Here is a 144,179-nt window from a genome sequence, read left to right as displayed (position 1 = left end):
CCAGTTGCGAGTATTTACGTGTCCTCAAACCCGCCAAGAACCGCAGTTGCGACACCTGTCTTGCAGAGTTTAGAGATGGTAAGGTGTTCCTTCCGACGACAGCTTTGTCGTCACCATTGTTGATGGCAGTACGGCGGACAATTCCGAAAACAAACCACGTGATATGGGGCGCCAGAGTGTGCCATTACGAGATGAGACAAACTTCAATAAAATGGGAAGTTTTCACCACACGCAAGTCTCTACATTTTTTCGTGCCTTTTGCGGATTTAGTTTTACATTTCTGAATGACGGTTAAAGTGTCGTTTTAAGCTACAGTATGGGTTGTGCGCAGGGCTGGGCAATGATACCTTGTATTTGTATCATTATACATGACACTCGGACAAGTGTTGGAGATATAGATACACGATACTACTGCAAGTATTTTGTTTTAAGATGCTTCGATGCACTCGCATATTTCTTGTTATAGATCTATATAATGTAGCAACAAACAAATGTATGCCCAAATATGTTTTCTTGGAAATTTCTTAGCGCCAACCAACCTTGTTTCATTTGAATGAAATGTCTGTTAGTATCTCAAAATTTTTGTTTTTCTTGATCAAAGTAAAACATTTTTCTTACAGAACAATTTATTATGTGTGCCTTAGCCGCCTAACATGAAATCTCTTTAGACGCTGCGCTGTCAGCGGTTCTTGCTTGACGCTTTTTCAATTGATGGGAGTTGCTGCTCTCCTTACCGACCAGCCAGCCGGTCGCCATCTACTTACAAAACGTCAATAAGGAACATCTGCAGGATGGTGCAAATACCACTGTGGAGTTTTACCTTGTCCGTAAACGTAATACCGTTTACGCAATACCGAAGCAACAACGCTGTTAGCGAAACTTTTTTGTGACGTATCGTGTATACAGATAGCGCATAAAGCTGCAATGACATTTCACATTCTACTTATGTGCTGGCCTAAAGCGTTCGTTAGCGACACACTCATTATTGTGCAATTATTTTACGATTTTTCTTTTGCGAGATTAATTGCGCAGCCCAAAAATGTTTCATACGTATTGTTCTAGCAAAGAGCATTGCAGGATATTGCCGCTATTAACACTACTGCCACTACTGCCATGGAATTGTTAGAACACACTCGCACCGCTCCCAAATCTAACGCGGTCGGCACATGGTTTGTTTTGCCCCTAGCTTACGGTTTAGTACCGAATTTCTTAGCTTTGTGTGCCTAATTTTGGCACTTTGACTGTCAAAAAAGTGCGCTTCTAATCTTCGGAGCGCGTTGATTATAAAAATCAAGCAGATCAAACTTTCATAACCTTTAAATAATTGCTAGTCCGTCCATAATGCACTGCTTTCGTAGCACACACAAGCACGTACGCGCACAGAGAGACACACAGACACCTATACGCACACCCGTAAGCACACGCAAGCAAGGCAAAATAATGACGGTTCTCGCTCGGTCATTGCAGTTCTGGTAAAGCATGCCTAGTTCGTTCCAGAGTTGAAACGTGATATCCGTCGACGCTTATCGCGTTCGTGTAAGTTGCTGAGCGCTCGCAAGTTCGTTTTGTGTCAACAGTGGTTTCAAAATGGGGTAATTAGTGGCTTCTGAATGAGTGGCGCGTGCGCAGAGCAAGTAATAACTCATGAAAGCGGCAGGAATGATAGCACGAATGAAAGCGGGTGCCCTCCCTTATTTGCTGTCCGCAGAATCTACTACAACCCCGACATGTTGAAATGCGAGCTCGGCCCCCAAGATTAGAAGAGTGTTAGCGACGGCGGTTTAATTACACTGCACGTGGTTTTGATACTCCAGACAGCCACGGTCGTCCGCCGCCTCATGGCGCGTGCTTTCTGCGCATGCGTAAGATTTCGTCAGCAGCGACTATTTACGTGTTCTGAAGCCCACCAAGAACCACAGTTGCGACACTGTCCCGCATAGTTTAGTAGAAGGTAGAGGGTGTCTTCTGACCACTGCTTTGTCGTCACCATTATTGATGACAGTGAAACGAGCAATCCTGAAAAGAAAGCGCGTGATATGGGTTGCGAGAGTGTGACATTACGAGATGGGAGCAACTTCAATAAAAATGAGAAGTATTCTTCACACGTAGGTTCCTTTTCTTTTTTCCTGCCCTTTACGGATTTCATTTTCACTACTGAGGGACGATTGAACTGGGTTTAAGCTAAAATGGGTTGTGAATAAAGGGAAAATCAGACATCCCCTGTTCGTAGCAATTGCTACAAAGGAAACCCATACGAGTTCCTCGACAGAAGAGCCTCATAGTTGAAGAAAAATTAATCCTGGTCCAGGTCGTCCTGGTACAACTATGAGGCATTTCTTTCGAGGAACCCGCATGGGCTTCCTTTGTAGCAAATGCTACGAACGGGTGGATGTCTGATTTTCCCTTTATTCATTACTTCTCTCCACCTTGAGGGTTTCCGCATAACGACTACCTAAGATAGGCTGTGTGCAGGCTTTTGTCTGTATACGAGTGCGAGTGCGTTCATGTGCGTTTGTGTGTGTGTATGTGCATGTTTGTGCTTGCATGTGCATTTGAGTGCTTGCACGCGCTTGTTGATGTGCGCACGTCTGTATGTATGTGTTCCTGGGCGTTCGGGTGCGTGAGTGGGCGCGCTCGCATGTATCTCATATTCTGGCGCTTGTCTTCAGAACAACACTAATAAGACGGGAACGCCCACTTCCTGCTTCGGTGGCGCATGAATCCCTAAAGCGTGTGCAAGACTTTTACCCCAATGCAATCATTACGAGCAGGGCTGTGGCAACTCGAGTTGGATGAAGGAGAATTTTTAGGCAATTATCACAGAAGACAACCTTAATGTGTCCCACCTTCAAATCAAAATCTCACCATTTGCGTTGTGAGTATACATAGAAGACCTGGCCATGAAAAAGAAAACAGCCACTGAGTACCATAGTAAAAACTTGCATACGTTATTTACTCGCCAGGTAAAACCTTGCAGTGCACGAAGGAAAAATGTGTCCCGCGCGTTCGCGTTGCCAGGGTATGATGTTTGGCGACGTGTGGCTACTCGAAATTTCCGTCATGCCCTATTATAGCAAGCCGTGTACAATTCCGGCGCTGAACATTCACAACAGCGCGCTGCGTGCACCAATGCTGCATTAGGATGCACCTTGCATAGGTGTGAATTCGCGAAGCTAGAATTAGCTCGACATATTTCGTTTATAGGAACCCGCACAAAGACTGTTTAACCTAAGGAGGTCAAAGAAACTGCTGGAGCGGAAGCTCCCGTAGCTTTTTATCAGGAAAGATGAAGCCGATGCTTGTCCCTACTTCACCTGAACTAGAGCCTTTCCGGGTGATGTCCGCTTACATATTAACTTATTTGGCTCAGTTATTCTAGTGCTAGGCTAATTAGAAAATAAAACTTGGCTGTTTCAACAAAAATAGTAGCTTCTTCTGAATATTGATGACGTTCTCCCCAATAAAATGTGCCAGCATATTCAGACATCGCACTATAAAGCAGTTATACAGAGATACACGTAGATAAGTATGTTTCTGGTAAAATAAGGCATGATTAACCAAGGAGGTTGATTAACTTGTGGGAAGTGTGCGAAAAGCGCTTCTTCACCATTCTTGTCGTTTATTTATAGCTTTATCGTGGCCCTCCTCTGCGGCTTCACCTTCGGGACATAGTTTCCGCTCTAGCAGTCTTTTTTCTTTAACCTCCTCGTTTTCAGCTCCGCACCTGGGGCATGTGTGGAGCAACACATTCTGTAACCTGCGCACATCGTTGCGCATTGCGCCTACGATAAGGCTACAAAAGCGGCCATGCGCGCCACATCTCGTCGGGGGGGACTCCTTCGGCAGGCGCCGACCAAGCTTCCGATGGCCGTCGAGCCAAGCTCGTTGTTCGCGAGTCCACGGGTCGGTATAATGTATCGATTACTTCCGCTCGAGCACCTGCTACGTTTATCATACAGGGTCCGCTGCCAGCTGATCCATTCCATTCCCTTGACCGCTTATGAAGCGCGACAAGGAACGGTATCGGAACAGAATCGTTACATCATCCCGTCCCAGGATCATGTTTCACTCATCGTTGGAAGCAGTAAGGCACACTCGTTGCAAGTCAACCGCCTTGCGCGAAGAGTCGGCCCTTCTTTCCGCTCGGCGTGACGCGGTGTCGTCGAGCCATGCACGTCAGGCTCGGTGCGCGCATTGCATCGGCCATTCGGTTAGTGGTGCGAATCCATCTACATAACAGCGACAAAGCAGCCTTGCCGGGCTTCGTATACAAGTACACCCGCCGTGGTTGCTCAGTGGCTATGGTGTTGGGCTGCTGAGCACGAGGTCGCGGGATCGAATCCCGGCCACGGCGGCCGCATTTCGATGGGGGCGAAATACGAAAACGCCCGTGTACATAGATTTAGGTGCACGTTAAAGAACCCCAGGTGGTCAAAATTTCCGGAGTCCTCCACTATACGGCGTGCCTCATAATCAGAAAGTGGTTTAGGCACGTGAAACCCCAAATATTATTATTATACAAGTACGAAGCAAGCGTGTGTCTTTGCTCTGCACATGTGAGCAATACAAGAAGGAACGCCGAATTCGTTATTAAGCAATGATTACCCGTTATCTGTGAATTTGACCTTCACGTGATAATGTGCCACAAAAATTCAGAGCCATTACACTCTGTGAAGGTGGATAACCAGCGGAGCTATATAAATGATCACAAATATGCTGAAATAAATATTTTGATTGAAAATTAAGGATACAGACCACAGTGAATTTCATTCTTTCACAATTTTTGTTTTTTTTAAATGCATGTTCAAGGCTTTTTCTTGTCTTGAGGCAATTATTTAACGCTGTTTTTCTTTTTTTTATACATTTGCTTTCTTTGCTTTTTTGGATTTAACACTTGGTCTCCAAGGTGACTATAACTTCGTGATTGCTGTGATACACGGCCAGTCGCTCTGTAGCGACACTGGAAAGGTTCTTGCCCAACTTGAGGTCTATACACGACCGACGACGCGTCGTGAGCACACTGATGTTTGTGTATGATTGAATGCCGAACCTTTCCAAGAGAAATGCCACGAAGAGCTTTCCATCTGGCCGAGAGACGTCTATGTTCAAGTCACCCCCACTTGCAATGGGAGGGAAGTCAGTAGGGGTAATCCAACCAAAGGTGCATACGCTTGGCGTTTGCGGCACGATCTTCGTTCGAAAACCAAATTTCGCGTCTAAGCGCAGCTAGCTACCCCTTGCAAATGCTGACAGCAGTGGCTGGCAGCATGTTAAGAAAACCTGATCACCCGGATTCCACTGCCCAACAAAGCAGAAGCCGAAAAGTGGTTGTCCTGCCGTACTTGCACCATGCTAGCCATAATATGAAGAAAATTGGAAAATCGTGCTGGCGTTGACGTCGTCTTCACAGCCACTCTGAAATTGTCTGGTTTGTGCGCGAAACCTAACAATACTACGAAGAGGCGCTGTGATTGCAATAAAATACAGCGAGCAGGGTTTGTTTCGTGTATGGTGTTTCGTGCGGGAAGGAATACATTGGTCAGATGGGAAGGTGTTTCAAAGATCGTTTATGGGAGCATTCTAACAATGTTAATAATCTAGTACAGACTAATCAAATCAAATCAAATTAGTTTATTCAAACATCCTGAGATGCTTAGGGGCACGGACAAAAAGCCCTGAAAAGGCTTGACGCGGGTCCGTGCCCCCTACAAGGCATACAGGGGAAAGTGCGGCATGTTAAAATACACACATTGAATTTATGTTTTTTCTAAACACGAGGAGAAAAAAGAAAGACAAGTGCCGGAACTTTTATGGCGCAGTACAATTTATAATGGAGAACTGAGAAGGAAAAAGAAAGCTGTATAACTCCTCTTCTTTGGTTTTACATGACCTTACAGCAACAACAAGTGGGTAAGTGCCACAGTTTATTTATTTATTTATTTATTTATTTACCCTCAGGGCCTTTCGGCACTAGAGAGGGGAGTGGGTTATACAACAAATAAGGAGGAAACAAATCATGAACTTAAACACAATATTTGCTAATTATACAATGTTAGCTGTAAGTATGATAAATGCAGTAATAGAACTTGACATATAAAAGTAACATTAAACAAGAAAAAGGAAAACACCAGGAGCAGTTCGTACAAATGTTTGCTATTATATATTGTTAGCTAGTGCTTTTCGAAAATGATCATTGTTATTAATGGAAACAATGTCAGAAGGAAGTTCATTCCAATCTTTCGACGTAAGTGGTAAAAATGAGTGCAAAAAGTGTGTCGTGTTACATGTACCAATTCTAACTTTATGATGATGATCTGTACGGTGAGATAAGTAGTATGGTTGCGATATGAATTTTGGGTGAAGTGTAGGGTGGTGATATAGCTTATGAAAAAATGAAAGGCGGGAAATTTTTCGACGTGTTGCTAGCGGTTGAAGACCCAGATTCGATTTCATAGAAGAAACGCTCGCACCACGGTAGTAATTCCATAGAATAAAACGAGTGGCGTTGTTTTGGATGAGTTCAAGGGAATGTATTAGGTTTTCGTGGTAAGGGTCCCATACAGCTGCAGCGTACTCTAATTTTGGCCGTAACAGGGTTTTATAAAGTAGTAATTTTAAAGGAGTGGGAGCATGAGAAAAGTTACGGCGTAAGTATCCCATCAAGCGGTTAGCTTGATTAATTATGTATTCGACGTGATGATTCCATGTTAATTTAGATGTTATATGTAGGCCTAAATACTTATATGAGTTAGTAGATTCTAAAGCAACGTTATTCAAGTAGTACACAGGCAGATTATCGTTAGATCGGGATACTCTCAGAAATTTGCATTTGTTAATGTTCAGTTCCATTCGCCACAATCGGCACCATTTGCTGACGTTATTGAGATCGGCCTGAAGCAGGGAGATGTCCTTGGGGACATCATGTGCAGATTGGGGACTAACCATCACGGATCGCACGCACCAACATTGACCTTATCTTATTTCTCTGCTGTGGCGATTATTCGAGTGTGGCGAAGCATATGCCTGACACCAGTAAGACGACAGCTTCGCAAGCAAGCTCGAGGATCACTTGAGTCTCACAGCCTACGCCAGACTTGGAGCAAATATTCTTGGGAGTCTGCATATTCCCGGAATACGAGCAAACTAGCACTAAGAAGGACCAAATATTCTCGACGCCCATAAATACTCCTCAGTCATAAAAACGCTCTTTAATCCGGGTCGACTGAATGCGCAGATTGGGGACTAACCATCACGGATCGCACGCACCAAAATTGCCCTTATCTTATTTCTCTGCTGTGGCGATTAGTCGAGTGTGGCGAAGCATATGCCTGACAGCACTAAGACGACAACTTCGCAAACAACATAGAGGATCACTTGAGTCTCACAGCCTACGCCAGACTAGGAGCAAATATTCTTGGGAGTCTGCATATTCCCGGAATACGAGCAAACTAGCACTAAGAAGGACCAAATATTCTCGACGCCCATAAATACTCCTCAGTCAGAAAAACGCTCTTTAGTCCGGGTCGACTGCATGCGCAGATTGGGGACTAACCATCACGGATCGCACGCACCAACATTGACCTTATCTTATTTCTCTGCTGTGGCGATTATTCGAGTGTGGCGAAGCATATGCCTGACACCAGTAAGACGACAGCTTCGCAAGCAAGCTCGAGGATCACTTGAGTCTCACAGCCTACGCCAGACTTGGAGCAAATATTCTTGGGAGTCTGCATATTCCCGGAATACGAGCAAACTAGCACTAAGAAGGAGCAAATATTCTTGACGCCCATAAATACTCCTCAGTCATAAAAACGCTCTTTAATCCGGGTCGACTGAATGCGCAGATTGGGGACTAACCATCACGGATCGCACGCACCAAAATTGCCCTTATCTTATTTCTCTGCTGTGGCGATAATTCGAGTGTGGCGAAGCATATGCCTGACAGCACTAAGACGACAGCTTCGCAAACAACATAGAGGATCACTTGAGTCTCACAGCCTACGCCAGACTAGGAGCAAATATTCCTGGGAGTCTGCATATTCCCGGAATACGAGCAAACTAGCACTAAGAAGGACCAAATATTCTCGACGCCCATAAATACTCCTCAGTCAGAAAAACGCTCTTTAGTCCGGGTCGACTGGATGCGCAGATTGGGGACTAACCATCACGGATCGCACGCACCAACATTGACCTTATCTTATTTCTCTGCTGTGGCGATTATTCGAGTGTGGCGAAGCATATGCCTGACACCAGTAAGACGACAGCTTCGCAAGCAAGCTCGAGGATCACTTGAGTCTCACAGCCTACGCCAGACTTGGAGCAAATATTCTTGGGAGTCTGCATATTCCCGGAATACGAGCAAACTAGCACTAAGAAGGAGCAAATATTCTTGACGCCCATAAATACTCCTCAGTCATAAAAACGCTCTTTAATCCGGGTCGACTGAATGCGCAGATTGGGGACTAACCATCACGGATCGCACGCACCAAAATTGCCCTTATCTTATTTCTCTGCTGTGGCGATTATTCGAGTGTGGCGAAGCATATGCCTGACAGCACTAAGACGACAGCTTCGCAAACAACATAGAGGATCACTTGAGTCTCACAGCCTACGCCAGACTAGGAGCAAATATTCTTGGGAGTCTGCATATTCCCGGAATACGAGCAAACTAGCACTAAGAAGGACCAAATATTCTCGACGCCCATAAATACTCCTCAGTCAGAAAAACGCTCTTTAGTCCGGGTCGACTGGATGCGCAGATTGGGGACTAACCATCACGGATCGCACGCACCAACATTGACCTTATCTTATTTCTCTGCTGTGGCGATTATTCGAGTGTGGCGAAGCATATGCCTGACACCAGTAAGACGACAGCTTCGCAAGCAAGCTCGAGGATCACTTGAGTCTCACAGCCTACGCCAGACTTGGAGCAAATATTCTTGGGAGTCTGCATATTCCCGGAATACGAGCAAACTAGCACTAAGAAGGAGCAAATATTCTTGACGCCCATAAATACTCCTCAGTCATAAAAACGCTCTTTAATCCGGGTCGACTGAATGCGCAGATTGGGGACTAACCATCACGGATCGCACGCACCAAAATTGCCCTTATCTTATTTCTCTGCTGTGGCGATAATTCGAGTGTGGCGAAGCATATGCCTGACAGCACTAAGACGACAGCTTCGCAAACAACATAGAGGATCACTTGAGTCTCACAGCCTACGCCAGACTAGGAGCAAATATTCCTGGGAGTCTGCATATTCCCGGAATACGAGCAAACTAGCACTAAGAAGGACCAAATATTCTCGACGCCCATAAATACTCCTCAGTCAGAAAAACGCTCTTTAGTCCGGGTCGACTGGATGCGCAGATTGGGGACTAACCATCACGGATCGCACGCACCAACATTGACCTTATCTTATTTCTCTGCTGTGGCGATTATTCGAGTGTGGCGAAGCATATGCCTGACACCAGTAAGACGACAGCTTCGCAAGCAAGCTCGAGGATCACTTGAGTCTCACAGCCTACGCCAGACTTGGAGCAAATATTCTTGGGAGTCTGCATATTCCCGGAATACGAGCAAACTAGCACTAAGAAGGAGCAAATATTCTTGACGCCCATAAATACTCCTCAGTCATAAAAACGCTCTTTAATCCGGGTCGACTGAATGCGCAGATTGGGGACTAACCATCACGGATCGCACGCACCAAAATTGCCCTTATCTTATTTCTCTGCTGTGGCGATTATTCGAGTGTGGCGAAGCATATGCCTGACAGCACTAAGACGACAGCTTCGCAAACAACATAGAGGATCACTTGAGTCTCACAGCCTACGCCAGACTAGGAGCAAATATTCTTGGGAGTCTGCATATTCCCGGAATACGAGCAAACTAGCACTAAGAAGGACCAAATATTCTCGACGCCCATAAATACTCCTCAGTCAGAAAAACGCTCTTTAGTCCGGGTCGACTGCATGCGCAGATTGGGGACTAACCATCACGGATCGCACGCACCAACATTGACCTTATCTTATTTCTCTGCTGTGGCGATTATTCGAGTGTGGCGAAGCATATGCCTGACACCAGTAAGACGACAGCTTCGCAAGCAAGCTCGAGGATCACTTGAGTCTCACAGCCTACGCCAGACTTGGAGCAAATATTCTTGGGAGTCTGCATATTCCCGGAATACGAGCAAACTAGCACTAAGAAGGAGCAAATATTCTTGACGCCCATAAATACTCCTCAGTCATAAAAACGCTCTTTAATCCGGGTCGACTGAATGCGCAGATTGGGGACTAACCATCACGGATCGCACGCACCAAAATTGCCCTTATCTTATTTCTCTGCTGTGGCGATTATTCGAGTGTGGCGAAGCATATGCCTGACAGCACTAAGACGACAGCTTCGCAAACAACATAGAGGATCACTTGAGTCTCACAGCCTACGCCAGACTAGGAGCAAATATTCTTGGGAGTCTGCATATTCCCGGAATACGAGCAAACTAGCACTAAGAAGGACCAAATATTCTCGACGCCCATAAATACTCCTCAGTCAGAAAAACGCTCTTTAGTCCGGGTCGACTGGATGCGCAGATTGGGGACTAACCATCACGGATCGCACGCACCAACATTGACCTTATCTTATTTCTCTGCTGTGGCGATTATTCGAGTGTGGCGAAGCATATGCCTGACACCAGTAAGACGACAGCTTCGCAAGCAAGCTCGAGGATCACTTGAGTCTCACAGCCTACGCCAGACTTGGAGCAAATATTCTTGGGAGTCTGCATATTCCCGGAATACGAGCAAACTAGCACTAAGAAGGAGCAAATATTCTTGACGCCCATAAATACTCCTCAGTCATAAAAACGCTCTTTAATCCGGGTCGACTGAATGCGCAGATTGGGGACTAACCATCACGGATCGCACGCACCAAAATTGCCCTTATCTTATTTCTCTGCTGTGGCGATTATTCGAGTGTGGCGAAGCATATGCCTGACAGCACTAAGACGACAGCTTCGCAAACAACATAGAGGATCACTTGAGTCTCACAGCCTACGCCAGACTAGGAGCAAATATTCTTGGGAGTCTGCATATTCCCGGAATACGAGCAAACTAGCACTAAGAAGGACCAAATATTCTCGACGCCCATAAATACTCCTCAGTCAGAAAAACGCTCTTTAGTCCGGGTCGACTGGATGCGCAGATTGGGGACTAACCATCACGGATCGCACGCACCAACATTGACCTTATCTTATTTCTCTGCTGTGGCGATTATTCGAGTGTGGCGAAGCATATGCCTGACACCAGTAAGACGACAGCTTCGCAAGCAACCTCGAGGATCACTTGGGCCTGACAGCATACGCCAGACTAGGAGCAAATATGCTGGGGAGTTTGCATATTCCCGGACTACGAGGCCAATTAGACTCGTCTGCCACTGTAGTGCTTCAGGTCTTTCTCTTCATCGTCCAGGCAATGTAATACCCAGTAAGCCAAGCTTACGGCAGTGAACCAATAGCCGAGCCATTATGTGCGCCGCATACAGTACGTATATACCATGAAAAGGGAACGTACGCTATGTTCTTTTTCAAGCATTAGCCGGTAGCATTCTCGAGCAATTTGGCGAACTCTACCCTCATTGCTATCTCTGCGTCGGTGGTTAGCCGTTGTCTTGGGGGCCTATTTTGTGTATTTGCGGCATTCACAAACAAACGCTACAGCAGAGCTGACTCGTACTTTTGCCGAAATAACAGAGACAATTATTTGAGCACCACTTGAATTCTTACTCACGTTCATGAACATCGAGTACACGCTTGCTTCCCGCCGCAGACAGCGCCCCAGTTTATTCAAGGCAATTCTTTTTTGTTTCCTCCATTGTTGTTACATAAGGACCGAAAGCACTCAGCGAACAGTAAAATGTTACTGGCAGCTACGGAGCAGTAAAATCTTGCAGGTTAGCGGAAGGCAAGAAAAGACCAACGCCGCAAAAGTTAAGACTAGACGAACGGCGTAAGAGAAAGGATTGCAGGGTAAATTTTTCACAAGGTTTCATCCTCTTTTTTTGAAGGCAATTCAACGAATGCACCGCAATCACCTTTCCTCGTAGTTAAAAAAAAAAGGTGTTGATTTGCATTCAACCTCGAAGTGGCCTTAAAACGACCGTAAAAGAAAGCAGTAAGTCAGTTTACACATTCAAGAACTTTGCTTTGCTTCTTATAATTGACTTAAATAACCATTTCAGAAGATATACATCAATGACAAGCCTCGCTTCTTGAAATTGGCCCCCAATGTAGATGGTAATTTCAAGACGTCAGCTTTACATCCTGGTTCGACTTTTCTTTTTCTGCTGTGCATTTTGCCCATAATAAGACAATAAGACAACTATAAGACAAGAGATATAGAAAAAAAAGGGAGTGAGGTAAACGCTATATCAAAGCCCACATATACACATTGACACGTACACTAACTCAAGTGCAATAACAGAAAAGTTGCTTACAGACTCTCACTGAGGCCTGTATATCGTTTTGCAGAATGCAAATGAGATGCTGGTTTGGCTAATTATTCGCCTACTTTAGAAAACATATAACCTTATTTGATTGACACACATTAAATAATGCGTGTCAATCAGTGACACACATTAACAATTAACACAATTAACAAATAAATCTAACAGTTCGTCTTTGAACCCGTTCGCATCTGGTTATCGGATTTTTATTGTACCGATCCCGTATGACGCTGCCTTATTCCAAAAGAGGTCGCGCGACTCTTTCATACACTTTTGGCTGGACGTTATGAAGAGGGTCTTTCGATTTCCACTTTAAAAGGTTTAGTTATGACTCCACTGATTCACAGACCGCACACAAACAATATTGTATTATTTTACCAAACTAGCCCAAGGCACAAAAAAACAAAAAACAAAAAAAACCCCATAACAATGCTTGAGAGATCGCCCATAAGCCGGGCATTAGAGGATAGCCACATGGCAACACGCATACGTAGCCACCAGAAGGCAGGGCTTACGATGTCTTTTGAAGGGGTTTTTGGCCAAATCCTTCCCGCGGATTATACTTCTTGCTTCTGGCGGTGGTCAAAGCGTATTTTCCAATTGATAACGTTAGTTAACTTATCCCTGCGACAGTTGGAGCATGCAAATAAAAAGTGAGAACCTGCGCCACGTTCCGTCCCCTTCCAAATAAGACATAGGTTATCAAAATGTAGATATATCGAGGACAAGGGGGCACTGTTTCAGTGCTCACATAGTGGACTCTCCATTTCCCCTGCTGCTGAGGTGCTGATTGGTAAGGCTCGGGCACCAGTGAGTGCCTCAGTGCGCGCGCCGCGTACCGAGGCACCCTACAGTTATATTGAGGCACGCCCCCAAGCTAGTCTCCCCTGCACTGGTGCACAGCTCCGACGAATCAGCGGCGGCTCAAATTCATGCAAATGTGCACCGCCATGTGCACGCTTGCAGAGTACCCTCCAAAACGCCGGCATATTGCTCGCATGTCTCAAGAATGTTGCCGATTTCAAAAGACGCGCCTATGGCATTTAGCTTGGACGACCTCGCCCTCTCTCGCTGGCAAGATGAAACACAGCCACGCATAAGACGTGGCGGACCACCATGTGGCGCGAATTTATATTGATCGCACGTATTGAAATATCTTACGCACAGATGGCGACTCCAGCGCGTTATTTCGGGCTTGAGTTGTTTCCGAGAGTTGTACTAGTGCGTTTGCAATTAGCAACCTGCCTTTCAGTGTCTGTCTGCATTGGTTGCAGTGGGTGCGATATTACTCTCGCCTAGTTCAGACAGCTCTGTCACATAATCCATGGCTGCAGGTAGCGCAAAATTAACGGGGACATGGGAAAAACGAAGCACGAAACACAAGTGCTTGTCATACATCCATGATCCGGAAGTTGAACAGACGCGTCTAAAATGAGGACGCATGTACAAGAAAAAAAAGCGATTAGTTCTTTCCCACATTTAAGCAACTGTCCGGCCTTTAACAGGGAAGGCCGGAAGACGGTCGAACCCCGGCGGAAGCGTAGGAAGTAATGCATCGTTTTCTCGTACGTTCGTTTTCAACCTACAAGTGTGGAAGATATATATATATATATATATATATATATATATATATATATATATATATATATATATATATATATATATATATATATATATATATATATATAAGGAGAGAGAGAACGGCCACTCAACTGTGCGCCTCAGCTAACCGACAACGGAGAAGTAGGAGGAGAAACACAAAATGACACCAAAGATCATGAATGTATGTATCAGAAACCACTACAAGACACACGTTTTCGGCATCACGTGATAACATGACAACAGTAGACATGCACTACATACGTATACAGGAGCATCCGTCCGTTGTCCACGACGCACTTACTTTTCACTCACTGATCCCTCCTATCTCTGCGCCTTTAGACTAGCCATCGTTATCCCCCATCCACTAAATGAGCGTCGTTGTTTCTGGCGGTTAACTTAAACGGTACTGAAAGCTGGCGACTATAATATCACATGGTTGCGTCATCTTGCCAGTTCTCCGTCAGTTCTCTAAAGCGCTTTGTTATGGTTAGCGCTTTGTTTTGTCTCTTCCGATACTCTAACAGTTCAGGAACGAGTCCATATAAGCCATAGCAATCTCAGCCTTCACTGCTTCTTGCGATTTCGTGGGAGCCTCACTTCTTTACAAGGCGCTAGCACTTTCTGCTTCAAGGTGAAATTTGTCTATAGTGCGAGGTGGTACCTAGGGCCGTTTCGTCGGTGAATCCCTTTTCGGGAATACTTTAACTTTTATGTGACGCCTAACGTCCAATGCGACGCCTCACTGCATGGACGAGCACCGTGTCTGCTGATTTAATCCAACGTTCGAAAATCCAAAGTGATCGATCAAAAAAGCGGCGTATGAAGCTGCTGCGGCACGTGACGTACGCAAACGTTATAACACAAGGCGCTAACACGCCATTTGCAGTGGCAGACCTAACAGGAATTTTTTAAGCTGTGAAATTTGTTGCCGGAGCTGCATGCAGCTTCTCACATATTCTAAAGCAGGTCTGCAGGCACTGATTCATTATTGTTTCCAATGTGGCTATTCCTCGCTGTTATAAAATTAATAAAACGTTAACTCTTGAGACACTTGACATAGTCAGATTGATTTGGTAGATTCCGATTCATGTCGGTATTTCAGGCAATGAAGTAGCAGATACACTGGTTACAGAGGCACATATCCTAGACACATTAACACCTGCTACCACCTGGCCATCGAACATAATCGTCTTAGTGGCACAGCATTGACCCTTTGTTTCGCTTCTCTGCAAACTAAAGATCGACCGCATACTGTGGACATGCTCCCATACCATTTGCGTCTCGAAATAGCCTAACGACGTTGTTTTTATTATGATAGCAATTATATGAACACTCGCGGCGCATTTCTGCCGTTGCCGTCGCCGTCGCCGTGATGTTCCGTATAAGTGAAAGCGTGTTAGCCTGCAAATGTGGTTCAATCTCGCCTGCGCGAGTGAGGAACGCGGCCCGGATGCGTCTTCTCTCCTCTGGCGCGCGAGACATGGGGGTGAGGCGAGGGACGAGGGGCGTTCTTCTCCGGCGGCTTCCAGGGCGTCTCGATGTCCTCCTCGCCCACCGCTCCGTACAGAGTGGAACCAACCGCGGTGTCTCCGACGGCGTTAGCCACGCCAATTGTGGGGACCGCGTTCGGTGGACGCCCTATAGGGACGCGTTGCCGGCGCTCGTGTGTCTTGAAAGAGGTCTGCGACGTGGCTACCATGTGCGCCCGCGCGGGCCTCATCTTCAAAGCGATCTGCGATGTTTGCATGGTGCGCGTAGTGCCGGTAGCTTCGTATGCGTTTTATTTTCTGCGTTTCGTACGCGTTGAAGCGACAGATGCACGGAGGATTGGCTCGCGGCTGCTGCCGCGATTTCTAACTCGAGCCTTTCCACAGACAGTTTCCACTGTCATCGAGCGATGTGTGTTCATGTTTACCTGGGCGCGCGTGACACCATGCTGGTTAATTTAGTTAAAACCCGTTGACGGGCTAGCTGGTTTGAATGCCGGATAGAATGTGTAAGCGTGACTGAACAAGGACGTAAAAAGAAGCACACACACAAAGACAGCGCTGCCTCCGTGTGTCTGTTTCTTTCTACGTCCTCATTGAGTCACACTTGCGCATTATATCTTTGTTAATTTAGTTAGTAAGCGAATGTTTACAAGTTTATACGGCCGATCAAACTACGATCCTTACTTCGTACAGCTATCTACTAATTTGCTATATCAATCGATGCTTCGCCTTCCCGGTGGAACTGCGAATTTTCTTATCGTCTAAAGAGGAGAAAATATGAAAGTGTCTGTTGAGTCTCATTGAATGCACCCAACATGGCCAGCAGTGACACATCTCGCGGTCTACTGAACAATTCAGATCGGCGTCTTTCTCTGTGCAAAATGTGCTTGACTGGTCGTGCCACAATAAACAAAAAATTAGCTATCAGGCCTCTGGGGAATTTTCTCGTAGACAGTTATATGATAAATTCTTAATGAACGGTAATTTTTACGCGTTTCAAATTTTCACGTCCTCTTCAGGCTTTTGTTATTCTCGTACTCTCATTGTCGCACATTTTAATCTTTTGTGTGTTTCTTTATTTTCAGCGTGATTCATCAAATTGTTCGATTATTCCTTTGTCATTTCGCTACTGATATTTGGCATGGTTACGCAATAACATTATCCCCTTTTTTATTTTTGTTATTTTTCTTAGCTCAGGTTCTGGCATAGCCTGCACTTTCTGTGTCCAAACCTCTCGCGTTTCACGTCTAATGAAGAAGAATGGCTGACAGAGTTCCCAATTTGCAAGGCAAATTTCATTTCTATGTTCATTCTGATTCATCCACTGAAGTCTTGACCAATCCTCCATATACACTTTAATCTATATGATCCACGAGATCCGAGGACAACAACGACGACCACGACGATGAAGAAGACAACTGATGCAGGATTCTTTATATTGTTCTTTAATTTTTTACATAATATACTATAGTTGTACTACCCACTTCTTGGCCCATCCCCCGACGTGGGTATGTGCCATTTGAACGATATCATTATCATCATCAGCAGCAGCAGCATCAACATGCGACAACAAGTGACTTTGTTCTGTCGGTGGTGGTAACAACTTTACTGAGATTCTGCTCAATTATGATCTGGCAGGCCTGAGTCCTAGGATGGCCCCTAATAAGGGTGACCCTTTCGGCCCAGGCAACGAGGGCTTTTTGTAGTTTTTGATCCGGCGTTCTGAGCAGCTCCTCCCCCGTCTGTTGTGAAGGAGCTGGCAGGAGCGGCCTGGGAGGGGGTAAGCCCTCGCACCCCCAGAGAATGTGATTTTGGGTAGCCTGAACGAGAATGGCGTTGCCCCTTGTCACATGTCTGCCTTATTGCGTCGGTGCATCCATTGACATCGTGTTCTTTCTTCTTTTTCCCATGCAGAACACGCTGCATTTATGTGTTATTTCCGTGGCTTGAGTGAGCGAGAAGCTAGCAATGTCCTCATTTCCCACAGTTTCGTTGTAAGCTGAAACGCTGGTAGTCTTCGTCGAGACGGTCCACCCCTGGCCACCTTTTTTAGGAATACCAATAACTCAGCGGAATTGGACATCACGAACAGCCCGTTGATGGGGGAACGGCAAACCTGCCGCGGTAGCATTAAATATTAAGAGCCTTCTTGCAGGTTAAATTGGTTCATGTCCTGCCAGAATTGGTGGTTTCTTCAAATTTTCTTTCTAGAGCGTGTTTATGGGGGTTCATGCTGAGGTTTATTTTTCTATGGCTTTTCTGACTGTATGTTTCCCTAAAGATTATTTATTCAATGTGTTCAGAAAGAAATCTTTACAAAGATTTAATATCGATGTTCTTCCCGCCGCCGTTTCGTCGATCAGTATACATCGCACTACCATGACATGATGTACTTGCAAGAGTGTGCAAAATGCCAGTCCCCCCTTCTACAAAAACTTTCTTTTACAAACTGCAGTCAGAACATGGCTCCGGAAAAAGAACATTTTGGTTTCATCAATTAACTGTCCCCTCTGTGGCGCTCCTGAAACTATTGATTACGTTATTTATTGTACAAATGCCATTTTATTCTAGGATGTCCTCCATAGAAATTTGCAAAAATATTTTGATTTAAATTCTCACAGTGTCCGATATCTTGTTGTTCCGTGAGATGATGTACCATACGATATGTTTTTTACTGATAAGCTTGCATAGTTTATGGAAAACTCGTATGCAAGACCGAAATGCAGGAGGAACAGTTTCCTCAAGATCGCATTTCGCTCAAATGATCACGCACTTAGGGGACATTTACGATCAAGGAGAATGTCTGCCATATTGGTATCAACTTTTGATGAGGTGCTTAACTTCTCCTTTCAAGTTTTTGTTGTGATCGAAAACGTTGCTTTGTGCGACGTTTTCTTTGCACGTACTGCTCGTATACCTGTGCTCACAGATGACCACCTGCTGTTCATTATATTTGAAATAGTTCCTGTACATACATAATTTCATTCACTGTAATAAGTACCACATTTAAAAAAAGAGACGCGGTAGCTCAGTGACAATGATGTTGCGCTGTTGAGCACGAGGTCGCGGGCTCGATCCCGGCAGCGGGCACCGCATTCTGGTGGCGGCAAAATGCACCAGCACTAGTGTGCTTAGGCATTAGGTGCACGGGAAACATCACCAGGTTATCAAAATTATTCCTGACTCTTCCCAATACGGCTGACCTCATAAATAGGTGATGGATTTGGCATGTAAAGGCCGAAAGTTTAATTAATCTTTAATTGAAGACAGCACCTTTTTTAACCTCTTGAGCCTATATTATTCAAAATTTTGCAGCAACCTCTTCGAATGTCTCCGAATGAGTGCACAATATCGCTCACCTCATGCTATATAACGATCGTCGTCCCACTTAGTTCCCCTATTTTGTAGCGCAGGCTTCCCTCCAGAAATCGAGGTGCATTCATTTTTCCAACCATAACTGTAAGTGCCTCTTAGCCCGTTGCTTAATGATCAATTCAATCAGAGAAAGGGCGCAACCCACTCTTGTAGCAGTAGGTCTTATTGTCATTGCACCATTACACTGCTATGCGCATAATAATTTATGTATATATCCTTAAGCACATTCCCAATTAGAAGAGCCGTGATTGTGAGCGTCGTTACTTGTTGCTAGTCCTTGTTCGGTGTTCTCTAGCTTCCTCGCCGAGATTAACGCTAACCAACAATACTTTGGTTCCCAGCTGAGCTACTTGGCTCAGCTTGGTTCAGCTGAGCTACTTGGCTCAGCTGAGGGAGAAGTGTTATACCCTGTAGGGTGGCTTGGATGTCGAAACACCCTTTCTGCACCCATACTTTCTTTGAAAATTGACAAATTGGGTGCATTCTAAAATGAGTGCACCCTTTCATTAAATTCAGGGTGCTTAAAGGGAGTTTGTGGAAGAGATACACTTTGCAGAATTTAAGGGTACTCGAGCTCTTCAACATTTTAGGCAAATAAAAAAGTCATAAGTGCATGTATTTTCCAGCTGTTCGCGCCGATTTGTTGTTCGAGCCGGTTATATGGTCATAGTAGGCTACGAATGGCAACCTGCTACTTCATATGCATCGTGTATCCGGGGGTGAAATAGCAACACATCGCTGTTTGTTTCTTTTATTGCGTACCTTACTTTCCGGTTCATTACAGTGGTTTTATTTATGCTGTTTCAGCTTGGTATTGTTCTATATATCAGCTGCCAATCATCAGCACGTTACAGCGCGTCAGCCAATCGCGCTCCTTCAGCCACATATCCTTTCTGCTGCAGCATTGCGACCGGCACATACGTGGAGTAAATGCTGCGCTGTTTCATGCAGCATCGGGTTAGAATAAACATTCGCAGGTGGGTGCGGAGCAATCTTGTGCCGTTAAATTGTGCATTTATTACAGAATTTATTGTGCAAGTGGCATTTCCCGTCGTAAAGTGCAAAGATGCCATTTACTTTCTCCTCTTTTCTCTATCCCGCCTTTCCCATCGTATACGAACGGCTACGTTCGCCTAAATTGCTTTACCTTGGAGCTGATTTGTAGATAAACTGTGGCACTGAAATGCATGGCGTCAGCCTATCGGAGCAGCTAGAGCTACTGCACTCTTTATATGCTGTATTATTATCAGTAGTTATGTCGGTGGAGTGGACTAGAAGTGATATTTCCGTCTAGCCATCTCGGTATATGACTCCACGCTGCGCGGCTTCTGTTTTCGTCGTTTTATTTCTCCTATAAGTTCCTCGGAAAACACTTAGGGATTACTTCGGCGGACATCCGAAGGAGTAGGGCCGCGATTGAACAGAAGATATGGCTGGCAAAGATGCAACGTAATGTGCATTTTGGCAAAACACACTTGGGAGAAAGGGTGCAGTTTCGATCAAGAAATCATTCTTTCAAATGGCTCTATTAGTTTGCCTAAACCCCCTTTTCTTTGAGTCTAAGTGGCTGAGGTGTAGACGCGAAAAAACACCCTTGAGGGGGCGATTTTCCTTAGTGCGCGCTTTCCCAGAACTTATCGGACACTTTTTTGACAACACAGGACAGAAAGCGATGCATTGCTAACGTACTATATACAAACTCGATGTTCCGCCACGTAAACCACAATAGGACGGAAAGGAAAATCTGCAAGGCAGCGCTAGACAAACTATGTGGAATACCAGCACGAAGAGTTTATCATGTTCCGCTTTAACGCGGAAAGTGTATATTACATCGGCTATGCGGGTACACACGCCTTAATGATAGAGCACGGGAGCTTCCTGCAACGCTACGAGGTGCTCATGCGGGTCATCTTCTATTTTACTGCGAGTAGGGGGTGTGCAACCCACAGTTCAGTTCAACATGTATCATTCATGGGAACTATGATGAAACTTGACGTACATAAGATTCAAGAAGCCTTACACTACCGAAGGAGGGGGAAAAGGTATATCTTCGCAGCAAGGTCGGTTAGGAGCAACAGTATTCGCATTCCTTTCTAAGTGAAGCTGTCTTTGCGTCTTCTCCGGTGTTTGGCGTTTGTTGTCGTTGCCTGCTGCATATACGTAGGTATATATATGCAGGCAACGTTGGCCACTGGCTTTGTGTCCATTCTTGCCCCCTCTCGGCCCCTTCAGGATAAATGTGCCGCTGCAACAAAAGGGGTATGATACTTTAAATGCCTTTATATAAGAGGGCGTATGAGAAAGTCTTTGCCCCTATTCTTTTTTTAGCCAAATTACGGATGTAAATGCAAAGTCAACATATACATTTCCAGCGGTGGATCTTTCTTAGACCAGTGCGGCCATATCTACCGGTAGCTGCCCGGCCCGGAGCTGCTGTCAGTTGGCGGTTGTGCTTCCCACGTCCACAGCGTACGAGCAACGAAGTGTGATTCGTTCTCTACAGAGCAAGGGACGAACGCCCATCGAAAGCCACAGGGAGATTCAGCCCACGTATGAAGAAAGGTATCTCACTTTGAGAAGTGTGAGGCGGTGATGAGTTCATAAAAGGCCGCGAAGACTTGCATGACAATGAACGTTCGGGGAGGCCACGTGCGTCACTGACTGACGGCCGGGGCATGTCAAATCTGGTGCTGTGATGGGACAACTGTCTGAAGCGTTGTGGGAAACATGTGGAAAAATATTGCGAGGTATGTAGAATAGTACGTATATTTGTAATTACCTGTGTGTACCTTATTTTGGCTAATAAAATATAGTGGCAAGGACTTTCAGATTCGCCCTCGTATATGTGTTGTGCTTCTCTGTGTCATACACCTACTCATCAACGTTAATCTCTGGGCAAGTATCATACATCGCCTTGGTCTTGGTGACGCCGACACTGTTTAAAGCTGTGCAGGTGACGAGGTTGTGCTCAGGTCATCCGCTACTTCGGCTACCTCGCTAACTCAAACAAGCTTCGCGTAATTTGGATTCCTACATTGCGCTGGATCCGCGTGTTTATTTTTCTTTTTTTCCCGTCATTCCTCATAAACACCCTCTGAGTGTCAATGAGAATTCATTAGGTAGTTAAGCAATGTGTCTTCTTTTGCCTTCCGCGTTGTCATAAAAGGTGCCCCTGATTGCCTGCAAAACGTACCCATTGACTCTATACTATCCTTCCTGCGGCGTTACTCCTGCATCAAACGAATGCAGCCGATAACGAATAAGCTTATCTTCATCGCTCCATCTAGCCATTCGCCACACTCGACTAAGTTTTTCGTTTTCACTTGGCACCCATTCTCTTCCCTAGCAGAGCAGCAGATATCTGTGTTGAGCATAGCGTGAGCCACACAATTCTGCTTTTTCTCAAAGAATAATTACACTTGGTCAATATCTTCAGTGGGCAACGTGGAACATCGATTGTGGAATACGCATACTTTATTTCGTAAAACACGCGCGTTTTGATCATCAGCCCATCTTTTCATCTGAGCATCTCGATCAAATTACGCGAAATCATCGATTGTGTATCGTTATCTCAACAGCTCGGCATGCACAGATAGCGTGCGATGATGTGCGCTTCGTCCATAGGCATAGGAAACTACAGTTTGTGGCGGTATGCATAAGAGCAAGCAAATCCACCTCCCCTCCCCCAACCCCCCTCCGATTGCTACGAGGCGTGCAAGGCTTGCAGGTTGTGCGAGTTGGTAACGTTGCATCTGGAATGTTTTCACAGCACACACATATATAAGGAAACGGGAAAAGGCGCTGGCAGATTGAAGCCTGTCATACCGCCTGTTCCTTTTCCTATGTATGTGTGTGCTGCGAACACATTCAAGGTGTTACGAGGCACTTCCTGAGCTTCCGCTGCTTGTTCCGGGCTAGCATACTTCCAGCATGCCTCCGCTGACCGCCAGCAGATGCGCTACCCACGGTTCCTTCCGGCACGCCTGGGCTCCCTAAACAACCCGCGTGTTCGATTAGCCGGGGATAGGTTTGCACGAAGACTCCTTCTATCATGGGCGTCGCTATTAGTCAAGTTAATTTTGGTGTATTTCTGCAGTTGAGGTGATGACCTTTATGCTGTTACACTTAGGTTCCATTTCTAAGCGGAAAATGTTTGTAAGTATGATCAACTTATGTAAATGGAACGGCGTTTCGGATAAAATAGCAAGATATATGAAGCGGCGTTAGACGTTTATGCGGGACATCATCCCATATTCGTTACAGGCATATGCGTGTGTGAAAGAATGTTCCACATAAAAAATTTAACGCGAAGAAGGGAAACAGAGGGGCTCGATTTTTGTTAATAGTGACCATATAAAACCAACAATGAAGCCAAGGAAAAGCATAGTTGCCGTTATTTGCGGTTGAAAATGAAATGCAGAGTATAATGAGGAAAAGTGAAAATGAAAGTGGGCGAAAACATAACTTGTGGATGAAGGGAGACGAGCCCACAACTTCCGCATTACGCGTGCATTGCACTATTAATTCTGCTAAGAGGACAGCCGTCTATCCGTCTACTATCTTGGATATTTAAAAGTACTATATTTAGCCCTGCGAGCCCTGGATCTAACCTTGCGCATCTCAGGGCCATGGGGGGCGGATGTGGAACGTCCTCTATTACCCAATGCCGTCGCGGTACCACAATCGGTAGTGCAACGCACACGTAATGCGCAGGTTGTGCGTTCGCCTCCCGCCGTTGACAAATGAACTTTTAGTAAACTTTAATTTTCCATTTTCTTCATTATTTTCTACAATTCAATTTCAACTACGGCTAATTACCCCTATGTTTTTCCTTGCATTCACTGCCTCTTGGCTTAATATGGCTGCATAAATATCACAGCTTGCGAAACGGTATAGCAATGGCTATTTCACTGGAACACAGTCCCATATAATAATTGTTATGCGTACTTAAGAGGAAGCTTTAGCTCGGGCCCAACTCCAACGCGGCCTATTCAAATACATGTAAAACGCGAAAGCGTTTTTCGGAGATAATCCCTGGACCGATTTTAATTAAGTTTATTGCATTTGAGAGAAAAAGTTAAGTTCTCGTGACTGTTGGAAGCAGCTTTTCGATTTAGGGCCTGAATTTTGTTAAAAAAAGTTTTTTCAAAATAAGAAAATTTGAAAAAAAAAACAGAAGCACGAAGTTTGTAAATTAATAGCTATGCATCAAGAAAAGTTATCGCGGTTCTGTAAACGGCGTCCATTAGATCATTGAAAGCGGACAAATTGGATGTCATTTTATATTTGTGTTACGTTGTGTACACGGATTCTGCAAAAGTTGTATTTTCATATTACTAAATTTTTTTAGATTCATGTGTAACATATCAATTTTGTCCGCTTCAGATGTGCTATTAGATGCAATTCACAGAATTGTGATATCATTTGTCACTGCTGAATTACAGAGTTGTAAACTGATAATTTCGTTTTCTGAAAATTATCTATTTTGGCCCATTTTTCATAAATATGGACGACTTGAATAAAAAATTCGAAACCAACAGTCATTAGATTTTAAGTTTTTCTTTCACATGCAACAAACCTCGCAAAGTTTTGCGCAGTGGTTGCCGAGCAAAACGAATTCTCCTTTTACATGTATTTAGATAGGAGCACCCAAGCAAAAGCTTCCTCTTAAAAAGTTTTTTTAAAAATCGCAATACATGCCATGCCGTTCGACATATCTTGTGAGTATGTGGGGAACTCCATTACATTTTGTTAAGGATAAAATATTTGCAAGAATTTTCCACATTATTGGAACCTGAGTAGGACGAACTTCGAGTCCTTTATCAAATTACGAAAATTCGAGACGACGTACTACTTTTTGCTCGCCGAGATTAATTAAGCTATACCAAGGCCTGCGTCCCCAAAAGGATTTGCGCTAACAACAAATGAGACGCTTCGGAGAACCGAATTCAAATAACGTAATGAAGTTGCATTGTCACGAACGATGAATGCAGCCACTGCGACAAAGCAAAGTCTCTGGACCGTTAAACTCGGGAAGCTGGTTGAGATGGAGAGGAGCTCCGCTATTTGCATATTTACTGGAGTGCGACAGACACCGGCGGGCTCGCTTCAAAGGGAGTGCCGGGTTTTTATGCAGAATGGTACAGTGATATAAACCTCAATGCAGCCAAGCTTTTAAACTTATGAGCTTCGCGACCGAAGTTCTTTCAGACTAATTACTTTGTGCACCCTGAGGAACTATATTTTTCAGTGTCAAGCCCCTGCTAAAAAGACAAGAAAATGCTTTAAGTGTTGGTTCTCGATTTCAAAGCCCATATTTTAAGGAAACGCCCGTGTGCGGTGGCATGGACATTCTGAAAGCATAAACGGATAAAGAGGCTGATTATCAGAACGTAAACAAAAGCAATCCAAATTGTAGAATGTCTCTTCGACGGTTTCTTCAATGTTCACTATTTTTCTTAGTAATCCGTAAGCGTCGTCTTTGTGGGACTGGGCGACATCTCAAGGTACACCCAGTGGCTCTCTTCCATGAACGAATCAGTCCAGCATCTAAGATGTATCCAAGGTATATCCATGAGAGATCCAAGATTTTATCGAAGATGAAAGCAAGATTTGGGCATAGTAAGAACGTGGCGAGAACATGTCACTAATTAGGACTTCATCGCAAATACCACGCATTGTTGCTGAAAACGCATTTACCACGCTATTTCACGTTTACGTTTGCCGACAAAACACGCATATGGCATATAGGCACATGAGGTAGAACAGAGGTGAAAAAAAAAGAAACCTGTGCTATTTAGTTTCGACGTATATGTTCCAGAACACCCCGAAACGACACAAGGAAGTAACATATTTGGCAATATTGCAGTAACGCCGATTGGATGTATCTCTTTCCTTATCCACACTCGATTTAATGAGAGAGATACAGATGCAGCCGAGAGATAGGCAGGGAGGTTAATCAGAGTTAAAGCGTCTGGTTTGCTACCCTGCACTAGGGGAAGGGAAAGGGGAATTAAAGACGGAGAGAAGAGCGGGGAAGAAAAGACAGGGATAAGAAATAAAAAGCGAATTTGTATGCGCTTACTAAGCAATCCAAAAGAAGCTTTCCCTCTTTTCTCGCATTGAGGGAATTTATTAAGTTATTTTCATTTTCCGTTTTCTAAGCGACACAATTATTCCTCGTACTCTTAGCGGTGAACGCGAACGCTCAGATGTCGGGCATGCACAATTTTTTTCCTCGCTTCTTCCCTAGAAAAACGACTTCTCTATTATTGTTTTTCTTTTTACTAGTTCCGAGAATGTCGGCAGATGTTGTAACCTCTTTTACATATGTTACAAACTTATGCCCTTGTTGAATCGGTAATTTATGATCCCCTAGAAGCTGATTGATGCAATTTCCTTTCTCGGCTGTTGACGTTTCCTTTTCCTTCAAAGACGCCTTCCACGACTCTGATTCCGTCAAGTGTAGTTTCCTACCGAGAAAAAAACGCGTCGTATCCGAACCCCAACCCCCAGGCTGCGATCTCATTTGATGCTCCGTGCTGCGTTCGACGCTTGCATGCGGCCCTCAGGACGCCTCTTATTTTTTTTTTTTTGCATTTTGGCTCCACTTGTTGCCAGCTTGATTTGATATGCACGAGAATACGAACCGCGTCCTGATGCGAAAGAACTGTTTGCTTTTCCCATCAATTTCAAGCGATTCTGGTAGGCATGTCACACGTCTTATACCATCAACTCTTTCTTTACTTCATTTTTCTATATTTATTTGCCTTTCTTTAACTGTTCTTCTAATGATTCAAACTTCGCGAATAAAAATCCGCACGCGCTTTGAATCCGTACGACGAGACATTTTATCTGCCAGTGTCTGCATAAATTACGCGAGTGTAATGCGAGAAATGCGACAGCCTGTATTTTACGGTGGCTTCTGTTGACGGCACTTCAGTCGCTTTTGCGTGCATGTGTCTGCTGAGGGTGTACGATCATATTGTTCTCGTCGTCATTCCTTGTTGCAGTGACAAGTCGACGGAACAGATCATTCTTTACGGACACAGGTCCCCAAAAAAAGGCCTTCACCCTCTGGAACAGCCTCCTAAATCCGCTAACGAAGACAAAGTAAGTCGTAAAAGCCTACAAATGTATACGACCGTCAAGCTGGCGCCAGTTTTTCTAGACAGTTGAACCTTTGTTCATAAATTGTAGTGCGAGATGCACAAGAAAGCTGCATAGTCGAGCTCGTCGCATATGAGGCTTCTTTCTTGCATGTGAACCCATGAAGTCCACGTTCTTCCATAGTGTAATATACGCTGAATACAATACGCTCCTTTTCATGGAAGATTCGGCTGCCAGATTCGCTTGACCAAGGTCACGGACACATTATTGCCACGGAGCGGATAAAAAGGTCTAAGAACCCTTTGACTCTGTTTACAAACCATGATTTCGGGAAGAGACCGAAAGCAAAACACGAGACCTGAACAACCGCTTCCTGCCGTCCCTTTCTTTAAGTCTCGTGTTTTGCTTGGTGTAACTTCCCTAAACAATAAATCACCAACTGTCTTACACCCATACTCTGCTATGTTATAAAGCATGTTACAAAGAGAGGTCCCGTACAATATGTTATACCTGGACGGCTTGCGGTTTCGTCCAGTGAAACACACAGCCCGATAAATCAAGCTGGCTGCAGAGACAAGGATCATCAACAGTTGTGTGGCAGAACAGAAGCCCTCCGTTTTTCAGCAAGTTTTTCCTGCAGATAACCACAATTTTACGAATCAATCTTTCCTTAATCTAAAAAAAATGCATATCTGTACATGAAGCAAAATGCGCATCTTGTTTTATTGAAAACGTAAAACTAGGCTTCCCATACGTTCACGCCAATTTAAAAACACGTTGCTCTTTTTGTTTAGTTTTGTAGACGATGATACAATGTGTTTGGCCTCGTCCATCATCATCCCAGAAAGCCTACGCCTGGCCCCCTTTTATTTTTTTTTAATTTTTTTTTGTTCCCGGGTGGGAGGCAATGTTAAAGACAGAGCCTGGAAGATCAGAGAAGTCTGGTAGACCGGGCCTGGACTGCGGCATTAGCCAACGGCTTTCTGGGCTAAGAGAGCCGCCCGCCAATCTAGGGCGAAGAAAGAACACTTTCTCGCTGTTTCTCACAATAAACGTTCATTCCTCCTCCTCCTCCTCCTGCCGGGTCCAAGAAGCCCCAGTTATCATGCCGTTATCATCCGGCCGTCGTCGTTTGTCTTCATCGTGCACGGAAATGCATGCCATTTTTTATTGCCACAGTCACACGGGCGTTCGAGACGCTTCCCGCCGCGGACTCTGTAATGCTGTCACACTATCAACAGTGCGTGCTCGGCCCGTGCGTCGAGGGTTATAGGAGGCCTTCAACGAAGCGACCGACCCGCGGTGCGTTTCGCTGCAGAAACAACGAATAAAGTGGACGCACAGTCACAAGTGGTTACAACTCCACCAGACAACATCAAATCGGCAGCGAGGCCACAGGGCAGCGTTCTGCTTTCAGCTGCTCGCGTGGCGGCCTTGCGAAGTGCACTCGGGAAAGGAGGAAGCCGTGCGCCGTAGAGTGCTCTGCGTCGTTGATCGTGCTTCTCTGTCGTATTCACGTTTTCAGAGCGTAATAAGCAGCACCTTTCGCATGTGTGTGTAGGCCAAAGCTTCAAGGCATGTCGAAGGAGAATTGTTGCGTGGTGGGGCATTCAAATACTGGCAGAAAGGTGCCGACAATACGGTTCTAATCATTTCCCGCAGAGCCTCATCTGCGGGAGCAACGGTCGCAATGGATCGCCGCCGTTCGGCGGGAAATTTCCTGTTCTCGTGCTTTCTTTGGTCTTGTCGATTTCTTTTTTCCATTCGATCATATTTAGACGGGTAAGCGACGGAGTTGGTCATGGCCTGCCCGTGTTTGGTTCGGTTCGCCAGCAGTGCAGCATGTGGCGTAAAGGCATTTCGCTAAAGTTCTGAATGCCGCTTGCCGCTTCTTTACCGCATTGCGCTAGCTAGGTAGCACCACTGCACGAGTGCATTGTGTTGGTTGTTAAAGCTACTGAAGCTTGCAAGAACTGGAATTGTTGTTGTTTTTTTCCGCCCGGTAAATCCTCGCACCAGTTTTCACACACTTCATCTTCTTGCATCTATTTGATGCGTGGCTTCGCGCATCTTCCTCTGTTCCTAGTTGCTTCATGCAGAACTGTTGTGGAATTTTCGGGTGTGCGAGGTTTTCATCCTGCCTTGTTTGTAATGGGTCTAAATAACGCTGTGTCTTATCGGAATGATATCAGGCAAGTGCTCCTTTGACAGCTTTATTCTTTTCGCCCAAGGACATCTTAGATATTGTGGTTTCTTGGGAAATGTGTTAAGAAAACGGGTAGTTCACGCCTAGAATCGCTAATAGTTACTGCATATGATATCTCTGTTACATTTTCGCTGAAAAGTTGGCGTCCCGGTTGGAAAGTTATTACATCTCGATGCTGCCTGATCAGACTTACCACGCCGAGTGATCTGTTTCTTTCAGAATGCAGTCCCTTTTTGCATGTCAATTTTGTACTCAATTGAATTCTTGCTTATTATGCTTAGACCGCAGAAGACTAAACGCGGCCTTGCTGCCAGCGCCCATCTACATTGGCTGGCGCTGCTCTGCCTTTAAATATTTCATGTAGAATCTCTGTGTACTGACATTCGAGAAAAAAACTGCTGAAAAGTTGGAAAAGCTACAAGCTTTAGCTTTGTACATTTCCAAGCAGCTCCCTAAAGGAATTTAAAATTGCGAAAACTGCAGCGGGAAGGGCAGTTAATCGGCGTATGCAGCAGAATTGTGTCGGTGGTACAGCGCTATGTGGAGGACACCACACGACGCCATAGTGGAGGACACCGGAAATTTTGACTACCTGGGGTTCTTTGGCGTGCACCTAAATCTAAGTACACGGGTGTTTTCGCATTACGCCCCCATCGAAATGCGGCTGCCGTGGCCGGGATTCGATCCCGCGTCCCCGTCATTTTTTCGCACGCTTTCTTTTGTCACCGCTCTTCTTTCCGTCTTTACTTCCCCTTTCCCTTCCCCTTGTGCAGAGTAGCAAATCGGAGGTTTCACATCTGCGTGCGACGATGGTTTCAAAACCTCCAGCAGCAGATTCCTCATCTGTTATAGTGGGCGACGTCCGGACAGGTGACGTTGCCACATGACCGCGTCAGGTGTGGATGTTGTAAGTTGCAGCACGAACCCAAGAAGATACGAGAGCTCAGGACAAGTTCTCTTTGCAAATCCGCCTGACAACTAACACTATAATGGGCGACCGTTAAGGCTGCCTCCTACACTCCTAACTGTTCCCATGACTTGAGAGCACTATATACACACAACGAATAACTGTGGTCTTTTCCAACTCCCCGCTTTGCTATTCTTGCTCCGCATTGTGGGCCACTGCTTATTGTACCTATATAAAATGTCTGGAAGAAGTCTTATGGTAAACCGTGTGAGGCATGCAGTCGCCTTTGCATATTTATCGCTCTTGCGCTTGTTGGTCGCTCCTCCTGAGACAGACAGAACTCTTGCACTGTATTTAAGTTAGGCAAACGCACACATAGCTCCAAATTTGCTGGCTGCACATTTGAGGTCTCTAGCCTATGGTCTACAGGATTAGCCGCTAACACAAGCACGATTCTTACAATCGGCGGTGCGTGTGATACGCACTTTCACTTCTCCCAGTCGTTCAGTGAACGCACTACTCACTGTAAGTAGCTCACGTGGTACGTAGCCGTCCTTTTCGTAGACGCAGAACGTGTTCTGCATGCAAATTTCTGTCCCGCCACCTCTTTATTAGGCCTATGTACATGTTGTGTGCTATATGCACTGGTGGTGCCCCACAGACACGGGTACGTGGGTGGAATTTCCAAGTGGACGTCAGGGCGTGGGCTCTTTAGGAGCTTCACTAGTCAGTCCTAAATGGAACGCTAATAAATGCTCTGGCGAAGCACCTCGTGATGTTCTTAATTAATGATCATGTAGACGATTCACAATTTTTTTACGCCAGTTATTCTTCTGCTGTAAGCAACGACTATATCGCATGGCACAGCTTACAACGCTTCGTCCATTGAGAGATAGCGGTGCCACACATCACCTGATCTGTTTCACCGTGATTTAATACTCGTCATGCGTTTGTGGTCTGAAATGTGTTTGTTCCATTTCCGTTGTAAGCTGTGGAGAATGCATTCGCAACACAGCGAGAAGACAAAAAAGCTCAGCAGCACTCTTTCGAGATTAAGGGGAACGAAGAGTCTGCAAATGGCGATGCTGACGTTACTGGCCGTAACTTACTAGTTGCTTCCTCATATTAGCCAGCACTCTCTAACTGCAACGCAAAGCCCTCGCATCTTTACTCTGGCCCTAGCGAGACGGACCCCTACCGCCGCTCATGATTCAGCACATTTTGTTCGCGCTTTCACCACAAATCTAAATCTAAATGCCAACATCCATGCGGGTCGTAAAAACGCGAATTGCTGGTAAGTGTCGATTGGAACATCGATGCATTTTGCCAGGGATTTTGATTTCTCGAAAATCGTGCTGTGCGATGTGTGCAACTATAACTTCCCAGCTTCAATTCTACAGTTCAGAAATGTGTCCTAATAAAAACAAGTACAGCGGTAATTAAGCTTTCATAATTGTGTAGCATCATGCGGTGATTTGTCGTGCAAATAGTGTCCGCCTCTTCAAGTAACGCAGCTAAAGCGACAGGACCGGGCTACCTGCTACTGTAGGTTCTTAGTTTCTTTCTTCTATAAAATATCACCTCGTATAAATGGTGATATTTACACGGTAATTAAGGTAAATGGTAAACACGGTAATTAAGCTTTCATAATTGTGTAGCATCATGCGGTGATTTGTCGTGCAAATAATGTCCGCCTCTTCAAGTAACGCAGCTAAAGCGACAGGACCGGGCTACCTGCTACTGTAGGTTCTTAGTTTCTTTCTTCTATAAAATATCACCTCGTATAAATGAAACTACCGAAAGCATGTGACCAGCTAACAGAGTAATTTGGAACGCTGGAATTTCTACGCTGGAATGATGAACGACAACGGAGCCAGCTGTGTTAGATGACGACGACGACGACGAAGGCGCAAGCAGTGGCACGAGCGCGTTCGCGCGGTTGGCACCGAGAATCTTTTTAACAGTCCTTATTTCAAAGGTTGTAGAAAACATTTTTTTTTCAAAAATACCTGTTGATGCCTGGGACCTCCTTGAGTCCTAGGTGTGACAAGGATAGTTCAAGCACGCGTTACAGATCTCCAAACCCACATGGGTATGTGCCACTGAGCTTCGACCCTTTCGGCACTGTCACCAGGATTGGCCCACATGGTGATAGTTTCTGCACAAAAACGTCACGAAAACCCGGATCTGAGCCGTATACAGCTTCGCTGTAAAAATGGTGTGTTACGGAAGTGACCGCTATACAGTGGCTGTCACTTACAAGTAGTTCTATGCCAGTACAGCAAATATTCAGCACTATGATAACATGCTGTCACTGTTTCCCCCTCCGACTTAATGTAACTGAAGCTGCCGCTAACAAATTCATATGTTGCCGCTTCGCCATCGTCGACGTGAGATACATAAAACACGACAGTACGAAACCACATAAGCGACCTATCCCAGGGTGCCATCAGGGAAAAAAGCGCACTGACGGAATCGGCACAGCACTCGCGTGTCCTGAAACCGGCTGGATCTCGCAATTGCTCCGACGTCATCAGCGGAAGCATTTCTCAACCCTCCAAGTCGAACTTCGCCGATCTGAAACAACGAACCGAATGGGGACCGAGCCCTTTTTTCACAACGTAAACAAGATGCCTACGCCTGAAGAGCTCCGAAACGACCACCAAAGAGACCATTAGATTTCCTTTTGAGTGGCTCTTCGCAGTTTTTTTTTACCGGTTACAGCTTCGAGTCTGTTCCGAAAGCAACACTTCGATCCTTCATCAGAGAGTGTATAGTGTGCCGATAAAAGAGAGGCACAGAGTTTTCAAAAAAGTGGCAGAAAAAGAGCTGGTTGTGGACAGCGTAGCGGCCGTGTATAATATGAGCGGACCACTGGGAGGGACCGGCAGCTCAAGAAAATCAATCAACGCCTCTGCCAAGCCACCCTGGCAGCCTGTTTCTCACGTCTAAAATAAACTGAACGCGGAGAAAGAGGTTCTGTACTCTCGAATCCACGGCCAGGTAAAAACGAACAAAAGCAGCGTCGACGTAGCCGACTTCCATGGCGCGTTGCCTGAGAGAAAAGCGCTGCGTCAGTTTAATCTCACGGAGGATGGGCTTCACGAAGCAGAACGTATAAACAGTGGCGTGCAAGTAATAAAAGTCGAAGTCTTTCCGTTCTTGCGCAAAATGCAACATGGGCTGCCTGTGCGTCGGAATTCGGGATTACAAGTTGTTTGCTGGCATTTTCCTTTGAATTCTCCTTTCGGTCGTCTTCTGGCTATAGCGTCATCCATGCTCCTGAGCAACTAATCGTAGGATCTATTAGCGACCGCGATGGCTGTGCTTCACGTGTTCAAAATATTTAGAGCGACTAGAAGTGGGACAAGCTGGTTTAAACTAACGTACGAAAAGGCAGATGCCCGTAGTGTACACGATTGATTAGTTGGTGCTGCATTCCCTTCAGCATGCGTAAATAAGTTTTGTTAGATGGCATGTTAAATAAGTTGTGAAGCATAAGATAGCGTTACGCTGTTCCTCTTTTTTTCCTATTGGTCTCCATGTGTACGCCTGTTTTTTCGTACCGTGGTCGAAATGCATCTGAAGCACTCCACTGCATCGTATTGCTGAAACTACGCGTTCGAAACATTAAAAGGTACCCATCATCATCATCATCATCATCATCATCATCATCATCGTCGTCGTCGTCATCGTCATCGTCATTATTCACCGTGAAATATCATCTGCCGCGCAGGCCAACCATGGGAGTCCATAACGGCACTGTAGTCATCGGTAAGCGTATATGGCATTGTTTGTTTTTGCCACTCCAGTTTCAGCGCACATGGCGATCTATCTTAGACTTCCGATAGTAATGTAATGACAATACAGAATGGCTAATTATCTTTCCCTTGTATTTGCTAAAGGAGCGGGCTTGCGTTCGTTTAGAGAACTAGGCTTGAATTTCATTGTGTGACAAGGCGCTGTGCGTAACAGCGAGAAACTTCAGCCATTGTCGGTAAAGCTTCAGTGTTTCTTTGCAAGGTCGCGGTGTTGTGTTCACTGCTATGCGATAATTTTTTTCTACACGCGTTAATATCTAGCTCTTCCAAATCTGTCTGTCTGTCTGTCTGTCTGTCTGTCTGTCTGTCTGTCTGTCTGTTTGTCTGTCTGTCTGTCTGTCTGTCTGTCTGTCTGTCTGTCTGTCTGTCTGTCTGTCTGTCTGTCCGTCCGTCCGTCCGTCCGTCCGTCCGTCCCTGCATCAGGGATGGACGGACGGACAGCCGATTCGTCTGTCCGTCTGTCGCCTGTACATCGAAAACTTCTCCGGCACAACACAATGCGCATGCGCGAAGAAAAAAGGGAACGAGAGGCGCGCGATTGGCTGCGCCAATAGTGACGGCGTTGCTCTCTGTCGCAGCCGAGTGCCTGTGCAGCAGTGTCTCTCCGACTCCGAAATTAGTATGCCACGCGTCATACGTACTCCTGAGGAGCAGGCAGCTTTCGATCAGCAACGTCGCGAGCATAACAGGGAACGATCGCGTCTGCAGCGTGCCGATGCTGCAGCCAGGGCACAATGCGCAGCCGAACGCTTGCAGCAACTGCGTACCGAGGATCCGGCAGTCTACCAAGCCGTCGTTTAAGGAACCATCCGGATTAACCCAGTGATAAACACTGGGGCCGCACGTTTCAGCTTCGCTGATTAAACATCGGTACGGAGTGCTTGGGCGGTGATTTCTTTATCATGCTCGAGTAACTCACACCATGGCAATGACGGTGGTGCTGCGTCATCCGAGGTAATAAGGAAGGGCACAGCAAAAGCAAGCACGTGACAGAGGTATACAGTTTGCAGTTTTATTCACTTGAACTTCACACAACTTCTTAGTTTCACCTATGCAGAAATGAGGTTCATTAGCGTTTTGTGGCACGTTTGCAATACACGATAAAGTTCTTCATAACCGCCTGTTCACCGTGGTGTCCCGACTCATACTTTCACTTTGCAATTGTGTCGCCATCGAGGCACAATTGTTTCGTCTTTCTTTATCGAAGCGACATCTCGCTGTCGAAGCTACATCCACAAGAGATGGGCAGAAATAAAGCACTCTGGTTTAGTAATAGGCTAGCCATTGTGTGCGGAACATTCTGATCGCACATTTCACTGAACATTTAATTACCGCAGCTTCTAACAGTGCGGGGTTGGTACAACATTTAAATGTGGGCTAAACATCTGCAAATAAAATAGTAATTGAAGTAGATCCGATTATCGCGGACAGGTAGCGAATATTAACGTATTCAGCAAAAGGTTGCTTATGTGACACTGAGAAGGAAAGATGCCTGTAGCGGTCAGATCTAACAAGCTATATATAGCTGAGAAAAGTTTATATTTAAGAAGGGGCACTAGCTATGCCGGAGGCAAGTAGCGTTATTTCGAGAGAAATCCCTTGTGCGGTGGAAGCTGTGAAACGTCGCGACTCAGAGGCAATAAATATTAGCCGTGCAGCGATACGCCGTATTCGCTGAATATTGGCGTGTCAGCCTCACTTGGCTGAATACTGAGATACGTTTCTGAGCCTATTTAAATAATCTCGAATCACCGAATGCGCCAGATCATTACTGCGGTAAGCATGAACGTGAAAGTATGTTTTTTTTTTGCTTCCTTGACTGATTCGCTTTCTTGTTCCTCTTTTATTTATTGTTTTGCTTTGGAACGGATTGCGCAAGAACTTTTTTTCTCACGTTTGAGAACAGCCACACCAAAGCAAACTCGTGAAGTGGGCAAAGCATTTGTTTCTGTAGGTTGTATAATATGCTGCATTTGCAGCGAATTTCGCAAACTTAAGCAGTGAATGTTGCAGTGACACTTTCTTTTTTTTTTCATTCTTTCCGTTTTTCTTTCGAGTCGACTTAGGAACTTGACTTTAGCTTAGCGACGTTTTCATACTACCATAAGTTAGTTCCACTCAGTAGAAGAGCGGCCCTGCCCCTATGCCGTGATGGCCCCCTATTCCGTGCCCAATTCCGTGTCCAATTCCGTGTCCAATTCCGTATCCAAGGCCTGGCGCTAGGCCGTGGGCAATGGGTCTCGCGAGAATAGGTGCCACGGCTTGTGTGGCTCCATATCCGCCGTATCCGCGATTGATGGCTCCCCCGTAGGCGCCCACGCCTCCGTGTCCGTAGCCTCCGTATCCCTTGCCCTGCTGCGCTTGCGTCCCGTATCCGGCCGCGTGTCCGTAGTTGTTGATGCCCTGGGCGCCCTCGCCGAACGACGAGCGTCCGTGCTTGCCGTAGTTGCCCTGACCGTAGCCCTTGAAGGCGCCGTACTGCTGGTTGCCGTACTGGTTCACCTTTTCCTGCTTGCCGAAGCCTCCCTGGCCCGTGAAACCACCGAGGTTGCCGTAGTTATGGTTGAAGGCATCTCGGTTGCCATTCTGGAAACTCTGGTCCACTGCGTACACCTTCTCCTTGGCGAAGACCTTTGGTACGGGGTGGGCAGGAAAGAGGCAAATTTAAAGTACGTAGGTTATTTTGCTACGTTGTAGGTACGCTTAATTTTCTATGAATATTTACTGTGTCCCCATGGGACATTGACAACATGAGAGATGTCGGCTACTGCGTGTTGCTTAGTCACATGATAGCAATACAGTGCTTAGCAAACGCAAGCAGGCTGAAACACGCAAATACAAAAATGATTAAAAGTATGAACGATATGTTTTTGACGCATGAAAGGGTCACTAAAACATTCGTAACTAACGAAGTGGCTTACAAAACTCGACACGCGGCGGTAACGAGACACCGCGTGATAAATTGCTCTCTGTGCCGTGTTTACACCAGAAAAAAAGTGGAGGTCAATCATTTGGTGCATATGTTGTAGGCCACCCAGGCGGCTCAATAGAAGACAAAACAAAATGTGGCACCGTACCACGGCGGGCACATCATCATTTAACAAAAAAGTGTATATATAGAATGTTTAAGGGTGCAGTTCTGCGAAGCGTATGACAGCCTGTACTCTTGCGGTCCTGCATATTTAGTCGAGTAATGTGTCCAGACGTCTTGCGAACATCCGGTGCGGAAACCTTACCACAAATATACCCTTAGGTACCCCCATTACAAGTCATGCAGGAGTAGGAATTCTTTCTTTTGTGCCACTTATCACAGGATGAGACCTTCACACAACGTGGCTTGCTGATGCGAGAAACGTGGGCGGTAACAACTCCATCTACAGCAGGCATATAGTAAGGCATCGGCAAATCAGTGATGGAAATGTCACGTCAATGTCGTAAGGATAACACTAGTGGTTGCCTTGCCTTGCGTGCCATCGAGGTTGGTGATCACATGTCGAGGTGGGAAAAAATTCACGACGCAAAAACTAGTGCAAAAAATTCACGATGCTGGGACGTGTGAGCAATGCGTTTCCCAAACGCGACAGCATGCTCCCACTGTACCGAGCTCGAAGTACTTCGAATACAACCATGTCTTTTCGAAGGAATGTCTCCGTATCAAAAAAGGAAGCCCCATCATGAAGCAGATGATGAGAGAAGTGCTTATGAGCCTTCACGGGGTCGGCATGCATTGTCGGTTGTCATAATTTCGAAGTGTGTCCATACTCCAGCGGAATGCAAGTATCCTGAGGTTTCGTAATTCATCCTTTCGTCGGTGCGTTTTGAAAATCCGTTTTCTACCTAAGCTATACAGTTCCGTTAGACTATCTGGGTGTCAATTTCTTAACCCTTCAATTTGCGCGGAACATGAAAACGTGGTCATTTATATTGGTGTGTGACCCGCTTGTATTACTCGGTTGGTGCAGACTTGTCTCGAGAACCAATACGTCAAACTCAGAAAGTAAGCCGTGAACGGCGGCTTTCACGAAGTTGGAAGACTTCAGCGACCAACAATGGTCTCAATGTGCACCTCTGGATACAGTGGCACTTCATGTTTTTCACCCATTAGCTAGCATTCCCCAGTGTAGGGTAGCAATTTGCAGCGCATCGGATTCATCTCCATTTTCTTTCCTTTCTTAGATGTATATCTTCTCGGGCTTATTACCTGTAATACATTTTAATAGGCGCAGTTAAACTATTCTTAGTAGTACTGAAGGCTTCGTAAAGGCGTTTCTTTATATCGTGTATTAAGCTATGTAATGTTTTGCTGTAAATGTGAAAGGGCATGTAGAAAACGTCGATTTTCTTTCACTTCGCGCCTAATTGCTACAGTTAACTTATAAGTGTACAGGTTGTGGACAAGTAACATTCCAGCCTGCTGAAACAATTCACCTGTGATGGCATCATACGGTAAGTTAAAAGTATTCTGATATATTTCTTTTGCATCAGGTATAGCTTTTGCAAGTTTGCAGAAGTTGTGGAGCCCCATACCAAAAAAGAATAGGTAAGGAGTGAATAAAAAAGTGATCTAAATATTAAAATCATTATGCCAACACTATTTCACAGCGATATGCCATACCCACAACGCGCGATAACTGGACCAGCACACTTTCGATAATTTCGTTCCAAGGCATGTAGCTTGAAAATGTAACTCCCAGAATGTTTATATACTTTACCAGCTCAATTTCAGTATGGCCATACGTAAGCTGCAAATTTCTGTTGATTTGCTTATTTTTGTCAAAATAATACCGCCTTTGGTTTGCTTGTGTTTATGCTTAAATTATTAAAACATGACCAGTGTTTTAGTTCCACAAGAATCTGGTTCATTCTTTTCTGGACTGTTATACTCTCTTCAGCCGAAACAGCATATAGAACATATGTAGCTTCGAGATAAATGCGAATTAGGCCATTTACGTAGGCTATAAAGAGAAGAGGCCCAAGAATGCTTCCCTGCGGTACGCCCTTCGAAATGGACTACAGCTGCGAGCAGTTCCTGTCAATCTCGACTACCTGTTTGCGATGTTTTATAATGTTTTATTAGGTCTAGCGGATGACCACGAATTTGTATAGCATCGTAATTTCTGAAACAACGAATGCTGAATAAGATTGCCTCGTAGCAATATCAAACGCTTTACTAGAGTCTACATGCATACTTAGCACGATATGTTTGTTTTCAAAGTGGGATTGAATATACTCTTTTTGCTCCATTAATGTCATTCATGTAGATCGGTGTTTCCTGAAACCAAACTGAGTACGTGGAATCACATTATGTTTTCTGAGAATTGGAATTGGTACAGTTGACGGTGCATAACTTTTCTAACTCTTTCGAAAAAAACTGGCAGTATAGATATGGGTCGATAGTTTCCAGCATCATTTCTACCTTTTTGAACAAGACACTGACTTTTGCTCCCTGCATTCTTTCAGGAAAAACTGCGCTTCACAAACGAATATTAAATGTATCAGTAATATAAGGGGGCAGAATATCCAGCGTATACTTAATGGGACTAATCTGCATGCCATCAAGATCAGGAACGGAAATGTTCTTCAGTTGCGAAAAAACGGAGTAGACATCCTATTTCACCACAGGCTCAAAAAAGATGGAAGATAAATTTGGATCAGGAAGAAATTGAGTAGGTTTACTGGACATCACGCCATCTATAACATTCGTAAAGTAGTCAATAAATATATTTCCAATTTCTACTCTTGATATTTTCTTCCCGTTGATTGTAAGATTTTCCGAACTTTGCCTTGATGTATGCCAGTTTAGAAATAAATTCAGTTTTTTCCACAGGACGTCACTCTTATCTGCGCTGGATTCTATTTCTTTGTCTATATAGTGCGATTTGCGTTTTCTGATTTCCTTGTTTAATCGATATCTGTACGTCTTGTATTCTTTAAGAATGGTAGAATTTCCACTTATCACGAACTTTTGATAGCGTTCTTTCTTATGTTTAATATATTTATGAGCACATCAGGGGTCATCCATGGTTTACGAGTATTTTTTTATTCAAATGGACTTGTTTTTCTGGGAATTGGCATTTATAAATGTCTGAGATTATCTCTCAAAAGTTATTGTAGGCTTGATCAGCGTTCTTTAATAGACGAATCTCGTGGTGATTACTACCAAGCAATTCATTTCTAAAAGCCTCTAGACTAGACCCAGAGATATCGTGAAAATAAAGTGTCTTGTTCTCACGTTGTCACGAAATGTGTTTTTTTTAAAGAAATACAGGACGGTGATTGCTGTTATCCTGTGACAAAGCTCCGGCCAAAATGTTTTTACTGTTGTTATTTGTAATAAACAAGTCCAGCAAAGCTGCACATTTTCTGTAGTTCTGGTTATTGAGGCAATGGCACTAGTCAAACCATTTGATACAATCAATGTAATGCAAAATGACATAACTTATCTATGTTAAAGCCACCTGCAAATACAAAAAGATATAGGTTGTCAGGCGAAAACGTAATAGCTTTTCATAGAAGCATGAAAAACTGCCAGGGTTTCCGTCTGGTGGCCTATACATACCAAAAACTCCTGTGCGAGCAGTAAATATTTCAAAATCATCACGTGATGCAAAAGTCAGGAAGTACTTCGCATTGCATGCCTTCCTTCAATAATAACGTAACGCCAACCCCATTGCGGGCTGTGCGACTCAGACAGAAAGACTGACGAGAGATGAATGTGCGTGCGTAATCCTTATCTTTGCCCCGTGTTTTAGAGAAGCAATATGACATCAAACGAAAAAGAGAATTCGGAGATAAAAAATTCAATATCGACTTGTTTATTCCAAAGGGAACGAACGTTTAAGTGTAAACACTTCAGCGATTTTTTTTTGTGATTAGTGGCACCGATAACAGTTAGTTTTTGCGAAAGAAATACGCGATTTTTTGGTCCAGCCATCTTAGATAGAGTGGCAAGGGCTTACAGTTGACCGAAACAAGATTATACGGGAAAATCGTGTGCGTCTCGTACAACAATAGCACGCTTGCTGTTTGCCCTGCACACAAAAACCTTTCCGTTCCTGTGTCACGCATACTGAAAGCCATTTTCTCTTGCCCATTCTTTCGCGACGTGAAGGAACTGCCTGTTGTGAATAGTTAGATTCTCTAGCACAGTCCCACGACAACCTTTTTCCTTCCATTTTTGCCGGTTTTCCAGCCACTGGTACCTCCCCGCCTGCCTCGTGTACTTCCCAATTATGCTTGTAATTTTCCCTGGTCTCTCTGGTAAACGGTGAACAGCAGCAACTTCTAGTTCTGAGAGTATCGGCACACTCATCCCATCAGCCAAGTTGTTAACTCTTTGTAGCAGGTTCTCACCTACAGTTACCTGAATTACATGTAATTCTAAATTGAGCTTTCTGTTTTGCCACTCGAGGTGTTTAGTTGCGTCTGCAGTATTTTCTTCTCATCAGAATTTATTTTACATTGCACCTCAGTGACGTCCATTTGTTTCTGAATGCCCTTAGTCTCTTTTTACTGGCTTTGCAGCACTACAATTTCTACATTTCCAGAATTCAATGAAAGCCCTAGTTCATTTCCCCTAAGCTTTCATCGTCAGCTTTTTCTGCAGGCTTTGTATATATTTTTTGTGACTGAAAAAAAAATTTTGCTGATCGGTTCCCCTTGTTCTCGTTCTTTGGTACCACGATTTATTAACCATACTGATGTGCGCGCCACCCGAAAAATGCAAACCATGCAGGAATATCTTGCTCGCTGCGAATGTAATTTAGGTGCACCTTTCCATGCGCTTAAGATTACCCCAGTCTAGGGAAGTACAATGCTCGGCTAGACTCTGTCGATACGCAAGATTAAAGATCGCGCCATGGTTCGCGTTCGTCGGAATTTTCTGTGTTCTTCGAAAGAGCACTCTAGCAAGGGAAGTAATCACCTCATTAACTATTCGGGGCTGTAAGTTGTTATGTCTTTGTGCATACTTGCCCCGTGGCAGCTTAGCTTTGGCCCTCTTAAACACATCCTTGATTCAAGGATCTAAACGAAAACTCGATTACCTCTTCGTTCTCGGGCGCATCAAAGATACCACCCACGCAGCACGAAAGAAAGCAAAAGGGAAAGCAGCAGAACGCTAAAAGAATCCTCTCCCGTTACTCGGGCTCATGAAAAATACTCTCGTTAGCGAGATCGATTTATCGACCGGCCAGCACCTTAAGAATCAAGACCTGTGGCTGCTTTGATTCAGATGCGAAAAGGAAGTGCAACGTGGTTCCTTCTTGGCTACATCGTTTGTTTCTTAATTTCGTTTATGCTGTTAGAAACGGGAAGCGAGTTCGGAGGAAAAGAGATGAAGAGAGTCGAGCGCAGCTGCCCATTATTGAGCTTCCTTTTTTCTTTTCTTTTTTCCCTCTGTTAAACACGATCAGCTGTAACGGGTTTGCGTGCTATCTTAAGTTCCGCGACTTTACCAACATCAGAAGCTTACGCTGTACGAGTCATACTGATACTTAAAAATGCACAAGTGTCCTCCTTCCTACTTTCTCCGTCATTGTCTATTTGTGTTTTCTTCTTATTATTCTTATTTATTAGTGGCGTTAGCTGTCTATTGGAACTCCTCGGCCCGGTTCTCGGCGACCAAGTGTGATGACAGCTGCAGACCTCAGTGAATATTTTGTCTCTGAAATCATTTACCGCGGCTGCAGTGGGCTCTCACAGCTGAGACCCAGCATCTTGTCCAGCAAGCCGTTGCGACGCACTTAACGTCACCCACGTCCGCTGCCTTATTTGAGTGATGTGGCCTCCGAGATGCTTGAACGGACGCCGCGACTCTCGGAACACTACGCAAACTGCCGAAACGCTAAGGCTACGATAGCGTAGCACATTCGCCTGTTCACAGCGTATTGACCAAGAGGTGTGAACTGTGTACGCAGTTCTTGGTGGTGATGGAAAATGTTTCTTTTTGCTTTGCCACATTGCGAGAGTGAACGTGACGAAGAAAGTACCCCTAAGCTGACGACGGCTGTCATCGATGTATTGAATAATGTACGGATGCAGCAAACCTGCAGTTTCGAGCTTTCAGTGTCGCAGTGAGAAGCTATACTATCAAACATCATCCAGCTCTACTGTTTGCTGAAGGGACCCATCGACAACCGATACTCGACGTTGAATAAACTCAACCGACAGAACAAGCATTTCTAGTACATAACAGTGGCATTGCATTTGGCGAAAATTCTCTGTCGCTGAATATTTTTTTCCCACATGTTATCGGCCTTTAGACTAATAAAAAATAAACTGGACTGTTTAAAATAATAATACTAGCTCAATAAACAACGAATCCACTCCCGTTTACGACTTGCCTTTAAGGAGGCAAGATTATCAGCTGGCCTAACATGCTATAAATGACATGTCACCTGTTATTCAAGTGTTAAAATACAAGCGGTTATGTTATGTAAGAAGATCGATGCATTTTTGCTTTTGTTTTCGACTAACTTGCTGCCAATATCTGTAGAAAAACCTGCAACCCCACGAACACGCTGCTCAAACAATGAATGCTGTTTACGGGCATGTGGACTCTCTTAGCGTCGTTTTCAGCGGCATGCTCGTTATGCATACTTTTCCCTTGGTGCCTTGAAGTTAGCCTAAATTTTACAAACAGCCTGATTGCCTATTTTGGTTATTCTATTTTCGGCTGTTTACTGATTTCCTGCTAAATTAATTATTTCGCTTCAGCAGCCACTCCGGAGTTCACTTTGTGAATCCCTTTAAAAAAACGTCTTTTGCACGTCTGGTCCGCCAACTTCCTGCTCGACGCGTCGCCAAGAAAGGCATCACTCCCACCTGCATGCTGCCAGCCGCGGCGGAGAACATGACTCCGTTATTTCTTCTTTTTGTGTGGGTGAAAGCGAAAATTCTCATTAGCCTGAGAGCAACATGGAACCTCCAGAGGAAACCCACCGGGTTTTCCAGAAAGAACGTTCTGGAATAGAAGAGAACCAAAATCCTATATCATGGAGCTAATCCACGACCCAGGACTTTCCAAGGCTTATATAGCTCTCCCATCTGAGCTAGCCGGGGGTTTAGCAGGTGGCAGTGCGAGGCGGCGCAGTTCCCTCGCTCGTTGCTCGGACGTTCAACGTCTTTCTAAGGTTCAGCTCTATCCTTGCATCTAGTCAAACTTCTCGCTGCTTGCCTTGTTGTGCCCTGCGTTGAATTGGTCCCTCGTGGCTCCCTTCCCGCCAAACTGCTTGTTGACGCCACCCTGGTGGTTGAAGCCCGTAGCTCCAGAGACACCGTGTAGGCCGTGGGCGGCCAAGTTGTTGATACCGCCCTGGCCCAGACCCTGGTTCCCGTACGCCGAGATGACGCCGTCGCCGTACGAACCCTTGCCGAAGCCACCACCAGCCAGCGCCTGCGTATTTTGCGTGAAAGTTGACGCTTTTGAAACCAGTTTGGCAAAATTTCCCATTACGACACTTTTTTTTCTGTTGGCTGCCCTGTGAACTTGAAACTCGCACTAGAACATGTCATTGGAAATGGGACTGCAACGCCGATCTAATAAAATATCAAGTAAGCAGCCTTGCAAGAGTCAATGGCTTGTCATTAGCTGTATAGGAATGTCCTTTTTGTTTTCTAGAAGATGATTAACTTGATGAAAAACATTATTCGGCTCAGCTGTTCTATAACATCTAGGGTGTCCTATAGCTACATTTCGGCTGCGAAGACAGTCACATGTTAGAGGCATACGCATTCGAGCACGTTTACATCACACGCTGCTTAAGTTACGTTGTTCATTCGCTTAAAGGTAAACTGAAGAAAATAAGCTGAATCAATTTAGAGTGAAAAAAATTTTTATTTGAAAAGAATATTTTCGATCTTTAAGAATAATTAGTTGGTTATTAGAAGAAAATAATGAGTTCAATGTTCCATTTACTTTCGTCTTTTTGCATGCCGAAACACCAGCGCCAGTACATAATTTTTTTTTACATGAATAAATGTTTGTGTAGAAGAAGTTGCAATCGCGGGTGATGCCCGCTCCTGCTATTCTTTTGGCCAGTCAGCAAATGCAAACAGCGCAGAAAAAGAGAAACAGCAAAATCAATGGGAAAAGTTCGGTGAGATGGTGAGACTGCTTAATGTAACAGCTAGGCATACGGGTGACTCAAGAAGACGAAGAAGGCAACAGGACAAGCGCTGAATCACAAGTAATATATATATATGAACAGAAAATTAAATTGAAATGCATAAACCTAAAAGAAGGTACTGATGGAAAAGGTATTCACAACATGAAAACTGAATTGAAAGATAAAAATAAACGATGCTAATAAGGCCGCGGCTTACTTATGCTGTTTTTGTTAGAAGTCGTATCTGTATATACATTGCCTTCTTTTGTGTGAGTAAAACTTATTTGCGTGGTAGTGCGGTTGCCGATGAGTATTCCTTTTTCAACAAGGCACTTGTCTCGTTGCCTTTTTTTTGTCTGTGTGTTTCATCCGTTTGCACTTGCATATTATTCCGTATACATAACAAATATAGGCCGGCCAAAACAAACACTTAAACAAACGAGATTGAACAACACGATAAAAGGCACATAAAAGCAGGAACGCACTATGCATACTACGCATAATGTTCAAATCAAGACATTGTACGTCACGACACAAAATTTGCACAGCAAATATTGTAAGGAGAAATAATATCAGGATTACTGAGCCATCACTTGCAGTTCGCTTGTATTTCGAGGAAGCGCAGTCTTCAGTACGATATATGCAAGGTTTCGCCAGATGTTGTGACAAGATCAAGATGAAGCGACACTTCGTCAGTGCGGCATCACAGATTTCAATTTCTTTTTTCGCATTGGCGCCCCCCTGGCTCAGTAAAATGTTCACAGATGCTGCCATGTTAAGCCTTTAGCTCCTTTAGAACACAATGCAGTCCATTTTTGACACCAAAGAATAACCTAGGCGCAAGCAGACGCCGCCAAAATTGGTGACGTCAGGGGGAGCTAGTGTGGGAACCCCACAGTGGCGGCACCACCAGTCTTCCGTTCTAAGGTAAGAGTGATTTGTTTAGTGTTCTGGAAGGGTAATAAAATAGGTGAAATAATTTTATCTTTTAGTGTCTCTTCGGTAGGCTGAAGAAACCAAAGCTGATAGCGAAAAACTGTCTTTTTTTTCTCTCTAAGTTATCTGTTTTCAGATGAACTGTACATGCTGCTAACTACGTATAAGTATACACCTATCGTGGTGCCCGTTACGTGCTGTCCAAGCTGCCTATAAAACTAGAAGCTTGATCGATGAAAAAAGCTCACCTTGTTGTTTCCGTAGTTTGAGAATCCTCCGTAGCCCTTGCCGAAACCGCCATTACCGTAGCCGCTCTGGAAGCTGTTGACGCCCTGACCCACACCACCGTAGCCACCGTAACCTCCGGTGCCGATCAGACCCGTAGCGGCCGGCTTCAGGTCTTCGGCCACCGCGGAGGCTGACGTCTTTGCTTCCGAGACTCTCTCGGTTACCGCCTGTGAAGGAGTCGGCAGGCAGACGACTCCTACGACCGCCGCTGTCTGCACGTGGCGTCCAAGGTTATGGAGAGAGCGTGTTACAAGATATCGCCTCCAAAGGACAAGAAATATTAGACATTAGCCTCATCACCATAATCGCAATCAACCTACGAGTTCTCTAACCAGATCGCACTCTATTTTTCTGCGGACTCAAGTGTTTCCTTGCCTTGACGGCCACTTTGTTCGATTATCTATCCGTTCGGTCATTAGGTCTGCCATCTTGCACAACCTGCCCAATTTCTTTTTCTTAATAAACATCGGCTGCCGGATTCACTCTCAAATCCGTGCAGCCGTATTCCCATGTCTTTAAGAGAGGCGTACAATATCCTGTCCCATCGCTTTAGTTTATCTTTATTTCCTCTTAACGTTCAAGTTTCCATCCGATGAATTTATTTAGTCCAATGCTTCAAGGGCGTAGATACCTCTGTACTGTTGTCGTCGTGTATTTACGCTTGCCGTGTATGGCGGATTGTTCAGTAATCTTCCAAATTATTTCTATATCTCGCGATTGCAGCAACGTGGGTTCTCGAGAAGGCTCACAAAGTCCACATCCCTATGTTTCTCACATGCGTTTGAACCACCCATTGTTCTCACATCGTCATCCCCATCAAATCGCTGATTCTGATTTCCTCCGTCATTAACATGGTACAATCCGGCAAATATATTCGCTATCGTTTCTCTATTGACCTAATTAGCATGAGAGCTCACAGCATGATAAAACCAAAGCTACCAACGCCTGCCATGGCACCATTCATTTTTTCTGCTGTCACCCGCAAGATTTCAGGTCGTGGACCGCATTAACCAAGATAAATTATCGTGAATCCATTCTTTACCATAGAGATCGACATTTACATGCGAAGGAGAATTTCAAAGGTGATGTCACTAGGATTCATTTGAACTTGAGGCTTATGCGGTGAAGCGCGCTATTTTAGCTGTTCGAAGTCTTCGAAACTGAAAACTACTTCTCGCCACAAAAATCTTGGAATTGATCGGGCGCAATAAACATTAACAAGAGTGCTACTTAGCACATTTAGGACAGTGCAAAATGCACTGTGCGGGAGAGAAAAGAAAGCTGCGTTGAAGGCTTGAATTGATTTTCCTATATAATTCGAAATGCTATTTGGCTCAAGTCCCAGTGAACTGCAGCAGCATCCGAAAAAAAAAAATTGTCATCGCCTATACCTGAGCAGCTTCCAACGTGGTGAACCGCAATCGCATATTACTGCGATTACTTGCGTCATAAACGGACCAGGAAATGCACATGTATCGCACACTTCCGGGCTACTTCGCTCGGAGTAAGGCCAACTGCGTCGTCTGGTGCCAGCGCGCACCAACCTTTACTAAGGGCTCAGTATAAAAGTTGACTCTCTCTCTCTCTATCTCTCTCTCTATGCGTCGAAGAACCCTTAGCGCAAAGAGGAGGGTTCTACCTCTACCTGCTCTGTTCTGAAATGTTGCGCAACGGCACAATCCTCAGGAAGCCGGCCGGGAGATCGCCGCACTCAGAACTGTATCTGCAGATACACAGTGCTCGAGAAAGAAAGAAAGAAAGAAAGAAAGAAAGAAAGAAAGAAAGAAAGAAAGAAAGAAAGAGAAAGAAAGAAAGAAAGAGAAAGAAAAAAAGAAGGAAAGAAAGAAAGAAAGACAACTGTATCTGCAGATATGCAGTACCCAAAGAAAGAAGAGGGAAGGATGGAAGCAAGGAAGGACGGGAAAGACAGGAAGGAAGAAAAGAAGCTGGAAGAGAACACCCATGAAACGCTTCTGCATCGGCCACCAGCTGTTATTTCGTCCTCTGTGCGTTCCGAAAGGCTGCGCATGTCCCGGGAAGTCCGCCTCCTCGAGACATATTGACTGGTCCTACAGCGCACGGCACATGCATTCACTCCCTTCCAGATTTGTGCGGGGCATCTGCGCGTCCTTCCCACAGCCAGGGTGTTTGAAAAGCGCCGTCATATTTCATTGTTACCTGGCTGCCTCAAGCGGGATTTAAAATTGCTTTTTATTCCAGGCTGCAGTACCTAGCCCACAAACTCACAAGTTCATCCAGGAAATAATAACAAAAAGGAGGTACGGTCCAGAAAAAGAGGAAAATGAAACGGAAAAGATGAACGAAAGAATGAAAAATGAAGAAAGCGCGAAGAGAAAGGTAACAGTATAGTTTGCGAGAATAAATATCACTCGCTCTTTTCTTATTTCCCGTCACCGTGCATAAATCATGCACGCTGGCACGCGCCTAGGACTTGGGCGAGGATGACTCAAATGTTCTCATTTTATGCGCTGTTTTCTTCGCCGTCTGGGTCTGGCAGAGATTTGTGATCGCGCTGCTTTCGGCGAACTTGATTTTTTTTTTTTCGAGCGGCAAACAAACCGAGCATTCTCACATGCGAGAACGACGGACTTCTCGGGCGCGTGATTTACGCACGCACCGATGCTTTCAAGTGCGCGGCTAAGTGCGACGGAACGCTTGAGTAGCCCCTTCGTAAATTTTGCCTTGACAGTGGCACTGACGAATTCCAACCGCTGCGGTGTATCAGTGGTCATTCTTTTCCGCTGATGGGCACAATGTCGCGGGTCCAGGTACCGACCGCAGCGCCCGCATTTCTGTAGGGGCGATGTGCGAAAGCTCACGTGTACGGTTCTTCGCAGAGTTTCTTACAAAAACTAGAGGGAACTCTGCACTTCGATCGTTCAGCCGCCATGGGAATGATGGAAAGTGCGCGGATTTGTCTGATCTTCGGCCTTAAGGCTTCAAGCGTTCTTGTTGCTTCGTTTACTACGCTTTATCTGAGCCTAAATTGGCCTAAATTTCAAAACACTTTACACTTTTTTTTTTTACCGTAGAGGGTAACAAGTCTTTGAAAGCACGCATAATCGGTTCTAACTCCAGTGGTTCCGCTTGTCCACGTGTCCGTAGCGTGGTGGTTTCAATATCGGGTTTATGTGCTAGAAGTCATGCGTACCAATACTGCCGTGGGACAATTTTAACAATTGCCTATTTAATAATTTATAACGCAGTACTTTCTCGAAATTATCATTTTACAAGACTATGAAGCCATTTAAAGCCAAAAGGATAAGGTTTAGGCAAATCCATGAAATATACACCCATGATTCCTCTACTGGCTGAGCTGCCCTGTTTTCAGCTCCCGTAGACACTAGCACTACAGTTCACTCTCGTCATTGCATGAAACTCTATGCTGTGCTTCAGATGCACCTTAAATAGAGCCACACGGCCAACACTAATGCGTTGCTTTCCTCTATGGCTTGTCTAACAACTCATGTTAATAAATTCAATCAATACAACAAAAGAGAAAATCTATCTATCTATCTATCTATCTATCTATCTATCTATCTATCTATCTATCTATCTATCTATCTATCTATCTATCTATCTATCTATCTATCTATCTATCTATCTATCTATCTATCTAATCTATCTATCTATCTATCTATCTATCTATCTATCTATCTATCTATCTATCTATCTATCTATCTATCTATCTATCTATCTATCTATCTATCTATCTATCTATCTATCTATCTATCTATCTATCTATCTATCTATCTATCTATCTATCTATCTATCTATCTATCTATCTATCTATCTATCTATCTATCTATCTATCTATCTATCTATCTATCTATCTATCTATCTATCTGTGCTGTGATGTGATGTGATGTGCTGTGCTGTGCTGTGCTTACAATATTACCTTACAATATTACCGTAAAGGTTCTGGGCGCGACTTTGAAATGAAATGTTGAGCCGCAATGGTTGCTACGTGGTAAAAGTCGGCTAATCCTACGGACATGACACAGCAGTACTCAGCCATACTTTGCACGATAATGAACTTCCTGTGGACAAGGGTAAAGCGATGCCCTGCAGACACTGCATGGCAACTTTTATAGCCCGTGTAAGGCATTCAATCAATGAGTAAATTTAAAAGAAAGCACTTTAGGACTTTTTCTATTTGGCCGTTCGTAATCCTTTTCTTCTTGAATGTCGGTCCACCTTGCCATTTAATCTTCCAGGCGTTTATTCTGATCAATATATGGACTATGCTTTAATTATTTATATTGAGCAGGAGTTGATGTGTTAGACTGTTTGACTTACAACTGTGTTAAGAACCAGCTCTCTAGACGTCCCCTTTCCGTTTCTTGCGTCCGTTTTCTTTGAAACGAAATTACGCCCTCACGATTATTTACGCTGCCTTCAAGTTATTTGCTCAATCTACCTTGTCCATTTGACAACTTGTTTCGACGATAGCAGGTCAAAAAATTATTTCTAACTGCTCGCCAACTTTCACAATCATCTTTCCTTCGATCTTCGACCATCTCCACCTTGATGCTATATACCCATTGCGTGTATCCATGTATCCATCCACGGTTTTCGTTAAAATGAAATTACGTGCTGCAAATCTAGAACAGCCCTGGACGCATAATTTAATAGTCGCCGCGAGAGCCGTGCTTCTTCCAGCCGTTAAAAAAATCTTCAGCGCATCAATTTTGTAGGAGCGGTATATATGTGCTCTCCTAGCGGCTGGCCACTGATGAACGAAAAAGGCACGTACGCTGCGGCATTACGTCTCCGAGAAAGGAGGGACGATCCCTTTTACCAAGAGGTCACCGCAGGTCTGCGGCAGTTATTGCTTCGTGGCTTCGTCGAATCGAAGGAAACCAAACAAGCGAGAAAAGAAAAAAAGAAAGAACTTCGTCGTCTTCTTCCCCACCTCCACATTTCCGTGGGGAGTCGTTCCTCTCTCTTTAATTAGGCGTCCGTCAATTACGACCTGCCCCCGCTATCTTCCTTAAAGGCAGCACGTCCGGGTCGAGTTTGCCACGAAGCCACTTATTACCGCCGGCGTGATTTATGGAGCCCGCGCTAATTGCGCAATATCTGGGCGACGGCGCTGCGTCAGCCGATATCAAACATTGGCGACCGGGTCCCTGCGCGCCCTCTGGTGGCTGGTCGCCCCCGCACGTTGCGGCGACGCTTACCTCCGACTGCCCGTTTGGTTTGCGTGTAAGGACACCATCCATCTTCTCGGCTCTTGACGCAGGTGTGCCTCGGCCTAGCGTTGTTTGCCGTTGTGGTGACGTACTTCGCTCGTCTTTCTGTCCTTGTTATTTCTATTTGGCCACTTCACGTAGTGCGCTCTTCCACAAAAAACTATAAGCGGTTGGCGCCTATGATGGCTGCTGGAGTTTGCTTAGTTCAATGCGTGGTTAAATCCGACGTGGTCACAGATTTTGAACACCGTCAATCTCGCCCTGTTTTTCGTTCGCGAGATGGCTTGTTAGGCGAGAGACGAAGTACACTTTAGTTCAGCACAATGCGTTGGCGGGCTAGTTGGTGTGAATCCATGAATACTTTGTTTAGCGCAAAACAACAGACACAAGAAAGACGACCAGGACAAGGCGCTACTCTCAACTGACATCATTTTATTGCGTCACTCCTTTATAGCCAGCTCAAACTATAGGAACATGCGCAGTGAGCACCATGCGGCGCAGCCACCAACATCCGATCCCAAGAGCGCACTCATGCGACAGAATCCAAAAAAAAAAACAAATCAGTGCTACACAAGGAACTTGTACAGTCCTTGTACAGCGCTGAATTTGGTTTTTGGATTCTGTCGCATGAGTGCGCTCTTGGGATCGGATGTTGGTGGCTCCACCGCATGGTGCTCACTGCGCATGTTCCTATAGTTTGAGCTGTCTATAAAGCAGTGACGCAATAAAATGATGTCAGCTGAGAGTAGCGCCTTGTCCTGTCGTCTTTCTTTTGTCTGTTTTGCGCTAAACAAAGTATTCATGGAGTACACTTTAGCTTTGATCATGAGGCTATATATGCAAGGACAGGATACGATGTGATTGAAGAGCTGACCGAGGGCGAAGATCTTCCCAGCCTTTCTTGCTGGCCTGATAGCTGTGCGCAAATACCTTAGGACTAAAATCTCGGATCCAGTGTGCTAATCCACAAGCCATTCAGTTTCGCCAATTTATCCTGCAAAGTTGCCAAGCAACGCATGAGCGCACGAGGACATTGTTAGTTGTAATGTTTGCGTTATTCGTGTGCCAGCAAAGATTTTGCGCAGGTATGCGAGCCTCTATTGTAACCTAGTGCATTTGCCGCTTTAAGCTTTTAATGACCTCTATAAGAAGTGCGGTGCAAGTACAAGGAGCAGAACATTACGCGTGATTCAGCTTTTTTTAATAGATGTCATACGTTATAACATTACAGTGAAGGTGCCGGTCACGACATCGAAAGAAAATGGTAAGTCGCGGTGGTTGGTACGTGGTGAAAATCAGACAATCCAACAGACGTGACAAAGGAGTACTCAGGAGCAGGCGACGCAGTTTCTGTGTAATCTTATCTGCTATCTTATAAACGTCTCGTCCAGTATCCTCTGTTCTCCGTACCATCATTTCGTTTTCATTACGACGCTGCTGTGGCGAGCTTTACGTCTTCTTCTACTGGGGATGTCAGGTCTACGACGTACCGCCCTATATGTAATAAAGTTGTAAACAACATGTAATTCATGCTGCGAGGGAACCCTGGATATAACAGTGATAAAGCCTCAAATGTGGCGTAGCCAGTGGATGGCACATCAAGCACATGCCCTCCACCCCCTCGCCGAAATTCCGGTGTTAGTACGCGGCCTGCCCAGCCTCCCCTTCATCCTTCCCCGTTCCCGCTTAACTACGTGCTACTCTCCTCCCCCTAAAAAAAAGACAAAAAGAAAACTATCTGGCTAAGTCACAGGGCTTCAATACACATGTCAGAATCGGGCTTTGTCTCGCACTGAACTTTAATTCCTGGATTCACAACCATTTCTAGAGCTGCCCGGAGCACTCTGCATCTATGAATAGACCCCGCCTTAATCAACCGGCTAGGCTGACAGCAAAATATGACCCAAAAATGCTCCCGTAAAGGCGGCTGTGCGCACAACGATAGCTTTAACAAAAAGCATTTTGTCGGAGTGCGCGCTTCTGCTCTTTCCGGAACTTCTGCTCCGTAGCCTTATTGTATTCGGCGATCAAGAAGTGTCCGAGTCTCGTTCTTTTATTTCTCTTTTTGTTGCACAGGCGGAATTCTGTTATGATGTCGTCGTAGTAGTGCTATAGCTTTATTTATTTCTAACCCTCTTATGACCGGGTTCTCTCTTTCTGCCGGCCATTTTGGTTTGTAGTTTCTTTTCGTGCGGGTGCCTTGTTCAGGCGGCTCGATCAATTCAATGCCGGGCCACAAGGGGCTTCTGAGATCAATATTATTCAGCCAGGTGAATCGCATCGCCGAATTGAGCACTGGTCTGTCTTTTCGGCCTAAAATTGCACACGGAAATCGAAGATGAGAATTAGAATCATCACGGCTTGCAGGTGTGCAGATTGGTTATGAATAATTATCGAGCCACAAAATATTGTCTTCTCGAGTTGCAGTTCCAGTTGATGAAGTTGTACTTTGGCAAAAACTTTGCGGACTCAGTTACAAAAAGACCAACATAGGATGCTTCGTGTAACAGTTTATGCCTAAAATGGCACTTTGTCTACTGCAGGTGTGTTCAACAACAGTAACGCTTAACCCCGCAGTAACACGGTATACTACGGAAAATTTTTTACTTTTTGATAGTGTTACTAAACTTAGAGGTCAAATTAATGGCGTCGAAATTGGAGCAAAAAAGAACGACATTAATTCCTTTAGAACCGAACTAGAATACCATCTTTAACGCGGCATGCAATATAATGAGAGCTATCTTGTTATCCAGCAGTATCATGTACTTCCGATTCCTACACTGAAATCAAAATACTTGAATTCAATGTAATGTTTATTTCAATTATGAAGTGAAGAAGTCGGCGCCAAATATTTTACAGCTTTCGGTTTTGTTTTCTAGCGGACGTGCACAAAAAATTTGGTCTGTGCTTCTATTAGAACGAGAGGCATTCCGTTTACGTATTGGGCTTCCTAATTTCTTGTTATTGATATCTTATATCAAGAAGCACGCCTGCCTTCTCTTCTCGTGCGATTTCTTATCTTAACAGTACAAACTATTCTAGAGATATATGCGTCACCACAGACGAGGCACAGTATGTTTTCATTAATGAATTGGCCTAATCTTTTCGCTGTCAGTAGTATCGCTCACGTTGCCTTCAAGTTGTTTTCGTACAAAGGCCATTGCAGACATTAAATGTGCGCCTATGCGAGGTGGTCTCACTAAATTCCTGTGCTCCAGACACTGAAATTGAATTTGACAATATTTTCCCAAACAATGCTAAGCATTTGCGCTATCAATATCTGACTATAGTATTTTGAAAGACCACCTTGCACACTTGGACACAAAGACAGTTATAGGAATTGATACTTCCATCTGTGAAGAGAAAGCAGGCATGGAAATTGTTATCACCAATTCTAAATTCGTCTTTTCCCATACGGCTACCTTACTTCACGCCTATCTTTCAGGCGGAATTATGAGCAATGGTCTTAGCTTTACGCATATTACCATCACCTATGTCATGAGCCGTAATCTTAAATGATTGTCTGTCTGTCTGTTCTTCAATGACCACATCTAAATTGTTAGATTCGTTAGGAAATGTTTACTCTCTTCTCCCAAGACACTTACGTGTCGTTCGTTTAGGCCACGAAGGTCTAGCCTTAAACGAATATACAGATGCACTCGCAGCAGCATCCCACGATGGTCCTATGTCAACTTTCCTTACTGCGGGGCGATTCAGAGAGCATACTACTGCAAATAACTTCGCCCAATCATCGTTGTAACATCTGATTTCCCGCATATAAACTTTTCTTGGAACAACAATTGCTGCTGCACTAGCAAATTGAAGTAACCATTAGGAGACTACGGTGCCGAGACCCCCCACCGAACCTTTACCTCCTATATCACATTTGTGTCCCTTATGCAATGAGAGTGAATCTCTGCAACACTCCTTCTTAACATGCCGCCGTTTCATTATTCAAAAGAAACGATTTTTAGAGGAACCCTCCCAAGCGCTCGGCTTGAATTTGACTCTTCCTGTAATTCTTTTCTTTGGGGCTAAAGTATTGGGTTGTAGCCACACAAACGTTTGTGAAGCCCTCTGCATATTTCAGCGTAAAACAAAAAGAATTGCATGCTTGAATTCTTCTAAATACTTATTAGGGTCACGCAACTTTTTATTTCATACTTAGATAATTTATCATGCATATCTGTAACAGTAGACATGTTAAATCCCATTTGTAAGATACTTATTTCGTTTCACCTTACTTATTAAAAAATTTTAACAGTCTTTCAGTGCCCTATTCATGACCGATCCCCCAGAGTTGGTTGGGCCATTTTACCAGTGAACAAGTACAAGAACAAGACCTTTCTGCTTAAACGATCTGAATACGCCTTTATCAGTGATTCAAACTCCTTCTTTCTTGCTCAATAGCCACGTTTTCACACTCCAGGGGTTGTCCTTGTACAAAAGCAATTAGATAGTCTAAATGTGAACAATGAAGACATAATTCCTTCAACTGCATCAAATCAGAATATTAAGAAAGAATTTGAAGCCATTTTCTCCCGAAACCATACGTTTCAACAGTCAGGTTCTTAAATAACCGGTAGCAAGATTACATTGCACACTTACAAAGAAATGACATAATAGCGACAGATGCTTCACTAAACAATATAAGGCTGGCGTAGGCATTTCCTCCCTTTTATTTGGCTAGTCATTTTTTTTTTTAGACTGCCAGATATCACTCCCGTTTTTGAAGCCCGGCGTTTTGCAACGGTTTTAGCACTGCGGAAACTCCCTTTGAACGCAATCAGTGCGGTTGCTATAATAGATTTCCTTTCTGTCTGTACTTCGCTTACACCTTCAGCCAATTCGCCAGCTCTAAAGACGTTTTTAACATTAGTTCCTCCACAGTTGACTTTTGTAAAACTATTATGGATACCAATTTACTGTGGATTACATATAAAGGAAATGGCAGATTCAATAGTGCGTGTGTACCTTAGTGGACCGGTAATATCGGTTCTTCAGTAGTGGCGCACATAACAGAAATGACATGTCAAAAATATTCAATTCGTAGAGATTTCATTGAATCAAGAACATCATAGACAGACTTTCAGCACCCAAGATTCCCGTGGAAAATTCAGCGGTATCCACCAAAACAATCACAAGTAGCGACCACCAGATTACGCTGCCATGTCCCCTCCATTAAACCCATATTTACACACGAATTATCTGACAATCTTGGCCCTGCGCCAATACTGCCAAGAAAGAGGGTCCCTATCGATCACTATTTTTTGTTATGCGGTCGGTATAAATCATTAGGAAAAAGATTTCTAGAAACTCCGCTTGCTAAACTAGGGCTAATTTCAACATCAGAAATAATACCGACTTCCAGTGCGTCAGTTGTGTGTTTTAGCGACAAGGACAGGTTCGATGCCATTTGCGGTTACATACAATCAACTAAACGAATAAGCTTTTGAATTTTGTTTTTTTTGTTAATCGAATATGTAATATTTCAAAACAGAAACTAAATGTTCAGGCAGGCAATTCTTGACCGATACCCCAGTGTGGGTACAAGCGAAAGTATGCGGCCATCATTTTTAAATAATAATAATAATAATAATAATAATAATAATAATAATAATAATAATAATAATAATAATAATAATAATAATAATCAAGCAGCCTGGTGTGGAGAACGAAGGTAACAAAATGCGACCAGTGCGTGCTTGAGTGAGGACCGCTGAGCTACTCAGAAGTTTAGAACAAGTGAAGTCAAAATAGTTCAGTAAACGCGAGAGAAAGCTTCGCTTATAACTGATTAGTTCGCACATATTCTCATGGGATCCGTCAATTTTCAAGTCACCTTAGCTGACACATCGCCACATTGATGTCGTAGCGACTTTTACTATAGTGACTTCTTAGTAACAAAAATAGCCCGTAAATTACCTCGCTAAAGCTAATCAAGGCTAAGTCAAATGTCTCGGCCGCATTTTATCCCAAAGGACATACATGTGCCTCTATTTGTCGCTGCTTCTAAAGATATAGCAAGCCCCTTATTAGATACATGGCTACATACATACATGGCGCATGATACCACTCTGATAACTCGGTAATGAACGGTGGTTGATAGGAAAAGAATATAACCGAACAAATGAGTCATTGCACCATACCACTGCAGGTGCGATATGCTTACTGCTAGTTTCGGTGTGAGAGTAACAGCGACCTTTTATGAAAAAAAATGTAATGTAAAATGAAGTGAAGTAAGTATTCTGTGTTTCCCGTTCCTAACCCAGTGTTGTAAATTATGCAAGGAATTCTTACACGGCAGCATAACAACGCTAGACGCAGTAACGCACACATGTAGCCGACTACAACGCCTTGGCCAACCTTTAGGTGGGAATCCAGAGACACTATTCACCTTTTTTTCTTTCCTTTCTCTTTGCTTTAATTAACCTTTGCGCTACGTGTACGCAAAACATACCTTGTTTTACACGAAAGACAAAGATATTTCGATGATACAAGTCCTTTTCAGCGCATAGTCCTGGTGGAAATACTGCAATAAGTAAGAAATTTGCCAGAAATGTGATTTCAAGATTTTGCTTCCTGCTTTAGCATTAGCCTCTCCTGAGTAGTTTCCGAGCAGCGATTGTACGGACTTCGGACATCCGACAGGGTTCCCTGCTGTAGTTGTTCTTGTTGCTATAGTAAGCCAAAGAAGCCAACGAACGAGGATACAAGACATATGTGGTAGCAAAACAATCAATGAACAGCAGTAAACATCGGCTGACAGGTGCAGGGAACGTAACTCGAGTTTGATCACTTCAGTCGACTAACTGCGTGTCAAGGAGTCAACATAAATGTCACGCCCCAATCCAATTTCGCTTCTTGCGCAAGAGTGAAACAGAGAACTCCCGCTTTTCTTTTTACGTCGCTGATCTAAGATTACAGAGTATTACAGCCGAAAGCCATTTGTAGCTTCCAAGCTATTCCCTTCCCCACGAAGGGTGGGAAGGGAGGACCAGTATAAGGCGCGTGCACTTAAGACGCTAACACCGAAATCACCTCTCACGGCGTTAATCCTCTCTCTGGGGTCTCTTCTCGCACGCGCTAATCCGGCGGTTAAGTGCACCGCGTAATCCCGGGATCACAACGCGCTTCGTATAGCGAGGCCTCGGGGCGGATTACGGCAGCCAGGCCCGAGCCGTCCACTCACCAATATCCTGAGCATGGTCGTTAGCATCGCGGCGGAGGTACACTGGCTGTCCGCTGCCCAGAAACACACGGCGGGGATTCTTTATCCCCTCGCCGGGGGACCCAGTTTCGCGCTTATATAAGCGACCGATTTTCTCGCGTCTTGCTAACTCCCTCTCACGCGCGCGCTCGCTTTGCGATTTCTCCACCGGAACTTCCGCCTCTCAAAGACGTCATGCTGGCTCCAAAATCCATGGCTTTAAATGGAAGAGAGACATCGGGGGGAAAGCGAAAGGAACGAGTGAGCTAGGCAGCGGCAGCGAATGGAGATGGAAGGGGTATTGCGTTAGCATTCAGGGGCAGGAATCATTGGCAGGGCGTATTCTGGAAGACTGGGTGGTGAATAAACAGAGGTCGGGGGGCGAAATTTTCCCTCAACCGCATTTTGCCGCTGCCGAAATCCAATGCGGCCGACCGAGGAAGAGGGTTATGAAAGCAAGAGGGAAGGGGGATAGCAAAACTGCGCCTATAGGGTAGCAGCATAGGTGTCGGTGGCAGAAGGCATGAAAGTGGTCTTGCGTTAGTATTCCGCACGACTGCGTTAAGGCCAGGACTGCAAGCCGCGGCCGAGAGCTTGGTATTCCACAGCCGCGACCGCGTTACGGTTATTTTGTTTGTTCCGGCTTTTGGAGCAGACCTTGCCTTTTTCACCGGTAGTGACCAAAAAGCTGACCGTTTGCGGCCATCTCAAGTTCAGGCTGCTTCCGCGCGACGAGTAAAAGTGCTTTCAAACACCTTCTTGCATTCCTTTCATTTTTTGCTTCTTGTCTTTACCGTTTTTATATTGTTTTCTTTTCTTTTCTTCTTCATTTTTACTGAAGGTCCACCTGCGTCCTGTCGGAGCCCTGTCAAGTCCCCGGATCTGCGCTCCGGAGGGGGGACACCGCGACCTCGTGTGCGCACCGCACGGGAGCGACGATGACGCCAGGCTGTGTTCACAGCCGAGAGGTTCGTCCGGCCGTTTTCTTTCTTTCTTACCGTTGCGGTTGCATAAGCGGTCGGTTTCGCAAAGTGAAAGTGCAATCCGAGGAACGGCGTGGCACGGCGCGGTAGGCCGGGAAGGCGGACCACAGGAAGCGCTTTATAAATGACGGGGGATTTTTCTGTCTTGTGCTGCCTTCCTCGGCTTTTTGCCGATGTTGATCTTTTCACTGAGGTTTTGTTTCTTATGTGCCTTTGTCGTTTTGTGCGTCCGGCTTATTGTCTTTGTGATAGTTCGGGACTGTTGGAGATCTCGGTGTGTTCCCGACGCGGTCAAGGATGTGGTTCCGTTTTCTTTTTATTATTATTATTATTATTGTTAGTACTATTACTGCTTTTTTTTTTCTTTGCTACATGGGGCGTGGGCGGCTGAAGTGGCGCAACAGCCTGTTCAAAGATTACAAGAGGACCAAGTGAGGGAGAAAGGGTAAGACATTGACCGCGTAGCTGCTCGGTGACATGTCAGGGTTGGCCCATGATTGTAAAAAAATAATTCCCAGAGCGGAGTTATCTATAGAAGCATGTTCCAGCCACTGAGGTTGTTCGCACATACGGACATCTGTTCGGAGCACTGAGGGAATGTGGTGCAAAGTCAGTGTACAATATCTAATGTGGCTATACAGAGCCAGTGAATTATTGTTTTTCCGGGTGATATCACAGCAGTAGACATCCAGAGCGTAAATGTAAGTTCAGTGTACCTTTAGAACGCAGACGATAAAAATGAAGACAAGTCAAAAGTGAACAAGGTCGGACACAGAAGCGTGAGTTTTCAGCCGAATGGGCTTTATAAACACATACATTGATAGCCCTGTAGCAGCACTATCAGAACATAGGCCACAGGAAAAGGAAGACAAGTCTGAAAGTGAATTCTCTAAAACATAGAAGCGGGGTTTCATGCTCAAATAGTTTTATAGACATCACATCCATAGCTAGCGTAACTGCGCTTTACATAAACATTGCTTCAGTGCAGGCGCATTGTGTTTCACGGAGTATTGACAGTTGACATGCGTACCTGGGTGATCCCTTGTGTCTTTGTACAGCTACGGTACTCTACACATTCGTTCTGAAGGAGGTGGCAAGGCACAGGGAAAGCATTTGTCCGTGAAGCAAACAGTTTCAGTCGGTGAGACAGCAGCCCTAGTTGAGAAAGTAATGTTTGCAACAGGTAGCTAAGGTTCCCCTACGCTTCTTGAAGGTAACTGAATTCCCGACTGTTTGTCACTCTTAAGTTTGCATTGCTCGGCGTTCGTGCGCACACTAAGTCCCTATCTCCTGTGTTATCTTTGTGTATCTCCTTTTCTTTCCCCAAATATACAGCAGCCAACGGGGAGCGACTGCGTTTAATGTTGCTAAGTGCGCATAGGGACCCGAAGAACAGAGAGAAACAGGAAGACGATCATGAAGCGCCTTGTCATTACATCTCATGATCGTTTTGCTGTCTCCCTTTCTCACTGTGTTTTCTGGGGCTGTAAGCAAGTCACGAGACATCAACTAGCCCAACAATACGTTTTGTGAGGTGAACCCGCCACGTCATGCTTCTTCCAGTGTCCCTGCTCACACACCACAATTGCATGCATCCGTAACTTCTATATAACACTTCAGCGCAGTCACGGATTCATGTTCCAGAGACAGAGATGCAGCCTTTAAGGAGAACCCGGCTGTGTTAGCCTTGCTAATACCTGGCACGCTACTCCAAGCGCTGGGTGAGAGTTATGGTGTGCACAGTCCTCAGTCGAATAGCGCATACACCACACAGCTCACATGTACATTGAAGCTGTTAGGAAACTCTGGATAAGTCCTGTATATAGGCCTTATAAAAACCACCAGCGCTTTCGTATCGCGCAACTGCGAAAGTGGGAATTTTACGCGGGTCTAGAATGTCTCGCATTTCTTAAGCTTGAAATCAAGTGCAACTGCAGTGCAACCTTAAGAGATTGCTTCTCTGACAAGTAATGACAGCAGTCACGCAGAACACGCTGTAAGTACTCGGAAACATTACGAGAAAAACACATTGGTGACTCGGACAACTTAATTTTCATTTAAAATAGTTCCTGCAGAAGACGTTTGGTCTGATAGGGTGAGAACAACCTTCTTGCCTTTTGAGGTGTCAAAGCGTTTGAATGTTGCGAGACGAACACGTTGCTCACTCTAATAGGCGTTTTCTGTCATTCTTTCACTCTAGCACGTATATCAATGCGGGATGTGTAGGGAAAATAAATTGGGGAAATAATTCATTTTGGGGGAAATGATTTAGGGAAATAAAATTGGTGATAACGAGCACTATTTTAAGGAGTGTTCCAAGGAAAACATGGAACTCTCCCGGTCCTTTTTTTCGTTATATGCCCCATTTACCTCCCATCCAGCTCTAGGGCAGCAAACCTGATATTCGTCTGCTTGACCTCCCTACATTTCCTCGCCTTGCTTTCTCTCCCTCTCTTCTATTTTTACCGATAATACCCCACCTCTAATACTGCACGAGGTCGTTGCTACTGAAGCGCATCGTTACAAAGGAAGGCAGATTTTTTTCCCGCCCTAAAAGGCTCGTCACTCAACACATGCCATATCGGCGGCAATCGAAACTTTTCTATCGAGGTCTGGCGACTAAAGTATCTCTCCACAATTCCATCTTTCAACACTCGAATTACGCACAAAGCGCGAGTTCTTTCTCGCACAGCGAGCGAGAAAACACGAGAGGAAAACAAGAAAGAGAACAGCAACGTGTCTTCGTCGGAGCAGGCCCGCAGAAGCATCAGTGTGACGCACAGGTAACGCAGAAGCGCTGCCAATGGTGCTGAGGGAGGGGAGGCTTGCAGCATTGCGCAGGGAGGCAAAGCGCGCTCGGCGGAAAGCACAACCTTTCGGAAGGAGATGGGTTGTGCGAAAGCAGAAGGTGGGAAGGCGAGGGGGGTGACGGAAGTGGTAGTGCTGGGTGGGCGGGGAGGAATGAAAGTGTTGTACGCGAAGGAGAGGCCTACAATGCAGCAGGCACAGACCCCCGCACCGCCTGGGTCTGGCCGGGGTTCCGCCAGACGCCTGGGCTTCGGCCGACCCATTATCGATCCCCAGAAGAGCTGCGCGCGCAGCCATCAGGCTCCTTGCTCAGGGACCACGCAACGAAGAGTGCGGGTGGAGGGGAGAGTCTGCCTTTCTCGCGCTCGCACTCTGCTGCTCCGAAGCACTGTCGTCAAACGAGAAGAACCCGCGGAGAGGCGAAGCGCGGTGAGACGGCCCAGCGAGCAGAGCGACAACAGCTGGCGGCAACGGCGACGGCTGCAACAATGTCTTCCTCCTCGGCGGTCGTCGATCTGAACGTGGGCGGCACCACGTACAGCGCGTCGCGCGAGACACTGTCTCGCTGCCCCGTGCTCGGCGAGCTGCTCGACGGCGGCCCGCATGACTCGCAGGGCCGCGTCTTCGTCGACAGGGACGGGGCCCTCTTCCGCTACATCCTGGACTTCCTACGGTCGGGCCGCCTGCTGCTTCCCGAGGAGTTCCGCGAGTTGGCAAGGCTCAAGGCCGAGGCCGAGCACTTCCGCCTCGACGCCCTGGTCACCTGCCTGTCGGCCACGTCCGCCGTGCCGCCGCCGTTCCCGGGCCAGCCGGGCTACATAACGCTGGGCTACCGCGGAACGTTCGCGTTCGGCCGCGACGGCCTGGCGGACGTCAAGTTCCGCAAGCTGACGCGCATCCTCATCTGCGGCAAGGTTACCATGTGCCGCGAAGTGTTCGGCGACACGCTGAACGAGTCGCGCGACCCCGACCGCGGCCAGGACGACCGGTACACGTCGCGCTTCTTCCTCAAGCACAACTCTCTGGAACAGGCGTTCGACTGCCTCCAGGAGTCGCGGTTCCGCTGCGTGTGTGCCTGCGGCACCGGCACCTCATGCGGCGCCGGAAACGAGCCGCTCAAGCCTGGCGTCGACTCCGAGGAGAACCGCTGGAACCACTACAACGAGTTTGTGTTTGTGCGCCCCTAAAGAACTCCGGAGAGAGAGAGATGGGGTGTCCAGGAGCGAGGGGTCCTTTTGCTGCGCAGTTGGGTCGCTGTGACGGTGGCGGCGGCGCCGGCCGATTTCCCGACCAACGGAGCATATCATTCGTCTTCTCCGGACAGCGCCTCCTGTTGCGCCTTCCACGGTCGCCAGCGTGTGGTGCAATGACGGATAATCGCTGTTCTTTCATCTTTTTTTATTTTTTTGGTGCGGATACTTCTTCGTGAAACACGATGTTTTATGGCCTTTGATTCCGACGAAAGCGGTTGTTGAGGGAGATATTAGCTCAGTGGCGTATCCAGGATTCAACATAAGGGGCTCTTTTCAGTTTGCTGACGATGTGCGGGGATATTTTCCTCCTGCTTGAACGCTGCTACCAGTCGTTACCGCAGGGATTACTAAAATTCTTAGGGATATTCTGGCGCCTAAATACACTTCCTGGTTACGCCACTGATAAGCGTATTGATTACTCTTCAATAGCAATCTGTTTTATAGTAATGTAGTTACCCAAGATGCGACAAAATGTGCATTATTACGAAACCAGTGGCATTGTAGCAGAATCATTAATCTAATTTGTGAGTAGAACAGTACAATGGCGGTAGAATATCTGTACAGAGCGGTCGCCACTAAGTTTTCGTAACACGTGATTTAATTGAAAGTGCAGCGATGCGAAGCGTCGTCAGAGCATAGCTGTTGCCAAATGTATTATAGTATGGGCATAGCCTGTTTCCACCTGACTTTCCAATACAAGACGCACCATGTTTAACATTCTGGCAAAATATTTTTGTGAACATTGTGTTAAGGTACCACTATAACAAATAAAATTCACGAACATGACTCTACGCCACTGCGTGAACTTCAAAGCCTTCCTTGCTTGCAATCTCTTAATCTACAAAAGATAGTTCAATATGATGTGACGCTCGCGGTTGATGTTGTAGCAGTTATTGCTTGTTTTTGGTAGGCGCTGTTACTCTTAGCATGTTGACAGTGGTCGTATTTTTCAGTGACTGACACCTATTTGTGTTCATTCTATTGTTTACTTTGCTGACACAGTACTGAAAACATGTTGCTTTCTGAAGGAGAGAGCATTTAGTGAAGTGCTATAGCCAACGTACTCATACCAGTCTCACTTTTGCCATTGAAGGCTTATTGGTTTTGTCTTCAGCGCTTCTTAAACGCTCGTTTTGCATCTGCCTTTAGACGTCCCCAATATTCTCGTAGAGGAGCGTCTTGCGAAACCGCTAGTAGGTAAAACACGGCAGGAAGCTTACGTGCTTGCGAAAGTATTGCTGTATTATCTGTTGCAGCTGAAGTAAATGTGTAATGTACTACCCGAAAACACTTATCAACAAATTACTTGATACACTTTAGCACTCCTCGCTTGAAGTTTGTACCATCAATCGCAACGTGTTAAAGCTTTTTATTGCGATAGCAATTATCTGCACACGCAAGGCGCATTTCTACCGTCGGTGTTCGCGTCGCCGTCGGCGTCGCCGTGATGTTCCGAATAAAGTCCAAGGAGGATAGCATCGTCCACGCGCGCGGTATGCTGTATGTGCGAGTTAACGTGCGTAAGTGCGAGCCGACGATGGCGGCTCAGTCTCGCACGCGCAAAGCAACAAGGGGAAGAGAGGGAGCGGGGGGGGGGAGGGTTCGTTCTAGTGCGGCTGCTGCTGCTTTTGGCGCGGCCGCACGCGGCAGCGCGGGCCTTCTCTTGAAAGCAATCTTGAACGGAGACGCAGTCTAGGCGCACCGGCGGCCGATAGCTTCGCGTACGCTATGTTCTCGCCGCTTAGTTCGTGGTGAAGCCGAGAGGTAGCACGAAGATCATTTCGCTCGCTACTGCTGCCGTACGTGCTTCCTTCCCCCCAGCGTTTAGACAGCGAGAATCTGCGGTCATTGAGTTAGATGTGTTCGTGTTTGCTTGTGCGCGCGTGACACTCTGCTTGTTAGTTTAGTTAATAATCTAATGTTTACAAGTTTATACGACTGATAAAACTACCATCCTTCCTTCATATATCTGTCTACTAATTTGCTATCGTAATCGGTGCTTCGTCTTTTGGGCAAAATGGTGACTCTGGGTATTTTTATGGAAGCAACGCGTGGTTTATTTTGCAGCCGAAAAAAAGAAACGAGGGGTATAATCGAGAACTGGAAAAAAAAGAGGGAGGGGGTTGTCAAGCGCCATTTAGGAGGGACTTGCGAAGAAATGGGATTGCTTCAATTTTGTCTCGTACTAACAACGCACTCACCTAGCAACTCGTCGCCGCCTACCTGTCCCCAATGTAAGCACTACCCCCTATGGTGTTCAGTTCTTACGGCATTTCTCGCTGCTTGATTAGGCACATGTCTGGGGCTGTTTCCCTCCGCGCTGTATATAATGCGCTCTCAATCAATTATTGTTGTAACTTGACGACAATATTTTGCACTCTTTGTTAAGTGAAGGGAACAACTACACCTGTTGTTTTAGACTTTGCTGTTCCACCTTCGACCGTTTTTCTATTCACAACACCACAAGTGGTGCTTGGCTTCCGTACGCTGCGTTCAGTTTTGTATAGCAATTGTTATCTTTTCAAATTTGTAACACTACTTCTTCCCGCGTTTATTCATTCCACTTTTTTTTTTCGGCAAGAAGTGCACCGTTTTCTAGTTTCCCAGGCTTCGATAGTTCGCAAGTAGTTCTTCTCAACCTGTGTAAAGGCGGCGCAAATAGGCTTAAACTATAGCCATGTGCCCTCGAGAAACGACCTTATAATCGAGGACCATTGACGCTTTCGCGATCCGAAGTAACCGTCAACCATTTGAACCGCGAAAGACAATCCGTTTGAGCTGAAATATGCGGAAAACAGCACATAGCCCGGGCTTCGATGCGTCCCTGAGACAAGCGCACGTCGAACTATACATATTTCGCCCCTTCCACTACACGGTAGTTAACGCGATCCACCGCTTCAAGATTCTGGCAAAAAAAAAAGAAAGGAGGAAAGAAGATTGATGTTGTTTGGAGGGAAACGGGCCACGGGGAGAATCGAGCCCCCAATCTTCTTCAACTGCAGCGAAGTGAGCGAATCTCGCGCCAAGCTCTTGGCGCCGCTCAATAGCGGGGCAAGCACGCGTCCGGCGCCGAGCGGTGTCCGAAGAGGCGTGTTCGTGCATCACTCGATCATCGGACCCTCTTCGCCACGATGGCAGGTTGTTCCGCGATAGAGCCACGTTTCCCTCGACTCCACTCTTTCAGTCCCCTTCTCTCGATAGTCGCTCCATTCCCGCGTCACTGAGCGTGTCTTTATTGGTCTTCCACGGATCGCTATTGTCTTGTACTGCTTGAGGAGGATGCTCATTGGCTCCAGGAACTTCAGCAGAGTGGTGCTCGGGAAGTGCGCCTGCCACATCGCAGCTATTCTCCAGCTTCATGGAGCGTCTTGTCGACCTGTCGACTCGCTCTTTGCTGTCAGTTGAAAAGCTAGGTTTTTTTTCGAGATTGCATTTATTGGCGTTTGCAACAGATGAATTTACCACAGTGATCGCTTTGTGCCGTCAGCGCGGTCCTTGTTGAACCGATAACTGTCACGTTTTAAACGCAGACGCATTAGGCAGGTAACTTAAAAAGAATTGGATATCATTCAGCTTATTTCGAAAGTGTATGTCGAGCTTCTCTCTCTCTCTCTCTTCAACGCCTTGGAGTGGCTAGATTTATGCTGCGTGCCTGAAAAAAAATGTTAGAAGCAAGTTATCTGTCGCTGACAAGAAGGAAAGTCGACCATTTTGTCATATTTTAAAGGTTGGCGTAAATCCACTCACTAAACGTACCCCTGTCCATGTGTTTGCGCTGTCACTTTCAACTGCAATCTTCTTTCCATTTCGTTTTCTTGTTTCATTATGTGTGCAGCAAGGTTCTGACGTCTGTTTAGCTCTGCGAAAGTTTTCGCTAACTGACTTGAGGTTCTGCGGAGAAAAGCCCGTTATTCCTTTGCCTGGCAAAAGGAACCGCTGTGCTCCATCTAGAGGCGGCGCGATAGCGGGAAATGGGAAGTTCGTGGAAATAGAAAACAGGGAAAAGAAATATAGGAAAGGACCCGTCAAAAACATTTCCTCATTTCCGCCGCTCTTTCTTTTCCTTCTTCACTTGCTGCAAAAGTATAGAGAAGGGGAACTCGTTGTTTAAGAAGAGAGAGAAAGAAAATAAAGTGGTACTGAACGTTTAAAAACGTGGCTAACGCAGAAAGGGCGATCAGGAGTGCGCGGACGTGGCGACATTGCGCGAGATGAAATCCTGGAATCGATAGCGGCAAAAACGCTGGCTGGTAGACGAGTGCCATAAGATGAAAAAGAAAAGGAAAATAGAAATTAGAACAAAAGAAAAAGAGAAAGACGGAGCGTCGCGTTGATCAGTCGTGGATCCACGGTCTGTCACGGCTGGTATTTGTTTTCTCCTCGACCTCCACCATTCTCGGCGCAAGGGACCGACCGTTCCGGAAAGCCGTCATTTCAAACGTACTCCACGTCGACCAGAGCCTTACCTATATATACGTGCGCGATGAGTTTTCTTTTGTCGGCATACCTTGGCTAACTTCTTGCCAACTGTCTTGCGGTGAAGCGCTGCTGAAAAAGTGTGTTTCGTATTCTTACACTTTATTTGTATCCTGTATTTTTATTTCTTCCTCTCTCTTGTCTGCGAGGGCGTTGATTTGTAAGGAGAAAGCAGTTGCAGCGTTACTGCGTTTTCGTCTTTTAGACACGCATCGAAGTGCGGTAACAAACTGTGCGTTGCTTGTAGCATTAATAATGGGAGAGTCTTCGCTGATTGGTGATGTTCATTTATTTGTTGTCATGTTTTTTTTATTTCTCGGCGTACGGGCAAACCATGGATCTAAACATCCGTTGTCGCAAGTGGTTTAAGAAAGCCGAATAGGGCTGATTCATTCATTGTTGGTGTAAACGAGCACTTGTGGCCGATAACCAAGAAACTGACCGCTTCAGTGTTTGACGTTGCTGTTGTCACTGCACCGATGCTAAGGAAAGTGTTGCCAGTGGAAGAGCGCTTAGCCTGTTTTGTGTCAAGTGATGTTCACATCACATGTTGCACGCGTGCGCAAGATTTTTGGCTGACGTTGTATAGATGTGTCGCTTTCTCGTGGAGAGGAAGATTGGTTGTCTGCACTACTCTTTGAAATAGCAACGCACACGGAACAAGCAGGGTCGAAACTGTCTCGCTGATGACTTTTAGAGAACTGTCAACGTGCAAAAACAGACATTGTTTGTGCGCGCACCCGGAAACGTTGTTATTCGCTAAGTAAGTTAGACTCTGCATGCACGTTATATTGTTCAAAAAGTCAGCGTCACGTAGCCTGGCAAGTGTCACATATTTGCAAGCTATGAATCGCTGTCCTAAAGAAATATAGATAGGTGTTGCAGATTTCGCATCCTTAAACGTAAGAATGAACAGTGGTTCGTGAAGTCAAACACTTTTGGGATGTATTGTTGCGGACATCGGTGCAGCTTGCAGCCGCATAAGTTTGTGCATCTGGTTGACGGTCATATTTTGTTGATGGAACGCAGCTTACTTTGAACTTGTTGTTGTTGGATGCGGTTAGAACTATTCGAGTGCAACAATAACTCAAGTTCTTTATTGGAAAAGATGGGGTTTGCTAATTAACTAAGACATTTTTCGCCGAGTCATGAACGCGTCGTTGTTCAACAAGGACTCTGGTCGCTTAGTTACACCCGGTAATAATGTATTTCAGCGCAAATTCGTCTTTACCCTTGACAGATTTCTTAATTAAAAAAACCGTTATTTCTTCCGGTTACTTTGTGAATTTCAGCGTTTTTTTTACATGTCCCGCAGTTTTCGAGTTACTCCTGTGCACACCCTAAAGGCATACATTGAGATGCATTGACATCCCAGTGTAAATAAGGCGTTGTAACATGAGGACGTATGTACCACTGGTGACAACGGTTTTATCTTGATAAACATGTATACTGATGATACTCATGTCCAACTGTCAACAGAAGCAAAGTGTGAATAAACCTGTAGAACATTGAAATGGCTCCTCTTGTTCCTGGCTAACTTGTTACGCGCGGAGCAAGTTCAACGTTGGAACACCTCTCCTACAGTTTCAATGCATCAAAATGCGAATGTCATTTTCTTTTCTTTCATTTTTTTATATTTGATATGCTGCTCTTTCTATTGAGAACCTATCGAAGTTGCTTAGAACATGCTCTCCGAATCGTCAAAAACGGAGAATTTCAATACGTAGACGCAGCAATGGTATACACTTGTCCGTTAGAAGATAACATCAAAATTAATCTTGCATCGAACGCAATGCCTCCATCATTTAGATTCATATGTCATTCGTTTATGCGGGAATATACTGAATCACCTCACGAGATATTATTATCATGTTCGGCATTTCTAGTGAGTCGCAGAAAAGTAGTTACGCTCGAACTGTTCTTAGAGCAGATGCCACTCGCGATGTTATTGAAGGCAGCCGGCCAATGGCAGCACGCACGTATGATTTTATTGATTTATGTGATGCTATTTGATACATCGAAAATTATACCTCCAGCTTTCCTACAGCATTTGGTGGTTGTCCAAAAAATATGCGGGTATGGGGTACATGAAGAAATGTCCAAGGAAACATACGCACCTACATACGCATATTTAAAAAAAATTAATTGTGGGGTTTTATATGCTAACACTACGATCTGAATATAAGGCACGCCGTAATGGGGGACTCCGGAAATTCGGACCACATGGGGTTCTTTAACATGTATCTAAATCTAAGTACGCGGATGTTTTAGCATTTCGCCCCCATCGAAATGCACCGCCGTGGCAGAGATTCGATCCCGCGACCTCGTGCTTAGCAGCCCAACACCATAACCACTAAGCAAGTGCGGCGGGTACATACACACAATGACGAGCACTTATTGCCAATGTGTCTGAATCGATAAGCGGTGTATTAGGTGCTGTAAGATACTCGGTGCAATGTGCACATAATTATTCAGGCAAATAAAACAAACAGCTGAAGAAAACAATGAAATATACAAAGTAAGCATCAATCACAGTGTGAAAAATAAAAAGAAAGACGTAAATTACCCAAAAGTGGTATCTTTCAAGTGACGTGAACTTTTGTTTGTACAGCACGTGTCAAACTGATCACGCAGTGAAAGGAAAATTGCCCGAACAACGAAGAAGTAATTTATTATTCCAGACTCCCTACTCAGGATTTCGTTCGTTATATACTATAGATCCTCTAGATGTTGTGATAGGTCATATCTAGCTGGCTTTCTCTTCTTATCTATCATCAGTTATCTCTGGAAGATTGAGCTTCACGACATGATCGACGGTCAAGATGTTTACCGATAAATCGGCCATGCATTCCTCTAGGGTTGGTGACTGTATTTACTTACAGGAAAAAAGTCTAATGTGCTGACCTAATCCATATTGCTCTAGTCTGATAGGCTGCCCTGATGAAAGGAGGCCAGTTGAATGATGCTTACGAAGAGAACGAGTTGTGTGCAGTATGCGACGTGACTCCAGTCCGTCGGCGAGCCTTCAGAGTGTCTCGTACCTTCAGCCCTTGATCAGCTGCTCTCGCAGACCTACCTAGCTCTTGTGGAGTTCTCCAAAACGGCGCTGATAAAGGCGCCGTTACCTCTTGAAAGTGTAGCTATGTTCAAAGCGCTCACTGGACTACCATCTCTGACCGTATGGATTTCTCTTCTGTTAATATTTCTCTCCCCCTTCTCCCTTTCCCCGTGTAGGGTAGCCAACCGGGCTCAGTCTTGGTTAACCTTCCTGCCTTTCATCTATCATTCTCAAGTTTCTCTCTTCAGGCGTATATTCCACGCCACAGATCCCTGCTGGAATCTTTGTAGGCTGCGTGCGTTATAGCTTGCCACAAACGTGAGCCGCACTTGCTTACCTAACGTTGGAAAGCATGCATGTGTGCCGAGACACACCGAGTTGCAAGGCGGCTGTTGGCATACTTGGTAAGGCCTACGCTGCTCCAATGGCTGTGTACCTCTCACACAAACCTCCTCAATGGTTTTTTTTTTAGGAGTGCTTCGTCGACATGAACACCACCCTCTGCCGGTTATCCATAGTTTACGCCCTGGCAGCACTTTTGCGAAAGCTACTATTTCAGATGCCTCCACACATTTACCACGCAGACTCCCATTGGTGATGATGGAGCCTCTGGTGCGGCTGTTTATAAAAGGAATTTGCGAAAAAAATGACTTTCCCGATATCAGGTTCTTGGAAACCTTTACTGAAGCGTATATTGAAAGGATATGGCAACTTCGTGCTTGCCCACACGGATTGCTCCAAAGGTGCGGGATGGAATCCCTGTCGCGGCGGTCGCGTTTCGATGGGCGCGAGATGAAGAAACGCACGTGTACCGTGCATGGGTACACGTTTAAGAACCCCAGGTGGTCTCATTTAATCCGGAGTCTGCCACCATACGGCGCGATTGATAATCATAACGTGATTTCAGGACGTAAGATCCCGGAAAAGCAAAATACACGGATGGTGGGACAGCATCGCCACTTCAACAATACGGCAGTTGTTATACCGGCTCATCACGTCATTCGAAGATACCGCTTGGAACAAAAGGCTATACCTCAACTGTAACTGAGCTTTTGGGGATTCGAGAAGTTATTGGGCGCGTTTGTCATCAGCTCCCTCAGAACTGGACCATATTAAGCTACTCAAGACCAGCACTGCAAATACTTGGATGTGTCGTGAGGGAAAACTCGTGCTATTTTCTTGCCCTAGATTTTGCGGAACTCCAAACTGTTATTGAAAGAAAAGGACATCAAATAATTGTATACCTGTCACTGTCTGGACACTGCGGACTACACTGGAATTATCTTGCTGACGCAACAGCTAAATGTGGCCTTAAAGGGCGGCGCTATGATCACCATACCATTCTCAATGCGAGACTGCCATTATTTTTTTTCATCGAGGTTATAGAGAAAGCTACCGCAAGACACTGTGCAGAACACTGGGCCGACCTCTCTGGGTTTTCTCAATAAATACCCCCTTTCTCTCTCTCTCTTCCTTTCCTTATTAAATGGAACTAACTCTATATGCACATATAAGGTGCTTTATATGTTTTACTACGCCGGGCAAAACATTTCAATTAAAAAGAAACGATATTAAATCTTAACCACTTCATGATTTTTCTATGAGCCTTTCGGGCTTGCGGTTTTGCAGCTCTTTGTATCCAACGCCTCATAATGCATAATGGGGCTTAAGAATGTTCGAACTGAGTGACTCCGTATATTCACGTCGTAACTTCGGAGGGAGAAGTAGACAAGCACGGGAAAGAAACTACCCGGCATGAGCGTTTGCGTAGTGTTGTCCCTAAGCTTCTAGGCCTTGTATATACATCTACTCTACGTCAGGCGAACCTTTCGAACCTTACTCTCTCTATCTCTGTCATCCACCCTGAGATTTCAATTTAGTATAACTCATTGCTATCAAGCATAAGTAGTCATGGCTAATGAACTTTCGTAGGATGCGTACGGCTAATTCGATTGCAGCCGTGTAACGAAGGGCCACAATTCGTGCCGCAGGTGTTAATGGCATTTCTGCGTTCTGCCACTTTCGTCGTATACTGACGTCGACTGCTATCCGAAGAAGGAATGACCAGTTGGCTATCCTTTTATTGATACTGTTTGCACGTCGGTTCCGCTACTTCTTTTTTTTCCGGCATGGAACGTCGCCGGCGGCAGCCCGCACACAATCCGCTTACTCCGTTAGAACGCAACCCGAACACAAAATTCCGAAGACATCCTGACATCCGCGCGGAAACTCTCTTCCGTGTTCCAAATAACATCGAACGAGCGCATGGAGCTGCGCTGGTGAAACGTCGCTGTTCTCTGGCAGCGGGAAAATAGGCCCCTTCGCAGTAGTGCGCACCAACGTAGTCTGCTACTGCTGTGCGACTGTTACTGCTGTTAGCGTTGGTCTATTAATAGAAGCGGCGACGCGCGCGGATCGACTGCAGCGTCGGCTTACCGGCTCGATTGCCTTGGGGTGCTCGGCAGCGGTTTATCGTGCCTTCTTTTACGAGGGAAGGGAGGGTGGGGAGTTGGTGCAGCACGGTGCGCCCTCTAGGAGAAGCTCCGCCTCACTCTCCCTCTTAATTCCCTAGCTGCACCTTTCACTATTACTTCGAGGCTAGACACTAATTCTCGTTCTCGGCTGAGGCAGAGCTATAATGATGAGGCTGCCGCAATAGTGAATGTAATGAATACAAAAGTCCTCGTCTGGAAAGTGGGATGCTATGCTCTGTCTGCAAATGCAGCGGTGCCACGTTAGCGCACATATATTTACAGTACGCCACTTCCATTGATTGATTGATTGATTGATTGATTGATTGATTGATTGATTGATTGATTGACTGATTGATTTATTGATTGATTGATTGACGTCCAAAAGCGGCACCATACTGAGAAGCTCCACACTGACTTTATATAAAGCAACCACCTACTCTTTTTAAAGGTAAACTGGTAGAAATTCTTGGGCGTCGTAGAAAACCTAGTGTTTCAGATAGCGTAAATACAAAATAGCCTCTGTAAAAAACTTTTGCGTTTGAAATACTCGTGGATGAGTCACGAAGTACTCGTAAAATTAGATGCGTTAGCTTCAAAAAATTTGAACTGCGTCATTACCACTCACCAGAAGGGACGCATGACCGAGAACGTTGAGAACCCCGCAGAACGGCTCCTCGGCATGACCTTCGATATTAGGCGGTACTCACGGCAGCCCGCGGTGCGCTGAAAAAAATCTTAGAGGTGACGTACTGGGATACGCGTTATGTTCGCTAGCCTCCAGGTACACGCGTCGTCTGCTTGAGTGCTATCCAAAAAAATGCTAATAAGAAAAAAAAAACAATCACTATAGCCCAGTAGCCTTGCCAAGATTGCTTCAATGGCTTCCGCTTCAAACAGTGACAAGGCAGCGTCTGTGGGATTTAGGCCAGTGATGTGTTTGCCTAGCGGCGATCCATGATAGTGATAAGCATACCGGACAGTATACTAATCTAACTGCGATATTCTTTCATACGTGGCACGTTTCAGAGCACTAGAATTGCCGCGCGCAGACGAGCATGTCTCGTTTTTCTTTTATGCGAAAGGATTATCTGTCCCATTATCAGAAAATCTGTCGGCGTGACCGACAGACGGTGCCAAAAATGGTCGACGTCGCAAGGAGTGAAAACACGTCACAAACTCCTTGGGTTGATGTCACATTTCTCTGGGAGGTTCCTGCGAACAAAGTAAATTAAAATCTTTGGAAAGAAAATAGGGTGAATTTCGGTCTAGTTGGGAACCGAACCCGATCCTCAAGAATGCGAAACTCCTCGAGTGCACTAAATACAATCCACAAAGAAGGGCACTGCAAGCAAATTTGTTGATATTAGACAGAAGACCTTTCACTCTAAAAAAAATACTTGGCCCATGGCCAACTGCGGGCCTTCAAAAAAGAGCGCTTCTTCCTCTCAAAAAGTTTTTAGAGGAGACCAACATTTTGGGAAAATATTAGGCATCAGATGATCCGAATGCGCTAAATGAGTAACATAAACGTTGTTCGCGATTCATAATTGGTTTATGAGGCGATCGCAACTTTTATGCAATATGTATATTTCTGTTCTGTACTTGCAGTGCATTACATGTGTTGAGTGTTATGACTTTTCTAAATATCTGACTTTATATATGCGTACGTGGACTGGACTTATGCACAGAACTTTGCGACTCATGTACTGTTGGACTGTATATTTTTTATTCATCCAGTGTTCTATTGAGTGCCATCTTTCGTGTCGCTATTCTCCCTTTTTACGCAAACTTGTTTCCTTTGCCAAGTCACAAGGAGTAGCCGGTGCCACCATAAAGGCGCCAACCTCTCCTAATATTCATCTCAATAAAAAAAAAAATGCGAAACTAGTACCCTTCTACCAACGCCACGGTGGCTCCGAGGTTCTGGATGACTAAATATGTGCCTACAGCGCGTGCGTCATTGGTCGCGTCACGGCACACGTGGGCAAGCGATCGCTTTGAGACGCTTGCGCGTATTGATTTTGCCTCACAGAGGCGCAGTTATAACGTAGACGAGTGCTCGCGCGGACATGGAACGCGCAGCAGAAGACATTTCATCAAATTGACTATAATCTACCCTCTAGCATTCTCACACGTAAACAGTCCTAAGGGTCTTTGTCGAAGGTATTTTTTTCTATGGTTTCTTCTAAATGTATTGCGGACTTTCTTTAGGGTGCACAAAACGATTGCCTAACAATTAAAAAGTTAGATGCTGCTGAATTACATTTTTTTAAGACACCCTCAAAAAGTTTCGTTTCAACTTTTACCCTAAAGTCAATACTTGTCAAGTTCGTTAATAATTTTAACTAAACAGGCAGTTAATGAGAATACAAAACAAAATATGCAGATCCCGCGCACTACGGGAATTGATGTGAGCGAAGCTTTCCGCGCTAGATGCACTGATTAACTATACTTAGCGGCGATGTTGACGGCTAAAGCCTAATTTCTGCAATGTTTATTCTAACACGAGAGTGGTGAGTTGATGTTAAACCATACCTTGCCTGCACTACTGCTGTCTGTGTGCGTAGTACACAGAACACACAGAACTGTTTGCTTGAGGCGTTTTTGTGCGTCATATTTCGTAACCTCTGAGAGGGTTGAGCATTTTCATTGCCTCACATGGCACATCTAACCGTGTCAGAAGTATTAAACTTGAATTGGATTAGGGGGCTGTAAGTGCCAAAAACACAATCAGGTTATGAGGCACGCCGTATCGGCGGACTCCGGATTAATTTTCACATGGCGATGTTCTTTAACGTGTGTCAAAATCTAAATGCACGTGCCTTTCCTATTTCGCCCCCGTCGAAAAGCGGCTCCCGTGATTGGGATTATATCCAAGCCTCAAAGCTAACGCGCCGAACACAGAAGCGTTGATTTGACGGTCGACCGCTTCCGTAGTGTCCCCTGGACCCTGCGGTTAATGCGGCTCTTAATGCGATTTCGTCCGCTCGACATAGTTGCATTGTGTTTATTTTTCAGAAATAGCAGCAGCGTACTGCAGCGTACCTTGAACTTAAGCTTATCCAGTTCCCCGCAACCTCTGTCGTATTCCCAAGTTCCGTCGCCTGCAGGTGGCGCGCAAGGCGACTTGCCCCTGTCATGTATACACACGCTCTGAACCAACTCCCTCCCCCCCCCCCCTCCCTACGTGGTGTGCCGGACAGCAGCAGCCACAGCAGCAGTGGGACAGTCGGCGGAAGAGGCAAAGACAGCTTCGCTGTAAAACGTGACTTGCTCTCTACAATAGCCAACACGTACTTAGTCGCGTCCTTCTACAGAGAGTTGCAGCAAATGTTTAAACCTTGGCTAAAGTTAACTGGGACACCCTGGATGAAGTCTATATGCTGTCTACCGACAAAAGACGGTAAAAACGTAAGGCTGCAAATTCGTGGTCTGTCAATTTTGGCACTGTATAGACTTCGCCGTAAAACACTTAAAATTTTCTATCAACTGTCCAAATGGTATTGTTTTGTGACTGCAAGGCGCAGGCGAGGTCGCGTAATTATCTGACGCACCCGAGCCCTAAAGACCACGGCTTTAATCTGGAAGAGCTAAGTAAGATCCGGTGCTAAGTAAGATTTACCGGTGCGAAGAGCTCAAGGAGATCTCGTCTCTATTTAATCCTTCGAGTGGCAAGACACGCCGCCCTTTACGCGAGATACTGGGGCACGCGATTAAGGTCGGAGTCCTTTGTGCCTGATTATGAGAACTCTGCCTGAGAATGGCTTCGAAGTGACTCGTTTCCAGCTCGTTAGTGGACCGCCAAGAGCAAACGAGACACCTAAAAAAGAAAACAAGGAAATACAAGTCGTGCGCAGCGAGTGGCTCGGAAAAAGAGAGAGAGAATGAAGAGGAAAGGCAGGGAGGTTAACCAGATATGAGAGTGGCTCGGAAAATTGGGCGTTGTGCTACAGGGGACAAGGCCACAGATTCTACACTTCCAGCGTCGGCAACTGTATTTTGTTGGGGGTGGAACGAAAAAAAAAACGTTTGTGTTGATATTTAGGTGCCAATTAAACAGCCAGAGGCCTTTAAGATGTATATGGCATCTATCTATCTATCTATCTATCTATCTATCTATCTATCTATCTATCTATCTATCTATCTATCTATCTATCTATCTATCTATCTATCTATCTATCTATCTATCTATCTATCTATCTATCTATCTATCTATTTATCTATCTATCTATCTATCTATCTATCTATCTATCTATCTATCTATCTATCTATCTATCTATCTATCTATCTATCTATCTATCTATCTATCTATCTATCTATCTATCTATCCGTTTGTTCGTCGGTCCGTCCGTCCGGCCATCCTTTCTCTCTCTGAGTGTTCTCACTGGCCGTCAATGCGCACATAGCAAGATCTGTCGGACTCAAGGCAGTGCGCCAATTTAACGGAAGAAAACTGTGGAGTAATTTTTTTCCGAAGCCAACAGCCCCATTATAGCGAAGCTGTTGTCCTCTAGTTGGTCGGAATTTTTCGTGGCGTGTTCACCCCAAAACGGCAGCTAGAAAAGGGGTTGGTATTCGAGTTTCCGCGTAATAAAACTACGTTTTCTCCTAAACTTGAATTACAATCCAATGCAATCATGTCTGTAGAATGTGTGTAAGTCGTGCTTTATGAATTTTCTGACACATTTTACTTTGAGAAACTCAGTTAGTTCAATGCCACGCTTGCGCCAGGCGGAGTGCCTACTACAAGAATGAGGACGTATGCTGGACTTCCGCACATGTACGTCACTTGTGGGGGCGGTGCTTGCGTGACGTCGTCTAACGTCCACACCAGCTGCGCTGTACCTCCACTTTCATGGGGTGGAAAAGAGGCGGATTTTTTTTTTTTGTATGCAGACCATATCCCGCGCGAGTATTGTTTTGGCAGCCGACAGTCCGGCCCTTGCCGCTGTTTGTCTTGTGCCCCTAGGAACGATATTTTCCTCCTCCAGTCGACGCCCTCATACACGATCGCTCAAAGTCGATACAAGGCGCCTTGCGGAGTTTTGTGCAAGCCCATCCATCTTCATCTTCTCTTTTTTTTCTTTAATGGAGAGTGAAGTAGGATCGGCGCTGCTCCGCTCGTACGTATGCGCGTTCGTATACGAATGCACACGGAGTGATTAAGGAGCCGCACTCACGTCGTGTGGCTGTTCGAGCATGCGACGGGGATGCTTCGTTACCATTCAGGTTCACCGACCATTTCTAAATAGGCGGGCCTGGGTCCCGCAGCTATAATATAGCAACCCTAGCATGGGGGTGGGCGGTTGGCGGGCGGGGGGGGGGGGGGGGGGGAGGCGCAACATCGTTACGGGGCGGAGAAGAGGAAGAGACTTTCGCGGGGTGCTTGTGGTCGTGGCCGGGGTACCGGTGGCGCTGACGTGTAGAGCGTTCCAAATGATTTCCTTTCGATCCTGTTGCTTTCTTCGCCACTGCGCACGCACCGGCACACGCCCGCCTTTAGCCGGAGCGGCCGGAACACCCTTTCACTGCTCCAACCGATCTGGTTTTTTTTCCTGATTCTTCTATGCCTGTCCCGACTGCAAGTATAGAGCAAGCATAAAAGAGAACTGTCAGAAATGAGTTTCAGCAGATTGCGCCCGGTACTGCTAAAACGATGCAGTGAAAGGAAAGCTGAGAGTTAATGTCTGCAGTATAACGTTGGTCCAAATTGTGCTGCTCCAGCGTTTACAGTGGTTATTCACCAGCTGTTGTGGCTAGATCCGCCTACAAACGAATAATATATACTCGAGAAAGGTGTCTGAGAGCTGCCAAGCTACGACAGTACCAGACAGAAAGTTATGGGCGTTGGCTCCTAGGCCATAAATGAGTTAGACAAGCCACTGCTGAAATTTCTGCGCGAGGAAGGCCTCCATGGTTTCCTTTAAGCACACATAGGCCAAAAGGCAAAGTGCCCGCAAAAAAAAAGAAACAGAAAAAAGAAACTGTTAGCCAATCAGAGCCCGAATTCATTAAGCGTTCCCTTTCTGAGTTCTCCTTACATTAGCCGGGCACTTCGCCAAAAGAGAGATTTAGCTTGTCCGTAAATGTATTCGCGTTGGCGGCCTACCGCGTTACTGTGAAGAGGTGTAGGGCTGCAACCGCGCTCGTAGTGACATCTAGTGACGTAGAGTTTCATCAAAGAGAACAGAAGGCTAGTACTGCAGTAGCATGCATCATGTTCTATTATCTGCTTATTTAAAGCATTAGAAGAAACATAAATAATTGCTAACGTTGCAGTCATTTTCTTTTATTTCCCTTCCTCCGAGAACACTCATACGACGCGCAAATTTTTTAGGACACATTTATAATTCGACAGAACATTACACGATGTCACTACCAGCTTTGCTGCGCCCATTCACGACTCCGGTAATCCGTAAACGGTAAGATATTTACGTACAAGCTAAGAACATCTACATGTCCTATATTGTGATTGACTAGCACCTGATCTTACCAACAGTTAGAGCGCAAAAGTGTTTCTTTCATTTAGGTTGTCATTGAATACGAGCTCCGGGTCCATATTCGCAAGCAGTTCGAACGCTAGAGTGAGCGGTTCGCAAGAACAAGTTGCAGTCAGTGGCCGACAGCGTACCAATATGAAACCATTGTTACCGACGAAAAAGTTGTTAAACGCAGCATCAAGGGCAGCATTTACAAAGCTGTTTTCGCAAGAGCTACTTGGGATTGACCGGACGCGCTTTTGTCGTGGCCTGCTTTCTGGACCCATTTGCCGGTGGCTTGTGGCTCTTCCAAACCTTGGTCGGGCGCGAGCTGTTCTCTGAACAAAATATGGATTAAGGAACACACAACTATTTTGTTAACACACAAATATTTTCTGGTCATTTCCTTCCCGGCTTCGCCATCATAATACCTCGCTAGAACGATTGGCCCACCTATTTTCGTAAAGTTACGCTGCCATTCATATGCTTTGTAGACTACATCCACGTCCTCTTGACATACACATTGCCACTCGCATCTAAGAACAACCTGTCTGGGATGGCCCGCTCTTAGGCTCTGGTAGATCACAAAGGCTAAGGGCAAAGGCTAAGGTTAAGGGCTAAGGGACCATACCTTCCGACCTTTAAATGAATAGCTATAAGTGGTCCCAGATAGGCAAACTAGACACTGTTCACAAGAAACTTAGCCCGGTAGTACGTTTTCTCGCTTGCCCATGCAATGCTCTAAGATACGCTGCCGACTTAAGTTGATGAATCGGTCAAGGTCCTAACTTTTTTTTAATGAGGAAAAATGGGAACGTAGGTTGAAACCTTTAAATCTGTTACCGCTGTTGGCCTCCTCGTATGCGGATATGTCGCCGTATGGAAAAATTTCATCGACTATTTATAACTTGTGATGGTGTATAGAAATAGTCTAGTAATTTGTGTACGTAATCATTATATGTTCGCAGGCTTTATAAAAGCAGACGAAGCTAATTCTTGACGGAACGCAACACAATCGTCGTTCCACAAAGCTGCGTCACTTCGGTTTTGCACTGAACTTAAGTGCTAACGCTCTGGCATAGGGAGTACATAGGAGAGGTCAGGGATGCCATGTTGTTGTCATACTCGTACAGTAGCTCCAGAATACGCTGAAGATAAGGACATAGGAATGACACCGAACTCTCCGGCCTCACTCCCATCTTTCTATTCTTCTCGTTCTCTCTTCCCCCAGAGCGTAGGGTAGCCAGCAGGGCTCTTGACTGGTTAACTTCCCTGCCTTCTTCTATATGAACGACGATTTCAGATATATATATATATATATATATATATATATATATATATATATATATATATATATATATATATATATATATCACCTTCTCGTATTAGCTGTACAACCAACACCCACTAGAGGGAAAGCTCTCGAAGCAACGCTGAGTGGGTGGCTGCTGTGATGGCGAGAATGGTTAGCTTACATTTCAAATGCTTGGATACCGAAGAGAACTGCGTTGATTTCGCGCGTTTGATAAACGCTTGTCTTATAGACACTGGGGAAGTACAAAACGACGGCTAGTCGACGCAACCTCAGGCTTTGCTTAATGGGCTCTGTAGTGGAGAGAGGGTATCGTGCTGCATTTCGCTGCTGGGGTCAGCATTGTGCGCAGGCGCACTATCGTTTCTGCTGAGCGGCTCGGGGCAATTCATTAGAATGCACCGAGAATGCACATTAGAATCCTTGGGCCATAAATGCTCGGCTAAAACTCCCTAATTGTCTATATAAATCTTCTGCAGACGTCTTACTGACTACTTTGCCTCCCTGCCTTTCTATGCAGCCTTTTCTCTCTTCCCTGTTTCTTACCTCTGCATAGCTCTTCTTTTTTTTGCTTGTGCGCTTATATGCTATGCAGCTCTGCATTAGGAAATTATAGCTGGATAAATTTGTAATGACATGAGCCTGGTGCACAGCGCACCCGCAGTACTCTATGGAGACGCAGCCGATGGGCTCTGTCTTATGGTCTAGGCAATATATTATACCACACTGATTCAGCACGAGAAGATGTTGGTTTTGAGATATGCGGAACTGATCATGTCCTTACACATGCGAAGACAGAAATCTTTACGTGCTTACCTCACGACAGTGTCTCCTCACGTTTTTCCATGCCGCTCGAGGTGCACATGGGCCAGTATTTAATCCAATGTTTGAGACCACACTTCCTGGATGCCTTATTCATCCAGCTAATTCCTTGAATGCACTGTGCGTTTCCTTGGGCGTGCGTGCAAGCCTCAAACCCATTTATTGTTCATGTTTCTTCGTTTCGTGATGAAGTCATTTTTTTTAGTCTTTTTCTCTTCTACCAGTGTACATATTTGAAGTAGTAGCTTAGCGCAAATAAAACCACGAACACAGGAAGGTAAGACCAGAGGTTATTCCCTATGTACACAAGGTGTCACACAACCTTAAAAAGGTTGCTAACCGTCATGGTATACCTCTGGTTTTCTCTGCGCCCAACAAGCTTTCGAAGCTGTGTCCTCGAGTTTGCTGCAAGAGCAGGCGGGGCTGCCGCACGAGGCATGAGAAGCCCTTTGTTGAGTGCTCCAGAGGGGTTGTTTATGCAATTCCCTTGCACCCTTGTGGGCAGCTCTACATTGGTCAAACTGAGCGTTGTGTGAATGACCGTTTAAGGGAACATGCGCAAAAACTAAAGAAAAAAGAGGATAAGGGCGCACATTTGGTGGCTCATATTACCGCGTGTGGTTGCGACGCTCGATTTTCAGAGACAACTATTCTTGGCAGGAGCGGCAACGCGTCTTCCAGGCTCGCTCTTGAGGCCTTCTTTATCAAGAAGAATAGAGATAGATGTGGGAGTGAGCCTTCTATCACATTACTGGATGCCGAATTTAACTTCTTGCGCGATCGCCTTTGATGTACATGTTCCGGCTTCACTTCTGCTTGGTAGGCGCATGCGTGACAAGAGGATATATATATATATGCACCATCCTTCCTTTCCAATAAACAGTTGTGAGTAGCGCTTGTCCTTGTCTGTCTCCCCTGTGTTCGTGGTTTTATTTGCGCTAAGCTGCTACTTCAAATATGGACGACCAACTAGCCCAACAGTCAACTCTACCAGTGTACAGTAGCCAATCAATGGTCACAAATAGCTAACCTCTCTATTTTTCAATATCTCTATATGTGTAAGCAGTCTGCAGATATGAGCTGGCGAGATAAATGTTTAGGGAAGGCCGCGACGAAGCTTTATTACACGCGCAGCACTCTCTCGGCGTATATCTCCTTCATTCCTGACGGCGGTTGCAGCTTTCAGGCTAGTGCACCGTTTTAATCACCCGTGGCATCGCACGTCGCCTCGGCACGTGGCTTGGGTGAGTAATGATGCCCCTTGCGGAAGTACCGAGAGGATTGGGGCCCGGGTGCTGTTGCATCAGCGTGCAGCAGCAGGTCCCGCCGGGTCCCTCGACGCAAGTCATGAGCGCAGTCTCCGGCAGCTGAACCTCGTTAGCCTCGGTGCAGACCGGCGCGCTGCATTCTTGCGCGCCACCGACACAACCACCTGCGGTAGCTGGCCAACCGTCTCGTCGTGGAAGCGGAATTAAAGTGCTCGCGCTGTGCCCGTGAGCTCTGCTTTGCTGGGGGATTCCTTTTGCCAGCGAAGCAAGTGGGCAAGCTCAACCCGTATTCGAGGGTTCGCAGTAAGGGGACACTGGAGTGAAAAGATGCACAGCTGCCATCAGGGAGCCAAGCAAGAGCAAGATTGTTGGAATGCTCGCGTCATTTTACATGCCTCTTGCTGCTCCACGTGAGAACGTCATAAGCTCAAGACTTGAGCGCCAAGTCGACGCTAAGGCACGGCTTCCGGCATGCCTGGTTCCCAAGAGGGGCCGAATTCAAAAATCTTCTCCCTTTTAAGTGCTCTTCGCCACTTCCCGGCTGCGTTTGTTAATAGGAAGCCCCGCGTCAGGGTTGGCTGAAAGTTGCTTTTACGAACAGTTTCCGTGTAAGAGATTTTAATGAATACAGGCCAAGGGAACGTTTTAACAAAGCTTGTCGTTTTTGCGTGCTCTTGACCATTGGCTTGATTCCTTTGCTAATAATATATCCAGCGTCAGAAATGATTGAAATGTGCTCTTAGGAAGAATGTTAACGTCAAAGCTTCTTTTTTTTATGAATACCGAGGCGTCATAGCGTAAAGCTATTCCAGACTTTTCTATTCCATTTCTGCTATCAGCTTTCCACGATTAGATTGTCGGTCACGTGACGTCAGGAAAACTGCGAAAGCTCATCTGATATGGCGTTTACACACTGATTATGTAACATTAGACCGAACAAAAGACAATAATTTGTTCCGATACTACACTTTTTTCACCATCAGCCCTCCGCGATTCCCCAAATGATTTCTGGCTCCGCCCACTTCGCCTAATTGTCTATCGCGCAACGTCACAATACCGCGGAATCTCACCGAGTCAAACTGACATGTACGCATTCAACACGCATTAATATGCCGAATAAAACTGAATTGTTTTCGGAATAGGTGGAGACTGCCCCGTTCCAAACTGAATGATAGTGCCCGAAACAAGGTAAATGCAATGATTAAACTAGCGAAACGCGCTTATTTTAGAAAAAAATTAATTTAATATTAATTTCTGGGGTTTTACGTGCCAAAACCACCTTTTGATTATGAGGCATGCCGGAGTGGAGGACTCCGGAAATTTGGACCACCTGGGGTTCTTTAACGTGCACCTAAATCTAAGTACACGGGTGTTTTCGCCTCCATTAAAATGCGGCCTCCGTGGCCGGGATTCGATCCCGCGACTTCGTGCTCAGCAGCCCAACACCATAGCCACTGAGCAACCACAGCGGGTGCAGAAAAAATTTCAAGAAGCTCGATCTGACATAAAGAAAACGTGGTCTCTAATCAGCAATCTTAGAGCAGGAAACATTTCAACGCCTAAACAGCGTGTTTCATCTGTGTATAATGAACCTGTGGCGAACTTATTTTATCAGTCCTTTTCAAGTATCTCGCGATTGAGAAAACGGCGGCCATCTGTGTGCATTTTAACAGACAGCTTGCTAGATTCAGCATATATTCCCTTACTCTCGCTTGATGAATTGAGCTCCATTGTACTTAACTTTAACACGAATAAATCACCAGGCTTTGACAAAATCTCGGTCAGTGAACGCCAGAGGCATTTTAACGAAATAAAACATATATTTTCATCGCTTTTAAACTTTATTTTGGATGCTCGAGTGATTCCAGTTGAAATGAAAACCTGAATAGTAATTCCACTTCATAAGCAAGGTGTACGCAATAATATTGAAAATTACAGACCTATTTCGATAATACCGTGCACAGCTCAAATATTAGAGAAACATGTACGTGGCTCTTACGACAACACAATTTCTAGATAAGCATAGTGTTTTATCATCAAATCAGTGCGGATTTGTGCAGGGGAATCACACCCAAGCACTGTCAGATTTCTCTTATCTATTAAATTCCACACTAGGTCTCAACCGGGCAGCCTGTGCTCTCTTTATGGATGCCTCTAAGGCATTTGACAGTGTTTGTCATGACACTTTGTTACAGAAACTGTCTCTGCTAGACCTTCGTGGTTTATTCTTGAATCTGTTAACTTTATGCAGGATAGACGACAGCGTGTAAAAGTGGGAAATAGTTTAAGTGTTCTAACATGTTTAAAAAAAATTGTATAACGTCTTCAATATTTCGTTGAATATATTGAGGTAACTCCGCTAAAAACCAGGTGAATTTTTTTGTGACCAGAGTGTCAGGCACTGCCAGTCAAGCCCTCTGATACTTTGGCAGGTCTGCTATCTGTATATTGTTTTTCTTTATGCACAATAAAGATTGTAGAGTATTGTATTGTATTGTAGATGGCTGCCTGCCGATCGTTCTAGCTTTAGGCACTCGGAGCTGCAGAGGAGAATGGGTTTATTTGCGTATAATAAACATTTGTGGATGTCAGTATAACATTGTCAAGCCCTTTCAATAGTGAACTACGTAGTTATACCCAATTTTCTTCGCTGAGGATCCCTTTTAGCTGCATTTTCACTCTTCCGTTGCACGCCGCCGCGATTTTCTACGAGGCACTGAAAGCTAAGCTAGAAGAAGCGGGCGAATCACAGACGCCGGCACCACCCTTCTCATCAGTTAATGTAGCTTCACTAGCCCGGCCTAGCCCGGCCTCAGCGAAACCCTCTCCATTTCTGCGGGCTTCTGGCCTCTTGTCAGCCGATTACAAAAACCGCCCACGTAAAGCAATGATATTTGCTCTGATAGCAAACTTAAGTGACCTCCTGTAAACGAGGAGAGCATTTCATTGGCCTGTTCAAACAACTCTGGCCGTCACTCTCCGATGCTTGCGTCGCGGTCACATAAGCTTGACGTCACGAGAGTGAAATAAAAACATATTGTAATAGTTTTACGCTATAGGGCCCCAGGCCCAGATTAGCACAAAGCAGATATCGTATACAGGTACATACTTTGTCAGTATCGTAGCTATAAATTGATGCACCTGCCGTGGTGCACCCGGGTATCCGGTGACTCAGTGGCTATGGCGTTCTGCTGTGACGTCACAGCTAAAAGACGTCACCTGTTCAATTCCCGGCTGCTGCGGGTGCATTCCATTGAGCGCAGAACGCAAAAAAAGCTCGTGTACTTATATTTCAGTGAACGGGAAATAACACCAGGCTGTTGAAATTAATCCACTATTCAGTATATCTTAACCTGTCGCATCAAAACAAAACAGTTTTCTTAAGGTTGCAATGCACCCTATTAAGGCCTGTGTTATCCATCAAGATAAGCCAAAGCACACGTTCGGGTGATCTGATTCGTGCCATTATCAGCGATTTCGAAGATATAGTAAAAGCAGCGAAAGAATTTCATACTGACCTGTGCAGTACCCCGAGAAGCCACGATACCTCCATTCGATGTAGTAATTAACAGGCTACAGAGGCTCTTTCTGTAACTAGCCATGGAGTTAGAAGAGCCTTGCAAAACATGAAACAGGTAAAAGCGGCAGGGGAAGACGGAATAACAGTCGATTTAATCAAAGATCCAGGAGAAATCATGCTTGAGAAGCTAGCGGCTCTTTATACGAAATGTCTAACGTCTTCGAGGGTCCCAAAGAACTAGAAGAATGTTAGCATTATACTAATCCACAAGAACGGAGACGTTAAGACTTGAACAATTCTGGGATTATTAGCTTACTTCCAGTATTCTATAAATTATTTATAAAGATAATGTCCAATAGAATAAGGGCAACATTGGAATTCAGTCAACCAAGAGAACAGGCTGGCTTCGGGAAGGGATGATCTACAATGGATCACATCCATGTCATCAATCAGGTAATCGTGAAATCTGGAGAGCCTCTCAGCCTCTCTACGTGGCTTTCATAGATTCCGAAAATGCATTTGATTCAGTAGAGATACCAGCACTCATAGAAGCATTACGTAATCAAGAGTGCAGGAGGCTTACGTAAATATCTTGGAAAATATCTACAAAGATTCCACAGCTAGAAAACATTATATGAAATTATGAAGTTTTACTTGCCAAAACCACTTTCTGATTATGAGACACGCGGTAGTGGAGGGATCCGAAAATTTCGACCACCTGGGGTTCTTTAAGGTGCACCTAAATCTAAATTATGGGGTTTTACGTGCCCAAACCACTTTCTGATTATGAGGCACGCCGTAGTGGAGGACTCCGGAAATTTCGACCACCTGGGGTTCTTTAACGTGCACCTAAATCTAAGTGTATGGGTGTTTTCGCATCTCGCCCCCATCGAAATGCGGCCGCCGTGGCCGGGATTCGATCCCGCGACCTCATTCCACAGCTACCCTAATTTTGCACAAGAAAAGTAGCAAGATACTTAAAAAGAAAGGGGTAAGACAAGGTGACACAATCTCTCCAATGCTATTCACTGCGTGCTTGGAAGAAGTATTCAAGCTAATAAATTAGGACGGTTTAGGAGTAAGGTTCAACGGCGAATATCTCAGCAACCTTCGATTTGCAGATGACATTATCCTATTCAGCAACACTAGGGACGAGTTACAACAAATGATTGAGGAATTTGAGAGAGAGTGTGCGAGAATGGAGTTGAAGAATAATATGCAGAAGACAAAGCTAATGATCAATAGCCGGGCAAGGGAACAAGAGTTCAAGATCGTCAATGGGCCTTTAGAGTCTGTGAAGGAGTAGGTTTACCTGGGTCAGTTACTCACAGGGGACCATGATTATGACAAAGATATTTACAGAAGAATAAAAATGAGCGGGAGGGTACACGGTATTACTTGATTATCGCTTAACTGTAAATTTAAGCTAGAGATGCAAGAAAATGCACGTAATTTGACAATTCTTACAGTACAATATATTTCATTGCTCAACGAGACACAGGGAACCATGAGTTTGTGACTCTCCGTGTGTTCTCGTCTGGATTTCAGCAAATGTAATCTATGCTCAAAACTGCCTTGATTTCTTTACAGGTTGCTTTCCCTTTCCTGCCACGTGTATGCTTTCAAAAGAAATAAGAATAAATAAATAACAGCTTGATGTCTTTTTCTGATTTTTTAAGTACTTAGACTATGAGACAATGCGGCGGAAGAGTTTCAACTTTGCATTCCCTATATGGCTTGAAATTACCCAACAATAATTTGCCGCGCTTACTACATGAGTTTCATATATTAGGTATACATAATTTATTGCAGCTTTAGTATTAAACTTTCGTCATGCCACCGTCATCTCGCAGTCGTCGTCATGCATTCGTTGTCGTAGAGTAGTATAATGTCGTCGTGGGCATTCAATCATCGTCATTCTCCCTCCGCCATCCGACTCTCCTCATTTCGTCATCATCGCGACGCTGTCGTTTTACCATCGTCATCTCTTTAGCAACGCCATCCCATCGTCGTGATGCCCATCGACGTCAATATTTCTTCACCATTGTATCGTTATCATACAGTCCTCATTTAAATGTGATTATCCTGCCGTTCGGTATAATCGCCATCGCCGTCATGCACTCGTTGACATGCCATTTTTACCGTTGTCATGCGGTCTTCGTCACTGCGTCGTTATCAGACAGTCGCTATCAGGCATTCATTGTCATACCATGATCGTCGTGCCGTTGTGCTTGTGCCCTCCTCATCACTCCAGCTTCGTCATCCTACGCTCATCATGCAGTCGTCGTCGCGGAATCGCCGTCATACAGGCTCCGAGATACACTCATCCGTACGCCAATGTCGTCATACACTCATCCTCACCGCATTCTCCTCACACCGTTGTCATGCTATCGTTGTGCCATCGCCGCGGTCGTTCCAACGCCATCATTCTAACTTCGACATCCTGTTCTCATCATGCCGTGGTCGTCACACTGCCATCGCCATGCCACTGTCGTTCTACCTTCGTATTCACGCCTACACTTTACCATCGTAATCACTTCAGTAGCGTCCTCTCGTTGTCTTCACACTGTAGGCGTCATGCCGCTTTCATCGATCCATCAAAATCATTACTTTTTCGTCATTATATCCTAATCATGCTGTCGCCAATCAATCGTGAGTATGCCATTGCTGTCATGCGATAGACGTGAGTGCGTCGTCATCAGACAGTCGCTATCGCGCATCCGTTCTCATACCGCGTTCGTCGCGCCATAGTCGTCGTACACTCGTCGTCGTCCCATTGCCCTCTTGTCATCATCGAAACACTGTCGTCGTCACGCCGCCAAGCTCATGCATAGGCGACCTTGTAAGACGAGTGCCATAGGAAAGTGAGACGATACCGAAATATGCCGCATACATCATAAGGAGCGTGAGTGTGTGAATTACCTCTACAGATGTTAAACAAACATGACTTCAGAAACACGGTGTCATAATACATTGCCCGAATGCTAATCACAATTACCGTCGACGTTCTTCATGAAATGATTTCTGCGCCAGTTTTTTTTTCTCCTTCTTTTATAATTCCTTTTATTCCGTTTATGTTCTGCTGCCTTATCAGGGGGTTGAGAGTTCTCAAGCTGTCTCTGCGGCTTTTTCCTGACCCTCCTCCGTGTTCACTGAGAAATAATGTTTCAGTCATTCACTCAAATAATTCATTTTCATAGTTTGTTCAAACAATTCATTCAGTAACTCATTCATTCATATAGAGTGATCTCCGTGAAATAGATACGTGGCCTTGATTATTACATATTAATAACGATCTTTTATACTTCAAGTTCAGATTTTACCAAGTGTTTATGTTTGCAAAAGTTTGTGTGTACTGCGTTCTGCTGCTGCCAAAATGGGCTATGGCCACATGAAGCGGCATAGCTGTAGCTTTTATCTGCAGTCCCACCAACTGCATATGCTGTACATGGTGGCAAATACACTCATCGCAGTCGGTTGAGTAGGCTATGGTGTCAAGAATGGTGCAACTCTGGCAAATGTGCTGAGGAGGATTGTATAGCCGAAGGTTCCAAGTCACCGTCGCCACTGTATAGGGTCAGTCTTCGGTTGAGGAGTTGTGACTCCCTACCGGCTTCATGGTGGCATGACATTAGAGACCAGCGCCCTTCTCCTATATTTGCTCTATTTGCTTTGTTCAATTTGTTCAGTCTGCTTGGTATATATCACAGCGAGAACATGTTTGATTGTTAGAGGAAGGCCGACGGCGCTGATTAAGTTCAACGGTGATTGCTGGTAAAGCCACGTCGTGAAAAATTTTCGCACAATTCGCTTTGTCGGTCGAAGCCCGCAACCATCCCCCTCGCGTGTTTTTTTTAACTAGTTATAATTTTTTACATGGTTACGCTGGTGCGAACAAATGCCTATATTATTTTCCGGCATTCATCACGTTCTAATGAGCTTCACACAGTACTGCTGTCCGCGGAGGTCTTTCCACCAGACTAAACAACACGTCTCAGGAGTATGTGCAGCATACAACCCAGACATTGAGCTGAATTACCTCGATACTGTAGTACCTCAACGCACCAACACAAAGATGAAAAAGTAAATTGAAAAAAAAAGGATATGGGGTATATAGAGCGGGGTGATTTGCAGTGTGTTCCATCTTTAAGCTACAGAACATAAGAAAACGCGTCCTGTTGTCTAATACAAAAGGATAGGCTGTCTCCAACGGCATTGAACCTCACTGTTCATCAACTGAATTCTATCACTGTATACGAATTGACTTCCATTAAGAGGCCTAGCTTCTTTCCCCTTTGCTCTGCTGCCTCCAAGAGTACGCGAATTATCGTCTAAGTGGGTAAACGTCCTCGAATTTCTTTCTTTTGTCTGTCTCTCTCTCTGACTGTCTGTCTTTCCTTTTTTCTTTCTTTTATTTTCCCCTCGCCTCGTGAGCAAAATCATGATTAGCTTAGCACCATGTTCTTTGTCTCTACGTAATTATTGTCCACTGCTGCCTCTGGCTATTTGCGAAGCGCACAGTATTTCTCTTTTTTTTCGACACTTAAATGGACGGCATCCTGTGATAGGCACCGGCGAAATTGGCGACGCGATGAAATTGTCTTTGAATTCCAGTTTTGCTCGTTTAGCGGTAGTGCGGTGGAACGAGCGTTGATTACCTCGGCCTTCCTGCACGCCACCGACCGAAAGAAAGAGCACGCAGGACGAACAGGCGCAACACAAGCGAACGAACCAACGCGCAAACAATCAAAACAGAAATGTGCGCGGTGCAGAATAAGCGCCGACCACCCCGAAGCAAGCGCGGGTGTGTACCGCCAGCGCTCATTGACCAAATCGACGACCCGAGCGTAACGATTTTGAGCGCAGGCCACGAACGGACGAAAAAACAGCAAACATGTGTGCGTGATTGTGCGTAAGTTGGGGAGGGAAATAAAAAAGAACACGCGCGCACATGCGGGCTCTACACGCAGGGGAACGGCGGATCGACGTGAGTTGCGGTGTTGCGGCTGTAGCGCTCGTAGTGAGAGAGAGAGAATGGGATACCGTGGAAAAAACAGAGTTCCAGGCAGATTTACGACGCGCTATTTTGATCGCGCCATTTATGTTTTTTTCTCTGTCGTGTTTTGGATAGACCGTGAAAAGATATACAGAAAAGGTGTGCAACAGGGCACGTGGCACTGCAAGACCGGTGCTCGGGCGGCGACAAAAGCTGGTAGCTTTATGATCATGGGCAAATGGTAGAAACGAGTGAGTGAGTGAGTGAGTGAGTGAGCGAGCGAGCGAGCGAGCGAGCGAGTGAGTGAGTGAGTGAGTGAGTGAGTGAGTGAGTGGGTGAGTGAGTGAGTGAGTGAGTGAGTGAGTGAGTGAGTGAGTGAGTGAGTGAGTGAGTGAGTGAGTGAGTGAGTGAGTGAGTGAGTGAGTGAGTGAGTGAGTGAGTGAGTGAGTGAGTGAGTGAGTGAGTGAGTGAGTCTACTTAGCCGCAGCACCCCATGGTGTTTATCCGGTGTTAGGCAAACCATTTAACAAATTTTCTTCTATACGCCCTCAGAGAAAAAAGTAAACGTCAGGGAAAACACAAATGTTCACACAAGAAATCTGAAGTCTGAGGCTCCATTTCCTTTCATTCGCCCGTTCTAGGCGATTTCACGTGTAATGTTCTAGCACAAGAACGAGAACACAAAATAGACAACGCCGAACGGACTGTAAAAGAAAAAAAAAGGAATCTTCAGCATCCAAGAGAATTCTGCACATTCCAGCAATAAACATGAGCTGATAGTCGGCGCTATTTCTTGCCTTGTCTAATCTAGTTGGCTATACCTCTTTTATTTATCTAGTTCTTTCGCTGCAAAATATCCCTATATCACACGGACTGCCAGACAGAACATTCGGGATATTCCTGGCCCATTCGCGCGCCTTATTACGGCCTGTATAGACAAGGCAATATCCGCTTGCCGGATCTAATTTAATGAGCCACGCTGCGAAGCGCGCCCCTGCTGACGACGCCGTTACCGGATCGGTGAAGGCGTTGCCGCAATCGCGTTCACATCGCGCCGCCCTATTCCCCAATTCCCGCGGCTGGCAACGAGGGAAACGCGATAAGGCGGGAGCAAGGCGTGCGTCCTCTGTGTGGAGACGCACAGAGACTCCCCGCGGATACGAATCCGAGCGCGAACTGTTAGAGGGTCTCGTATTGCCTGGGGAGTGCGTACTTCAATCTCGGGATTGGCGGGGATGAGTGGGGAACGCGAGTTCTCGTCGTTCGCCATATATGCCGCCGGAGCGCTGGCTCGGAGTCGCATTGCCTCGCGCGCTCCGCAAATGGGTCGTGCGTGCGTCTTTAGCGCACCCTGTGTGTTCTGACCTTTAGATTCTCTGGCTGGGTTGGTCGAAGAAAGCAAGATGCGTGTCGCTCGTCTGTAAACTGAACGGAGGCGCGTTTTAGGTCGTCTTCGAAAATTCTTCCACTCCGCTCCGTAAATGCGTGCTTCCAACTTATGAGTATGCGGGCGTTTCGGATTTCGCGTGGTTGCATGCGAAACGTTTCAACAAAAACGGAAGATTAACGCCGCTCAGCGGCGTTTCTATTGCCGTCAACAAAGCACCACTCAGCCGCCGGGATGATGATGACGAGAATGAAGATTGCTAATCGCATGCTCATTGAATCGTTTCGGCGACAAATATGCAATCACCTAGCCTAAAAGTGAACCGATTATATATTACTATATGTATTTTAGTCGGGACGTGCCCCTATAGCTCTGCTTTATCTTGTAAAGTTGCTTATGATTTTGACGAAATCCTCCCTATCTCTTCTCTAGACCCGCCGGGGTGGCTTTAGCTTTGTGCTGCGGAGTCCACGTGGGTGGGATCAAATCCCGTCCACAGCGACCGCGTTTCGTTGAGAGGGAAATGCAAAAGCACCCTTGGACCGCGGCTTGGGTGCACGCCAATGTGCCCCAGATGGCCAAAATTATTCCGGAGTTCCGCACTATGGTGCGCCTCATAATCACATCGTGGTTTGGCACGTAAAATTCCAGAATATCTATTTCTTTCTGCCTTTTTTCTTCTTTTCACCAATTACCAAATACTTTCGCACTGATTTCGTAGTGCGAGTTGCGGTGTTGTATCCTGTTTAATTGGCAAATACGCCCTCTAGCATTGCACGCCTACAACATATGAAAGAGCACGAGGTCGCGGGATCGAATCCCGGCCACGGCGGCAGCATTTCGATAGAGGCGAAATGCGAAAAACACCCATGTACTTAGATTTAGGTGCACGTTAAAGAACCCCAGATGGTCGAAATTTCCGAAGTCCTCCACTACGGCGTGCCTCATAATCAGAAAGTGGTTTTGGCACGTAAAACCTCATAATTTAGGTTAATTTTAACTTATTAAAGGCATACGTTCGCGGGCAGCGTCGCATATTTTTGACCGCGTCACCAGAAGTAAAGCACAGTATACGCAGTGGCACACTCGCGCACCGAAGGCCGCTCGCGTAATTGCTTTTCATTCACTGCCTCCCGCCGCGGTGGCCCAGCGGCTGAGGTGTTGCGGTGCTAAGCACAAGGTCGTGGGATCGAATCCCGGCCGCGGCGGCCGTCTTGCGATGGCGGGTGCAATGCAAAAAAAAAAAAAACGCTCGTGCCAAGCAACTGGCCCTGCAACAGTGGGACGAAACGTGCAACGAAACGGACGGTCGCATGAGAAGAGGTAGTAAGTGGAATCTGCTTAAAAGCCTCCTAAACGATAAACAGTCCCGGAATGCGCTAAATCTCGCCGTCGATAGGCTCATACATAAGCAGGTCACCTCGGGCCTCACAAACGATGTAATTGTCAACGACCTGGCGCGAACTTACCTACCCGTCAAGGAAGGAGATTCGCAAGGCATAAGCGCGAGAGCGGCTTACACGGGGCTGGACAGGCCAGAATTAGACGAACCTTTTACGGTTCCAGAAATCATAGACGTACTCTTCAACCTAAATGGAAGATCGGCCCCAGGGCCAGACGGGGTCACCAACAAGCTCCTCCGGAACCTGGACGACAAGGCCATCGAAATCCTAACGGCAGAGATAAACGAGGTGTGGAGCTCGGGGCAGGTCCCGTCGGAATGGCGCACCGCCAAAGTGGTGCTCATCCCCAAACCGGGGAAACCCCCGCACATAAATAACCTGCGTCCCATCTCTCTAACATCGTGCATTTGCAAAGTGGCAGAACATGCAATACACAATCGAATCGTCGAACACGTCGAAAACCACGAACTGTTTAGGCATAATCTAATAGGTTTTAGAAAGGGACTCTCCACACAGGACGCAATGCTCCTCCTGAAAAGATCTATATTCGATAACGAGACGCGGGACGTACGAGGTATCATTGCACTCGACCTCGCTAAGGCCTTTGACAAGGTGGCTCACAAACACATCTTGAACGAAATTTCCCATCTCAACCTAGGGCGGAAATTCTTTAATTTCACTCTCTCGTTCCTATCGGAAAGGAAAGCGTTCCTTCGACTGGGCACGATCTCGGGTGGTCCGTACGAACTGGGCAACTGCGGAACCCCTCAGGGCTCGGTCCTATCCCCGCTACTCTTTAATATCGCCATGCATAAACTCTCTGAAAAGCTGGCTGCACTTCCAAAAATAGGCCATGCAATCTATGCAGACGATATCACAATCTGGTCCCCGGGGGGATCTTTGGCCGATCTAGAGCAATCTCTCCAGGCAGCCTTAGATGTAACGGAAGAATTTCTTACAAGCACGGGTCTCAAGCTGTCACCGACCAAATCCGAACTCCTCCTCTACAGACAGTCGAGGCAGGGCGTTAGGAACCTCGAGCCTCTGGAAACGCTGCCAGTCGAAATTACAACACGAGAAGGGCACCCCATTCCGAGGGTGAACTCCATCAAAATTTTAGGACTTCTAATCAACGCCAAAGGCTGTAATGCAGATGCTCTAAACAAGCTGAGCGCGCAGGCGAAAAACACACTAAGACTCATAACTAGAATCGCAAGCAAAAGGGAGGGACTCAAGGAGGACAACCTACTCAGGGTCTTCCAAGCTTTCTTTATCAGTCACATTACTTACACGGCACCGTACCTCAAGTGGAGCAAAATTGAAAAGAACAAACTCGACACACTCATCAGGTCCGGCGTCAAAAGAATACTCGGTATTCCACAATCCGCTAGCACATTAAAACTACTTGAACTCGGAATTCACAATACCACAGACGAATTAATTGAAGCACAGTTTATTGCACAGATCTCCAGGCTTTCGTCAACCACGCCGGGAATCAAAAACTGGAGGACGCTTAAGCTTCGCCTTCAAGAGTGGAATGCGACAGCGTTCCCGTCGACCCGCCAAGGGATGTAAGACAATGGGCTTCGGCGCAGCGACTACGCGCCCCGCATCGGACGCGGTGAGCGTCGAGCAACGCAGCGTTCGGCGCGGCAACGAAATGTGCGCCTGAGCAAGCGACGCACGCCTGAGCCTTAGAAGAGCTCGTTTCTAAGGCAACACCGCATTCACTAGAGGCGCGTTTGTACCGCTTTGAAGCATGGAAAGGATTTCCCCCTAGATGCGTATGGGATTCGCTACTTGCCAATAGAAAGTGATGATGGTACCCCATTCGATGTGATCATGCTTATGGCCCTGCATAGCATTTGGAAATGTAGACTTGCGGTAAGGCATGCCGATCTCGATGCAAGAGCGGCTCGCCAGTATTTCAAAGAAAGCATACGGAACTTTCTAGAGGAACAAAAGTTGCTGGAGTGCATCCCAGAGTGGTTGCCACGAGTGGAATTATTATTGGCGATAAGGGAATTTTAGCACAAGTGCAGCCGCACAAGTTCTGCGGTTGTTTTCAACATATTGTGAGTGTGCCTTTTGATTATTTGTGAAAGTGTATTTTTTATCCGGGCCAATAACCGGCAATAAAGAAAAAAAAAAACTCGTGGCTCAGTGGTAGCGCCTCCGTCTCACACTCCGGAGACCCTGGTTTGATTCCCACCCAGCCCATTTTGCAAGTTGTTTTTTATTCATGAAGGGCCTGCTGAGATTTATCGCTCACGGCCAACGCCGCCGACGCCGACACCGACGCCGCCGACACCGGCTTTTCTGCGACACGAGCTCCTTAACGCTGTCGCGTTAAAATTCTTGATGAAGCTGGTCAACTCCCTATACAGGCACCGCTCAACAGATCGAGCCCGTGCCGAGGAACATCCACCCAATATATAACGAAGGTCGCAGAAGAGCGCGGGCTAGAGCCATCCTTCGACGAATAGATCCTTACGGGGCAGATGACGCCGCCAAATATGGCAGCGAAGACAAGTTTGCAATCACGGTCGTTGACGCGCGCGGAACGCTTATCAGCGCCGCATCAATCTACGCCAAACACGCGAACGAGGCGGAGGAAACCGCGATAGCCTTGGCTCTTCAAGCCGCAAAAGGTCCGGCGTCCATTTTCTCCGACTCGCGCACGGCGGTCAGGGCTTTCTCGTCCGCTCTAGTTTGTAAACACGCAGCCGACATCGTTAACAGATGCTTTCGTATTAATACGCGAGAAGAAACTGCAGGACATATCACCATAGCATGGTTCCCGGCACACATGGACGATGCAACTAACCGAGCGGGTTGCAACCCTAACGAGTGGGCCAACTGCCTGGCGCGTGAATTCATGAACCGCGCCAGAGCTAGCAGTCCGGCTCTCCCGCAGGATTGCCCCTTCAAAGATAAATTTACAACCTTTCACGAAATTACGTCATATTACAGACACAGCAGGAGAAAATTCCCTCCCCCCAGTCCGAAACTGAACAGGGCTCAGGCTGTTACTTTCAGGCTTTTACAGACGAGATCGTACCTCACCCCGAGAGCGCTTAGTTGGATAGACCCGAACTTTCCGCAATCGTGCTCCAAATGCGGTCACGCGTGCTGCTCCTTCGACCACATGCTCTGGCTGTGCCCGTACAACGCGGGCTCCGACTTTCATAACGAGTCCAAGTAGGACGCCTTGCTGAAGAGCTCGGATTTCACAAGCCAACTACAGGCCGTCCAGAGGGCCCGCGACGTCGCGGAGAGTCACCATCTCCCTGTCCCGTCGTGGGTGGAGCCACCAACTTGATCGGGGAGCCTTCGGTTGCCCCCTAATCAAGTTCCTCAGGACACTCTAATAAAGTTCTTGTCACTGTCACTCGTGTCCCGTGCCCGTTAAAGATGCCCTGGTGGTCAAAATTAATCCGGAATCCCTCCCTCCGGCGTGCCTCATAATCAAATCGTGGGTTTGACACGTAAACCCCGCAAACGAAATTCACTCACATTTGTTTCATACTCGTGTGGAAAGTGCGCGTCGCGCACCTCCTCGCCCGCTTCGCCGCCAAAATCGATCGAGGCACCACGGACCCGCGCCAGTAGCACGTGGCCTCGCGCTCTCCTTGCTCGGCGCGGGCTTCGTTATTACGCCGCCGCTACAGCGGCACACGTAGGTGCCAGGAGTGCTTATTTACAGCGCTCGACGGAGTCTCGGCGACGCGCGCCCTTCAAACGGCACGTGCGTCAGCGTTTGTTTTCCTGCGTCACGAAATTGGGAACGGCGCAGACCTTGGAGAGTTTTATGGCACCCTATAGGTCGAAATTTTATGCGTCGCTAGATCCCTGCAAACCGCTATCCCAAATATAAAGCCTCACGCCGACCAATTGCGCTGGCAAGTTGCGTTGGGAAGGTAATGGAGCGAATGGATACTCGCCAGACTTGAGTGGAATCTCGAACATAGCGAAATCTACCCAGATGCTATGGCTGGCTTTCGACGTCACCGATCTTCTTTCGACAATGTAATCGATCTGGTAACCTACGTTCAACACCAAAAGACGTGTAAGGGATTATTTGTTGCATTGTTCTTAAATATAAAGGGAACCTACGACAACGTTCTTCATGACGCCATACTTGAAGCATTGGAATCGGTGAGCCTGTGTGGTCCATTATATCGTTGGACACGCAGTTATTTACATAGGCGGACTCTATTTGTTAACGCTGAAGCTGGCCCAAACTCGCAATATTATACGCACCATGGAGTTCCACAAGGCGGTGTCTTCAGTGCCACGCTTTTCAACTTTGTACTCATTGGTCTCGTGGAATGACTTCCGAACACAGTTAAAATATCAGTGTATGCCGACGACATCTGCGTCTGGGAATCTGGTGTGACACGGCCGCAAGTACGCGCCAGGTTTCAAAAAGCTGCGATGTCAACATCGACGTACTTAAATGAACAAGGCCTCAAGATCTCGCCAGAAAAGTGCGCATTGGTCGCGTTTAGCCGAAAGCCAATGAGATCATACAATGTCTCTATGGATTGTCAAAGCATACCTTATGTGGCGTAATTATTGATCGTGAGCTATGCTGGAGTCCTCATGTGGCCTACCTAAACAAGCTATTGGTGGATATTTATAATGTGTTTAAGTTACTTGGAGGAAAAATCTGGGGTAGGTCAGTACATGCCATGATGCAACTATACAGGACGCTCTTTCTTGGGTATTTGCGATACAGCTTGCCTGTGCTGACCAACACCTGCAGTCGTAATATCCGTACACTCGAAAGCGTCCAGGCCCAGGCACTTAGAGTGTGTCTTGGATTGCCCTGGTGCTCGTCAACAGCTGAAACAATTGTCATTTCCCAGCCAAGACCCATATAGTAATGGAGGTGCTCGGAGCACACGTAAGACACCTTGCTCGAGCCCCTGTCCATCATCTAGCCTCACTGCCAGAGGACCGACCACGTGCTTCCTTTTGTGAAACAGTCCTGCCCTATCGTGCATACCTTCCATCAGGTTATACAGCTCCAGCGAAAATTACGCTGGATTACAATTCCGGCTTCCACTTCGGTTGCGGAGAAGCCAGGAAACACTCATTCATCGATTACAGCTGGGTGTGGCATACACCCACCGATACCTTCACAAGATTGGACAAGCGCGGGACCCTGAATGTAGCGTCTGTCACACTCTCGAGACAATAGCTCACGTACTTTGTGTGTGCCCTCAATATGCGGCCGAACGAAGAACACTCAAATCAATAGTTGACAGCTTGGACTCCCGCCCCTTTTCAGAAGAAAAGCTTTTGGGCGCGTGGAGGAGTGTTCACTGTGCCCAACGTGCCAAAATCACTTTTTGACTTTTTAAGTGAGACTGGTCAAGACGATCGCCTTTAGAAGCTGTGAGACGTGCAGTCAGTACGAAATGTGCTTGCGCAATAACTTTTTGGGACAATATTACTTTTTGTATGGACAAGATTACCCTTACGTTTATGCGTCTTCAGTGCGCACCCGCATATTGGACAACGTGTACATAGTATCTCATTGTACTATAACATAATCACCCGCCACCTACCTTTCCTTGTATTTCCCACTACCCCTTTCCCCAGTGAGGAGTAGCAGGCTAGAGACACGCTCTCCAGGCCGACCTCTCCTCCTTTCGGTTCATTAAAATCTACTTCTCCCTCCGTTTCCCCTATGGTGCTTAGCTCAAGCAAAGGTTCGACTAATGGTACCAGGAATACGAGCAAAAGCCCAACTCTCGTCTCCAGCACTTAGGCAGCTTTCACTGCTTTTGCTATATGAGACATACAACGAGCATCATCATTTATATACTGACGCTTCAACCACGTTGAATGGGTATGCAGGATCAGTGATCTTTCCTGCAAAACCCTCCACCATAAAAATTCAACTATCTCACCAGACTACATCGACTGCCGCGGAGCTTGCTGCTATTCGTTGTGCACTTCGTGTAATTTCTGATGAACTACCCAAGAAACAGAGCGTGTTCAGTGACTTCAAGGCTGCTGTTCATTTTTTGGTTTCTGCCTTACTCCGAGGACACCACGAACAACTAGTTCTAGAAATCAGACTGCTGCTTCACCACCCCGTCGAGGAAGGACACGACATCACGTTAGAGTGGATTCCAAGCCCTGGTGGCATAATCGGCAATGAACATGCCGACGCAGCAGCACGATCTGCACATGAGGAGGGCTTGGGAGACTCCATTCTATTCTCAAGAACAGGCGCTGCAATGAAAATTCGGGTGCTTGCAAATGAGGCCATCAGAAGATAAATGTAATTATTGAAATAATGATCATGATAACGATGTTCATGACCACCATCATCTCATGACGTGTACACAAATGATACTCTAGACAAAATAGAACACTCTTTATGCATTATCAGGGAGTCGCGATGTTTCTGCACACAACGTCAACAGCGCGTTAAAATGAAGTTATGGGGTTTACGTGCCAAAACCATTCTTTGATTATGAGGCACGCTGTAGTGGAGGACTCTACTCTACTAGCAAGAACGCTAAGGGGCCGCTGTGAAAGAAAGGAAAATTACCAGAGTTCTCTATCTGGCACCTACACGAAGTCGATCCATATTTGAAATAAAATCTCTTATCTGGTCTTATTCAGCGTGAAGATTTTTCACTCTATCACTGGAGAATATGTATCGCTTTTACTAACGCCTGTTCATTCTTAATGGGAATGGCGGATAGATCCAATAGTGACACTAAAACTCAACATGAAGAATCAATTGAACATATTTTGTGCGCTTGCCCGCTGTACAGTCCACAGAGGGAATGCCTTCGCTACGAAGTTGACCAACTGGACGACCAACCGCTATCGGAAAAAAGAATTCTACACCACCGAAGGGACCTAACGTCGCAAACGAAGGCCGTGCAAGCGCTATTGCGCTTTCTGCGATCTACCGGCCTTCGCGAACGTATTTAACTGCAACGCCTTTTATGTCTGTGTGTCACCATGTGTGCGTGTTTTTTTTTGCGTTTTCCTCTTTGTCGTCTTTCTAAACCCTATCTCCCATTCCCAGTGTAGGGTAGCAAACCGGAGACTGACATCTGGTTAACCTCCCTGCTTTCCTCTTCATCTCTCTCTCTCTCTAAAGCACCTGTTGTGTAGTTGTCCATCGTAGCAAGGGCAGAGGCATGTCTTTGGGACTCGTTTGATGAAATTAGATTACATGCCCTTTACAGAACAGTCAATCATGGGACCATGGCCTCATGCTTCAACGACGCGGTAGGCCACGAAAGCTCTGCAGTGCTTCTTGAGGTTCACGAAGTCACGCGACCACCTGTGACAGACTGGATGATGCCCGCTTGTGCACGCGTGTGCGTACCATACTGTGGAATTTTATTCTCTCGTTCTTGTGATCTTTCCCTACACATCCTTTTCGCGTTATGATGTATCGTTCACGCTATTATTCACGCATACTGGTGAGTGTCTTACAACACTGAGTTGCATTCGTGAGTGCTTGAACCTCGAACAGAGACCCATGCATGACTGAAATATTTCTGAAATTTGTCGCTACTTTTTCGTTCGCACTGTTTACGAGACACAGCCCGTCGGTTCTTATAGCCTGCGTCACAGCACACAAGACTTGAGTAAAACAAAGAGCTGTAAAGATTTTGCTCAAGCCTACCGACTCCTGAGATTCTATACGGAGGCCCAGATGCGCGCGCATTCTTGCAGAATGCTGAATGCTTCGCAACCAGCCATATGTTTTCGTTTTCTTTCTTTATGGTATAGTACATGGCGCTGCGACGCCTATATAATGGAGGCTTACACCGCATCGGGCCATTGATTCTCGAGCTGCGCGTCATTCGGTATAGCTCCAGCTGTTGGGTCACACCGTAGAGCACCTCGCGTTTCGTCGGGAAGGAGTGTGCATGTACGTGTGCGAACGGCTTCGCGTGAGAAGAGCGAAGTTCTCGCGTGTAATGTAGACGGCGCGCCACAGAAAATACAGACATAAATACGCTCACATGCCCTTTGTCGGCATCAAGCCTGCTTCGTCTCCTTCGATTACAGTTCTTTCTCTGTAGGGAGCACTTCGAACGCAATGGCATGGAGAGAGCGAACGCTTTTGGCAGCGTTTATATCAGTTATTTTAATCTTTTTTTACCACTCTGATGCTACATATAGCAGGACCGACAGCAGAAATGCTTCGTTGTTAAATATGGTTATGGTCTTGCTTCGGACCTTCCGAAATTGCACGTCTAGAAAAGTATTGTTTCAGCTGCTGTCGCCGTGGACTTTGCCAAGCAAAGAGAGCAGAGAAAGAGCGCAGCTGTCTGTACCATCTTTCCTCAAGTTTAACAGTGGAAGTGAAAGCAGAATAGATTTCATCTTAGCTCAGAAATTTTGATTTTTCTTCTCCTAAACCGCCCAAATTGCACCTGCAGAAGACGTAGCCTCAAGTACGTTCGAAACCGCTGTAGACTTGCACTGCAGAAGAAGAGCAGATTGCACAGGCAATCGTCCATTCAGCAACTTTTTCCTGTAACGCGAAGTATTTATTGCCTCATTCTTGGCACTTTGCTGTAGGTAGCTTGGTTGCTGTCTTGCCTCGCTTTCATAAAGATAAAATAATGTTTGACCGGCGGTGGAATCGAACCTTTGCCGTCGAACATAGCGGCTCAGTGCTGTGAGCACTAAGCTGAGTATTTTTTTTTCTTTATTGCCTTATGTAACAAAACGTACGTATATAAATATCCGCCACCCTGTCTAAGGTTGGCGGATATGCGTGCTGCGATCCCACGCATACGTCTCTCGTTCCAAAGTCAGTAAACTGTTTGAAATGCTTGGCGCATGCGCGCCGTGCCACTTCCTCTTTCCGTGTGACAGCTACGCTTAATTAGCAGCGCGCGAAAGCTGCCACCGTCGCGTCTTGCGTTTGCCGCACCTCGCGAGGAATGGCAGTTTGCATCTGGAGACGCGCGCCAGCGCACACTGACTTGGCTCACTGATAGATGTTCTGACGGGCATTGTCTCGTACTTTGTTACTGATAGTGCTTCAAGATGCTGAGGTATCGCTAAACGCCTTTGTTTCATTTCTGAACCGTTAAATCAGCGCACAAAGTAAAGAAAAGTCACATCTTCACATGACATAAATCTGTGTCTGAGTGAATATTGTATCAGGGCACAGTTGCGTAGCCAGGCACACGGAAACACGAGGCAGCCAAAACCTGATTGTCGCATGTGGCTGGGCATCACATTTACCAATACCTATTCATTTCTGATAGGGATGGACAACAGTACGTCGTGTAACTTGTGCGGGTGCTATGAGACTCAGAAGCACCTTTTGTGTCACTGGACATCCTTTGACGCTCAACGACCTACTCTGTAAGCTGAATTCAAGCTGGTAGATAATAGAGCAACCTCCGAAGATTCTTGGACCATGGCCTATGTATGCTTGCATGCAAACGGCTGCAAAAGCCCTTCTGCACTTCGTGAAGGATGCTGAATTATATGAACGGTTGTGACAGTGGAGATTCCTCTTCGACTGACCGTGAATGTCTATTATTTTTCTTTTCTCTCCTTATCTATTTTCCCCTCCCCAAGTGTAGAGTAGCCAACTGGGCACGTCCTTGGTTAATATCCCTACCTTCCCTTTTTCGTTTCTCCCTCTCAGAGCCCGATATCGGTCTGGAGCAGATATCTGTGCTCGCGCTGCGCTTCGACGCGTACGATCTGTCCCGCACCGTCTGCGCATGCGTAGGCGTGTACTTGTAGTTTGACCTTTGGACTGCTCCATCTCTGGGTTACGGAAACAAGTATGATGGGTGTTACGTTAGGGGAGGATAAGAAGAGAGCAGATTGGGTGAGGGAACAAACGCTAGTTAATGACATCCTAGTGGAAACCCAGAAAAGGAAATGAGCATGGACAGGGCATGTTATGAGGAGGGAAGATAACCGATGGTCCTTAAGGGTTACGGACTGGATTCCAAGAGAAGGGAAGCGTAGCAGGGGGTGGCAGAAAGTTAGGTGGACGGATGAGATTAAGAAGTTCGCAGGGACAACATGGCCACAATTAGCACTTGACCGGGGTAGATGGAGAAGTATTGGAGAGGCCTTTGCCCTGCAGTGGGCGTAGCCATCCTGATGATGATGATGATGATCTCTGGGACTGACTGAGTTTCTTGAGTGCTTTCCGCGTAGCGCGCTATGTAGAAATTGTGCGACGTTGTACCATCTTCATGATCGCCCAAGTTAATACTGTCTTAACATTATTCGCTGGAGTACAGATTCCATCGTCGTTTTACATAAATAACAGGTACTCAGGTACTCTAGCAAACAGCGCAAAAACGGGACACAGAAAAAGGGGCACACAACGCATGCGCTGACTTTTGACATGCGCTGACATTTATTGTGCGAGCGCAGAATATATAGGCTGAGAAGCAGAGGCAGAGGAGTATTGCGCTGTTTGCTAACGTAAGTGTCCGTACCAACAAGCCCGGCTAGCCACTATTCTGGAGATAACATAGCCATAGATACGTGTGCTTAGAAGGCTTTCTCTCATTTACGCTCGTCCACTACTCATGTACAGACGAACAATTGCCATGTCGTAAGCTGGCGTCGAACGACCGGTCCATGTATAGATCATGCCATTCCCACCATACAATCATCCTCAACGTGACCATCGTCGTGCTTATCTCGTCATTGGCACGTGCTCTCGCAACCCACACGCATAACTACTGCATTCACGCGAACACGTTGACCCGCCTGGTGTCACTTTGCGGAACACCAAGAAATGCTAGGTAGCTAGCTATCTGCAAGATGCTTCGCATAAGATCGATTCCCACAGGGCGGGGAATCTGCCCTTTCTCTTTCTCTCTTTTTTTCTTGCTGTTATCATTTTACGCAGAGATGGTAAAGATGTATCTTTCGGATGAGTGGTGCCAAAATCTTCGTTGAAATTACTGCTTGTACATTCGCGGCGCTTTGCAGTTCTCGGTGCTACATTTTTCATGCACGCTTCGAAGCCCGTGCACAACCGACTGGAAAATAAAACGAAGCACGCAAACAAACCACCGGGGTGGCCCTGCAAGGAAACTAACAGAAGCACCAATAGACCACAACATCGCCTCCCCTTTAGTGTCGCCGTCTGCTCGCGCTGTTGTGCCTGATGAATCACCAACTCGCTTAATTAATGATCTCGTTGTTGGCGCCGGCGCTCGATCGACGTCATTGCAAATCCTTCTGGAAATAGACATGCGGTGTGCAGCGTTAGATGCGTGCGAGACACAGTTAGTTACTAACCATGTAGTTAAGTGTTCTGTATGTTCAGATATATCTGTTTTCTTCTCAAGAATTAAGCGGCGTGCTCTTTCTGCATAATTTTTTATTGTCTTTTTGATAGGCAGGCCCACCCCCTTGTCGATATCGCAACTATACTTGCCCTAAGCAGTTCTGAGCTAGCTATAGGGATAGCCAAAGTTGTACTGGAAGCCTCGGACATAAAAATAAAGTTAGAAAAATAGTCGTATATTTACGCGTGTTCGAGCCACAAGCCCCACGGCTCTGAAGCGGAACTCTGCCACTATAGCACAACCACAGTGCATTTGCATTTTTATTGCGACAGCGATTTGTATGGACACTCCAGCTGTATTTCTGTCACCGCCGTCGCCGTCACCGTGGTGTTCCACATAAAGTCCAAGCACGATAACATCATTGCCGAGCGCCGTGTGCTGTATATGCGAGTGGAAACTTGCGAGGGTCCGACGACGACCGCGGCTCAATACCGTGTGCGCAAAGGAGGAACGCGGCAAGAAAGCGCGCCGTCCTCCGTCGCACTAATTATCTGAGAAAGGGGAGGGACATGGAGGCGAGGGAGGGGGTGTTCTACGGCGGCTGATCCTACGGCGCGGCAGCGCGGGCATAGAAGCGATCTTGAAAGCGGTCGGCGATGTGGATAATGTGCGCGGTCACGAGGGCCTCATCTTCAACGCTTAGTTCGCGTTGAAGTTCGACGCAGCACGAAGGTCGGTTCGCTCGCTGCGGCTGCCGCGCTTTCGGACTCCAGCGGTTTGCCAGCGAGTTACCGCGGTCATCGAGTGAGATGCGTTCGTGTTTAACTGTGCGCACTTGAAGCCGTGCTTCTTCATTTAGTTTATATAGTCGATAAACCTACTGCCCTTACTTCTTATAGCTCTCTACTAATTTGCTATCGTAATCCATGCGTCGCCTTTCGGGCGAAACTACGACTTTCTTTATTTCATGGTATATATTACAAAAAGCAAGTAGGCCTGCGGGAACCAGTAATACATAGCCGCCAGAAGAGCCATAGACACGTTTACAAACACAAAACAAACACTATAGGGGATCTGTAAAAATTCGAACAGTTTCCTAAAAAAGGACCCAAGAAAACATAGTTCATCAACAAGCGGTATAAGTGCGATGGGTAGTAATTTTGACAACGAGGTTTTTCAAGCCGGAAATCACTTCACTGAAATGTGATTTCGAAGAAACACTTGGCTCTGCGTTCCTGTCCAACATGCGAGTTTTTCATAAATGATACAATCCCTTATGCTATACCACGTCTAAAGGCGCATGATCGGTTTTAGATGACATGAGGTGTATGGTGTGGATATTGCGACCGGTCTTCTTTTTTAAGTTCACTGGTGAACGTATTAAAATAAAGTGGCGTTCTTGAAGCCAATAAAACAGAGTTTTATAGTTTTTGATAATTCGTGGAGAAAACAATACTTCAAAGACACAACACTACTTTTCCTATGTAGCCAGGCTTTTAACAGGTAAGGTTTAAGTGCGCACCCTAAAATAATGCCTTGAAGCAAGGGGAAATACGCTTTTTACGGACTCATGCAAGCACGTCTTGTTTAGATTAGCCGATATATAATGAGCGGTATAACGGAGGCAATAAATGCATAGCTATTATATCTGCATTATATATTTACAAAAGATAACATAACAGGTATTCATTTTAGAACCTAAATACAAAAAAAAGAAAACGCACCTGGAAAATTGCCTTTAGGCATGAATTTCCTCCAATGAAAATGCGAAGCAAAATTTCTCAATATCACTAAATTTCATAAAACGATGGCAAGATGAATCTACTAGAACACCCGAAGTAATGGCTCGGAACAGTCACAAAAAAAAATAGAGGCAACGAGGCACTATTTCTTTATTATAAAGGAACATCAATCCCAATCGGCCTGCACAACTGCTCTGAATAGATGGTCAAGTCTTACTGACTTCAATAAGACTGAATGGCGGGCTAGTTGCTTTGATTTGATTGTGGAAAGTTTTGCCCACACTAAACGACGACTACAAGAAAAAAGGACACAAAGACCGGCGCAGACTGACAACTGATCTTTGCTTCTAAAAATAGCACATATACACCCTCGAGTACCATCTGATTATCACCGCGCATGCGCGACAGAGCACAGGTTCCATATGATAACAACATTCAGAAATGCAGCACAATCGACACACTACCTTCTATTATTGAGCAAGTGAATTTCACTGTCATTCAAAGTGATAGACGGATGACAAACACATGTTCCTTGCAGTGCAGATATGCGTCAACCTTCCATAATTTCTCTCGTTGTCTGATTAGAGTTAATACACAAAATAGCAGTTCGGTGAAACAATAGCTTACACGGGTTCAATGTACATTGCGCACAGTGCAATGCCAAATGTGCGTAGGGCCTTCCCTTTAAGCTCGCCAGCTGTTCCCTTAACCTTACCTTTGTGCATCGGCCAGTCTGATCGACATAGTATACTGCCCACAGTTGAAAGGGATTTCATACACTACATTTCTTTTACATTCTAAAGACTCGTGCACATGGCGGTTCGAGCACTTGTTAGTAAGACTGTTAGCCTTGTTATCATACATACTGTTTGCCGAAGGGCAAACACCCCCACCTTTGTCTCATGCCGAGAAAACTACATTCACCTGATATTTCACTCCTATCTTAATGACCAAATAAATGTTCCCAATATTCAGTTAGAACGCTGAATCTAAACCAGGAACAATGACGTGTTTGCAAAACGTAGAACTGTGTTGTTGCCACAAAATAAAATGCATGCTTTAGCTGTGCCAGAGATTGAGATGGTATAAGGAGCAAAGTTTGGGCATAACGCTTTAGGGCTTTCTGTTTTTGGTTCTCCAGCCCGCTAACATTGGCTCTATTTTATGCCTGAAGGTGTGCATCTCTGCTACAATCGTTCTGACTCCCTTAACAGTTAATAGCCACCTTTCAAAGCCTGTGACCCTTCACTACACTATGAAGGAAGGCTTTCTTCGTCAAACTGTTGTTTTCACTTCAGTTAGAACCAATGCACTTAAGTGTGATTCGTCCAGCGTTCACTGTTTCAGTGTTTTCGTAAATGAGGAAACCAGAGTGGAATATGTGGACGACCACATTTTCTATTGTACGGACAAACCCAGCATCAGGACTGTGATTTCTATGAGAGAACTATTCAGAACCGTCTTTGGTGCGTGAAAGAACTGTGCTCAATGTTTGAGACTTAACTATGACTCATGGGCATTTAGCCTGGCGCAGTCCGCGTGCAGTTAAGGGTCGCGGGCGTCGACTGGTTAAACCACAATACTTTAATTCTCGTTCTGTTGGATGCGTACACGCCAAATGTACATTACTGGTCCGAGCGCGTACCACCCGAGTTGCTTTCGCAGTGAAATGCGTTATGGAGGTTTTCCCCCCGAGTTCGCGTAATGTGTTTAACCGCTGCTATTTATAATATATAATCACAAAATATAAAATTCTTTCTTTCATCGTTAAAAGTAAGCCTTGAAAGTACCAAAGGGCCAGCCGAGCAAGCAACGCTGCGCTTCACCGTCTTCACCCGCCTGACAACAACACACACACACAGAAAAAATGTTTTATAACCTTACTGCGGCTGTTCAACACGTTTCTAACGGTTCAGGTTAAAGGTAGCGTGAAGTATGAAATATCATTTTATTTATTTACATTATACCTAACAGTACACAGGAGCGCATTAAACAATGAAAATTGCCCCTGGTCTTCTTCCTCTTGTTGTAGCGGAGCTGTTTGCGTACTGCAGAAAGCTTTTCTTGATTTCGTCTCTTTTCACTCCGTTATCTTTTATTCGACTGCTACGGTCTATTTATTACACTATCGGTCTATGAAAAAGTTATCATGTACGATCAGTGTGTTTAAAAAAAATAACGTTCTTACTCCGCAGGCAATATTAGTATCATTATGTGAACTGTACGGCGCAGTTCAATTCCATTAGGAATTCAATTCTTTGTTGCGTACACTTCAAGGAAGATGTGCGTCTGGTGCGCTGCAGCATCACGAATTCACATTAGTCCACAAGCTTGATTTGATGCCTGTATGGCGATATTATTGATGATGTGCTCCTGAATATTCGTGGCGCATACCAGCAATGGCGAACTGGCCATGAATATGAATGAGCAGCTTAAAAATCAGACAAAGGTACAGGACGAATTAACATGTAAATTGTTGTCACTCGCAAATAAAAAAAGGTATTTTCAGTGTTGGGAAAGAAACAGAAAAAGAATAAAATGAACAAATTGCGTTGAATAAGAAAAAAAGGAAAATAAGAAGAATCAATCTGACACGGTAATCGATTGGATTAAGATAGTTCCAGCCTGCGGAGCAAACATTTATGCTGCTGTACCGCAGACAATAGGCTCCGAAAGATTTGAATAGAGGTACAGATGAATCTAGAGCAACACTGCTGAGCGGAGTGTGTCTTTTTCTAATTGCGTAGTAACCTTGAAGGGACGAGAACAGACGGTTGCACTGTTGCACTTCGCTCCTCAATGAGGCAGGAACTCCTGAAAAACACTTTGCGATATGGGGAACGTGGTTTGAATCATGGATACGAGACATCATAGAGGTTCGACGTAATACGAATGCATTGCCATCGCATCTAACGCTAAAATCGAGGCTTCATTTTTTAAAGCCAAGGTTTCTTTGCATCTTTCGTCGACATTCCCACTGCTGCTGCTGCTGCTGCTGCTACTGCTGTGGGCGGCTGTAGCTGCTGCTGTCGTGCACACCATGTCGAGGAGGGGGGGGGGGGAGGGAGGCGTTCATAGAGTGTGTATAGATAACAAGCGCGAGTCAGAGAGAAAAGGCGACAGGAAAAACTTGTCTTCCCCCCCACCGCGCCAAATGTGCGCAATGTCCTCTGGGCCTCCCTGGCCGTCGCCACATTAGCCGCTTGACAGCTGTAATTATGCGTGACTTCCCTCAGAAGCATTGCAGAAACTGCAGCGCTTCCCGTTCTACTAACGTGCGAGGCCAGAGGGGACGCAGATAGAACTGTAGAGAGAAGAAGAGCTTAAGTTCAAGGTACGGCTCAGTGCGTTGCTGGTAAAAATGAACACCATGCAAATATGTCAAGCGGACAAACTACGCAGGGCGTGCAGAAGCAGAGCCGCTTTAATTAAAGCGCACCGCAGGGGCCTGGCGACACTGCGGAAGCGATCTCACGTCACAGAATTTCTGTGCCCGCTGCGTTAGCTTTGCGGCTATGGCATTGCTGGAGGTCGGAGATTTGATCTCAATCGCGGCAGCAATATTTCGACGGGGGCGAAATAGAAAACGCACGTGCACTTAGAGTTGCGGCACGTTAAAGAACATCACGGTGTCAAAATTAATCCATAGCCCGCCACTACACCGTGCCTCATAATCAGAATGTGGTTTTGGCGCGTACAACCCCATAATCCAATTCAATGCTTCTTCCACAATGCGATGTGCCATGTGAGGCAATGACAACGCTCAACCCTCTCGGAGGTTATAAAATAGGGCGCACAACAACGCCTCAAGTAAACACCTCTCCCTGTTTGTTCTGTGTACTACGCAGACAAATAGCAGTAGTGCACGCAAGATAACGTTTAACATCAACTCACCACTCTCGTGTTAGCCTAAATGTTGAAGAAATTAAGCTGTAGCCGTCTAAACCGCCACTAATAATCGTCAATCAAAGCATCCAGAACAGAAAGCTTCGCTTACATCGATTTTCACAGTGCGTGGGATGACCATAATTTTTTTGTGTGTGTTAGGCACAATTTTCTGGCACTAGTCACATAGAACCTGTCTGTAGTTTGCAAAAATAGGCGCTGCGGATTCCGACAATGCCTCCGTGATAGCACGCCTACAAAACCAAGTGACGTATGTGACAAAGGACAATGTCAAAAAGTCGGTCTGCTTACGGAAAGAAGCCCGTGCTGGAGCTTCGGCAACCTGATGGAGAAATGTTTACCTATGGCCTGTATACCCAAACTAATCGGACGCTCCTCCAGTATCCATGTACCAATGATAGAAAATCATTTTCATAGCACGAAAATCACCAGTAGTAGTATGCGATGGGCGCGGTCATCGTCGTCATCTTTCTCATAGCTTTATGACCCCGGTACACCGTGCCCCGGCTGTCCGCACGCACTAATTGTCCCTCAGTTTGGGCACCGCTCAACGCCCACCGGTATACTTGAAAGAAAAAAAAGAAAAGAAAGAAAGATGCAGAACAAAGCGAAGATGAAGCGAACGCTTTCCAGATTGCCGGCTCTTTCTCCACTTCTCAGCAGAGGCCCCTTTATCGAATACCCGGCAATGACGCAGTCGAGGGCACTCAGTCGAGATTGAGGGGGCGTTCAGTGCTGGTCCGAAGCAAGGCTGCGACTCGTCCTCTTTGCCCACCGCTGCTCTCCCGCGGATCGTTATTTACTTGTCCCCATGCCGTATTCAGATTTCCGCGGTCACTCAAGCGGGATGAAAGATTTCTGTGTTCTTTTCTTTCTTTCAGTCGTTTTTTGTTCGCTCTATTGTCCCCGCTTTCAACGCCATTTTCTCCCTGGACCTTCAGCTCATTATTCATGCGGTGACCACGCGGCGTCCACGGCGACGCTAGCCCGAAGCAACAATGCGCCTCGGGAATTCGGGGGCAAATATACAGCAACCAGTGTTCTGCGCAGTGTTCGTTGTTCACCCATGCATCAGGAGCAACGCGGCGAGCGTGCAAGGACCAACGGAATGGTAAATTTGGAGAGGAGGCTGAAGAGTTCGTGAAAAGAATTTGAAAGCCGAGCGAGCGCCATGACATTTAGAAAGACGATGCAAATGTTTTTGGGCAGTCGGCTAAAAAAAAAAAAGAGACTAATTGACGCCACCGTTTTGGATTACCTTATGCTTTTCAATATCCAATATTCTTTTTTTTTCTTCTTTTATTTCGCGCCATTTTCCTGTTTGTAGATATTACTGTTAACTTAATTCTTCGTCTCAGGCGCCTCGCTCCAAATTTTTTTGTGCGTATAGTGCGCATCCTTATGCTTACTCGAGCCATGTTTTGTACTTATGAACCCTCTTTAGAGGCACGAGCACTGAGTGAGACTATTTTATGCGCAGCGCTTCCGGTTCACCTCCTGAGACGACCGGGGAGGAAATTCAAAATAAATCAGAAAAAAATAAAGAAACAGTATAGTACAAAATTGATTGGTTTCATTATAAATATATCAGGGCATAAGTTTAATTACAAGTTGAGTTACTCAAGTGTCTGGAATAATTAGAAATAGTTAGAGATCACTGAGACAACCGGGGACAAAATTCAGGATAAAGCAGAAAAAGATAGAAAGAAAGGTACAGTGCAAAGTTCATGGGTTTCATTGTGGATATGGTATCAGAGCATAAGTTTAGCTACATGTGTTGTTGAAGTGTCTAGAATAATTAAAATTAGAAATTACTGATTACCGCATGCGACAGAACAGAATCGTAGACTTTAGAGACCCGCCACGAGAGCATGGTTTTGGCGAAATTCCTGTAAGCCCGCAAGTAGGAAACGGAAATAATGATGTCACTAATAACGTCACACACAAGGAGGAGGAGATGGAGGAGGAGGATGAAAAGGAAGGAAGGAAAGGTAGGGAGGTCCACAAGGTAGCATTATAGTTTGTCGGCTGATTAATGAAAAACAGTTGCCTCCGTGTGGGGTTCGTCCGTTGTGTTCAACTAAAGTTAACCTAAAGGGCACTAACGCCGAGGCGTGACTGCCACTAAGAGACACGTAAGTCAAACCACCATTCTTTGTTCTCCCCGTCAAGCCCTCTTGGAAAGAAGTAATTAATGAAGGGGAAATGATACATCCACCGAATCGTAGCAGTTGCCACAAAGGCAATCCAACGGATTCCTCGAAAGAAAAGCCTCGTAGTTGAAGAAAAATTCGTCCTAATCCGGGATGCTTCAACTACGAGGCTTATCCTTCGAGGAACCTGTTGGGTTTCCTTTGTAGCAACTCCTACGTTTGGGTGCATGTCTCATTTTCCCTTTATTAAGCTCGTTACACTTTGAAGGACCATCCTAATGTCTCCACCGGTTCGGGCAAAACATATTTCGTGGATCGCACATTTAAATACAACATGTATAATTGATTTACTAGTGCTGCCTGTGCGTCCCGCGCTACGAAGGCGTTTCCGGCTTTTTTTTTTTTACTTGTTTGTGTGTGAGACACTGGTCTAAACCAGATGCTTTAATTTTTATATTGTATGTGTTGCGTTTTGTATATCCTGCGTGTCCGCCGTATGTCCTGCGCATATAATTGCATTTATCATCGCTTAAACCATTACCCTGGAGTAGCTTGTTAGGCGTTTCACCAGGCAAACCTTTCGAGTTTTCGTTAAACAGCCTCTCTCTCTCTCTCCCTCTATCACTGAGCTAATGTAAAAGCACTGGTCTTTTATGGCACAGACGATCGGCTTGAGCGAACCTGCAGTCAATCATTTGTAAGATGAATTCCTGCTGCAGGTCGTGGTTACTGCGCCTACCGGAGCTTACCTTACAAGCAAGGAGCAACGAAGCGTTCCTTTTTTTAATCTTCCCACCCAATTAGTAGGAACGTCCCTAAAAGGATTTAACGTTACTCGTCTGGTTTAGCGCGGATTGTAGTCGGGGCTGCTGCGCCTGTAAGTAAAGGCCCAACCACACGCAGCCCGGGATACGCGTCTCGATACGCGTACACGTAAGCGTACGCGTCTGCGTGCGCGTACGCGGGTGACGAAGGGAAGGGCGTCCAGCCACACGATACGCGCACACGTGCGCGCTTCGCTGCGCGTATAGCACAGGGCTGACAGACCAGCGGCCCAGCGACGGCGGAAACGGTCGTCTTTGGCTTTGAGAAAAGTTTATCTTTACTTTCATTGTGGCTAGCCATTTTTATTTAATTTATCAATGTTAGAGCTAGTACATTGTTTTTAAGTTGAGAAATGAACGCTGTTCGTATCTATACATCCTTATGGCAAGAAAAGCTACATCAATTATCAACATCACGCGCGATAGCGTCTGCTTGCTCACAACTGCAGCTGACATCTGCGCGCGACCACGCACGACGTTGCTGCCGAGCTCTTGCTTAACCGCTTGCTTCGCCGGTATCAGCGTACTCTCCCCGCAATGTACCACATGAGAAAGAAGCTTTTGCTGCTGCTGCTCTTGCAAAGGCGGCGGGAGCGCAGAAAGCGTCTGCGGCCTCTGCGGCGACGTTGGTGGGTCCGGCCATTCTTTCAACTGCGTAAAGAAGAAGGACTTTACGGCTGTGAGTAACTTCTTTCCTTTCGATGATCTACAGTGGTAGAACTAGGAGCCAGTGTTTGGACATGGGGACTTATCTTCGTTAGGACAGCAATTACTTATCAGCGTTTTTAGATGCGCGCATAAGTGAAATGGTTAAAGTAGTAATGCGGGGATCGTACTCGCAGCGCGCGAACGCCCAATTCGCAGAACAGCATCGCGTCGTCGGTGCAAGGTTCGTCCAGGTTGACAGCACCGATCGAAACGATAACGTGACGTACGCGAACAGGGGGAACGACAAGAGCAGGGTGTAGCTCGGAAAGCGCGAAAGCACAGGCGAAGATCGGGCTGATTAGCCGCCGGAAGCGTACAGATCGTATATTGGATACGTGGTGACGACACCTCACGACGTTTCAACCACCGCCTGTCTAACCCGTGTATGCCGTACGACATACGGTCATTAACTGTTCAGCTTCAGAGGGGAAGAAGCGCTTGATTCTATTTAACAGACAATCTGCACTACTAATTTGGAGCTCCCTTCATTATTAACAGTAGACCATACTGTTTACACAGAGCTTGTGTAGCACCCTCTTGCACAAAATTTGTAAGGATTACGTTTTGTAATACATTTTCTGCTATTCGATATTTTATTTGATATCCAGATTAGTTTTTCTTCATTTGATTCGATTCTAAATCTACTTTTCGGTATTAGCACACCCCTACAAAAAGCTAAGGACTGCTAGTTATATTTGTGCCATTAGTATAGCACATAGATTCAGGAACACCTTTTGCACGTGTTGGTTGTCTTATATGAAGCTTGTGGACGAGATACGATTTCCTATATTATCTGTCTCTCAGAAGTGTGACTGTAGATATGAAGTGTAATGTAATTAAATTGTGACCTGGGGGGCAGGTTAAAATTCTGTGCGACTAATTTCGGAAGTTTCTTGGCAGTGGCCGCACGATTTTAATATACCGTTGACTGGCTCTCCTGTTTTGCCGAACCACTGTTTGTATTCAAGCACATAAACAAAGCAGGGGGTGAAATTGATGATGGCTAGTGGCTATACATGTGTGTCAGTGAAAAGTGTACAGCTCCTGATACCTGCGCGTGTATGTGGGCAGGGCATGGTCTTGCTGCCAGGCAATAATGCACCATTTTTTACAGATGCAACGGATACGTCAGGATGACCACAGATTTTTCTACAAGTTCTTTCGCAAGGCGCCGCAGCTCTTGGACAAGCTATGGAGCTTTTTAACAGAGGACCTCACACGGCAGCACCACATTCGAGAAACCCCTGGAGCCTGGAGAACGACTTGCTGTAGCGTTAAGGTTGGTAAAGGACAGTTGCCCCAAGAGTAATAATGTGCGATTGGAGGAATACAGAACACCGTTTCTTTGTCATTTAATGTATCATTTATTTTATTTTATTTACATATTACTGCCTGCCACCTTTTGGAAGCCAAATCAGGAAGGAGTCACAAAACATTGAAGCAAAACAAAAGAAAGAAGGAAACGACTGACAATGAGCGTGCATAAAAAATACTAATACATAATAATAATAATATATTAATAATCATCTTTATTTCTCTCTTTCCACAGAATACAGAATTATACACAACTAACTATGTATTAACTCATAAACAAATAAAAATATATAGTACACGAAATGCTGATACAAAACGAGAAATAGTAATGATGGTACTGACAATGCGCGTGAAAAGAAATACAAGAAAAAAATGATCACAGAGACTGAAAGTTTCCACTTACTGCATCACCAGTGTAACTGTTACGGCTAACTAAAAAAAAAAAAAACTGCCATCGACTGGCATCGCACAAAAGCTACCTCAGTGCTTTTGACCTTGCGCAACCTGTAAAACATGCACTGAGGTATGCTTGCACATGTAGTATTAAACAAAGGTGGTAGCTAACCTACACAAATGAATTTTGATCATACGTCACCCGAAAAGGGCCTCCACAGCCATGTAGATCATTGTCAAGAAAAATCATGTCATCATAATTAGTATTCAAACAATTGAGACATGCGTACTAATTTTTTTCAACTTGCATTCAAGCTACTTGGCATCCCGGTAAGACATAAAAGACGGTGCCTTGACTTACTGTGTGGGGATTGAGGCGGCTAGACTCTGCAGTGGTGTGTAAGTCATATAGTGGCGATTGTGCCTGCAAAGTATTAAACAACTGCAGAACAGCACGACAGCCGCAGAAATTTCTTACATTTTTTTCAGCTTAAGAAATTTTTTAAAGCTCACATGCTGTTCACGGCTCCCGTCAGGTAGCCCTGCTTTCTGCCAGAGAAGCAGGGTCATACGCATAAATGTCTCATTTACACACTGCCTTCAATGTCACTGATTACGTACAAAGACTTTGGCCAAACATCCAATGCAGAACATGCAAAACCAACTCTGGAACTGAGCCACAGAACACAAAGAAAAAAAAGCAAGGAATGTGGCTTGTGGATGATATTTTTGGGAGAGGTAGAGGTTGTCTATGTTGGCAGCGAACCTCGCCTCCTGGCTATGTGGTGGCAAGACTTTTCCCTTTCTGCTACCTTTTCTAATAATAATAAAACAATTAGAAAAATGCTTGTGCTGCTAGAACGCCCCAACAGGCTTTACAACTTGCAGCATATAACCGAAATTTTCAATGGGGTCTGGTTGAAGGTTGACTACATTTCTTTTTATTTAGAGGCATGTACACGCATCTCTACATGCATGTACAAACTCTACATGCACAGGTGGTGAACTCAAAAAGGTTCATTGCTGCAAGACAGGCTGAATGAGTAAACACAGATGAAAGCGATAAACATCTGTCTTGCAACAACACACCTTTAGTTGCAAGTCAGTGCTTCTTTATCGTAGATGTGTTGCTAAAACATGTTCACACATCTCTACAGCAGCAATGTCCAGCCAACCAGGCCCACAGATATCAACTTTATGAAATTCTTGAATACCGCACAAAAACATGGATACAACACAGTGTAAGATGAACAAAAAAGAAGAGCTGAGGGGCTTTGACATGACAACAACAGACAAGGAAACGTATATAAAGCATAAAGGAAAATAACTGTCATTTTATTTGTAATGTCAACATCACAAGGAGAAGGGAAATGAAAGTAGACAAAATATAACTTGCCACTGGTGGGAGCTAAAACCAATTGAGCTGGAGGCTATTCCACCATCAATTTCATAGAATGTTTATGTGTACTAGATTAGGCTCTTGGAGTGTTCTTGCACGAGTAGCACTGGCTAACACTACCAGGGTGAGATCTAGTACATGCACATACAGGCCCAAGAAAGTTTGCAGAGGGATAGCCATTGCTGCAGCTCTACTGGTAAAGCAATGCAAGCATAATTCAAAGGTTGTGGGTTCGTCTCCCATTAGTGGGAAGCTACCTTCTCATATACTTTCATTTTCCTCCTTATTTTTCCATTTCGATATAAAGTAATTAAATTCATCAATGATTTCCTTTTGTTTCATTGTCTCTTGGCTTTATCATACAAAAAGTATACATTAAAAACATTAATCTTTGAATTATTCTCCTACTTGCATCAATTTAATTTTCAAATCGAGATGCGCATCCTCACTGGCCTCTCTAATGTGTTTGAGCAGAGAGACGGCAAAAGTTCGAGGTCATCCTGTGGTTTGCATCTTTTCATTGCACTTGAAACATTGCTTAATTCCTCCAATATTCACTGACTCTAATCTCTCTTTTTCCTTTTCCTCCCCCTTGACTTTGCTTCAGAAGCAATGCTTCCTAACGTATCCAGCCTACGACTGCCTGCTGAAGCCAGCGATGCTCCTGACTGCGGACTGCTGTGGTGTGCCTCAGAATCCTCAGGAACCAGAACTTATTGAAACATCGGTGATTCAAGAGATTCCAAAATGTCCTGAGACTCCACAGACTCATGCGACGCCGAAGACAGAGTCGATGCTGGCGCTTGTGACTCTTCACTTCACGGTGATGGCGCTTCAAGTGTTGCCAGATCGGAAAACTGGCACATTTTTTGTTAAGATGTCTGCAGCACTTCCCTCCTCACTTGATGGGGGCACTGGTGGAAGGTTGGCGGACATCCTGCATGTGAGCGTAATAAGGTTTGCACATACTGTCAATGTGTAAATAATGTGCCAGTCTGGATGCAAAAATATATGAAGGCTCAAATCCGTCCACATTTGTTTTAGTGTGTGATTTTATTAGAGTACACTGAAGCTCTGAATCAGTTTTGTAGGGACAAAAGTGGCTTGCCTACACAACCAGAATGAACAGTTTCTGCATGCGCGTAAGTGTAGCTTTTGTATCTTTTTCTGTTTTTGCTTGTGATGCATTTAAGCAGTTCTTACGAGATCTGCATGCCTAAAGCCTAGTGATTACTTCTACTCAAAACAGTGCATGATATTTGGAATGTTTCAGTTTTGAAATAATTAGCAGGAAGCATTCCACTACATTTACTCAGTAAAATCACTTAATAAATTTCATGTTGAAAGACCTATGCTTGCACTTTCTAAACATAGAGTAGTAGTACTGTTAGGTCTTGCTTTAGCATAAGGCTCTCTCCTGTTCTAGTTTTTCTACTTGAAACGTTCTTGGCTTGTAACTTTGTTTTCCTTTCACTTGTTTGTAAACTTCATCTCATTCTAAACTGTTTTTCTTAACTGAATGTACGTCTAAACAGTGTGAAGCTGTGTACGTAGTAGTCAGTGCATTTGTTGTTTGTATTTAGGAAGTTACGTCTAATAATGTTTGTCTTCTTGCCATCTGCCTTGTAAAGGGTGTTTTGGCCCAGCAAAGCTGACCTTAGCGAGCAAACCCTTCCAGAAGGTTTTTTACAGCCAAGCTTTTTTTGCCTCTTCTCTGGACTTTCCTACCGCTGCTCCTACTGTCTTGCCAAATAGCTCGCCTCATACTCATATTAATGTAGACATTGAACCATTGTCATCGCAGCTGACTACTGGCTACTGTGTTGCACGAGTGACCAGTACTGGACGTAATGCAAATACCAATTAAAATAATGTAACTAGATCGTGGTTTTGGCATGTAAAATTTCAATAATCATTTTTTGCACAGTGCGAATGTGTTAAACTGGATCACCTAGTCCTTCCTCGGAAATTTTGCTAAGCAGGAACAGTGTTCTCCACAAACATTGTGAAAGCTTCGCTTAAACCAATAACCACAGCACCTGAGATCTGCAGAATAACCACAGGCTGATAATAAGCAAGGACACTGCTGAGCAGACACAAAAAGAATTATCAATTACACAGCTGACAATGTTGTCAGTACTATGGCACATTTATTCCTACAGCATGATGACACTGAATGAATCCCTAAGCAAGCTAGGTAATATTTGAGGGTCTGTGATGATGCACCGATTTGCACACTGCTGGCAGGCAACAAAATGAAAAATTAAAACTGTGCATTGAAGCGCCTAAGGTACACGTGAATATAGCAACATTCAATACTCAGTTAAATACTGGCCATTGACTTGCACGCTGCCTTCTAGGATCAGTGCACAGAATAAAAAAAACTACTTGCATGTTTTGTGTTTTCTTTTTGTGTGTGTATCATGCAAGCCCTTTTCTTTTTATTCATCCTGCTAATTTGTATGTGATATTCTCTGTACTTCTGTCTTATGCTTTATTGTTAGGTTTTTAAGTGCTATTTTACTTGTTATTTTGTACCTGTTTTTCTGCTTTCTCTGCTCCCCACTGCAAAGCCAAACTGGCTTTGTGGGTACCTAAATAAATAAATATACAAAGCTATTCTTGTACTGCTTGTATGTCCCCTTACCGGATCACATTTAACGAAATATGCGATAATCGGAGCGGCGACGCAGCACAAATATTTTATCGCCAATTAGACAAAGCTGAATATAATGCATACTGTGCGTCGACTTGCTTCTGTAAGCACTATTTTGAGTAGATTCCCATAAGTGCGGTGCATTGCCAGCTATAATACAAACATACGGCATCGTCGGTCAACGTGGTAAAGGGAAAGCACTAAAATCCCGTGTTTCATTTTTAACACGCCGGCTAAGATGGAAATTTCAAGATCACTTACGGTCTACACTCCATTGTGTAGCGCAGAAACATCATCTGGTCGAAAAACAGCCAGATGACGTCGTTGTGAACGTCGACAGCTGGCACGGCGCGGCTCTTTCCTTTCTGACAACGTCTTCCCAGGCGCCGAAATTTATTCCCCAGGGACTTCCATCACTTCTGCAGCGCTGTGATAACGTCATCTGCACAGATGAAACGCGTTTTCGACATCTGCGAGTCTGCTGATGAGAGAGGCAGCTTATACCAGTGCCACACAGCTAGGCTTTCGATGGCGATCGAGCGCGATCAAATTTCTCGATCACGATCGGTTCTACTCATATTGCGCGGTACAGGCAATCGTGATCATCAAATCCGACCCCGATCGGGCTCGATCGCGATTGAAACTGCTCCGCTATGACGCCCGTATAAAATTCCGAGCACTCACCTGTTCGGCAGCGTTGGGCATGACGATCCACGACCACCTCGTCAAGTGCTTGTTCTAGTGGCGCTTGTGTTTCGCCTGCTACCAAAGCGCAGGTCGAGCCTCAACGCAGGCGATCAGCGCTTCGTTGTTGATCGCCTCCAGAGCCTCTGTGATCTATCGACACGAAACCAGCGGCGACTCCCGGCGTCTCCGCACGATTCTGCAACTTCAACAACCTTTCCGAACCGCCGGAAGTGTACATGCGGCCCACGTGACGTCGGTGCACAAGCTGCCACTTCCGTCGCGTACGCTCAAAATATACGCTCAAAATGACGCCCAAGATCAAGACCTCCTTGACGCGCGCGTTTCCTGCACGTCTGCCCTCTCTAGACGCGTAGGACAGGCGCGTACGGCCTCGCAGACGCGTGACGCGCAGCCAGGCGCGCACGATTCACCGCGTGTGGTTGGGCTTTAAAAGCTTAGGCCTGCAAAAGACGCGCACTGATGCAAACCAGACAGGACTAAGCGCTTAAGAAGATTATTTCTTCTTTTAGCTTGTCTCTTCCATGTCGGTGAAGGTCTTAGATGTGCTAGAACGCATGTGAATATCGATTTATTTCTTCTTTGCATATCTTATCGAGCCTATACAGCATAGAGGCATGTTGTCGCTTGGAACTATGCTTCGACGGAGGCCTATACCAGTCATGAAGGCTCTAGGGTTTTTTTCCTTTCTTCTTTATCCTTCTTTCTTTCTCACCTATTGCATCTCCTTTCCCCTCCCCCAGGACAGGGCAGCCAACCGGAGATAATCCCTGGTTAACCTCCTTGTCTTTCTTTTGCCTTTCTCTCTCTCTCATTGCTATCGTTTTCTGGTGCTGAGCCTGAGATGTCGGCTTCGACTCCCGGCCGCACGACTCCATATTGAAGGGGGCAGAATGCGAAAACGCACGTGTACAGCGCTTTGGTTGGACGTGAAGATACCCCCAGCGGTCAGAAGTAATGAGTAGTATTCGTCAACAGCATCTGCCTTGGCTAATACGTTGGCTTAGTATGTGAAAGCCTATCAATTGCATCACGGTCTGATGGAGCATTTCTAACAGAAGTTTCCCTGCTGTTAGTGACTTATCTTTTTCTTATGTTTACAGACACTGCATTTTTTAAGGAGCGAGGTAATTCGCGTATATTGTCATTCATATCGCTCTTACTTGAGTATTTCTTTTGTCATTTTTTTTCTTGCTTTCTTTTTCTTAGATACATATATGCATCAATCTATGCTGTACTTCTTAGACATTACCACATTTTCTGGCACCAGCGAAACGTAGTAGTCGCAACTCTGCTACTTCTGACGTGCCCATATTGATTGCAGCCGAGCCTATATACTTTACCCCAAGCTAATAAAAAATGTATATTCTGTATAAAAAAATGTATAAAAGTAGAAGGGCACGAAACGCTGTAACTGTCTTTCGAGTCACCGCGATGGCACTGCGCCAGATAAGGGGAATTATGGGGCCAGAGTGGAGGCGGGAGAAGGACAGCCAGGCGCGAACACTGCCAGAGGCGACAAGTGCCACTGAAGAACACGCCCCGCAAACGGGGAAGCGAGACACACGGCTGAGAGCCGTACAGCCACGCGACGCGTAGACGGAGGAGCGGAGAGCCGTGGCAGACGTGCGAGGCGGCAACGAGCGCCCGCCGCCGGCACCGCAGCAGTGCCGCAACAGCGGGAGAAGGGAGGGCGAGTGCGGAGCGGACGGTAGCGGCGAGAGTGAACACAACGGCGCTGCGCGGAGGAAGAGCGCGAGAGGATAGGCGAGAACACGTGGTCCGGCTTTGGAGGACAAGGGGAGAGCAAAACTTGCGCCGTGCACTAGAGATGGCAGCAGGAGCGCGAGCAGCTAGAGCAGAGTGCGGATGATGACCTTGGTTACGGCGAGGCCGACAGCGACGCTAAACGCGGGAACGGGCGCCAAAGAGCTGTGCTCTAAAATGACAACCATTCCACTCTGGGAATCTGGAATGGCAGCGAAAGCTGAGGTCAGTCAAAACACTCAAACGAAAAGTGCTTTCGTTGCCATTCCATTATCTCAGAGTGGAATGGTTGTCCTTTTTTGAGGTTGCGAGTCTGGCGTCGTTGCTCGTTCGGGGTGCCCGGGCTCGCGATTGTCGTTTTCGTTCAGCATTGCGGGAACGTTCTTCGTCGGTGGTCGTTTCGTGCCGGCACCATTTACATTTTTATTGCTTTTCTCTCCAGCACTCCTCGCACGCATGTTTTTCTCCGAATGCACTAACTATACGTGTCCGTCCCATCGATAACGCCGCTGTTTTTAGTGCCGATACATCTGCTGCTTATATACTGGGATAACTTTTACGTCAAGCTATTGTTCACGGTGAGCGTTCTAATCTGTTCCGCATTTTGACGTCGGCACCACCGCACTGCACCCGTGTGTGTTTGTTCGAAATCGCTAAGTCCGTTGCTGTGGCCGGACTCCGAAAACACAGCGGAAGGTTAGCCATACACAGTTGTTGCTGTAAAAAAAGAAGAAGAAGAAAACGCAAACAAATATTAAGTTATGCTAAAGAATGAGGAAAATTATGTTGGTAGACAAATTCGAAGTTTCTGCATGTGATGCACTGTTTTCAGCTTCCGCAAGCAGATCGACTTCCCGAACCGCCATCATCTGTGGCGATGTCCTTCGGTATGTGCACACTAATTATTTCCTAATCTTTCTTTCCTTCCTTTCTCTCGACCCTCACTCATTCTCCTTTTATTCAATTGAATTTTGTTTACAGTACACCACATAGCAAGGCGGGCCAGGCAACTCTGCTTCTAAACACCGGTCCCAACATACCACAACCCAACAAGCAAAGACTAACAAAATGCAACGATATATATTTGGTAAATGATGGGGACGCGGGAAAATTAAAATGAGCAAGCATGGGCATTAGCAGAAGGAGCGAACGGAAGGGAAACATTTATTTTACACCTCAATAACGAAATGCACCTCCACCAAATTCCTCTCGAATTTCTTCTTTAAAAGCTTTACAGCTAAAAGGAAAATGCATGTTACCAGTTCAAGCGAAAAGATATACTTCGCATAAAAGCGCACGAAAGTGTTAGGACCTCGTGTCACTGTGATTTGCTGTTTGTTTACGACGTAGTGAGCGACTCGGCAACCGTTTCCACGCGATGCGAAAACGCGCGTGCGTTAATATTCCGGCGGCGAGTGGAAGGAAGAAAAATGGGACGCTTTCGCTGCTGCCCCCTAATGGCTTCTTAATAACGCAACGTAGACTGATCCACTTTGTTTTGATCTCCAATGGCCTTCGTGGAAGTTCCTTTCTACTACATTTGCGCATGGCGGGGGTAAGCGCTGTTCGTTGACGCAGCTATGTTCTTGAAAACGCTTGAAGCACTCTCATTTTGTTCTTGCTTTCTTGAAACCATGATTGATGACCTCCGATAAGTCTTACGCTTTGTGTCAATAACTCCTTACAACGCAGCGATGAGTAGAGCCAATGTGTGTCATCCTGACGGTAACGAGAGCTGACTGCGTGTTCTTGAAGAAGGGCGACGTCTCTCTCGTTGTGCTGTACTAATCCTTTCGTGAGGCTTCCATTCAGTTGTCTTCGCGCGAAGCACGATAAGAGGCAACCATAGTCTGAGGAACTAAGCCCTTCTTGTTTTGTGTCCTGGTTGGCTTACGCGACCGATAGTGTGCCTTGCACTGCACGGAACTAGTGAAATGAAGTGTAGCCCGCTACTTGAGATAACACTGATGAATGAACTGCGAGAAAATTTTGCGTTTGTACGCGACAGCAAAAGATAACGTTGACTTGAACAAGCATCACGGCAGTTAAGCGATCTCTAATGCGACTTTAGGCGATTATCATACGTCGCCTTCCTAAACTTGCTCATTAGCCGGATTTTTTTATTTCTTTATTTATGGAGTCTTGGTCGTGTACCGTCTCGAGGCCATTTTTCACCTTATTAAGCCATCTCGAGTCACTGCCGTCGTCTTCACACTTTGTGGAATGTAATAAGTAACAACAAATACAAAACGTACAATATAAGCGTACTATAAAAAATATATATATTTTAGTGGGCCGTATACTGCTATTGGGCAAGGAGGAGGAGAAAATAGACAGAGAAGGCAGGGATGATAACCATAAATGCGTCTGGTTGGCTACCCTACTCTGAAGGACGGGAAAGAGGGAATAGAAAGATAAGGTAGATAGAGGGAGGGGAGGGGGAGGAAAGCCACGGTGAGCTCGCGCACGCACGCGGAGGGCCTGAGGGAATCCAAAGTGTTGACATGAACCAGTTGCCCTCAAGAAAGAAAAAGGTTCCTTCATAGCTTTGTGGGCGAATGAGTGGTAGGGACGGTCTTCAATTGGCACCTGCACAGACAACGGCCGATCGTCTAGTCGTCGCAATGTGATACATAATGTTTTTTATGCGAAGCATATTACGAGGGCTCAACCCAGCTCCTCAGGCGCGGCGGTGACCATGAAATCACGTGACACCGTGACGTCACGACAGAGGAGAAGTGGCTTTGGCTCAACTCTTGCAAGACGGGCTGGGTGGGAATCGAACCAGGGTCTCCGGAGTGTGGGACGGAGACGCTACCACTGAGCCACGAGTACAACGCTTCAAAGCGGTACAAAAGCGCCTCTAGTGAATGCGGTGTTGCCTTAGAAACGCGCTGTTTCTAAGGCGTGCGTCTCTTGCTCAGGCGCACATTTCGTTGCCGCGCCGAACGCTGCTTTGCTCGACGCTCACCGCGTCCAATGCGGGGCGCGTAGTCGCTGCCCTGTAGCCCATTGTCTTACACCCCTTGGCGGGTCGACGGGAACGCTGTCGCGTTCCACTCTTGAAGGCGAAGAAGTAATGCATGAGTTGTTTCTTCGTCTAGCCGAACCAAATATAGCCAAGCAACAGCAGTTCACCAGGCTAAACAGTGGTTCAACAACTAAAATAAAGGCTAGTATGCTTCGCCTCCTGGGCTTAACCTTACCTAAGCCACAGCCATTTTTTTTTTCCGACCGATACCGATGACAATGGCACAATAAGTGTTCGATGTTCTCTTTGACGCCGCAGACGTAGCATGCAGCGCTTTCGGTCAGTCCAATCAAAGTAGCGCAAGCCTTCGCGAAAGTCACTCCAAACCCCAGCCGGTATAGAAGCAATGCCTCACGTCGGTGAAGCCCGGGCGGAGGGCGGAGTTGGAGCGAAGGGTTCAGTTCGTACAACCTGGTTCGGCATATATTTGGGGCGTTAAACTCTGTTAAAAAGATTTGCGTGTCAGGTGACGAGGCTGCCTTGCATTGTCTGTCCTGAAGAGAAGAAGGGGAACGCTGTGTTGTTCTTGATGCGACTCTCAGGCAGCTTTGTCGGCTACATCATTTCCACTGATCCCGCAATGGCCAGGTAGCCACTGGACAATAATTTCGTGGCCTTTCTGTTTGACGTCGTGATGAACTTTGAGGATTTCGTCTATATAGTGGAGCATTTGAAAGTATTGAACGCTCAAGGAGAAAGAAAGCGAGAGTTCTCTTTCATTACAGCATTTAACCACCCACGGTAGTTATTGTAGCTCGCCACCAAATAGCACTGTTATTCGAGCTTATTTCTATCAATGAGGCAGAGAAGTAATACGGCAGCGCTTCCTCTAAGCCAACACTAAAATAATTTTTTTTGCTACATTGACATGAGCTACTGAGCTAAACGAACACTAAACGAAAATATTAATCCGGATGAGGTCGATTGATCGTTCGCCTAGAAGTTTATAATTGCTTTCACTGCACTGTTATATAGCTTTGTTGCGTATCGTAAACTGCCACCGAAAGTCCTCGGGCGTTGCGCCCAATTTGAATCGCTCGCTCCTAAACGGATGAGTTATATCTGAATCGGCTAGTGCTGACATCACATGGGAGGTATTATAGCCCAGAATAAGTGGCGCCATGCTGATGTTCCGTTTTCGTCACATTATAGCTTACAAAATACGAATTCGTTGTTACAGAAGTCTAACCTTTCAATCTAGCTCGACTTAATGTTTTCCTTTATTACCCCTTTAATGTCAAGGTATGAGAAAAATACGTAACAAAAAGAAATGCTTATCAAGACCAGCACGCTCTTTCCGGATTTAAAATGTTGTCCTTTCTTTGAGAAAGCCTGAAGGGTCCTTTGAAGAGTTCGATTGGGAAATTGTGGCTACAGGTGTTGAATGTATCAATTCTTAGTGACTGTTAAGAAAATCATCTTCCTTTTGTTCAGCAACGTTTTCTCAACCTTGAAAATAATACGCTTTCTTTTTTATTTCGACTTGTCGAAGAGCCGTAAGAGCATATTTCTTAGAGTTAGTACGTACTGAAATTTGCAGCGAGTGCGATGCAGTATTTATTATCGATGTCTGCTACGAAGCGACGGTAGCTAATTACAACACCAAAGCAGCCATCGTTAAGCAATTTGTCTTAGTTATCACCTTTGCCTTTCTCACACTTACTTGCCTTACGACAAAGTAAAAATGGCGCGAACGGAGACGGTCGTCTGTAAACACCTTCAAAAAGAGAGGGGAAAACATGTTGAAAGGAGTTTTATACAGCCTGTCGCCCGGCTCATTTCAATTAAGGTCACGTACGCAACGCTAGCGCTAAAGAAAGAAGTCGGATCGCATACGAATATACGTGTAGCAGTTGCGCGTCTCTTGTGCTGGCGCTTGCATGAGAGGCAAGAGAACGCTCGTTCCCCTACCGCTTTCCGAGTTGCTACATATCGTGCACCCCTCGGGCGTATGACGCAGTCGCTGCTTCCTTCAACACACCTCCTGCGAAACACCAGCTGCCCTTCCTGTCCTTTCTCTCGTCATCCTGCGTGGTCAGTGAGACACGTGTAGTAGTAGTAGGCTACTTTACCGCCGGACTTTCGCGCCAGAATACACTCGCAATGCAAAAAATCATCGAGGAACGTGAAAGTGTACGAGCGGGGAGATGGCGCATGGCATACCGCATATTTGTGGATGCAGGTGGCACGGCCGAGTTAACGGTATCTGAGGACGCTTTCATAGGTTTCAGCACGCTGTGAGACCGGAAACATGTGCTTTTTATTGGTGTCGGAGGTGGAGGTTCGGGAGGGTTGGAGGAGACGGGCGATCATCCATCCGTCGCTCATTCGCTCCTTATTTCTCTCCTTTGGCGATAGCATTTCGTGTATTATTTCTCTCCTTTGGCGATAGCAAGCTTCGTGTATTTTGTGACAGACATCATTATCATGTTTATGACTAACAGGTTTCATTGGGAGAATGAATAAACCTACGAAGCTCAAATAGTGCATTATACGCGTTTGGATCTCACGTGCTTGTCCGCGTGCACCATCGTGCCGTTGTTGTGCCATTGTTGTGCCGTCGTCAGGTTAGCTTTTTTGTGACTGCTTCGGCTGGCACTTTCATTACTTCATTGAGTATTTCTTTAAATAAGACGTGCATGAGTGTGTGCGTGCGTACATGTAACTGTGAGAATACGCAAGCCTCTTCCTATTTAGGCGTTTTATTTTTTATTGACATCATGCAATAGGAGAGGTTGGCGCCTTTAAGTGCCACCGGCTGCTTCTCGTCGCTTGGCAAACAAAAAATAATGTCTCGAAATTCGTAACAAAGTAGACAGGAAATAATGTCAGAAACAGTCAGTCAGCATTATCAAAAAGTTTTGTACATGAGTCCAGCGACCCGCAGAAGGTGAACACGTATATCGTTGCATACGTAAACTCATGTGCTTCGGATTGTCCCCGAAGACATAAAAGTAGCTGAGTTTAACGGATAAAGAAATTCAGCTTCCCAGACCAGCGCACGCACTGTAAGTATACACATACATAACATACTACGTAACCTTTAACAAACTTATCAGCACAGACTTATATCATACATGTATATTTCAGGGGACACTAGAATTTATTATACTGTAGATCCAAGATACTGGTGTCTTCTATGAAAACTTTTAAAGCGACAAGCGCTTTTCTATGAAGTCACGCAGTTGGCTATGGGCCAAGTATTTTTCTACAATGAATGTTCGTATTTCTAATAGCGTTATAACTGTCCTAAATTTCGACTTCCAGCTTCGTGCCTTAAGCGCTCGTGAAAAAAAGTGGTGCATCTGTACGTCCGGTTGACCACACGACCACTTTGGACTATGGGCGGAATTGACCATTATACAGATGGGTCAATAAAAAATAACCGCGTTTTATACTATTAATCGAACCAGGTACTTTTGGTGAGACGATGCGACAGCTGTCTCAGGAGCAAGCGAACTTCACTGCGTGAGAGGGGAAGATTTAATCTTTCTTGGTAATTGTGCGCCCGATTCGCAGCTTCATCCACTGCAGTGTTTTCAGGGATATTGCACTGACCTGCTGTCTATTGAAACTCTATAACGTGACTTCTCGCCCTTGCTTTTGTGAGCACTTTCAGCCTCTCGTACAATAAATACGTATGCAACAAACTTTTCTGTGCTAAAATCACTAAAAATAACCATTAACTGATGCTATTAAGCGCTGCACCGATACTATAACAAGAAATTCTACTACCCTGTAAGATTTCACTCGGGATATTTTAAATGTTTGCTGTAATACCAAATGTGGTATGACGAATGCTGATGCAGAAAAATTGTTATGACACGATCCGCATACACGTGGATGTAAGATGTAAATCTTGATATTGTGCCAATTTTTGCGCGGCTGTCATAAATATGTTTCTCTTAGCACTTTATTCCCTCTACCGACAGTGCCATTTTTGGTGTTGCCAGAATCAAAGGAGGACCATTAATATTTACTTACGGATAATTCAAAGCTAGGGAATAATGTTTTACGTTCCTGCACAACTTTGTGGCTTTTGCCTTTGTCCCTTTTCCTTGAAGTCTGGTTTAGTGGATGCTTCTCATGTTGCGTTAAAATGCCGTAAGCGTGTCAGCAAGCTTCAACCGAACGTGTAAATGCAAAGGGCGGATGACGCGATTCAAGCGATGACTAGAGGTCTGTACGTTGCTTGGGGAACGCCGAGGCACACCCTAAGTCCTCTCGCCAATAAACAATGAAGTCGCTCCTCAGCAGTTTGTGACGACCAATGAATAATCTATGTGTCGCTTTAGGATCGCGTTATTTACTTGCAATAGTAAAGAGACTGCGTGAGGTTGAATTAGCTTTTTGTGCATTTTCGTACACCTCAATTCGTCCGCTGTGGTGGTACGCACGTTCTTCCCGTCTTCTAATGGCCCTTATGCATTTGTGTTCCCTGTCATTTGCAGCCCGTTCATTTGGTACAGGGGCTTGTATAGTAGAAGTCTGTGAAGAGCTACTCAACATACCTGTAAAACTTTCAAGGTCCGCATTTTTCGCCCAACTTGTCAGTTATGCGATGACGAAAATTATTCCAATTTGTAAATACTGAGTAGTACCGGGCATCTGCGCGTCGAATCAGCTGATGTTTTACTAGAACAGGGAAGGGGTCGCTGCCATGTGTTGCTATGGTCGTTGTCCCCCCTGCACCCCCAAGGAAATATTGTGAGCAGAGCGTAACGTCTATACAACTAGAGTAGCGACAACCAAGCAGAAATGTCGAAGAGTTGTCGTTTGACACCGTTGCATTACATTTCTTGGCTGCGTACTGGATAATATTTCGACGAGCATCACTATACTCAATACCCCAGACAACCTTATGCGCAGTGAAGTCCCCGCAGATCAGTACAGTTGAGCTCGAGACATTAAACAACTTCACAAAGCTTTCTACAGAAATCCTACTAAAATATTGTAAATAAATACTTACAATCTTAAGAGATGTATGTTTAAATAAGAACGTACAAGCGACGAAGTGTGGTATGTCTGAGTCACTTGACTGTATTAATTACGATGGTAGATCTTCTCTAACGCATAACATCGCTCTCCTGTTGCCAACTGGACACGATGGTTTACATATATCATCTAATTAGAGAGGCGAAAGTCATCTTACGCGCCTGCCTCCTGTGTACATGAAACACTGAAACGATGTTGAGCGAGCTGTTCGCGAAAGTCGGCTTACTTATTTCATAGGCTGTTAGCATTCCATCGAAACACGACAACATTGTTGTAACGGTTATTCATAATAAGCTTGCCGTGAAGCTGATCCTTGTAATCAGAAGTACCAGTGACTCCATATTGGCGAGATTCGACTACGCCGTCTTGTTGTCGGTTGTAGCGTGCCAAATGCCGGTTATAAACCAAGATCCCTCAAAAAAGCCAATCAGTTGCTCTTCGGTATATTGAACAAGGACATGGCGTATCTTGCAGATATTTCTTGCATATGACTCACGAATGAATGGCCTGACTCCCATACGAGCTACCAGGCGTTATTGTGGCCCGCATTTGATTGGAAACACACAGGAAAGAAGAAAGGTGAAACATGATGGACATATGCACGCAAGCCGCGTGGGGAAGCTAGCAGATATAGACGAACGTATTTGTTCAGCCCCAATTAGGGCACTGCCGCATCGGCTGGGAATCGAACCCGATAACCTTCTCAGCGGGATGCCTTAGCCAATGAGAAAACTTGGCGCAAATCACTTCGCTAAAACAGTGGCGCAGACAATACGCTCGCAAGTACGGCCCAAGACACGCACTCAAGCGCAGACAGCTATAGCTCAAGATCTCCCGGTAGTGCCGCTACGCCGTCCCTCCTCCCCTACCCCCTCCCCCTTTCCTCCCGCTTACCTTACTACTTCTTGCTCGACCATTTCTCCTTCGCCGTCCGGTTGTGCGGATCAATATAAGTGGGCGAACGGCTCCTGCAAATTTGATGGCCACCCGGCCCGTGAGTGAGTGGCGGCCTCTTGTCAACGGAGTATATACGCGGCGGCGGCGGCGGCAAGCAGAGTACCCCCGTAAAGCGCTTCCCTCTTTACATCTCTCGCCGATGAGATGTGCTGACGTCACATGTCGTGGCACCTTGCCCGCCGCCCCCTCCCAGCCCACCCCTTGCTCTTCAATGCCTTCCTATCCACGCTATCCCGGTCGCAGCAAAGCCGGCACCGGTGTGCTGGTCCACCAACTCCGCCCCGGTGGTATCAATTATTCGGCCACCCCCGCACCACACAACACTCGTGGCTCACCCCTCCCCCCCCCATTTTTCTCCCTCTCGAGACGTCATAGCAGGCCGAGCAATCTACGGGGCTAAGTGCTCTGTCCGATGTGCCCAGCCAATTTGGAACCAACGAGAGTGCTGGCTTCTCCAGCCCAGTGGGCTCTATTCTGTTCCTCTGTCTGGTTATTTCTTCTTCATTTATACATGTGTTCGTCTTATTTCACTCGTGTTTTCCGTCGTGAGCGTTACTTTTGCAGAACGTGGCTACTACCGCTGCTCTCGCAAAACAGTATATCGGCAGGCGGAGGCAAGCCTGGTTTGTAGGCTGCGGCTGGTTTAGTCGTCTAAACCATTGCACTGTACACACGGCAGTCGGGCTAACAATGTTTGTTCAGCAACTGTGTCACTGAAAGGTAAAGGAAGTCGAATCAGCGCCAAGGATGGCAACTAAAGTAAAATGCCGCTATATACAACTCGGTTGCCGTAATAAAGTTGATTGGTTCGAATGGATTAATCCGGAGGAGAGTTCATTTTTTATTGTCAAAGAATATGAAACATCCATAGAGTGGCCGCAACAGAATGTGAGTGTCTGGCAATAAGTGAGACATGGGAACTCCCTTCTAAATGGCGACAACTTCCGCGCTCGCTTTTGAGAGCAGCATCGCGTCTTACAGTGAGCAAGTACCCAATACCGGTATCGCTTTAAGGGCACCCGGAGACAAAGACGCGAAAACTTGAAGGCAGCGCAGGTTGCCCAAGTTTATTTTAGTTTTATTTTGTGTGTGTGTGAGATAGAGAGGCGTATCGCTATCGAGCTCGAGGTCACGGATTCTGTCCCGGCTGTGGTGACCGCATTCCGGTGCATTGCATATGCGTCAGAGAATCCAAATGGGCAAAACTAATCTGGAGCTATACACCACGGCGTCCGTCATAGCCCACGGTGCAGTTTCAGGTCGTTAATCCCCGCATATTACTTAACAAATTAATTTCCCTCACTGCCCGCCTGAATAAAGCCAACTAAGTAAACGCTTTACGGAATGATGCATGAGTAGCGTTCAATGGGCGATGGGTAAGACCCGCCTCCATATCCTGGAACACGCAGCCGGAGCCGGCTCTCGTTACTGATTGGCTGACACGAGCCCCATAGCCTACGCCTAGCGGCACGGAGTTGAGATGCAGTACGGACTCTCCCAATCCTGCGGGAGTGCACGGCTCCTTCAACTTTACATCTCGTTTCTTGCACACCCACGCTACACCTAAAGCTGCGCTACCTCTCCGGAGTGTGTATAGCAGTAAGCTCCGCACGCAGGAGCGCTGGCTTCACTTGCGTGATAGACTGGTGGTTCGTTTAATGTACGCAGCAGCGGAGTCCAAAATCTTGAAGTAGAGCAGCAGGGTGGGATGAAGGCACATCGATTATTCGATAAGACTGCCGCTCCAGGCTCTCGGGCCGTTAGCTCAGTGGCGGCCATTAAGTGTTCTTGGAGACGTTGGAATGACACTTCAGAATAAGAAAAGTTCGGCTGGATTGGGACCCTTCAAAAAACAAAAACAACAAAAAAATAACGATCAGTCTTACCCTGAGCGGTCGTTCGGAGCGCCGTACGAGCCCTAAGCTGCTCGTGACGCCGTGGAATTTTAACCAGCGCTGGTAAACCTTTTATGGATATCGGGGCTGTGTTGTGAACCAAAATCACTTCATTTTTAGTGAATTGTCGCTGAGGGAGGATAATGCTGTTCACTTGCTCAGAATATTGCGTTCCTTTACTTCATTGTTCCTAGATTTTTTCCAGAACATTTTTAGAGCTATATATTAAAAAACCTTTTGCCAGAACGTGTCAGAGATGGGAATGGTAAAGGAGAAAACAATATCCGGTTTTCTAAAATGGTATAAAATTTCAATATTGTGCTTTGCTTCGAAAAACAAGTTCGACGCATGCAGATGGCTCATTAATAATGACCTCTTCGGTATATCTCTTTAACGATAGGACAAATGCACGCGCATGTATCCCGCTTAGCATTAAATGGGGGCGAGGCATAGAACTTGACAAAAATATTGTAATAAACTTACCAAGGTAATTTATTGGCTATTACGTCAGTAAAATAAAGGTCAATACAAACTCGTTCAAGCTCCAACAAGACCAAAGTTGTCGTTAAAGTTACGAAACACTCGCTAAATTTAGCGGCTTTCTCGCTAAGTTACCGACGCTGATGTTAGCACCATCTCCTGTAGGAAAAGGTTTTTTGAAAGGTTACAAGCGCTGCATTGTATTGGAACGAAAGCCTCAGGCAGGCCAAATATTGAAATCACTTGGTGCACCCGGAAATAGCGTGACGTCACCGCTTCTAAAATTTCGGTGCGAATTTCAAAACAAAAAATCGTGGTCATGATTTTATTTCTTAGTAAACAACCTTAGAAACGCGAAGAACGAGGCTATTTTGTAAGTGATCGTGAAAACTTCGCCAGGAAAAAGAAATAAAAACACACGCAAACACGAAGAGAGAGAGAAAATAATGCAGAGAAAGGCAGGGAGGTTAACCAAAGGTAGTTCCGGTTGGAACACTCATGTGTAAAACGAGCGCTCGTTGTATGCACTGCGCTCAGGGAGCGCATGTGTCTCCCTTCGTCTTCTTGTGTTTCTTTTTGTAATACTCAGCGTAGTTTTCACGAAAGCGCATTGGCATTTTATAAGGATGGTTTGCCTATCTAAACTTGGATTAGCGTTACTCTCTAGTCTCTCCGTAACTCTCTCCCATGTTCTTCTTTACGACAAGTGTATGGACGGCTCTATATTAGATGTGCCACTCACCGTTGAAACCATCAGCTTAATCAAACGATAATCATTTCACATGTAATCAAAGCCACCACGTTCCTGGAAGGACGGATGTCGCTAGCGAATGGCGCCCCACCGCGCGTCACTGCCGAGGCCGCGATAGACGGCGCTCATCTTTGTTTCGTTCCTTTAGAGGTGGCGCGGAAGACCACCGGACGGACGCCCTCATTTCCCGTCATCCTTCTGTCGATTCACGATAGCGGCCTACGTCGGAGGGAGCTCCATCCGGCGCAATCACTGTGCTTTCGCAGAGCGCATTGCTTCTCGACCAGCCCTCCCAACAAGAAAAGCACTGCTCTTTCTTCTTTTTTTTTTCGATCTCCGTCTCTTCTCTCTTTCCACCACCGCGGATTTCACTCCTTCTTCTTCATCTCCCTCCGGTAGAAAGGAAGCACGGCCCGCTAGCCACGTTTCCGCCGCCTCGTCCAGTGTGCGGCCTTCCAAGCTCGGCGGCCCTGGGCTTCGTTCCGGAACGGCGGGCATTCCTCCGGACGGTGGCGGCAAAATTGGACAGCTCGGCATTTCGGCTTTACCGCCGACCGACCGACCGCTCGCCCGCCTGCCCTCCGCCTTTGCTCTGCTGTTACTGACTCGGGCTGGCTTCCTCCGGAGCGCCGACGAACAAGCCAATTTCAGCCACTCCGCTCATCCGAACCCCTATGTCTCGACCATCCGATGTCCTCCTCTTTACTGTGACTGTCCCTTTTTCTGTATAGGGAGCGCGAGTTATATAAATTCTTTCACTTTCTCCTTTCGAAGTCTCTTCGTTATCATTTTATCGTAGCTCTTCCCTAGTTGCGCTCTGTTCAAGCTTAACGTGCAGGCTATAGCCGGCGGCCGGGGAGGCGAGTCGGGTTATAGATTGACCGTGGGGGTTCTCCTTCCCGCCATCGTCCTTATTCTTTGTTCTTGCTCTATCATGGGCACTTAGGCGACCTCATTGAAGTTCGCTGTTCCCTGTCTGGCAAAGCCGGGCTGCGTATTTTTACTCGTTCTTATTAAACTCGAACCTTGCCGGGCTGGCGCGGATTCGTGACCGCCGCTTTGAAAATTGACGTTCGGAGAAGGACTGCTGAATGAGCCGGCGGGGAAAAAAAGTGAGCAAGGAATGGAGGTTCTTATGCGTATGTGTGCGTTGTGTGCCTGATATCTTGTTGTACTGAGGGCCTCTCTGTATCTATGGTGCTTTCAGACGGACTATCTCATATAAAGGAGCTTTCCAAGAATTCTTGCTCGGGGAACCAAGGGGAAACCAATTACTCGGAACTTTACGGCGAAAGAGTTTCAGTCATTGGTTATTCATCTTTTTATGGGGACCTTGCACTATTTTATTGTGTAACAAAGGGCGTCACGTAGACTCACTCTGTGCTACAGTTCTTGTAAAATTTATGTACGTCTGTTAAAAAGCCTTCTCTTTCAAGATATTTGTCATGCATTAAAATTAAGGTCACGCATTCACATTCTTGACCCGCCAGTTTCCGTTGAATTCCGCTGTTGAGCACGAGTAGATGGAATGAGGACGATGAAGACGATGTAACGGCAGCATGACCAAAGCTAGATGATGTCATCTAAATCACGACAGCATGACAGCGATGGCATGGCTACGGCTGAGCAACCTATGCTTTCTTCTCCGCTCGTTTACTCCAGCGGATGCCAGATTCTCCTGCCACCATTCGCCCTGATATCGCGCAGCTCGCGCGCTGTGGGAGTCGGTATAATGCTAAGAGCTGGGGCGCGAGCCGGCTACACGAAGAGGCGCATCTTGACATGGCTGATCTCGGCACGCAAAGCGTCCCACAAACATGACACTGTGCCGCCCCCGACCACAGCGTCTAAAACTCCGCACGCCATGAAGCCCTCACGACACGGCCACGTGCCTCTCAAATAACTATAGTTGATGTTCGGTGATGAATGCGAGCCGCTACTGGGTATAGACAGTTATCGCGCGAGAACACGTCCCCTTTGTATACGGGCGCTTCTCCACCGGCGGACAAAGTCTCTGGCCGCCGACCACGAAAACAAGCGAGTGAGCCAAAGAAAGCTATTCGCTTTGAAAATTCGTGCATTTCTACAGTCGCTTGTTATCCAGTGAAAAAAAAAACCTAAAGCCGTTATTCCGCTCTGCGATCCAATTATGTTCGAGTGCGAAATACGTAAGTCCCAGCTTTCGTAATCTGCTCCGTCCTGTCCTTGGGGTCCGCTTCCTTCTGCGAATAAATTTCCACCTACAATTCATTCATTCATTCATTCAATCATTCATTCATTCATTCATTCATTCATTCATTCATTCATTCATTCATTCATTCATTCATTCATTCATTCATTGTCTTTCCTCTCGTGGAATGTTACCTGGAAGCATCACCCGAGGTAACCACGTCTTGCATACTTTCGTTCTCAGCGTCGCACTTCGCGCAGCGTTCGCTCGTAGTGATGGTTTAGTAATTAGGGATACGCTCGAAAGAAGCGTCGTCTGTCGTGAGTGCCGGGCACGTGCCACTGAGTCGGGCTTCCCACTGACGACTGTCTCTGTCGCTCTCCGTGGTCGAGCACAGCTGGCTCCTTCAACTTCCTGAGCCGACTTCCCTGACTTCGGCCGGCACTCGTCGTAAGGTGGAATGCTTACGAGCAGCTTGGCACCAACTTCTCCTTCCCCGTTCCAATGTAGTATGTGAAACACGAAGCGCTGTCATCTGCCTACCGCTGATTTGATTAGAAGAATGTTTTTTTTAATTCATTTAGTTAAATATTTATTTTGACGGGTTGTTAAACCAAATTTTGCATGGCCTACAATATAGTCGCGAAGATTGAATAAAATTGGTAAATTAAGAGAAGAATAAGTGCGCACTTTACAACTACTCTAATTCATATTGAAGAACAATAAGTATTTTGATTATGTAAGCTGTACCTGTTAGAGCGGCCAAATGATAGCACATACGAACAGCGATATTGCCCATGTATATCACTGCGTTATGTGTCAGTATTGTATATGAATCGAGACCTTACGCTGAACAGTTATATTTTTACGTGAGGTTTGCAAACATCCGATTTAAAATTTAATGGCCTAAATAAATTTTTACAATACATTGATATGTGTTGTAACCATTTCGCCCTCTTTGGACGCACTGAATTTTTAAACTTCCCTGCGGTACTAATTTTCAGTTAGAAGTTTCAAAGTTGTCAAATTAATGCTACGTTCTCCTTTGAGTTTGCAATTTTTGTAAAGTGTCTTTAAAAAATATATTGAGACCTGATGATGTTGATAATATTCATTGTGATGATGAATTATCGCGGCTCCTAAAAGTCAGTAAGTTTTAACGTACGGTTTTAAAATCGAAGAAAGGCCAGGCACATATCTACACTGGGTGCCAAACAGAATAATTTCTTTATTATGTTGTATACATGCACATGAAAGTTTCAAGCTCTCATGTCTTTGCTATGTGTTTGCCTAGGCCTTCCGCAGAATGCCTCAATAGCAGGAACCATTATAATGACTGAAGACCATCCGATCACCACTTACATCAGCACCGACACGCTTAGGGCCCATGGTCGTCATGTTTCACTGATGCAATCAAGCTTTCTTGCCTGCCTGTCAGAACGACGACCACAGGCGCCCTTCTCCAACGAGGTCAGCAAGCATCATGCCTGCCTACCATCGGGCTTCACACCCTCAGCACGTCCAACCTCAGCTTTGTGGTGTTTAAAACAACCTCAAGTGCGTCTTACGATTCCAGGGATAAGAAAGAAGACCGACCTGCCTACCTTGGCTTTGAAGCAAGCAGCTCTGGATTGTTTGCACACTTTTTACTTTGACCGAGTCCACATATATACGGATGGCTCTTCCACCCAGAGCAGCTCCTCCGGGGCAGTCGTTATACCATCACGATCACTAAGCATCCGATACAAGATTTCTCACTTGACAACATCGACTGGTTCGGAGCTTGTTGCCCTCCGAGGTGCCGTTGATTATATTAACAGCCAACCGGCTAATCGGTGGGTAATATTCTGCGATTCAAAGGCGGCCTTACAATGTCTTCTATCATCTCTTCGTCACGGGTCCTGTGACCAGCTCGTGTCGGAGACACGAGAAATGCACCATCACATGATCGCGAAAGGACACGATGTGGTGTTTCAGTGGCTGCCTGGCCGTTGCGGTGTCTCCGGCAATGACCTCGCTGACGAAGCTGCTAAGAAAGCACACGAAGGAGCAACCCTTATTTCTATACCTTTATCGCGGACTGACGCAGCCCAACACTCAGGCAAGTTAGCGCACCGTATGACATTGGAGAAATGGCATACACCTGATTTCACTCAACATCGATTGCATTCCCTCGATCCATCTATGCAACTGCGGCTGTTGCCAGGGCTTCCGCGTAATGAGGAAACAATGATGTGCGGCTTACGCTTCGGCGTCGCATTCACAAATGCATATACGTTTTTGATTGGAATGGCTGATAGCGCCGATTGCAATGCCTGTCGTGTCGAAGAAACTATAGAACATCTACTGTCTATCTTTTGAAAACGAAAGACATGACCTCTGCACAGCTCTCAATCAGCTAGATAGGAAACCGTTCACCTTGAACGAGATCTTGGGACCATGGCCTCGCATATCGCAGCTACAAAAGGCCACAAAAGCGCTGTTGCGATATTTGTAAGCTAGAGGATTCAGTCAGCGTCTGTGATCCGGACTGAGTGCCTGAACGATATCCCCAGTGGAATTTCTCTTCTTCTTTTAACCTTTCCGTCCCCTTTTCCTTTTCCCCAGTGTGGGGTAGCCAACCGGGCTCAGTCCTGGTTAACCTCCCTACCTTTAATTTATCATTTGCTCTCTCTCTCTATCCTCAATCATGGTGGCGTTTCTTCGAAGGCAGCACTGCGCAAACACTGGTCATTTGTCTTTCTGCTTCCGTCCTTCAAATTTATTTTTCTATTTATTAAGTTGATATTGTATGAGTCATAAAACGAAACTTGCCGAAGAAAGCAGTTTACCGCAAAAAGAAAGAAACAAGATATGGAAAGAAAAATAGAAAAGAGGAAGCCTGACGCAAGAAAAGCTTGAACGACCTACGCTCGCGTCGTCGTCTTCGGTGCTCCTTTCCTCTATAGTATATATATATATATATATATATATATATATATATATATATATATATATATATATATGTATATATGTATATATATATATATATATATATATATATATATATATATATATATATATATTTATTTATTTATTTATTTATTTATTTATTTATATACAGCTACTTGGGCTATCTTGCCCTATGTAAAAGAGGGAATCAAATAGCAACATTACAGGAATAAGAAAAAGGAACGCTTTCTGAGCATATGCCCGCTCAAGGAATGAGTCAATTCGTCAAAAACGACCACACCGGCCTTTTGAGCATAATGAAACACAAAAGCTCTTTGTCAGCCCTGTACGCCTTCGAACAGAGAAGTTCTTACTCAAACATCTAGTCTGTAGGTAAAGATCATATGTTCATTTGTGTTATTGCACAGAAAAGCGATGGTCTATATTTTGCTGTATGCCTGTCGTTCAGAGGATAAAAATTATACGTCAAGAACAAGCTTGCATTCGGGCAGGCCGAAGCCAGTTATTACCAGCACGCACTCTCGAAAGCTCTACGTCATTTAGTGTGTAATTTTTGTCGGGCAACGAGAATGGTCATCAATTTTCGTTGATGTTGCGCTTCTTCAACGCTGCTAGACCAGCAGTTCCCTGTCAGAAACGCCACGCGTAACTGAGCATAAAACCACCATTACAGAAAAGTAGCGGGCGCGCAGCGTTAAATAAAGCAAACGGACGCAAGATTGATTATGATTATCGGCGTGCGATAAAACTGAATCACGAAATACTGTACTAAGTATTGCCCATGCTTCAGAGACGATAGCCAGCTGTCCACCGCAAGCACCGGCTATGTGACTAATTTTCGGACGACAAACGACACTTCTAAAACAAGGTTTCCACCTTCATGCCATAACCTAAACGAACCTAACGTAACTAAATCCAACACCAACCGCATCACAAGAAGGAAAGATTGTAAGAGAAAAGAATGCTGCGACGATTTTCCAACTCCTCTGAACAAAACTCCCCGTAACCCGAGATACTTACGACTAAACGTTGCGCAGAAATCTGAGATTAAAGAGAGCTCGCAAAGAATGTATGCGCTGACACATAAAAAAAGAAACAGTGAGTGTTTCTGCGGTATCGCGACTAAACGGTTCCCGGCCAAAGTCCCTTTGTTTAATTAGCTATTCAATCAGGCGTCCAAGATGTGCTGGAGTACTGGAATCTTGAAAAGAATCTCGAGAATACGAAAGAAAATAAAGAAGAAAAAACTGAAAACAATGTAGCCCGGTGAGCCAGCGTCGGCCGTGAAATTGGAACGTCGTAATTAATTATCGATCTCGGACTCTCTTCTGGCAAACACGAGCACAATGGTTTTGACAAAAAGTGTCGCTCACGGGAAAGTGATGGTGTTCTATTTACCGTCGCTTCATCAGAGCCATTGTCCCGGGTGTGCTTTTGAGAGCAGGCACTCGGCCGAGCTTTTACAAGTAAAATATGTTTTTTTAGTTTGGTTTTGTTGTTCTTGAGCTCTCTGGGGCACTCGCTTCGACAGTATATTAAGCGTGTATCGGCAATGGCTTGGTCGGTTCGTTAGCAGTCTACAAAGAGCCGCTGCTTCGTTAGAACACGAAGGGTTCGATAGAAAGGAACATAAAATTGAAGGAGCCTGTTATCTATACAGGCTTGCCGAAATAAACTGCTGTGGTGGCATTGTGTGAGAAGGAAAAAAAATTGGGCTCCAGTCCACGCTGTGAAGGTGGTCGGCCAGCGAAGATGTGGTATCACCTGATCCGACAGACCAATGTGATATAGACTCGAAGGATTGAGCAATAACTCCATCAAATGATCGCCGGCAAGACAAATGAACTCTTCCAAAACTTTGGGTAGCCTACCGCACCGAGCCTGGTTAGCCACCTTGCATTTCCCTTGTGGCTTCTCTCTCGCCAAAACTTCATTTCTTTGTGGCGATATTGATAACTGCTATATTAATTTTGATATTGATATAGGAGCCACTGCGTCCTGCCTAGACTGAGCACGACGCCGCCGTTGTGCATATTGATGTTCGTAGTTGATCTCGTTTCCTATGTCCAGCACGAAAAGTCCCGTAAGCGTTTATCTGCAGCTTTATTCCTAGATGTGAAAGGGGCATACGATAACGTATTACATGAGGCCATTCTCGACGCCCTTGCGACGGTTGGCCTAGGTGGTCGAGTTTTTTTGTGGATTGCAAGCTACCTATCTGCAAGATCATTCTTTGTGTTAACTGACGATGGCCCAACTACGCGACGCTATACCAGCAGGGGCGTTCCTCAAGGCGGTGCTCTCAGCCCGACACTATTCAACCTCGCTCTTGTTGGACTTGCTGAGTACTTGCCAACTACCATCAAAATTTCAATATACGCTGACGACATCTGTGTCTGGACTTCGGCAGTCACACGTCCTCAGATACGTGCGCGACTTCAAAGAGCGGCCACTTTGACAGCGAACTACTTGTGTAAACAGGGACTCAGCATATCACCAGAAAAATGCGCACTAGTAGCATTTACTCGCAAACCGATGACGCCTTATATCATCTCAATCAATGGGCGGACTATTTCCTATGTCCGAACCCACAGATTCCTTGGCGTAATAATTGACCGAGACCTCTGTTGGAGCCCGCACGTGGCCTACATGAAACGGCGCCTGACAGCAACTTCCCAGTTGTTTCAATACTTGGCAGGAAAGACGTGGGGGATGTCAGTAGACGCAATGCTTAAATTCTACAGAGCTCTCTTTCTCGGTTTTCTAAGATATAGTCTACCTGTATTGACCAACACCTGCAAGACAAATATTCGTGTTCTGCAGGCAGCACAAGCTCAAGCACTCAGAGTCTGCCTTGGTTTGCCCAGATGCACCTCAACAGAGGCAACTATTGCGATTGCTCGGGACCATCCAATGCGAACTCACATTACGGTGGAAGCCCTGAGAATGCACATCAGACATTTTGCACGTGCCACCTATCACCACCTTGCAGCACTACCTTCGGACAGGCACCAATCATCATTCGCTAAAACTATCATCAAATACAACGACAAACTGCCATCGGGCTTCACCGCTGCATCTAAACCATCGATACCCC

The 144,179-nt window shown here is 45.7% G+C and overlaps 2 protein-coding genes and 2 long non-coding RNA genes across 5 annotated transcripts; 2 read left to right on the top strand and 2 right to left on the bottom strand.

Annotated features, from left to right (window-relative positions):
• Nucleotides 1-35,021: 35,021 nt before the first annotated feature.
• On the bottom strand, nucleotides 35,022-99,947 carry LOC135902503 (uncharacterized). The gene is made up of 5 exons (XM_070536434.1): nucleotides 99,752-99,947; nucleotides 74,444-74,520; nucleotides 46,301-46,552; nucleotides 44,186-44,404; nucleotides 35,022-36,639 (listed from the first exon to the last, which is right to left on the bottom strand). Exons 1-5 carry the CDS (start codon nucleotides 99,945-99,947, stop codon nucleotides 36,127-36,129), a joined length of 1,257 nt encoding a protein of 418 aa, XP_070392535.1. The 3' UTR covers nucleotides 35,022-36,126.
• Ktl (BTB/POZ domain-containing protein Ktl) lies at nucleotides 62,977-65,359 on the top strand. The gene has a single exon (XM_065432807.2). The coding sequence runs from the start codon at nucleotides 63,046-63,048 to the stop codon at nucleotides 63,742-63,744; it is 699 nt and encodes a 232-aa protein (XP_065288879.1). The 5' UTR covers nucleotides 62,977-63,045; the 3' UTR covers nucleotides 63,745-65,359.
• Nucleotides 99,948-115,137: 15,190 nt separating the features above from the next.
• LOC139057360 (uncharacterized) lies at nucleotides 115,138-121,341 on the top strand. Of its 2 annotated transcripts, XR_011512711.1 has the most exons (3): nucleotides 115,138-115,588; nucleotides 116,732-116,896; nucleotides 119,331-121,341. It is a non-coding gene; the product is annotated as an uncharacterized lncRNA (long non-coding RNA). The 2 variants fall into 2 exon arrangements; XR_011512710.1 differs by having other exon boundaries at nucleotides 116,732-121,341.
• Nucleotides 118,632-122,201, bottom strand: LOC135902552 (uncharacterized). Its single transcript, XR_010564536.2, has 3 exons — nucleotides 122,064-122,201; nucleotides 121,641-121,821; nucleotides 118,632-119,660 (listed from the first exon to the last, which is right to left on the bottom strand). It is a non-coding gene; the product is annotated as an uncharacterized lncRNA (long non-coding RNA).
• Between the last annotated feature and the right edge of the window lie 21,978 nt (nucleotides 122,202-144,179).

This window comes from Dermacentor albipictus, chromosome 3 (assembly GCF_038994185.2).
Source record: "Dermacentor albipictus isolate Rhodes 1998 colony chromosome 3, USDA_Dalb.pri_finalv2, whole genome shotgun sequence".
Lineage (NCBI taxonomy): Eukaryota > Metazoa > Arthropoda > Arachnida > Ixodida > Ixodidae > Dermacentor > Dermacentor albipictus.
The sequence above is the reverse complement of the archived record's forward strand: the minus strand, read 5'-3'. Positions and strand labels throughout refer to the sequence as shown.

Coding starts and splice junctions, on each gene's coding strand:
- Ktl (XM_065432807.2), top strand. CDS start 63,046: ATGTCTTCCTCCTCGGCGGTCGTCGATCTGAACGTGGGCGGCACCACG.
- LOC135902503 (XM_070536434.1), bottom strand. CDS start 99,947: ATGATGGACAGGGGCTCGAGCAAGGTGTCTTACGTGTGCTCCGAGCAC. Junction 44,405..46,300: donor CAAACTACGGAAACAACAAG/GTGAGCTTTTTT, acceptor CAAAATACGCAG/GCGCTGGCTGGTGGTGGCTT. Junction 36,640..44,185: donor TCAACGCAGGGCACAACAAG/GCAAGCAGCGAG, acceptor CCCGTACCAAAG/GTCTTCGCCAAGGAGAAGGT.